Source organism: Leptinotarsa decemlineata, unplaced genomic scaffold (genome assembly GCF_025532065.1).
Source record: "Leptinotarsa decemlineata unplaced genomic scaffold, Ldec_3_MD MMD2_P_RNA_scaffold_12, whole genome shotgun sequence".
Classification (NCBI taxonomy): Eukaryota; Metazoa; Arthropoda; class Insecta; order Coleoptera; family Chrysomelidae; genus Leptinotarsa; species Leptinotarsa decemlineata.
Window position 1 is genome coordinate 14,658,300 of NW_027412526.1, and position 144,179 is coordinate 14,802,478.

The window sequence follows — 144,179 nt, forward strand, 5'->3', positions numbered from 1 at the left end:
AACATGCCCTTAACTGGAAAAGTGTTCTATTATAATCATGAATGGCCTGCCTATAAGTTATTAAAAATATTTGCAACAGTTTTTCAGATTCTCATAAAAGTAGACTGATAGTGGTAATGTTTTGTAATGGCATTTTACAGGGGCCGATGTAGAATTGTACTTGTCTTTTCGATTATTATAATTTGTATTCATTCTTTTCACAGTTCTATTTCAAAATTCTATTCCCTGAGTTTATTGTGGTTCCAAAGGGCTCTCCGTGTATGACAAACACATCTTCAAGAAATGTTATTGCTATTGTAAAAGTTTCTTGAGTCAGACTAGTAACAATTTCAGAGTATTTTGAAAAACAGTTCATTTCCACAATCAGATCTTTGTTTCCCCTGACAGTCATAGTGAAAGGTGCAAAAGATATCCTTGTTTCCTCTGACCATTACAGTGAAATGTGCAAATATATCCCTTGATGTTCTCTTCATTGCTTGCACCATTCTTCATTGTCACAGCGACGGTTAACCCAACAGTAATGCCCTGAGAGCTCTTTTCAGGCCTCCTAACTGTCCATCTGCTCGGCTTTTATGGAGTTATTTGCGCAAATATTTCAATTGTACTCTTGATCATAGACCATCCAGTAGATCGGCCAAAGGGTCTTCAGTTTCTTGAAATTCTGGTAATGAGGAATATGTATTGAAATTAAAAATAACTGAAAGATTTCTGAAAGATTTTTCAGAAACATTTGGTTTATCTGTGTTATCCAAAGACAAGACTGCAAAAAAGCACTGCTGGTAATGTTAGTAGTGTGTTTATTATTATTTGAAAATATGTATTCATTACTGTACAAATATGACATAATACACTACCAAAACATTTGAAGAAACAAAAATCCACAGAAGAAAAAAATCGTTTTCGTGGATTTACATTTGATAATGAAACACATTCAAATATGCTGAATTAGGATAGTGAACATGATGTATGTATATTGTTGTAAATCATGTCCTAAAGAAAATAACGCCGGCCGCCACTGGTAGCCATAAATCAATCGTGACGTAGCTAAGAGCGCACGAATGTACGATGTTCGATGCCACTCTAGATGTAGCTAGAATAATGCTACCGATTTCGATGGAACTCCGACGAAATTTTCTAGCGCATTCGATTATGAAATATAAACGCTAGCCACGACATAGTCAAGTGGAAGTTACCTATAAATCAAAAATAGACTATGTTCTCAGAAGACCATGTTACTCACCAAACACACCGCTAGGCGTGCAACGATCGATTGATGAACACACTCCTACCTAATTTCTGTATATCCTCAGAGGACACACAAATTCAAAAATTTACACAAATTCAAGTGAAATATCTGCCTTTGAGAGGACTCAATTTGTGTGTCGATACGAGGACATCTTCGACATTTGTGGACGAGGACTCTGAATCTATAAAGAAGCAAGTGGAATATTTCGAATAACATCACATTTTGTATTGAATACCTAATTTGTGTGACGATGCGAGAACTTCATTTGCATTTGCGTGAGGATGCGAGTACCTCAAAAGAAATGTTCGTTAAATTGTGTGTTCGTTAAATTGTGTGTTGGAGTAAAAACATAATTTTTGTCGCATTGCGAGAATTTTTGTGTAGGGTGAGAGTTGTGATACTTGTTCCATCATATTCACGGCTTTTCCATTTTCATATTTCGCAGTTCTTGGATTTTTTTATAATAATAATAATAATAGGTCTTTATTCCCAAAATGATACAATAAATAAGTGTGAACATTTACTGAAACGGGAAAGGCTGAAGATTAGTTGGTTGCATCAAAAGATTCAACCTCTGTTTTTCATCTCAGACCAAAAACAAAAACTATATATACACATGCATATATAGTTCACATATATATATATATATATATATATATATATATATATATATATATATATATATATATATATATATATATATGTTAATCGAAGGTTTTCACGGATAGGAATATGTTGAAATTATTCTTCGGGTTTGTTCCGTGTGGTGTATTGTCATCCCCGATTGGAATGAATTTCGCAACTTTTCGACAAAATCACATTTGTCATCATCTGGCGATTATTTGTAAAATGTTCGGAAGTCGTCTGACCCTACTCAAATGACTTCTTACTGTGCAGGTACAATGATGTACCTGCACTAGTGATATACCGTTCAGGTACATCATTACTACCTACTTAAACATTTTATTCATCGTGATTAAGCATCCTTACCGCCCTAGTTAGTGTTTATAAATAATCTGTAAATACTGAATATTGAAATTTTAATGTAATTTCAACTCTAGTAATTTCATTAATACTTATTGCAGTTTTTGAGTTGTGTCTGCGTTTTCAAAATTGAAGGTACTGACGTTTGTTTAAGAAAATAGCCAAGTGATTGAAACTTTGCACCAGTCATGTTAAAATTTTTATAGCACATTTTTAATTTCTCTCTAAAAATGTCCGTATAAGTAAAAATTTATCAGAAAAGTTAAACTCCATGATGAGTTTGTTAGGTATACATGAATTGATGACAATTAACCGAACTTGTTTTTTAAAATAGAGGGGATATCTGTCAAAAATAAGCAAAACGTTAACTTTATCCTAGTTGCATAACATTTGGCATATGGATATAAAATTGCCGTAGGCACAACTTTTTCAAGTAACTTTTTGTTAAATTCGATCTAGAAATGCACTTTTTCAATTTTTTTCAAAAAAAAAATTTGAATTTGACAATCACTAAACGTCAGTGGGTCGCAGTTGGCCGCATCATTTCAAGTTAAATTTAAAGCACAAACAAGTGCCGAAGTTAAACTTCATTGAGACTTTTCGAAAAGTTACCCATATGGTGCGCACTTTAATGATGATACTGTATATAAATAGTTATTGGACAAAGCACTCATAGGAAGCTGGGCAAACCGCAGACACGTGTTTCTGGCTATTTAGCCTTCGTCAGTACGGTACACCCAAGAGTAAAGGATAGACAACACTTAGTTGCAAGAAAAGGGTAAAAAACAAACAAGCGGGTTCATCATCAGAGGCCAACTGCGATTTCGTGTCATCGTTGGAAGACCTTGTGATTACAAGGACTAACTCCCAACTTCGTCACGGGTGCAACTGTAGCAAACTGCGTGACATCCGGGTTCAAGATAAATCAAACATTACCCACTCACTCAATATCCATCTATCTTGTTATAATGCAAAAAAAAGAAGAAAAGAAGAAAAAAAAAGAAAGAAAAAATAGAGAAAAATATTTAAAACTGATTACAAATTGGTGAATGAATGTACTAAATATATAATTAACACAATAGTATTTCCGTTTCAAAGCTCTTTTGAATTTTTTCAAAGACATCAGTTTAAATTCATCAGAGATTGAATTGTATACTCGTGTGATCTGGTATGAAAAAGAAAGATTTTTTAAATAATTCTGTACGGTGTATAGGGGTGTTAGTCTTCCCCTGTAACGAATGTTAATATTGTGAACATCTGAACGGTATCACAATTTGTTGTGTAAATATTTTGGAGCTTTTTCTGTGATAATTTTATGATATAGACAAGCAGCATGTGATGATTGACGTTTTGCCATATTAAGCCAGTTGGTATCTTTGATGTGATATATTTGTTGGCCACGTCTGATGCCGTGTGTTAGACGTAGACAATTGTTTTGAACAACCTGAATTCTTCGTTTATCTTCATAATCAATGCATGGCTCATAGACTACGCTTCCAAAATTGAATCTGGATAATACAGGAGATTCACAGATTATGGTTTTTACTTTTTTGTTGAGACATTTTCTGTTGGTATAAATTTGTTTGATGTTCATATAGGCAATACTGATGCATTTATTGATGTGATGTTTGAATTTCAAGTTTGAACCAAGAATGATACCTAAATTATTTGCATGTTCAGTCGGAGTAACCACATCCTTGTCTACAGTTAATTGAAAGCCATTCAGTTCTCTCTTGGCCCCAAAAATCAAAACTGAACTTTTACTAGCATTGATTTGAACACAATGCTACGAAAGACGTATTTGTGTATCATCGTTTATTTTGGAATATTTAACTACTTTCACAAAGTTTGAGGTATATTATATAAATAGAAAAGGACCTAAAATCGAACCTTGTGGAACACCGCGATTTATCTTGGACTAGATACTATATTGTATAGTTTGATTCTTTGCATTTGTTCGCTCAAATAGTTTTCAAACAGTTGGACCGCGATATTTGACGAACCAATGGATTCCAGGATAGTCAGGAGAATAACATGATTTATCGTATCGAGAGCTTTCGAAAAATCAAACATAACAAGTGCTGTAGCTTTCTTATGGTCAAATGCGCTGAGAACATCATCTGTAATGTTCAAGATTGTCGTTTCACAGCTACGCCCGATTGTGTTTCTGGTATAAGGTTTTTGGTTGAAACAAATTCAGAAAGTTACTTGTAAATCACTCTTTCAAATAACTTAGAAACAGCTGGCAGAATACTAATTGGACGTAAATCTTTGAAGATTTCTGGATTACTTTTTTTTGGAAGGGGTATGACCAGGGCTTTCTTCCAACAATTTGGAATGCAGAAATTCATTATGTGTGTTATGTAAGGTACTATCAAAGACAGCACATAATCAATCATCTGATATTTATGCCATCGGAGCCTTGAGCATTGCTTTCTATAGTATATATGATTTTTTGTATATCAATTTCGCTTCTTTGTTGGAAGGAAAACTCAGGACTATTCTGCTTTCTATTATTTTTATGAAATTCCAGAATTTCAGGATTCACTACCAAGTTGGGATTTGAATTCACGTAAAAGTAATTGAGTTCATTCAGTTCTTTCCAGACTTTGTTCACACCATTTGTTCGCATCGTATGTTGAAAGTAAGCTTTTTTTTATTTTTACACGCTAGAGTGGTATCATTTCTCAAAGATTTGTAATATTCATAATGACCTGCATTTTTCGATCGTTTCCACCTACCGCGAGCCTTATCTCTTAATTTCATTAAAAGTCGTATATTATCCATGGAGAATAAGGTTTTGTTATTCTGATAGTTCTCAGTGGAGCATAATGGTTGAAGACCGAAAGAATGTACTCCTTTAAAAGTTGCAGTTTCTCGTTCATACCATTCAGATCGTTAATCGAAGGGAACGGAGCATGCCGGATATCTGAATAGAAATCTTCTATAGAAAAATTCCTGAAATCCCTGATAACTTTCCAGTTTCCAATTTTTTGGGTGCCGACGTTCATATTATTTTTTTACAAATATTTCCAACTTCCCTATTTCTACGTCTTAACCACTTCGCAAATCGTACTCTCGTTCTGTAACCCTTTCATTGAGGTGATAAACTTTGCGTATCCTGTAGCATGTATTTTTATTTGTTCTTTTTCAAAATAGTTCTGGTAAATTTTACAGAAATCCCCATTTGGTGGACAATTTCTCGTAAAGAATAATCTTGATTAGCATAATTTTTGTAACTGGCCAATCCTAAATAAAAAAAAGATGTTTTCACTGTGAAAATTTTTATGTGGTAATATTTGCTTACCAATAATATTTATTTGATTCCTTACACTTCCAGTAACCACACATTTTCTTGTTTTCTTTCTGTCAGATGCACCATAGTCCCTCAAATTTCTTTCTAATCGTCTAAACATTTGGATGTTCAGAATATAACGATTTGGGTATAGCTCAACATACATATTTCTTGCCAAAAGAGGAATTCTATTTGATTTTGCATAAATTCAATACATAATTTCAATACATTTTTGATATGTTCCTAAACGTCTGACAGTTCTCAACAGATATCAACAACGCATTCATTTTTTCTGCCATAAAAACCAAGCAAAGCCTACGCGTTCAAGATGGTAATTGAATTGAGATGCTACCTATTTGATCATACCAAATTATACAACAATCGAATTTTGATCAAAAACTGATATTTTCCTTACTTCCAGGATTGAGAATTATAAAAATATTACGAATTATAATTGATTAGGGAGAAATAAGCCTTGAAAGAAGGATTACGGTAATAAACAAATTTCCAAAACGAAAAAGTACGAATTTTCATTTTGTCGAATTTATTGGGTTGACTGAATTATATTTTGAAGAAATCGAAACAATTTACAAAAGAAGTAACTACAGGGCCGTAATTTAAAATTATTGTCACTGATAATGGTAGTCATTTCAAATGAAACGCTATGAACATATAAAATGTGGTATACCTTTGGATTTCAAATGTATTGCTCTATCAATATCTGTAATAAAAAAGACAGGTTCGTATTAAAAAAAAATTGATGGTGGCCATGTTGACACGAAACGTTTTATCGAATATCCATTATTACATCGTCATAGTACACTTCGAATACAATTACATTTTCTTTTTCCATGTTTTGATATTCTGCGAAATATCAATTCCATTCGAAAAAAAACGAAAAACAGCATTTTTTGTTTTCCTCGTATAACTCGAGAAGGGCGAGAGTCCCCCTAAATTTTCTTCAACCATTGTATTGTTCCCGATGAAGATACCTTTTTTCATATTCAATCATCTTCGTATCTGTTACGGTTTAGAATATAGTAATGTTACCACATGATAAAAGAAACGACCTGTAGAAACATAATACAACAAACTTCTGGAATTGCTCATGATTCATTTAATTTGAAGTCCTCACATTCTAACACAAACGCGGATGGGGTTTCCTTATCGACACTCAAATTAAATCTACTCACTTTGACCTTCAAAATACATTGCCAATGTTCTTCAAACAATCCTACAATATTTATTTCATTTGAGGTTCTCGCATCTACACACAAATGCAGATGAGGTCCTCGCATCTACACACATAATGCAAATGAGGTCATCGCATCGGCATACAAATGAAGTCATTCCATCACACACATAGAAAAAGGCGCGAATTTAAAGAGTCCTCACAACCCATGGCAGTTACAGAGTCCTCGGAAGAAACACACAATTTCTTCCATTTGCAATTTCAGAGAATCTGAGAGACTTTTGGGAATATTTATAAAATTTCATCGTCAGTAATGTAAACGCCATTGGTCTGAGACGTCTCATTCACTGTGTCCTCGGAACTTTATAGATAATTCCACGGTCCTCGCAGTCGTAGCTAACGGTTTTAAGTGCATACACTGTGAATCAATCTACCATCCATCATATGGTCGAAGAATAAACACAAAAATAATTTGCTGTGACAACAAAAAACTTCCGCAATTATGTGATGATCTGGAAACCGAAGATTTTCTCGAAAAAATGGAAAATAAGCTGCTTAGGCAAATTATACAGGATACAGACATTATCATAAGTGACAAAGAATGTGTGGAATTTTGAACGAGAAACTTGCATATCTTGACAAAAAATTGTTTCAATACAATCACAATCAAAACATTCAATCTGGCCCAACAAAAAATTTGGAGCAAAACACGAAGAAGAAACCAACTGAAAAAACGTTATCCGAAAAAAAACAACGTAAGGAACCAAATGAAATAAAACAAACTCACAATCAGTTAACGGCGAATTCCGTATTACAGGGTGAGGCAAAAATTGAAGCAATTCAGGTTGCATCCGAAATACTGAAAATTAATTCAAACAGAGCGGAAATTGAATGAAATCATCAACTTAACAAAACCAGAAGACGAACATGAACAGGAGTTCAGGACTATCGTCAGACGAAAAAGAAGAAATAATGTTGGAAGCGGTAACGGTGACGAACATTTCCATGGGAAGAAAGAAAACAAAAATAAGAAGATATGGTTATTTGTCTCAGGTGTCTCAGATGAAGTTCTTGTGGGAAACATAGATAAGTACATAAAGGAATGAGTAAATTCTGAAAACACATACATAAAAAAATTACCAACACAAAAAAGACAAGCAGTCTTTCATGATTGGAGTGGAAACACATCTGAAAGAGCAAGTGTATGAAGCGAGTTTCTGGCCTAGTAAAATACGCTTCACACGTTTCAACTTCAGGTTGGGACAACATTTCTTAGATAACCAACTCAAAATAATGTAGATACAAATAAAGCATGTTCTTTTTTATAAATACGACTGAAGACTCATTAGATCAATACCAGTTAGGATAAAAATATTAAATAAAGGTTCTCCTACACACTTGAATAGTAAACATAGACCTTTGGATAATGAAATGAACATTTTCCATATAAATATCCAAGTACTTGTTACAATTACTAAGGTAACAAGATTGATGACCTGAATTTATGTTTATCAGAAAATTCGTATCATGTAGTGTGTCTCAGCGAAATATGGTTGACAAAGGAACAAGTACATTCCATTGGTATTAAGGACTACATAATAGTGAATTCTTACTGTAGGCAAAATTTCAAACATGAAGGTGTGCCAATATTTGTAAAAAATCTTTCATCGCAAAAAATTGATATTAGTCATTTTCAGAATTCACAGCTACAGTTATTGAAAATACTGTTATAGTGATAATATATAGATCTAATCGTGGTGATTTTGACAAATTATCCATTTCTCTTGATAATATCTTGGAATTAATTACCAGGAATCATACTGAAGTTGTACTACTAGGGGATTTTAATGTAAATTTTATCTCATACAGTTTCACATGTATTGATAACATCTGTGTCACATCACAGCTACAGTTATTGAAAATACTGTTTTAGTGATAATATATAGATCTAATCGTGGTGATTTTGACAAATTATCCATTTCTCTTGATAATATCTTGGAATTAATTACCAGGAATCATACTGAAGTTGTACTACTAGGGGATTTTAATGTAAATTTTATCTCATACAAGTTACGTATGCGATATACGAAAATACTTTTTTAAAAAGACTTTATTTTTGGACAAATACAACGTTACAGTTCAGGCGAAGTAACAAGAATGCCTGATTATTAGATTAACAATAATTTATAAGTTATGTTTTGCCGACTTAGCATATAGTCGCGTCTGGAACAGCGGATGTAACTCTATCCCTGAGTGATGCTTGGTCAGCGAACTCGGGTTCATAACTCCTCCATCCCTAAGACGAAAACAAGAGGGATAGTGGTTTGTTTTCGGTATTTTCGGTATGGACGGGTCCTTCTTCTTCTTTTATGGGGGTGGTCCTTTTCTTATAAAATTTCCAGATTGCGAAAGCAGCGGCAGCAACCATCAAGAGGGTTATAAGGATGCTTGCAGAACTGGAGACTGCAGGATGAATTACTTTTGTGTCCTGGATTTGAAGAAACTTGGCATCGTCTTGAAGTTCATGAATTTTCTTCAGGTCTATGGATTTTAGGTGAATTTTTCTGGGTTCCAACCCTTCAGGGTTGATCTTGTTTATTTTGATTTCTGGAATGGTTAAAGGATGGCCTTTCACAATTTCCTTTCTGTTCCATAATTTGAAATCTCCAATTGTGATTCCGCAGTTGAATGGTATTTCAACAAGGCTGGGTTCTCTTAAGAGTGTGAATTCATCGCTTTGGCAGGTTTCCAGGATTTTCAGGGGTTTTTCAGCTGGGATTACTAATACGTGTTGACTGGAGATAGGTTCTATGATGGGGTTGGCTACGTAGACTCCGGCGGTGTGGCAATTTGGATTGTCGGTTACTTTGATAAGAGCTGCTATACAATCGTCTATTTGTAGATCCCGATGATCGTGGCAAATATGTGTGTCCTCGATTGTTGGGCACATCTCATCCTCGTACTGTTGTTGGTTTTCTCCAAGTAGTAGGAACGGGTGACTTGGGACGATTGTGGAATTATTAATTGGGATAGGAAATAGGCGAAACATTTCGAATGAGTTTTGAGAGAAAATTAGAAAATGTATAGCGAATATAAGTTTGTTTTCTGAAAAGGTAACCTGTGTGCCAACCAATTGATAATATGAGATATAACTTTTAAATTGAGGAATCCTGTCTTTATTGTATAATGAAGACAGATGCCCCATTATCTTTTCTAGCTCCGTAGCTGAGATCACAGTGCTGTGTAATGCATTTAATTTTGCAAATGTTAATGCATCTTCTAAATTGTCCAGAAAAGTAATTAAATTTTGGCAATTTAATATAATTTGATTTAGTGTATTTTGCGTTCCCAAATATTCTATCAGGTTTTGACTGATATTGAATTGAAGAAAATCTAGCCGTTTTTTAATTACTTCTTGATTGGTAGTAAGAAGAGTCATTGTATTATTGTAATTGTCTATCAGCTTTTTTGAAAGTGATATCTGCATTGTGATTTCCTTCAGAGTGGAATTTTGGTCACGCTGGAGTTCCTGAATAGCATCGTTATATTTAACTTCATCGTCTGAGTCCAGAGTACCAAAAAGCCATTTGGAAGTTTTTCCCACTAAATTCAACAAACCGCGCTTCGAACGCTTTTGAGGTTCAATATTATTAATTTTGTTTTCTACTTCTAGAATAAGATACTCGGCGTGTTTCAGTAGATTGGACAAAAGTGTTTGCGGAAGGTTAATTTTGACATTTTCTACTATTTCATCTATTATTTCATGATGGGGCATTTGCTGATTAGATTTCGCTACTTGATGACTTCTAACGTGGTCGGCAATTTTATTATAAAAGGATCGTAGATTTTTTAGTTGATTGAAAATTGGGGATATTTCGACAAAATGGATGAAGGTGTGTTTGGTTTCGATTAGTTTGGAAGTTCCAAGGTGGAAAGGGAGCAAAGGAGTTTTCAGTGGTGAGACTTTTATGTCACTGGTTGCTATTCTGGACGTTGTTAGGAGTATGGCTACACGAAGCAATGGCGCCATCAGTTTCATTGTCCTGTGAAAGAACAGATACTTTTTTGGGTCTTTTCATTTGTGATTTGTGTACAAGTTTGTCTTTTGTCGTCTATATTGTACTCCCTAGGTCTTCAATTACTGTTTTCTTTCTATACCGGGGTTTACTTTTACTTCTGGATGCTGTTTTATCTTTGACAAATGCCGTGGTTCCAGGTTGGAATTCGGGCGGTTCTTCACGCTTTTCATTTTGTTCTTCGTTAAGTTTGGTCTTGTGTTTCAGTGAGGTTTCATGTATTTTTTCAAAAAGGATTTTAAGTCTTTTTCGACGGTCGATTATATACTGGTTCATTATGATTTCATCAGACATATCAAATGGGTCTAGAGCGTCAAGTCGTCCGTGGATAATGTCAAAAGGTTTTTGTTTCGTGACACTGTGAATTGTGGAATTATACCCAACTATAGCGTATTGCATTAATTGTTTTGGGTTCGCTCGTTGGTCTTTCATTTTAAGAACTCGAAACATTTCAATAAGTGTGGAATGGAGTCTTTCTACTGGGCTATTACTATTTGAATTCCCGGGTGTTGTAAAATGAATTTTAATATTGTGGAGGGTACAGAAGTCTTTGAGTAAAGAAGTTTTGAATTCAGTGCCACTATCACACGTGATTGATTTGGGGATTCCGTGATGTGCAATGAAAGTCATTAAATTGTCGAAAACCACGCTTGCCGTGCAAATGGGTTCGAGGGGGTATGCTTGAGCGTACCTCGAGAAAATGTCGATAATAGTCAAAAATTTGGAGTTAGAAATTTGAAATGTGTCTATGTGAATTGCTTCCAAGGGGTCTGTCGGTGTTGGGGTCAATGCAAATTTGATCTTAGGTGGATTTCTATCATATTTTGCTTGTTGGCATATGTCGCAATTATTTATGTATTCTGTTATTTGGTTTTTCATACCTGGCCAAAAATATATTTTTCTAAGGGCTAAGAGTGACTCGTTTATTCCGCGGTGACACGTTTTTTCATGGTGATATCTTATGAGTTCTGTTCGTCTATCTTCGTCCGTTACGTCTTTGACGAACTGTGGCGAAATACAAAGTTTGAATGCTTGATTTTTGAAACATTTTGGGAGAATGGTAGATAATTTTTGGGCAAGGTCAATTTCTGATTTATTAATGAATATGCAATGTAGTTTTTTAGGGTCCACGTATTCTTTGAAAAAATTTAATATTTCCTGTTCAAAGTTGCCAGATAAATAAACAGTTTGTCTGCGGCCTGTGCCGAAGGGTTTACTGCGAATGACATGATAGGAACCAGATTCTTTTTGATTGAATATAATCTGATTAGTAAATTTATTGATGCAATGCTCGGTTATTTTGATTTCGAGTATTGGGTTTTCTATAGCAGAGTGAACGGTTTCACCGTCGTCGTTGTCAGGTGGCGGTGTTATAATGCGAGGGGATGGATTCTGATTAGAAGGAGGTACTATTTGAATATCAGATATTATGTTTATTTTCTTGTTGTTTTCGATGTTGGGGTTGAATACCTGTTCCAAATTGTCCAGGTCTTCTGTGGATACGTCCAATGGTTGTTCAGAGTTTAGATATTGATTTATATCATCATCTATGTCTCCAGGATTGACTAATATTGATTCACTGTCAATTTGATTGATTTCTACCCTTGATAAGGCATCGGCGTTTGTATTTTGTTTACCCTTTTTGTTTATCTGATAGTCGTACTCCTCAAGTTTCAGTCTCCATCTCACTAAACGTGAGTTTGGTTCTTTTAGACTGAAAAGCCATTGGAGAGGTTTATGGTCGGTAAATATGAGAAATTTTCTGCCAAATAGATATGGTCTAAAATATTTAGTAGCCCATACTATGGCCAGTAACTCCTTCTCAATCGTGCTGTAGTTTACTTCAGCAGGGTTCAAGGTTCGGGATGCATAAGCAATAGGGCGATCATTTCCTATTTTGCCTTGACTCAAGACAGCACCGATAGCGAAATTAGAGGCATCTGTTGTTACTATGAAAGGTTTTTCGAAATCTGGGTATTGTAGAACTGGGTCATTGCACAGTATTCTCTTACAAAGTTCGAAAGTATTTATGAATTCTGGTGAATGTTCTATCTTTTCTCCTTTTTTGAGACATTTGGTAAAGGGCTTTGTTAGTTTTGCAAAGTCCTTTATGAACCTTCTGTAATATCCTAAAAGTCCCAAAAATGACTTGATATCTTTGGCTGACCGGGGAATTGGAAACTTTTGAATTGCCTCGATTTTTCGAGGATTGGGCCTTATCCCGTCCGGCGTTATAACATGGCCTAGGAATTCGACTTCCTTTCTAAGAAATTCGCATTTATCTATTTGAATTTTTAATCGAGAACTGCGCAATTTCTTAAAGATGAGTTTTAAGTTGGATATGTGTTCTTCAAGGCTTGTCGAAAATATAATAATGTCGTCCATGTACACCAAGCATATTTTATTTTGGAGATCACTCAGGACATTATCAATAACCCTTTGAAATGTTGCTGGAGCGTTCTTGAGCCCAAATGGCATCCTGAGGTACTCAAAATGTCCGTTTTCAACATTAAAAGCGGTTTTTTCGATAGAGTCGGGATGCATTTCTATTTGATGAAACCCTGACGCAAGGTCCAATGTTGAAAAATATTGACATCGACCTAATTTATCCAAAATATCATTGATATTTGGAAGAGGATATCGATCATCGATGGTCTTTTCGTTTACCTTCCGGTAATCGACTACGATACGCCATTTTTGTTTGCCACTGGCGTCCGACTTTTTTGGGACGATCCAAATGGGGCTACTCCATGGACTCTGGCTTGGTCTTATGATGCCATCGTCTAGCATCTTGTTGATTTGTTTTCGCACTTCCTCTTTATGTACGAATGGATATCTATATGACTTTGTGTATACGGGAATTTCATCATGGGTTTTGAAGACATGTTTGACTTTATTTGCGAAGGTTAGTTTTTCATTTTCTTTATGGAAAATGTCTGAAAATTCTCTGCAAAGAGATACTAGAGCAGAGTGTTCTTCGCTATTCAAGTGGTCGCAACGAATTAGGTTTGTTATATCAAGAGTTTTTTCGCAAGGAGATTCTACTTCAGAATTTTTGAAATGGAATAAATAAAAATTTTCTTTTTGATTATCAGAAAAAGGAGAACCTTTTATTGGTTCATTGAAAGTTATTGAAACTGATTCGTCTGAGTAATTGTGAATTTCGATTCTAGCTAATCCATTTTTGGCTGTCGTGAGTGTTTCAGGGATGAAAATATTTTGAAAATTGCATTCGGGTATTAAAACATCATCAGAATATTGAGAAACAGGGACTTCCACTGAGACAATTTCCTTGGCATCAATAGTTACGCTGTAAGCTTCCTTATTTGGATTTCTAAACAGTATTGGAATTTTAACTTTTTCGTTAACTAAACAATTTTGAACCAAATCTACACAAAAATTCATTTTTTGTAGTTCTCCCAGGCCCAAAATACCATCGAAGAATGAATGAAAATCAAATAGAATGAATTTTATTATTTGGTCTGAATTGAGTTCTTTAAAAGACCTAACATCAGCTTTGAATCTAACTTCCTTTTCACCTATACCTGTTTTAATTTTGGAGGGGCTATGATAAATACTTTCTGGAAAGAATTTTTCGGCAATAGAGGGCCGCATCATCGAATGATAACACCCTGTATCAATTAACAATTTCATAGGTGGGTCAAGTATTTCTATATAGGGTAGGCTATTGTTTATTTCGGTGTACATTTCAGTGGTTATGTCCCGTGGTTGGTGTGGCCAAACTGCTGAAAATTTTCAGGGGTTTCTGGAAAATCTCCAGGGTTTTCATAAACTTCAGTTTGGGGATTTACGTCCGAATTGTGGTCGTAAGTGTAATAGTCATGTTTAAATTCTGAGTCATAGTTATCAGGAATATTGTCAGAGTCGTTTGGGGCATTAGTATTTTCTAGAAGATCGGGCGACTCTTCATCAATTTGGTAAATTTCCTGAGACGTGAAGTTACGAGGACCTGATGGTGCGAATTTATTTTGGGGGTTATTCGGTTGCCTATGGAATGTGTTTCTGGATGTGACTGACATTGGTTCTGGTTGATTTGGAGGTGTCCTCCCTGTAGGTTTGAAGACATTTGGGGGTGGACCAAAGACTTGTCTGTTTGTTGGGAAGTTTCTGTGGACAGGTCGTGGCTGAACATTGATAGGTTGTCTGGGAAATGAGTTTGCAGAAAATGACTGAGGTGCTGAATGTCTCGTTTCGAATTTTGGTTTTTGGGGGGTGTCATAGTTGAAATTTGGAGTGTTAAATGAAAATTGTTGATTATTTCCAAAATTTTGAGGAATGTTTTGTGGGCTTGCAAATCTTGAAATTTGCGTGTTTTGAAATTGCGGTCTTGTGACAACTTTCGTATGTTGAGGCATTATGGAAGTTCTAAACAGATTTTGGGTATATTGAAAATTTTCTTCTTCTATAATGTAAGTCATAGCGGCTTCTAAAGAATCTGGATTCTTTATTCTAATCAAGCTCTGTAATGGACCTGATATACCTCTAATAAAAGTTCTCAAACAAATTTGTTGGTATTGTCTTAAATAAATTAATTTAGTAGCAGCATCCATTTCTGTGTCAAGAAATGAATTTATTTTTTGTATAAGAGTGCTTCTCAAAATTTGTAACCTTTTACCAAAATCCAAAGTGGATTCATTTCTTAGAGGTCTACACATGAGTAAATCTTGTTCTAGACATTCAAGATTTCGTTTATCACCAAAACATTGAACAAGAGCGGACTTTATTGAATCCCAAGTAGTTAATTCACTTCTACAACCTACTAATAATTGAGCTCTGTTGATTAATTTTGTTTGAATTGCTCTAATTAAATATTTTTCCAAGATAGGATCATTTGTATTACTATATGTTTCAAAAAGAAAATCACAAGCTGATATAAAGCTAGTCAAAGTATTCATATCACCATCATAATTAGGTATCGTATCGACAAACATTTTCAACATGCTCAGGGTAACTGTTGGGTTTACCGTTTGAGCAGGCGGAGTTTGACTTGGATTATTATTCACCATGATTTCAGATATGGAATTAGACACGTTTAAAGAACTGTTGAAACTTTCTATTAACTCGTCTAAATTTGTTTGATTATTATTCATAAAGTTTCTCTAAAACTATTAATTGTTTAACTAAAATTAAATAATTCCAATTTTCCTATCCAGGGAAAAAGAATTCGGGGAGGAAAGAAAGGATACTTGGACTCACCAATGTATTTCAATCTTCCGGTGATTCTGTTACCAGCTTATCTGCTTTGTTTGAAATGTCTGGACTCCTCCTTAGGCCCTCAGGTTAACTCAATCCCTTTTTGGTGCACAGGAACGAAGAAAGTCACTAAAAGTCTCGATAAGTGCCGAAGAGTAAAAACCCACGTTTTTCTAGTCCGAAATCGGTTTCGATGCCGTGTATTTCCGACGAAAAAACTGCACTTATCCTACCGACTGCGCCAGTTACGTATGCGATATACGAAAATACTTTTTTAAAAAGACTTTATTTTTGGACAAATACAACGTTACAGTTCAGGCGAAGTAACAAGAATGCCTGATTATTAGATTAACAATAATTTATAAGTTATGTTTTGCCGACTTAGCATATAGTCGCGTCTGGAACAGCGGATGTAACTCTATCCCTGAGTGATGCTCGGTCAGCGAACTCGGGTTCATAACTTACAGTTTCACATGTATTGATAACATCTGTGTAAATTTCAACAGCTATGTAGACTTTGGAATCGTCAGAGAGGACATATCAGATTATTTCGGGCAATTTATCAGTGTTAAAATAAATACAAATTCTGTTTGGGACAACACAAAAATAAAAAAAAAATCAGGAAAATAAGTGAAATGGGCATAGCAGAGTTCAAACATCATATGAACAAAAAACAAAAAAATACATTTATAAAATGACGGGGAATCCAGAATCAAAACACTTATATAATTCAGCAAAAAACACTACAGAAAAAAAACAAATCTAAAAGGGATGTGTATGATAGTGCTCTCACAAATAGTAAAAATGTTTCAAAAACTGGATGAAAAATAGTAAATGAGATCAGAGGGAAATCCACTTACAGTAGTGAAAACGCATGTCTTACTGCGGATGAATTCAGGGAATATAGTTCCACAATGGTTGACAATATTATTGAAACGATACCTCCCACCGATCTGAGAGCTGAGGAACTTTTGAAAATGAACGTGAAAACCTCGGTATTCCTGAGACCCACGAACTAGAACGAAATTTTAACACTTTTGAGAACCTTAAAAAATAGTTGTAGTATGGATGCATACAATATCATTTCGAAAATAATAAAACTCATCCCTTAAATTTTAGCAGAACCTCTTACACATCTGATAAATATATGCCTGGTAAAGGGAGAGTTTTCATCACACTTAAAACTGTGGAGAGCAACCTCTATTCTGAAGAAAACTGATGAATTGTGACAACTACAGATTTATAACAATAACTCCTATAATCTCAAAAATAATAGAAGCTATTATCAAAGACAACACTGCCGTGTTAAAGTAAAAAGCAGTAAGTGCAATGATAATGATTTCGAGATATTGTCATTTTAGTCTTTTTTGTTCTACGCAATTTATTTTTATTTTGATTTCAAATAAAAAGACATTGAATATCGTTATTGAATATGTATTATTTTTTCACAAAAGAGAAAATTCTCTTACTTTGGCTTTTGTGGAGAAATCAGCAGTTACTGCTGTTTGCCTAAAAGTAGTGCAATAAAAAAATGATATTCGAAACAGTAAAAGTAAGTAATATTTCAGATTCATGTAAATAATATCGGCTCCATGAATAAAACAAATACAAAATGAATCAAGCAGTTTATTATAAAGCAAAGCAAAAAAACATTGACATGACACTAAAAGAAAACAATCAGTAGGTACCTATATTATTAACAAATTAATCGTCGTTATCTATCAAATCTTCTACATCAGCTTCTCTCAATGAAAGCCAGAACTGTCGTCTGTTTTCAGGCATGAGGGGACATAGTTGCGAAATTATGCCTTGTTTCTTTCGTGTAGAGACACCTCTAGAATTATCCCGTAGTTTATTGGGAATTTCTAGTTTGAAATTTACTTTAAGAAAATTATATTCTTTAAACTTTTCGTCATCAATATTGTTTTTATAAAATAATAATCGGCTCCCTCGTCTGAACTGAACCACAGATATATCGCAGAGTAAAGGTCTATCTTTTTGTTTGGATTTGGCTTTTGAATCTCCAGGCTTTCAGTTCAAAACATCATCATTTGTCAAACATATTGCGTTCATTTTTCTCCCATTGGAATTTTCTACGGCCTTGACAAAATCGTTGAAGTCATAAATGTTACCTTTGTTTGTAGTTTTCATGCTCTGTTCCACCCCGTGATGAACAGAATCCGCACTCATGAATGTGTGGCCAGCCTCAAAATACTTGTTGGTAATTTCAGACGCGGCTATTACATTTGAATTTATAATTGTGACAAACATGGTGTATAAGCACCAATTTTTATTTTGGGCAGAGCAGTTGTCTGTCCAATACATCACTTTAAGGTAATCTCTTTCTTCAACTAAAGCTTTATAATATGCAGATGCAATTTCTTCTTTCTTCCTACCAGCCACAGCTTCATGCCATAAAACTGCTATATTTTTTTAACGTCTCTACTCTTCACATCTGTCATTGATGCAAATGTTAGATGAAAAACTACAATTCTTCTTGTAAAAAATGTTTTTTGGCTTGCGGGAATCCTTGGCAGCATTATTACTTTTTGCAAGTCTACACTCCTCACTGCTTCGGTTTCTATCTTTTTCCTTGCCACATCTTTCCTGTACTCTACTCTTCTTAATTTGGCAAATTCAATATGCTGTAACCATTTCATACATGTTGTACAAGAGGCTCGAAATTTAGTAGTTGAAGATTCCAGAGCTGACAGATTCAGATCAGTAGTAGCAGTTTTACCAGTACTATTTCTGTGTGTTGTTTCATATTCATTAGAACCTTCTGCATTTTTAAGATTTTCGTCTACTTCTACTACTGTGGCTGTTGCCTCATTATGCGATTTAATATGCTGAATCTGCATCATGCAGTGGTCGCACTCCTCATTTCCTAATTTTGTAAAGCTTATGTTCATGTCAGACACTACTTTCCGATATGTGTAATAGCTAATTTTATTTTGCGGAAATTTCTGAAGATAATCAGCATGCATACTTCTAATTGTGATATCGTGAGGTAGATACAAACGGTTAGGAGCATGTTCTCTTTGGTAGTGACTTATACATGGATGAAAGGATGAAATATGTTGTTGCAGAATTTCACGATTACACTTATTTTTCGGTGCTGCTAATCCTCGTCTGTCTCTATTTGGGGTTATGCTATCCGGTGCCAAATTTTTAAAAACCGTTGTAATGAATTTATCATTTTTTTCGTCATAGCCAAGAGTTCTCAAAAAAAATTTTTTGCATATAGTCTGAGAATGTGCGTTTTCATCAGGTAACGTATACATCAAAGATCTACTTCTCTTCCGTACTTCCACCTTCGTTGTTGAACGTGCTTTACCTTTTTGTTCAATTCGACCATGTACCCAAGATCTTCTTGTATTGTAATCCATTTTATAGAATTCATTCCAAATGGCTACTCTTCTCTGTTCATTTATTTTTTCCACACATCTCTTCTTGCATGCACATGGGCTCCTTAATTGATGAGTGTTCTTATCCCTTTCCCTCCTCTCTGAATTTTTCCTTAGTCTTCTCTTTTTTCGGGTACAGATTATTTCATTATTCATGTTTTCATGTTCATTAGCTTCGCAACTTGTATTATCTTCTGAGCTCTCAGATTGTTGATAATTCGGATCAACAATTGAATCGTCAGAGTATCCAGTAATTTCACCAATTTCTTCATCGTTTTGTGCATTTTTAGCCGATGTTTGTAAAAGTTCTGAAATAACGAAGTCATTATTTATAGTTTGAATCACATTCATTAAAAAATCATGTGCTTACCTCTGTGATAAGATGCTGTCTCATAAGAAAATGCTTCAGTAGTAGTTGTTTGAATAATAATAGGTTCATCTATTTCTTCTTTGTTTTGAACTTCATTAGCTAAAGTTCTTGAGTCCGGTGTTGTAAGGTCTAAAATATAAAATTATATTGGATTTCTGTATGAACATGTCTAAATAATCCAATAAAATATTCTATTTACTTCATTTCAATAATATACATACCTTGAGCTAATACTTCCGTTCGATTATCTGTTGCCAAAGAAACTAAATATTTGCCCCGTGACATTTTATTTGAAACTTCTTGATAAACACAAAGTATATTTCAAAATGTTAGTTGGCGTACCGAGCAAGTTCTCGCATGTCTACGCACGCCAAGAAACTGAGAGCAACTAACTACCACAGTAAAGTTGAAGCCTGCGCAAATTCATGCGAGGACAAAACGTGTCATGTGACGTTTAGAACAAAAGCAGTATCTGGTAAAATACTTCCTCGTGTCTTGAAATAATACAAACAACATATACAAAAGTAGAGGTAAAAGGCAGTAACAAATGAAGAAAGTAGATACTGCTTTTTACATTCACATTTGAAATTATCTTAGGAGTAACTGTGTAGGTAAACAGCAGTAATGTATTATTGAGTTAGATACTGCTTATTACCATAACACTGTGGTGCCAAATCGTCAGTTACTGCCGTTTGCCTTACGATTTATGGCCTAAGTTGATTCGTAAATGTATACCAAACCATGTGTGGAGTTAGCGCAGTTACTGCTTAGGTATGCAACATCAATATCTGATTTTTGGCAAAAGTGTTACTTACTGCCCTTTACCTTCACACGGCAGAACAGTATGTATCACTGAATAACAAGACATTAAAAACTATAGAAGACAAACATGGAGTGCTTCAGGGTTCAGTGCTAGGTCCCCTATTGTTCATCATTTACATAAACGACTTACCAACATTTATTAATACTGCTGATGTTTTTATGTATGCAGATGACTCTACCCTTTAGTTACAGAATAAAAACTGAGTCTGCCATCGATTCCACAGATGGTGATTCACACAGTGATTCAGCCTAGCACCAGTGATGATTGATGGCGGGTTGTTTCAACGCTGTTGTTTCAGCGCTGTCTGATGTTGAATCACAAATCCATCAAGTTACCTTGCAATGAAAGATAGAGGACGAATCGCGTTGGCTGGTCGTTGTCGAAGCTTGGTTTTGCAAGTGACCGCCTTGTGGAGCCTCATTTATCTTTTAAACTAGCTTTTACCCACGGCTTCGCTCGCATTTATGCCATTAAATAAGTGTCAGTACAATAGAAATGAATCAATATGAGAACTATATTTTAATGCTTGCCCTTGTGCAAGTATATATAGTATATAGTATTATAGTAACAGCAAAGCTGAGCTTGACCGGAAACTGAACCCTTTTGAATTGGAATGGAAGGTGAGTGGGATTAATTGGAATCCGAGGTATGATAACACTTTTTCCATTACCCACACCTGTTAAAATAGTAGCACCAAGTATATTTTGCCCCAGTTTTGTTATCCGAGGCCTTGTTTCATTACATAGCAGTGGACCATTTATATTTCGCATAAGCATTACTGGTACATTCAGTTTCAATTGAAGTTTATGTGACGGTACACCCAACAGTTCTAATGAGTTTGAAAACTCCACAAGATATGAAGTACTTAGATCCGTATCCATAATTGTATCCATTGATAAATATTTCTTCATTTCTCCTTGCACCTTTTTTAAAATGTCAGTGTTTATTCTAGAAACTGCTTCATTTTTTGGTGCTAATATTGCTCTTGCGCACAACCTCTGATCAGAACTCAAATTTTCTTGCAATTCCGGAAAAACATGAGCAATGAGATCAACATCATTTTCTACTAAATTGCAAAATTCTTTTGATAGTGATATATAACCTTCAGCGTCAACGTCTAAACAACCATCACCAATTTTCAACAACATTTCTGCGTAAAGTCCCGAATCCACATCATTATGAAGATACACTCTCATATTCGTTTTTCAACTTTCGACCATAAGCATGATGATTTAATACTTGTTTGAATTTCATCTGCTGGTGTCCCTCTCTGAATGACTGGGAGGGTTTGTCCCGAAGAAGCTACAGCACCTGCTATTTGTTTGTCTTTTCTGACGGACATTAATCATATGTTAAGTAAAAAAGTTTTTCCGGTCATCCTGGTGCATTGAGAAAAAAGAGTCCACCATTGGAGTTTATTTCACGTAAAACTTGATGGAAAACATGGTTTTGCTCTGGAAGTAATTGAGGGACTAATTCTGTCACTTATGTTGCAATGCTATGAAATCACAATCTAGTTCTCGAGCAATTTCATTATTAAAACTATCCCGATTGTCTCGTCGAGGACTTTGCATTCCAAAATCATCTAATTTTTTTCCAACCATTGTAAAAACCTTGTTCTCGATTATAATTAGCGTTTCGTTGTAGATATTTTCATTGAAAGTCATATCTGTATGTATTTGCTGCAGTTGATGTAAAATATCTTCGGCCATGTTATCTTTCTACTTATCCCAAAGAGTTAGAAAGATCACAAGAAGATAAAAGCGTAGCGTAAAGTTCCCTAATTTTATTTGGTGATCGACATTGTACGGCTTCCTCCATAGTTTCGTCCCAATGATTATCATTTTCTAACAATCGCCGAGCTTCACATGCTTCTCTGTATGTTTGACATTACTGATCATTGACAATTTTAAGATCTGTTGAGCTAGTTGGACCTCTAACATGATGCAGTAACATACGCAGACAAAAGCATTCGAAATTTGTAACATGTACGCTATAGACACGACCAAGAGCGTCCGATGCTTTAATCCCAGGTTGATTTTCAACAGGTGTACATTGAACACGACGATGCCATTCTTTCTTTGAGGTGTTCCATGTAGATATAATAACGGGGAACCTCAGAGTACAATAATGTTCTTGCAAAAGTATCATTCTGACAAAGGTAGAAAAAGGCAGTCAGTTTGGCCTTAGGAGGATATAAAATCCTGTCGTGAAAGGTATTCTCATAAAAAAACACGCTGGAATGCAACCGCCATGCTGCTTCATTACTACTGACATATCTTCCTGCTTGATAAGTTTGTATTTCAATTGAACACCTTCATTACCAGATTGAAGATCGCCTGATCGCTTTCTTTATTGATATACTTGCAAATATATTTAATCGCACGTACAGAATTGCAGGCTTCAACATTAATGTGGGCGTTAAATAATTTACACAAAATAGGCGAATAGGGCACAACCCAGCTATTACCAAAACTCTTGATTTCGCCACTGCGAGTCCGAATATCAACTTGTTTGCCACCATCAGCAGGCGCCCTTCGTCTATATAACGGGTAACCCTTATCACTGTGAACTATTTCTCTAATCAGTTCTCGAGAATATCTACTTTTTTTGTACATTTGCCATTTTGCATGCAAGGTGATGCTGGATTGCGAGATACGCAGGAACCTTGAATCGTGTTTTTAATAACCGTTGATATCGTAGATATTTTTATCTCCTTTTGGATCTGGAATTTCAGCGCTAATTATGTTGTCGATTTGATTAGAAAATAACGCCAGAGCAATCGCCTGCGATTGCTCTGGCGTTTCTATCGCTCTTCTAGCTACCTGCAGCTCAGCTTGTCTTTCTGAACGAACTTGTGCCTGAAGCGGCTCTCACAACACTTTGTCGCTGTGCTTGCTGTTGTCTTCTCAGTTCTGCATGAACCGAAGACTCTTGATTTCGTGCAGCCGGTCGGTAGCCAGGCGGTTCGACGTGGGTGCTCTGTTCACTCACTCGAATTGACTGCCCTGTTGATGGGTGGTTCAAGCCCTAGTGTGAACGATCGATTTTCACTTGCTATTGTACAACCCGTGTTAAGAATCACACGTTTAAAGGTAAGACCTCGTTAATCCTTAAGTCGCACAAGTTTCGACTTCTGGGGGTTCTCGTTCGTAAGGGTGCGACAGCTGGTTATTGCACGGGCCTGCGATGAATTTTTAAATAGATCAGATTTTCGCTTCCGAGGCATTTTTGAAGAAGAACAAAGTGAGACTTAAAATCAGTGAGTAAGAAATAATTAAGTGGCATCTAACAATAAAAATAACACGTAACCTAAAAATAAAAATGACAAGAAAATAACAATGAATATAGAAAAATTCCAAACAGCTGAAACTATAGTCAATTGGATTGGATTAGATATTGTCGTGACTGTGAATAATACAGTGCGACCACAGTATAGTTATAGGTGATTGAACAGGCAATATACAGGGTGTTTCAGAATTCGACGGACAAACTTATACCACGTCATTCCTCTTGCAAAATGATGAAAAATGAGGTAGGACATGTGTGTCCGGAAATGAGCCGTTTCAGAAATACAGGACGTTGAAGTTGCAAAATAAAAAGACCCTTTTCGTCGTAGCTCCCGGACTAAAAGGAATAAATTAATGAAACTCAGCAAATCGATTCCGAGCTAGAATGTGCTTCCTCCAGTGGTATGTTTGCTTCAGTATCAGTAGCCAGTGGCGTTCCAGCGGGGTAATAGCTTATATTTCCCCCCTTATTTTTTACGCCACTGACTTTATATCCACAACCGTCTTTTTTTTGAATTCCTTGATCAATTTTACGTAAAAACCAAATAAACATTCACTGTGAACCAGTAGTTTTCGAGAAAAATTGAGTTGAACTGATACGTGCATTCTTATATGGGAATAATCGATTAAAATAATCGAAATTCCAAAACCAAAATTATTTGAACTCTTTTATGATTTTACCATTAATTTAGCGCTTGCAAGTGATGGTAATTATTGTGGGTTTTCTATCATCGTACCAATTTTTGTTATGTTTAGCATATTGTAATGACAAATCATAACTCTTGAGGCTTATTTTCGTGCTTGTCAATAGATTTCATTGTTGAAATGTTTTCATTGTTCTCAGATCTTCGAGTGACTTTGTGATCTGAAAAAAGTGACCCCAAATAAAATTTGCGATCATTCATCATAAGGGGGGAAATATAAGCTATTACCCCGCTGGAACGCCACTGGCTACTGATACTGAAGCAAACATACCACTGGAGGAAGCACATTCTAGCTCGGAATCGATTTGCTGAGTTTCATTAATTTATTCCTTTTAGTCCGGGATCTACGACGAAAAGGGTCTTTTTATTTTGCAACTTCAACGCCCTGTATTTCTGAAACGGCTCATTTCCGGACACACATGTCCTACCTCATTTTTCATCATTTTGCAAGAGGAATGACGTGGAATAAGTTTGTCCGTCGAATTCTGAAACACCCTGTATAATCAATTAGTAGACTACTTGGAAATGAACAATATTCTCAGTCCAAATCAGTTCGGTTTCAGAAGAGGCATGTCTACTGCCCAGGCAATAAACACCCTAACAGATAACATAAAAATGGCTTTTGATAACAAAGATAAATATATAAGTGTTTTCACTGACCTTACTTCAGCTTTTGATTGTGTAAATCATCAAATTCTTTTGGAGAAATTAAATTTTTATGGAGTCAGAGGAGTTTGCTCTGATATAATAGCCTCATATTTAAAAGGAAGAAGCCAAGTAGTAGAACTGACAGATTCGCGGAGTGAAAGAATGAATTTAATCAGAGGGGTGCCTCAGGGTTCCATCCTGGGCCCACTATTCTTCCTTTTATATATATTAACGATTTACCACATACCATGGGCCAAGTAAATATTAAAACAATAATGTATGCAGATGATGCAACGCTGAGTAAAACAGTTGATGAATTAAATTGCCCGCAACAAAGCCTGAGTATAATCTTAGATAAAGCAAAATCTTGGTTTATACCAAACGAGTTAATATTGAACGAACAAAAAACAGAATATTTAACTTTTGAAATCAATAAATCGAATATAAACGAACAATCGGTGGTCAAGTTCTTGGGGGTAAATATAGATTCAAATTTAAGATGGTCAGAACATATAAATAATATGTGCAATAGACTAAGTAAGACAATTTATGCAATAAGATTGATAAAAAAAGTTATAAACCAAAATGCAGCACTAATGACATATCATTCCCTTTTCCATTCAATTCTGAAATACGGGATTCTCAGCTGGAGTTCAGCATCTAAAACTCATCTAGACAAAGTATTTATTATTCAAAAAGCAGCCGTGAGAGCCATAACCTCGAGTAAACCCAGTGAAACCTGTCGACCGTTATTTAAAGCTATGAAAATTATGACTCTATATTCAGTTATTGTATTTGAAAATCTGCTAAACATTAAGGAAAACTTAAATAAACATACCATGCACACAGACATACATCATTACAATACAAGACATAAAACAGATCTTGTACAGGAATTAAATAGATTGAAGAGAACTGATAATGTCGGTATCAGGCTATACAATTTACTACCACCTCAGTTTCGTCAATTACCAAGCAAAACATTCAAGAGTAAGTTAAAAAATATTTTGAGTGTCTAAACACTGCTCAACATAACAACTATTCATATAAACCGCTCAAAAAAACACAGTCGATGAAAACCTTGTTGGACACCTGAGAAAATTGAACAAATGATAATTTTGCATTTGTGTAATATTCAAGTAACCCAGATCATTTGGACAATGATGAACTATGTTTCAAGTAGAATTTATTGGAACTATTCGTTCCCCACCATCAGGCTCATCTTAGCCGCACAGATGCAGAAGGCTGTCATTTTTGGCTCACTGCGCTTGCTCAGGGCACATGATTCTCGGACCCAATTATCACTTACCCCACGGTGGTCATTGGTTGATAATGTTGGCGCACTCTTCCGAATGTATCGGGGCTTCGGGGGATACGGCCTGACCAGTACAAGGTGACAAAAAAAAATAGTAATAATAATAATGGGATGAAGTCGGAAACTGAGGGGTTTATCATGGCTTGCCAGGATGGTGTCTTCAACACCTTAGTCTACCGCAGTCGCGTGATGGGTATAGAGGTTCCTGACACAAGATGCAGAGCCTGCCGCGAGGCGCCAGAGACCCTAATGCACTTGCTATCAGCATGTCCAGCATATGCGGACTCGGCCTATATCCATGGACATAACGCGGCCCTGAGAGTGCTATATTACCATCTACGGCACTCTTACGGTATTGACGAGACACCGGTGTTGCCCTACGGGGATATTGAATCCGTTGTGGGAAAGAGAAGTGCCGAATTTACTGGAACTATTCGTTCCCCACCATCAGGCTCATACAAGCTAATAAGCCTGATGTAGTCCTTCTCGACCACCAGAGCAAAATGATATTTGTCGTGGAGTTTTCAGCTCCTGGCGAGATGAATATCGTCAGCAAAGATGAGGAAAAACGGATGAAATATAGAGATTTTCTCTTCGAACTCCGCAGACTCTATCCAGATCACTCTGTCAAGATGGTTGTTCTGATTATTGGAGTCCTTGGAGGAATGATGCCGTCTCTACTCTCAAATCTTAAAATCATACTGGCTTGCCGAATTAAGGCAGAAATCTTAGCCGAACAGATGCAGAAGGCTGTCATTCTTGGGTCACTGCGCGTGGTCAGGGCACATGATTCTCGGACCCAATGATCACTTACCCACGGTATGGGGAGTGGTCGTCGGTTGATAATGCCGGCGCGCCCTCCCGAATGTATCGGGGATTCGGGAGATAGGGCCTGACCAGCGCATACTTCGATGAAAAAAAATAATAATAATATTTTCAGTTATATTCATACATGTGAACTACCTTTGTTTTTTTGTCTTGTTCATTGACAGTTCAGCCTAGCAATTTTATGCTACACTAGCCCAAAATTGTTGAATCCGGTAAATATTTCATTCACAAAATCATAAATTATTTTTTTGTGTAAAATCGATATGTAAATAAGATATTTGATATAAAAAAAAAGAATAAACCAGCATTTATTTATTCACAAGAGTTCACTTCAAAGTGTTGAAACTGCAGAAAAAAACAAATCCATATTGAAAGTGATTTACTGATTTATAAACAATAACCAATGAACAAAATACTTTATTCACTCTTAGACTTCTTCTCGTCTTCCTTCAAATGGAGAAACACAAAGGAAAATATAAAAACGCCCAACATCATAGAGAAGGCTCCTGTGTAATAAGGATAGGCACTGGTGATGAACCGCTCATACTGGGTGTGCTGCAAGGGGCGCACTGAAACTTGGGTGGTACTGAAGAGGCGTGTATATCCCACTCTGTCATAATCGACTTTGAACTGGTACACTCCATAAACATCTGGAATTTTGAATTTAGCTTCATAGTGGCCAGATGGCTTCCTCTGAAGGGTTGTGCGAATGAAGGGATCAATTCTGACGAATTCCAGTTGGATGTCATTGGCAGTGAAAGGCTTCCACTGTCCTTTTTCGAGGATGTCAATTTCGATAGTGTATACCTAAAAAAAAAAAAATAGAAATTAATCTAAAAGAAATGTGTGCTTTGTTGCAAGTAGAACTATTTCTACTTGCAGAAAGACATCTATATGTCTTTATTTACAATATTAGAAGTCAATATGTATTTATTCAAATATATTGTTTATACCCAAATGATATTTCAATATCGCCAAAGAAAGAAATGGCTACAAAATCTGAAATATGTTCCAGAATAATGAATCACTAGAAAAATTTTCACCAAAAAACTATGAAGGGCATCTACTGATTTCCAAGATGAAGCCATTCAAGCAAAAAAAATTTATATGAAAGACCTGAAAGTCCAAAAACAAAGTATCTCGAACCTCAACAAACAGGTAGATGAGCTATCACAAAAAACTCACATTTGCAAAATGAAAAATGGAACCTAACACATAACTTGGAACAATTGGAAAGGGACATAAATGAGATTAACTCCATCAAAAATAGTATACTGACAAAATTGACACTCTAACGCAAGAGAATAAGCTATACAAAAATGACATAGAACAGCAAAAGGAAAAACGACTGGCATCAGAAAACAATATAAAGTTAAACACGAAAATACAACCAAATTATAACGAATCTTTGATACAGAAGCATTTGAGAAGGCAACAAGAAATTCGAGTCTATGCCAATAAAGTTATATTAATATCAGATTCCTGGGGAAGAAAGATGATGAAGGTCCTGGCAACACAAGTAGGAGCACAGATACTTTTCCAGTCCATTCTCAAGCAAAACTGTTCTGAAGAGGAATTTATCTCAACATCCTACACTAACGGAAAACATCTGACAAAAAAAGATGTTATGATGTTTTGGACAAATAAGCTGAGTACATCTTCAGTTGACACGCTTGTGATAAACGTACAAAACACTATTTTTGTTATTATATCCCAACCATATTAATATGACATAAATGTGAATAAAAAAATATATGAGAAGGAAACTTTTCCATGATCAAAATGTGAGTCTATTTGAAAATTTAACTACAGGCAAGGTTATTACTTCAAAAAAACTGGTAAATATTTTGAGTGCAAAGCACTCTCAAAACCATTCAAGGTTTTATATAATACACCTCAGAACATTTTTGAAAAAAGTGACAGAGGAAATGTTAAAAAGAGCAGCACTTTTTATTCAGTTCAGACTCAAATTGGACCGCTAATGAATTGTCCGAATATTCAAATACAAAAAATGGCTCCGCCTTTTTTGTGATAACAAGCCTCAGAACTTCTCATACATTGCAGTGATTTTACTAAATATTCAATCAATCAGAAACAATAAAGACGATTTATATATCTTACTAGAGAGTTCAAACTATCCAGATGTAATTGTGTTGATGAAACACTGGCTCAAATTAAATGAACCTATTCACATCCCAAACTATACTGCATTATCAATTTATTGCAGAAAATATTCGATCCACGGGGGAACAGCAGTATTAATTCACAATATAATGAAAGAAAATCTGCTCTTCACAGACCATCAAAAAAATAATAACCTCATTGAGAAAAAATAGTTTCGAGTTTTCTATTGTTCATTGTCAAAAAATAAACATGTTCATAGTATGCACAAACAGACCTCCACAGGCTGATATAAATATATTTCTCACTAGACTAGAAGCACTTTTGAATGAGCAACCTACAAACGCATAACTTATTGTGACCAGATTTTAATATTAATTTTGATGATAAAAAATCTGCAAACACCCAAAAACTACATAATCTTCTGATATCCTTCAATTTAATAAATCATCATCATATTTGTAGTTAGGCACTAGGATATATAAACACTAACATAGTAGTAAAATTGTGTCATAATGATCTCCTGAGGACGCTAACTTGGTTAGCGAAACGCGGTTCAATAGATATATCTGTACTGATATAAAGGAAGACCTCATCACTTGCTCGGTTGTACCCTCTGGACTATGAGATCATGAAACACTATTATGCAAGGGGTCCAGATGCAATCAAATAATAAGTTATATAGTGATCGATTCGGCAAACTATACAGTAAAGAAACTGTCTACATTTTGACCAAGAATATATCATGGAGCAGGAAGGTCCTTTTTTTGGGTTTAACGATCAACTTACACGGTATTTCAATGAATATTTTTTCCTTCCAATTTTTTTTTAATCGAGAAAACCCTGAATAACTAGGGGAATAAAAATATAAAAAAACGGCGATCTTTTATATACCGGCGTACCTCAAAGCTCAATAGTGGGCCAATTGTATGCCAATGACACCACCATAATGTGGCATAGTTCGGATTTAGAATCCTTGAATAGATTAATTCATAATGATGTGTAATTCAAATAAGCTTTCTTTCAATGTCTCAAAGAACAATGTTGTCACTTTCAGAGGGCAGATTGAAAATATTTCACAAGAAGAGTCGATTGAGACCAAACGTCATACAAAATTCCTGGTGTTACATAGCAAACTGAATGTTGATAGTCACATTGAGGCTCTCAAAAGCAAACTAGCATCTGGATGTTATGCAGTTCGGGCCATGTCCAATGAACTTGGGCTGTCCAACGCAAATGTGGTTCATCATTCATCAATGGAATCTCACCTGTGTTATGGTATTGCCTTCTGGGGGGTTAGTAACAACCATATGCAGGCCATTGTATAAAGCAAAAAAAAAGGGTTGTATGAAATTTTGAAAGAAGTAGCAATATTCATTTTGGAAACTGCATGCCTGATAAGAAAAAACATTAACAGCTTTGAAGTCATCCAAACGGCAAGCAGAAAATATTAGATTACCTATTCCAACCCCAAATCTTGTCAAAAACTCTCTTATATTGTAAAATATATAATAATCTACCACTGGTGATAAGAAAAATGGAAAGTTGAAGTCTTTAAAAAAGCATTGAAAACTTTACTTAGTGAGAAACCATACTACTGCATTACTGACTTTTTTAATTAATCTAATTGCAATACCAAGGTCATCTTATGTTATGTGTAATTACCCTGGTCTGATGTAGAATTTGATATCATGTGTACCTTCATTCATTATTATTGGACTATTGAAAACATTTTCCCAACACCAGAACAAAAATTAAGGTATTTCGACGCGCGTTTCGTTAACGAAGTTAGCGTCCTCAGGAGATCGTTATGACTAAATTTTACTACTATGTTAGTGTTTTTATATTCTATTGGCCCACTACCTGTTAGTATTACCTAACTACCACCTATTATTGATCCTATGCTAAACTACCTGTTTTTAATACCTCAATTTTTTTATGTATTTCCTCTATGTTAATGATCATCTCTAATATTTATTGGTTTTTCATTAAGAAATTATTACGTATAAGACCAAACAAAGACGAAATAGGACCTTTATCGCTATTCAAAGAAGTCATTCCGCACTTTTTGATTTCCAAGCTTTCGAAGGCATCCAGAAACCTGTTGTAATGTAACGGTCTCAACAATATTGAACATTTCCCACTTATTTTATGGTCGTTCACTATGGCATGTTGAACGACACTAGATTTCTCCGGTCTATGAAACCGAACATGCGAAACATGGTCCTTGCAGCCAGCTAATATAGTCCGTTTGGTTTGACCAACATATTTTTTATCACAATCCTCACAGCTTATTTCGTAAATCCCAGACGTTTATTTTTGTAGCATCTTGCCTTTCGGACTGCCCAACACTTGTTGAAGTGTTCTGCAGTTTTGAAAGCCAATCTGATACTCAACTTTTTGAATGTTCGGACCAACCCATTGGTGTATTTGGGTTCATATGGAAGAATATTATTGGAGTTTTTTCCCAACACCAAACCATTATTTTAACATCTCGACACGTGTTTCGATCATCAAGTGATCATCTTCAAGAGGAAGATCCAACTAATTCTACTTACAAAGTTATCCTTATTTATACCAAAGCTACGTACCTCTTCTAGGTACCTGCATCTTAAGTGTTTTAAATTTATTTCACAATATTACCTTATCTACTAGTCTCAAATTAACTTTACAATGTGTCCTTATGTAATAGTCAGATAAATTAAAATATTATTTCAACAAGCTATACAGGGTGTCCCTGGACTTCCTCTTTTCCTCTCGGGAATGTATAGATGGGGTCAAAATATCACCAGTACTTCATATAACTTTTTTTCCTAAAATCCTTCGTTACCAAGTAACGGGCCCTCGAAGTTACAAAATGAAAAATGTTTTTCTTTGATAACTTTTCAAGTGAATATTCAAAATCATCCAAATTTTGGTAATTGACTAAACAAATGAATTCCTTCGATGAGCTTTCATGCAGGAGTCAGTTGTTTTGCTACAAAGTCAGGAACGGACTACCCCCGATGGTCCACACCCCAAAACTTTGAAATGACAGATATTTTTCAATATTTTTCAACAAATTAAGGTTACTTGGACAATTTTATGAATAAAAGTACTCGTGTGGAAAGTCGATCGGAGCAACGAGTCTTGATAAAAATGTAGTTTCACTCGACGACATCAAACCCGCTCGTCCACCATTATTTGAAATGAATAATTATCAAAGCAGAAATAATAATGATAACGTTAATTCAACAACATTTATCCTGAGATGTCTACCATTATTCGAAAATATTAGTTTTTAAGGAAAATGGAAATGATAGGTAAAATGTTCATAACGAATTTTTATAATGCAAACACGTTTAACTAACGAAACTCAAGAGCCTCAAGAGCAAACAGAAATGAAAAATCCGCTACAGAAACTGCTCGATATGACCACCTTCTCTCTCTATACATTTTTTTAGTCTGCGAAGACACCCTCTCTGTACTTGAAATAGCATTCCAGGATCGTTTCGTATGGCTTCACAATGTAATGTTATTCTATTCAACAATGCATCTCTTGTGTGAATAGGTGTAGCGTAAACAAGGCTTTTTAGATGCCCCCACAAAAAGAAATCCAATGGATTTAAATCCGGAGACCGCGATGGCCATGAATATGGCCCACCTCTACCAATCCATCTATTGTGGAAAATATGGTTCAGATGGTCACGCACAATCAAACTAAAATGAGGAGGAGCGCCATCATGCATAAACCACATATCTCTTCGGGTTTGCAATGGAACATGTTCCAAAAGTCCATTCAAATTGTTCTGAATGAACTCCAAATAACGTTCTCCATTCAATCGGTCCTGTAGAACGAATGGTCCTATAAGATGGTTTCCTATGATACCAGCCCAAACATTCACGTTGAATTTCCGTTGGTGTTTGGTTTGCAATATCCCATGGGGATTTTCTTCGGCCCATATATGGAGATTATGAGAGTTGATAACTCCATCTCTACTGAAACCTGCTTCATCAGTGAATAAAACTCGATTAATAAAAGTCATATCCTCTCTTTGCCTATCCATGAACCAATTGGCATATTCCAGTCGTGCTGGAAAATCTTGAGGTGTCATGGCATGTACCTTCTGGATGTGAAATGGGTGGAGCAGTTGTTCCCTAATTATTCTATGAATAGTGGACTTGGATGTATGGAACTGTTCTGATAGATTTCTGATGCTCATTGAAGGATCATCAGCGACGGCTTCCAAAATATTTTCCTCCAATACAACGGTACGTACAGTCCTAGGAGCGCCCTCACCACCTCGTTTTGGCAAAACTGTACCAACAATAATATAGAAATAAAACAACGTGCTCAAATTAATTATTAATTATTACATACCTGTCTCCCTCAAGCTGCGATCGACACGCTCGAATGTTTCTCTTGACGGTACCGTTCGATTGGGAAAATGCTCGGAATACAGACGACGAGCTTCTGCAGCATTACAAAATGCTCGTCCATAAAATACATGCATATCTGCATATTCATTGAATGTAAACTGTTCGGCCATATCAAAAAAATTCAAAATATCCTATAGAATATTGACAATACAATGATAGTCATATGACAACGCACCACTCAACAAAACAAAATCGCATTCCAGTTTCTAATTTTTTATCAAAACTTTCTAAAAGGTTTTTTTGTCAACATCTGTGTAAGAAATGGAACATAATTATTCCCTGGATATTTTTCACCTGATCATGTGCAGCCGTTTTTGTAGTTCATTCGTTTGCTTTTTATTAGTATAGTAAATATTTTTTTCCGATGTGCGTTTTTTCAGCTAAATTTAGATTCGTGTTAAAGAATTTCTCCCATAAAATTATAATTATCAGTGAAACTCCTCAACAGTTTAGCTGTGAAGAAGAATTTGAAACATAACATTCGAATGTTTCAAAGAAAGAAATGAAACATAATTATTCCCTGGATATTTTTCACCTGATCATGTGCAGCCGTTTTTGTAGTTCATTCGTTTGCTTTTTATTAGTATAGTAAATATTTTTTCCGATGTGCGTTTTTTCAGCTAAATTTAGATTCGTGTTGAAGAATTTCTGCCATAAAATTATAATTATCAGTGAAACTCCTCAACAGTTTAGCTGTGAAGAAGAATTTGAAACATTCGAATGTTGAGTTTCATGAGATTCAGATAACTGATCAACACGAAACGTGATTATTCCACACGTATTATGTACATACAAAATATGGAATGAATTCGATATTTCATAGTAGAGTAGCTTGTTAGTTTAAAAACACCACGAATCTACAGAACTTGATATTTCTTTTGAAAAAATATCTGCTATCACAATTGTGACTTAAACTTCCATATAGGTACTGTACTTTTTGTTTACGGCTTCATTTTAGCATACTTTGTATTATTCCTGTTATAAATGTTGTTGAATTAACGTTATCATTATTATTTCTGCTTTGATAATTATTCATTTCAAATAATGGTGGACGAGCGGGTTTGATGTCGTCGAGTAGAACTACATTTTTATCAAGACTCGTTGCTCCGATCAACTTTCCACACGAGTACTTTTATTCATAAAATTGTCCAAGTAACCTTATTTTGTTGAAAAATATTGAAAAATATCTGTCATTTCAAAGTTTTGGGGTGTGGACCATCGGGGGTAGTAAGTTCCTGACTTTGTAGCAAAACAACTGACTCCTGCATGAAAGCTCATCGACGGAATTCATTTGTTTAGTCAATTACCAAAATTTGGATGATTTTGAATATTCACTTGAAAAGTTATCAAAGAAAAACATTTTTCATTTTGTAACTTCGAGGGCCCGTAACTTGGTTACGAAGACTTTTAGGAAAAAAAGTTATATGAAGTACTGGTGATATTTTGACCCCATCTATACATTCCCGAGAGGAAAAGAGGAAGTCCAGGGACACCCTGTATAGTATACTGTTAGGTATTGGTCCACCATCGTTATTCATAATATTATTATGTTTACTTATTTCTCAACTCTCATAGGCATCTAGATGCCTGTTGTTGTTAATTTATCTATTTAATCTTAATGAACTGAAGTCTATGGAATGGTTTTGTTGCAAAATATGATGGGCGACTGCTGATTTTTCAGGTCTTCCATATTTTAAGTGTGCTAAGTGTTCCTTATATCTTATTTCAATAGATCCTTTTGTCTGTCCATAATATTTTGCATCGCAGTCCTTACATTTAATTTCGTAAATTCCAGACTTTTCCGAATTCTCGACTTTACCTTTTGGACTTTCTAAAAGGCTCTGTAGTGTATGACTTGTTTTGAAAACCCACCTTCATACCTAATTCCTTGAAAATCTTTCCAAAGTTCTTTGTGTATTGGTGGTATGGAACTGAGATATATTTATCTTGGCTTTTGTCGTTTTTGAAAGTCGAGATTTCGTTCATTCTTAACCTGAACATTTTTTTCCTTAGTATGTCATCTACAATACCCCTCGAGAAACCGTTAGTGGCTGCTATTTCCTGTATTGTACGTTTTTCTTTTGTGAACCTCCCATGTGAGACTAATAGATAAGGCAATATTGTGAAATTAATTTAAGACATTTCATCAGTTCGGACTTCCATTATCTAATATAATATAAATCGATTTGAAATCCCTGAAACAATGCCCAAAAGCAGAACGAGAACAGGACAAATATGAAGCCACCAACGTCATCAACATGAGTTCTCGCCCGCTCACGGACATAGAGGAATCTTTGTTTAGGAAAGGTCTAAACTTCGCCATTGCATCAACATCTGTGCCCACTTTAGAAATAACTGCAGTAGAATCCACCAGTTCCCTTATAGATCAGATCGAGGCAGAAGAATTCAGATGGAAAATCAGAGAACAGCTAGATCGAGAAGCAGTTCCAACTTCTAACGTCAGCAATGAAGAACGAAGAGCCTTGAACGGGCTTCGTAGAGACAACACCATCAAGATCTTACCTGCAGATAAGGGAAACGCTACTGTTGTGATGGATACTGATCTATACGAACAGAAGATCGAAGAGGTTCTTCAGAAAGGAAAATACACGAAGATCGTAAGAGACCCTACTGCATCAATTGAAAGGAAGTTGTACCAGACTTTGAGAAAACACCAAGTCTATTTTTCGGAAAAAGAGAGATTATCGCTAACACCGCATCACAGTAAGCCCCCTCACTTGTATGGACTACCCAAAATCCACAAAAAGGATGTTCCGCTCGGACCGATCATTAGCTCCAGAGATTCAGCCACTCAGAACTTGTCCAGATTTTTACTACCAATAATTAAACTACTGCAAGGTAAAACATCATTTTTTGTGAAAAATTCAAAGCATTTCGTTGAACTATTAGGGGAAATCGAAGTAAAAGAGCAGGATCAACTGATCAGTTTCGACGTGGAAAGCCTCTCCACAAACGTTCCTGTCGAAGAAGCACTTCAAATCATACAGAAGAAGCTATCTGAAGGTGGGGACCTGAAAGATAAAACAAACTTACCGATTCAAGTAATCATGGAATCACTAGGATGCTGTGTACGAAACTGCTACTTCCAACTGAAGGACGAATTATTTACGCAAGATGAGGGACTGCCAATGGGATCGCCACTTTCACCAGTTATAGCCAATATATGGCTATATGGCAATATATGTTGTCTAAGTATGCATTTAGTCAAGCTAGCGTAGAGATACGTAACATATGGAAACCTCTAATCAAACGAAAAACGACTAACTGCCGCCAAACGGTCATCTCCCGCTAAAAAACCAATGAAGCGGAGAGAGAGAAAAGAGGATAGGTGAAAGCACTCAAATGGCCTATAAATAGTCGGATCTCGGAGGAATAAGTCCAGTTATCACCCGAAGACGATTGTGGATACTAACAATCGAAACGTCGTGACATAACTTGGTTTGAAATCTTTCAATTTTTATTTTTATTTTTCATTTTTGTTAATAATACCTAATTTTTAATTTTCAGCTTTTATTAATATTTCAATTTTTATTTTTTGGTTGTTGTTTGGTTTTATGTTATTTCTTTGTAATTTCAGTTTTTTGTTCAAATAAAGTTGTTATTTTCGGTTAGTCTTTTTTAATATTTTTTCAGGAATTTCAAATCAATTTATATTATATTAGACAATTGAAGTCCGAAATGATGAAACACACCACGAAACATTGTCAACCACCTTCAAACAAATCATTTTTAGTTTCTCTGGAAGATCATTATATATTTTAACTCCTAAATGAAATATTGATTTCTCCCCAAATTTTGAGCGATATGATTTAACTAGTAGTTTTTTGCTTGTCTTGTATTATAATCATCGATGGTATTTAGTTGATTGAAATCCAAATTCGAATGTTTGCAATTTTTTCTAACAGAACGAATGAAACAACATATTTTCAATTGAAAATGGACTGAATATCTGAAAGATCACTTGGTATATATACATTTGAGGTAGGTTCAAGATATGGTAATTTGAAAATACATTTTATTATTTTATTTTGCAGTCTCTTGAGAGGATTTATTATTGATAAATTAGCTGTTCCCCAAATTGAAATTAAATATTGTAGATTTGAATATACCACACAGAAATATATACATTTGAGATATTTTAATCGAATGAAATTTCTAACCCTAAATAATGTTCCTAAAATTGGTCAGATTTTCTTTTTTACCATCGCAATATGAGTATTCTAACAGAGACTTTAATCAATGTATTGTCCTAAAAATTTTGTATTTTGACAATATTTAATCATTTTATTATTAAAAGCCAAATTCTCTTTGTTTGTGATTTTGTTCTTAGTTATCAACATTAAAGTAAGTAAATTGATGGATGTAGCCGTTACTATGTGGTAGGAGATCATGATGAAAAGAGAAATGAAAATTTCTATGTATTTTACCACTTTTATTTGTAACTAACGTTACTGCAGTTTCGTCCTATATGGACATTTTCAAACTTAAACACTAAACTAAGAATGATTCACTACATTCGCTAATATATACCATTCAGGTACTTGATTGAGTACCTGAATTTACAGTTCACAATGTGCATGTGCCAATTTAAAAACCGGAGAGTAAATTAAATCGATTTGGTCATTTAACAGGTTGCACCCGCAATGTTTATGCTTGTGAATTTCCAAGGATTCTAAATAATTGAGTTTGCGACCCTTCCTTGCATAGTGCAGAATTTCCGTATCGTTTAGATTCGGAAACTTGTGGTTGCATGCCAAGGAATGGTTTGAAAACGTCGAATCATTTTTTCCCAGTCTGAAGGACCTTTCTTCATGACTGTATTTGTAAATGCAAGATTTTCATTTCGAATCAACTGTTTTAGCGTTTTCCACATTTGTTTACAATCTCCATAATGGGAATCAATCGCATTTTCGTACATTTTCTACATATTTTGTAGGTACTCTAAAGATTTTGTTTTTCCTCCATGTTTCTACTACACTGTCTAAATTTTTTATAAGCATTATCACGATTTTTTGCCTTTAAATGTATTTCTTTATCGTACTAAGGTAAGCTATTTCTAGTATTTTCAAATGTTTTTACTGGGCAAATTTCATTAACAACTTTTTTGTAATTTTTTATTTTATCAAAGAAGACTTTTCATAATTCAAACTCAATTTATGATAATTAGTCAAGAGGTTAGCAATATAATGTCATTATTCATGTTATTGTAAACTTCTTTAGTATCACTAGAAAAATAAAGTAATGTTCCGAAACAGAATTCATGTAAATAAAAAATAAAATTGGACCCAAAATAGACCCTTATGGAATACCACAAGTGATAGTTTTCAATGAACTGGCATTTTTTCCGAGACACACAAACTGGTTTCTGTTAGATAAGTAATTTTCAAACCATCTATGAATACCTAATCCCTCGATTACCATTACTATTAAATTTTTTCAATAAAATATTATGATCAAGTGTGTCAAATGCCTTTCACTATATCTAATTGTTGTTGAATATTAAAAATAACATCTATTACTGCCGATTCAGTATCACTCGATCTGCAAAAACCATATTGACCATTGTATAAATAATTTATTGACTCTAAATAATCTATCAATCTATTATTCAGAACCTTCTCGATAATTTTTAAAAATACAGGAAGAACCGAAATGGGCCTATAATTATTCATATCACTTTTGCTACCGGATTTGAATATAGGAGAAACACATGCAATTTTACAGTTATTAGGAAAGATACTTGATTCAAAAAGATTCGATGACTGTTTCCTTCATAATTGGGGCCAATTCTGATGTCACATATTTAATGGCGTATACTGAAATCAGATCATATCCAGATTATTTATTTGTATCAAGGTTTGAAATAATATCTTCAATTTCTTCTTCATTTGTAGGTTTCAGGAACATTGACGAGGAAACATTAAATTCGAAAAATTCAGCCAAGACTGGAGATAAGACGAGCAGATAATTTTTCTGCAATACAGGTGAAATGATCACAAAATAGTTCGAATAGACAGGATCTTCTGTCTTTTTACCATCTTCAGTGATAATTGCTTCTACGATTTTAGAAGTTTGTTAATGAAAGTCCACATTGATTTGGGAGTTGCATTCTCAAATTATTTGTTGTAAAATTTTGTTTTGCATCTTTAACGTTTTTTTTTTAACTAACTTATTGTAGTAGTTATTCATTTCAATGTAATACTCGTTTTGTGGACTCTTTTTCTTCTTATAGTGAAATGTATCTCTTGCTTTTATCATTCCACTTATTTCTTCTGTGAACCATGGTTTTGAATCTTTAAAAACCTTGATCTTTTTCGAAAACAAACATTTTTTGAATATTTTCAGAGGATTGTCATGAAATTCATCAACACAATGTGGGTGTAATAGATAGTTCTGGAAAAATTATTCAGTTATATTTAAGTTTCTACAAATCAAATCAATGTACACTTTCAATTCTACACTTCACTTTCTTGCGATTTATGGGAATTGTTTCAATAATTTGTAGATGGTGGTCACTTATATTCGAATTGATTATTGAAATACTGATACTCTGGGCAGAATTTGTTAAGATGTAATCTTGAAGTTTTTTTGTTTATCAGTTTCTCGATTGGAATCGTACTGTTACGTTTGATAACATTTTTTACACAACATAATTCACCAAGTTTCTTGACTGCAGAATTTTTCTTGAGGTTATCAATGTTGAAATCACCAAATGCAAAAACAGTGTTATTGTTCTCATTGAAATTTTGAAATTCAATATCCATAAAAGTCAGAAACTCATTTATTTTAGTTTTTTCATACCTATTAACTCCACAAATAGTAGTAATATTAGGTGATTTTAGTTTTATAGCAACAAATGATATATCCAAGTTCGACGTTTTTATTAGTTCATACTGCATATGATTCCTAATAAAAATTCCAACTCCACCTCCACGTTGCTTACGACACGAAAAATCTGCAGAAAAACCTAGGAAGTTGTAGTACTTCTTCTTCTTCTTTGATCCAAGCTTCAGTTATAATGACAATATCTGCTTTTATATCAGCTATGATTATTTCTAACTCTTGTATTTTGTTTTTTATGGATCGAGCATTGAGGAATAACATTGTTAAGTTTTTTTTTGAATCACATTTGTATTCAAAAAGTGAGTTAACTTTAGTGTTGTGATTCTAAAATTCAATTTTGAAAATTTATTCGAGATATATTGAGTTTATCAAAATATTTATATGATTCACACACATCTGTCAGTTGCCATATGGCTGATTAAATTTTTTTGTATGTTATTTCATTAGCTCTGTAATAATAATAATAATATTTATTTATCCTTTGAGACGTTAACAACGTATAGGACATGTCAGTACAACACGTTAAAATAGAAAATAAACATACATTAAGATAAAATATCTCAGTAGTTTTAAAGTATAAAATGTATAAAATATAAAGAAAAAAAAAACAAGATTAGTCAAAATTGGATGTATAATAAAATAATAAAATCTGGATGAAAGTCTGGACCGCAATCAGCTAAAGTCCTCTAAAAGGAATTCACTGACACTGTAATAAGCCTTAGACAGGAGCAAATTTTTAACTTCTCTTTTAAATGACATCAAACTCATGGTTTTAAAGTGATCAGGTAGGTGATTGAATAATTTTATTCCCATATATTTGGGTGACTGTTCAAATTTAGAGGATCTGTGTCTAGGAATACTTAACAATTTTCCATTTCTGGTTGAGTAACTGTGGTAAGAAGAATTTGTGTTATATTTTGTTAAATTATCGTGGATGTATAATAAGCATTTAAATATGTAAATACAAGGGAATGGCAGGATTTGATATGATATGAAGTGCTGTTTGCACGATTCTCTCCATGGGATATCAAATAATTTTCTGATAATTTTTTTTTGGGAAATAAAAACCCTATCTTTGTTGGTGGCATATCCCCAAAGAACCACATTGTAGCTTAAATGGCTGTAGACCAAGCTATAATATACGTCCAGCAAGGCATGCAAGGGCATAAAATGTTTTATTCTGGAGAGAGCATAGTACGCTTGGTTAACTTTTTTACAAGTGACTGTAATGTGTTCAGACCATCTTAAGCAATCATCCACATAGACACCTAGAAATTTTGTAAAATTCGTTGATACCAATTCCACCCCTCTAATATCAAAGACAGTAGGCTGTTTATCGAGACCGATAGAAGAACTAAAATGGATACATTTTGTTTTATTCAAGTTAACAATCAGATTGTTTAACTTGCACCAATCTAAGAAGTGGCAGTTTAGCATTTCTTTTTACAGTCAATTTGGTCACAGTGTTATAAAAGTTGATTTTCATCACAAAAGGGACTTCTTGTGCTATTTTAAAATATCTTGAGTCACCTCTATCTTCAAGAAAGGTAATGAGAATGAAGTTGGTAATTACCGATAGATTTCAATTATCCCTAGTCTTGGCAAGATCTTCAAAATCATTCTGAAGGTTTTGAGAAAGAGGAACACACTGTGGCTGCACTGTGTGACCTGACCAAAGCTTTTGACTGTGTCTCACATTCAATGCTCGTGGAGAAACTGGAGGCATAAGTTATACGAGGGTTACCTCTTCATTTATTCTCATCATATCTTTCAAATAGACAGCAATGTGTTGTACTTGATTCAAATAATATTTTTAACATGAAACAAAAATTGAAAATTATTGATAACTATTAAATAAATATTAAATTAGCACACAAAATATAACAAACGAGCAAGTAAACTCCAAAATGCACGACTCTGTATTCACAATAGTTTTTAATGCAAACGTTTCGGCGATGACTCCCACACTTTGTCAACTAAATGACGTTCAGATTTTTTATAAAACCTTGAAGAATTGTATTTTCAGTAGAATATGTAGAGTACACATTTCAAATTTATTAAAAATATAATCATTACTCTCCGTTATATCGTTGAAGAAGGCAAGAATAATCACCGATAATTGGAAATATAGAATAGTATAATTTTGAGTTCACTTGCTCGTGGAAATACTACCTATAATACCTTTGGCCTTGAGAAACTCTTTTACAACAAGCTATGTCGAAATTATAGTTTAACAATAACAATAAAAAAAATACTCACAACATGTTCCATTATCGTGTAATCTTTGGGGGCTTCCTTTTCACCCTCTTTGTGATGTTTGACAGATCTAACCCTAAGTTGTCCATGTTCTTTGAAAACCCACTGACTGATTGCAGTTGCAACATCTGCATTTCCTGATACAGGATTCGCATTTCCACCCTTGAAAACATACTTCATTAGTCAGTTAACAGAATTCATTTCATTATACTCACATGTGCATTTTGTACAGGAGAGGTAAAATAATCATCAGAGAAAAACAATAGTGAACCACTGAAGACGACTCTGGCATTATTTCTTGCTTGTAAACCAGCAATCAGAACGGTATCCTTTCCAACAGCGTGAGGGTACTGTTAACAGAAAAACATTAATGTTTAGTCAGTTTTCCATCAACACTATTCATTAATAAAAAAAATGAAGTTTTAAAAAGACTTTCATTAACCAGCTATCGACAACCTTCAAAAGTCAAAATTTGTACAAGCTGATAATTAATAAGGTTTTACATTTTAACAAATTTAGCATTTGTCAATTAGAATCATTACTGAAATTTCAAGAACACACCTTTCATACCTGATGCAGTGTGACACACTACATCATTGATGAGGGCCATCTAGGCAGAAACAAGTGTCTATGGTCAATTGCTTTCCTTTTGTACTATAAAACGTTTTCTTTAATATGAAAAAAGACACTCAATAAATAACCTTCATTTGTGTACAGTGTACAATAATATTTCATTTTACTCCACTATTAAGTTTCAACGCTGAGGTATGGAATTCTGGGATACAAATAATGAAAGAAGGTTCTTTCATAGTTAGTGAAAGAAGATATAAGGTGAATGTACTGCTTTGAAATCATGTTCACAATACCTCAAAAGAAAAATTTATAGCTATTTTCCGAGTTTATTCTCATTTTCAAGTATGTACTCAGTAGAAGTGGTATAGATATAAGAAATCAATATAAGATTGTATAAATGTTAAATAACGTAAAATTGTGAAGATAAATTAAATTGAAATAAGAGTTTATCCAATAATGTTAAGGGTATGTCCAAAAACTGCAACTAATGACGAAAACATTGTGAAAGTTCACCAAATGGTGCTAGACGACCGCCTAGTTAATGTGAGACGGATAGCAGAGGTTATGAGCATGTCAAAAGAACGTGTTTGTCACATATTGAATCAACATTTAGGCATGAGAATGCTGTCCGCACGTTGGGTGCCGCGTTTGCTCACGTTAGACCAAAAACGTGTTCGAATGAACATTTCCAATGCTCTGTTGACGCAATTAAGGCCCAATAAATCCGAGTTTTGGCGCCGATTAATTACTGTAGATGAAACTTGGATATACCATTATATGCCTGAAAGAAAAATACAGTCCAAACAATGGACTGAAAAGGGGCAACCAGCTAAAAAAAAAGGAAACTGTTTTTTCGGCTGAGAAAGTGATGGGGATGGGCTTATGTTCATCCCCTCTTCATCGGCCCATCTTGTTATAATATTCAGGGTCTGCTGCTCGAGTCCCTTCACTATATTATTATATGAAAACCCCTTAATACGCATATATCACGGTCAATAATGAATTCCGGTTTTTGCTTCTTATATGCACTTATATGTTCTTTCCTAAAGGAGAGATGGATTAAAAGGTTCATCACTACACACATCCCAAAGTCGCAAACTCTACTGAGGCATAATATGTATTTTTGGCTGACCAAACAAGTATGCAGAGGAGGGGTTGACAATATTATGAACCCAAGAAGGAAAGAAGGTACTTTAATATCTATTAATTTATTTACGGTTGTAGATGAAATTCAATTTTTTTTTACCTACTTCGTAACTGGCAACTAGTGACCTGGATAGCAATGAACTGAATGTTCTGAAAAACAAATTTTCTTGGCTAATCATAACTTTTACGACCAATAGTGGCTTGGGGCACTCCTTTCCGTTAGTGGTAAATTTACCTAATTAGTGATCGCCTACTCGGCAATGCTCGTTGCCGAGTAGGCATCATTCTTCTTCAAATGTTTACAAAATTATTCAAATGAAGTTCTTGAAAATAACGTTACCTCTTTGATTGGTTCGTCAGGGTTATAACTGTAAGCAGTGCTATCAGCTGTCAATAGAGGAAGAACTAGTGGATTTTCAGGATCTACTAACAAGCCTGTCCCTTGGTAAAGCAATGGGAATATTCCTTTCTTTGGACCAACGATAACAGGTGCATCAATTAAGTTTTCAGCTGAAACCACCAGTTTGGTATGTTGGCCTTCGTCACTTACGTCATAGTTCAAGTGGTCAATTACAAATGCTCTCTCTTCATCAACCTAGAATATTTTCAATGGGATTATAAATTTTTCAAATACAATTTTTTCATGTGCAGATTTATACGATTACAAATATTTCACTAGCAATTGGATATAAAAACATACTCATGTTTTACAATTTAATTGTCAATGTGTTTTTGACATTTGTCACCAACTTCAAGGCTACAATAAAAATAAATAAGAAAATATAACTTGTTATATTTTCCCAAAAAAACTTATGACCTGTTTTTATGGGTACTTACCAAAACTATATACTTGAGTATGTTTGTTATTCACATAAAACAAGATATTTTTACTGAAAATTTTCTAAAGAATGTAGATTTGTGTGAAAGATGTGAAGGTTATTATACAATTAAAAACAATAAATTAGAAGTGGACAATAACATATGATATCACATGTTCATTTATATGAAGAGGAGAAAGCTGAATCGCACCTTTGATGTGATTTAGTTTCATACATGATTACTTTATTGTTCATATTGAAATAATATAATAATATTGAACTTGAATATTATCAGAAGAATTATGAAATACAAATCAATTAACAGAATTCAGCTTATTGAAAGATAGAAGGGAAAAAACACCTCAAAAGTGCTGCTTTGTTCCCCCCTGTTCATAAAAGAGGACATATGCTTCCTCACTCACAAGAGATTTTGGTGAAATTGGGGACACGTGTGAATCGTTGTATTCATTCCACGTGCCACTATAAGGGTGTCTGCAATATGCTGTGTAATGCCCTTTGTAGGTAGCCCTACTGTGATTCGAAAGTGCATATAGATTGTAACGACAAGGAGCCACATTGTTTGCTGCATAATTGCTCATATCTAATCCTTCTAAAGAAAACTCAATGGCAACATTCAATTTGCCTCTGAATCTTTCCGTTGGAGAGAATCTTTTTAAATGAATTACTAAAATACGGGGAAACTTATGGATCGATAGGGACTTTGTGCATTTTCTTCTTTCCTTGCACCTCGAACAAGTTGGTTTTTCATCTCCATCCAGGGTTTCCTCTTTTGTGAAGAAATCCAAGCAGTGTGACAAACTCAATTGGTCAGTTCTTTGTGGTATAGGTAGAGACAAATCCCAGAAAGGATCGAAGGTTACTGATGAGGATTCACAGTGTTTGGATATAACAACATATTGTTATGTTATATACCCGAAATATGATTTTTCTGACACCAATAGGAGAAATATTAACACAGCCCCACACCTTTGATTTCAACTTGAAAACTATAGACAGAAAATGTTTTGACGAAGATATTATTGGAGACTGCTCACATTATTAGCGCTGAAACACATGTAAATTCATAATTAAAAAATTGATAAATTTTTATGAACTTTTATCGCAGGATGGTATGAATTTATACCATTTATCCCATTATTCATGCCAACGGAGATTGGGAAAAAATTTGTTAGTTAACAATTGAATAACTTTTTGAAAAATGGTGATAAAACTTTTTTCTCTACGGGACTCGATTCATTCAAGTGTTAAGAAGATACTAGATTTTTTCAAATTTTTAAAATGACATTTTATGTTATAAAAAATTTATTTCTTTTGATAAACTCTCTTTAGCGGCAGCGCGCGCATGCCGTAAAAGTCGCGCGGAAACCTATTTTCAACGTCAAATTAAAATTATAAATAATGGAGATAGAGTTTCGTAAGTCGGGACTTTTTTATCCTCTTTAACGAGCTTTTTTCAAAATTGCTTAAATATTAATATTTTTTGAGTTATTAACGAAAAACTAAATACTTTTTTTTTAAATCTTATTTTGTTAATAACAATTACAATTTTTTACCTGCACCAAAATCCTTCAAAAACATTTTTCTAGAGGTGATTCCGAATCGAATGAGCTATCGCTCATATTTTTAGGATCTTTATCTCTATTTTTCATGTTTTTGAACTTGTTGATTAGACTTAATAACATATAAAGACATTTTAATGATACACACAACCAACTTCAGATAGTGTGGGGATCTTTATGATCCTATCAATATTTAAATAAAAACTCATCTGACTTATTTTTGAACTGGCATCAAGGCCGTAGCCAGGGGGGAACAAGGGAGATTGATCCCCCCGAACAATGTGAGGATTTTGTGAGGAATACCTAAGGGCGCGAAAATGTGAGGATAACTGACATCGATTGTGAAACATCGTCAAAGGCTGATTCTTTTCTGAGATGTCATTTCAAGTGATTTTGTTATAAGCTTATGTTGCTTAGGAATGTTGTTCCCATACACACTGACACTATGCAAAATACTTCACTCTTCCATTTGCGATTTGGCAGCAGCTTTACAACATGTCGATTTAATCATAAAGACTATTGAAGATGTTCGCCAAAATATTGATTCAAAATTTGCCAAACTTTTCCAGAATGCACAGAATTTGCTCTGTACTGTAAACAAAGAAATTAAAATTCCATGAATAACGTCTCGCCAAGAGCATAGGGCAAACTACAACACAAAAGATTCTGAAACTTTGAATTGAAGGGGTTATATTTTAGGAGTGATTAATTTTTGGGAAAGAAAGTGTTTGGCTTTCTACTACTCCATCTTGATACAAAAACTTTAACTGAAACTTATTTTAGAATTACTATAATGATTCCACTTTTGGGTGATTTCATTGATCAGTTTCAGTCGAGATTCCAAAATCATGAAGCCACATTATCATCTCATTTTAATTCCTTCTGTATGTTGCAAAGAACAAATCAATAGTAAATATCAAGAAAATTCCTTTGGGCTCTATAAAAAATATTCAGAATGGGTCTTTGTAAAAGCTGAATTTGACAAGTGGCGGATAAAATGGCTGGAAGAATCTGAACTAGACCGACCAACATGTGCTATAGAAACTCTTGGAGAATGCAACCAGTCTATATTTCCAAACATTCACAAACTTTTAAAGATCTTGGCAACACTGCATGTTTCCACATCTACCCCTGAGAAGACTTTCTCTTATCTTAAACGCCTCAAAACTTATTTAAGAAATTCCACAAGCCAGGAACGACTGAACGGTTTGGCGTTAATGTCAATACACCGTCACTGACAATACACTACAAAAACACACTTTTGTCTATTTTCCACGATATTTCTTTATTGTTGATTAGTTTCGGCTATTACACCATTTTCAAAACCAACTAATTACATTTAAATTTTAGATTAGATTTAAATGTAATCAGTTAGTTTTGCCGACACTAGTCAACAATAAAAAAATATCGTAGAAAATAGACAAAAGTGTGTTTTTGTAGTGTATCCTCAGTGAACATGAATTTCCACAAGATAAACAAGTCGTCAATCAAAGAAGTCAATACACCGTAGAATTGACATCGACACCGAGGAGGTAATTGATTTGTTCGCTTCAAAGAAAGCTAGAAAACCAAATTTGATTTTGCAAAAAGAATGTTTCTGGAAATGTTCAACAATTTATATTTTCATACTTATTTCTTTTGTGGCTCTAAAAATCGTAACAAACTTTGCCAAAACGGTCAAAAATTATTGGGTGTTTCATTGCCAATTGCCAGGAAATACTTCCAGTTCTTTGAAGTTTTCCAGGTTATTTTTTACCTCAAAACCACATTCTGAAGCAAGTTCTCTCAGTACATCTCCAGTTATGCTGCTCCCTGCAACCAGTACGTTACCTCCCTCATCGATGAATTGTGTAATACTCTCCACGTTTAGGCTACCACCAAATTCCTCAACAGAGGGTGCGAAAATAATTAAATTTTTATAAAGGTATTCACCATATCGGGATAAAACCAGAGAAGAATCATCAGCGATTTTGAAAGTAAGTGAATATCCTCTTTCTGAAACATAACATGTTTAGTTACCGGTTAACCAAAAATATATGATATACCTTGTAAGGATTTGAAAAATATTGAGTGGGTCTCTTTGATAACTTGATTATCCAATAAAACTAAGGTAGGACCTTGAGCATTACAAAATGCTAAATTCGCAAGTAACAAAAACGTGTATACTTTCATTTCGAAATTAATAATAAAGTTAAATCGATTCAAGTTTTTATTAAATACACGTAAGCATTGAATATTTAATCACCAATTGACTTTGACGTAAAACCACTAAAACGTCAAAACATAACGTGTCATAAATGTCAGAAGTGTTGTGAGTTTATTCACAGAACTAAAGATAATTATTAGTTCTTTGGTTTATTTCGCTTATCTATTGCTCATTCTGCATTGGGTTCACTCATTGGCACATTTTATTGGTCCATTTATTACGTTTAGTTGGCTATTAATGCGCATTAAATTGAATAAACTTACCTGATATATTTTCTCAATCATCAGGGTTGCATTCACAAACTTACCCAGAGTATAATTACGATGAGCCTAATTTGAATCGTTCATAAACTTCCCTAGTATTAAACAGTTATTCAAGACAATAATTATAATAATAGCTCTGAGGTTTTCATAGATATAGGAAAACATTTCTATCAATGAGAGCGCTATAAGTATGTTCAATAAACGACATGAACCGCATTTTTACGGGCAGCAACCATATGCGGCAATATCTGTTAAATTTTAATGATTTTACTGCCCGAGCAACAACTGCTATAAAGTTTGATTGTTCGAATTTTATGAGCAGCGCTGCGTTTGCTTTACTGTTTTATTTCTCATTTCAAAATGGAAGTCACATCTGATCACTGTTTATATTTGTCTTTGTGGAGATTTTGTAACACTATCCGGGATAACAATTATATAATTTTCACAATAAGTTTTATTTATGACGTGTTTTGCTATACTGTAGCTATATCAGATTCATTCATTTATCCAACTATAAAACAACAATTTCGTGAAACACCCTCACATCAGTGAGGATGTGCTTTGGGGAAAGGGGTAGCTTTCTCAAGAATGGAACAAATACGCAGTTAAGACCAATCAGAAGACTCTCTGGACTGCCAGCTTCTACAGAAGATTTTCTTCCATATTGTTTGGGATTTTACAAAAAGAAGAGTTTATATAGGCATACCAAACAATGTGAATCATCAGTAGTAAATGTGAAACAACAAAGCTCCCAAAGTGACGGACAAACTGCTTTATCATGGGAATATACTTATTTCAACTCTGGTTTTGGTTCAAGTGAACCAAAATCAGAAACATCTACGACAAACGGGACCTCCTTAATGTCAAAGTTGAAGTTGAGCCCCAACACCAGAAGACACTGTTAGGGCAGTGTCACCGATGTCAGCGGTTCGAGCATAGCCAACGAAGTTGCCTAGCTATTCCCATCTGCGTCAAGTGCACCGGCAGGCACCTTTCAGGTGAGTGCAAGAAGCCACGAGCAGATCCTCCAAAATGCAATAACTGCAAGGGTGTGCATACTGCGAACTACCGTGGTTGTCCTGAGTTCCCAAGGTTCGCAGGAGGACCAAAGTAGCTGCAGATGCCCCCTGAAATGCAAACATACCTGTAAGGCGTCCTGCTGGAGCATCTGGCACAAGACCGGGTATGAGCTACGCAGGAGCGGCCAAGAGCGGTAACACCTCCGCCAGACCGACCGCGGCTCCCTCTAGTCCTCGTCCGTCGAAAGTTAATGACATCGGCTCCGCCCTGGACCAGATGAAGAAACTCTTCATTCAGTTTCCCGTATTCGAAAAAATGTTTACGGTTTACACCGACGTGCTAACTGGAGCTTGTTAGTAGCTACACAACCTACATTGCCTAGCTCTCTTAAGGTCGTATTTTGGAATGTCAATAGTATTTCAAACAAAAAACATGACTTTGAGAACTTCCTGACAGAACATAACATCGATGTTGTACTTGTGCAGGAAACCCACCTGAACAATGCACCTTTTGGTATTCCAAACTACCGTTTTCACCATAGAGAACGCGTTGAACGTGTTGGAGGAGGAGTTGGCATTTTTGTCAAACGTAATCTTCCTCACGTACAATTCGGCATTGACTTGGACCAGTTACACGGCACGGAAGCCGTGGGCGTTGAACTCCAACTGAGAAAAGGTCGTCATAGAATAATCTCAGTTTACAATCCTCCGCAGAATCGTCTATTTCCAGAATCACTAGATGAACTGCTGATGTCGACAGATACTCCCACAATTGCTGCTGGTGACTTCAATGCCAAGCACAATCTGTGGAGCAGAATCACCAATGCAAACGACCGAGTGCTCCATGCGCATGTTAACAGGCATGAGTATCGAGTGATGGGTCTAGATGAACCTACGTTCTATTGTGGGGATAATAGACCTAACGTGCTAGATATCGCACTGTTCAGGAACGTCTCCATGTCCTGCAAAGTGTACACTTTGTCGGAACTTGACTCAGATCATAATCCAGTCATCCTTATGCTGGGCAATGATCCCCTCTTCAGGAATATCGCATGATATCATCCACGGATTGGGAAGCCTTCAAGGCCCACCTAGTGGAGACACGTACAGACCGTGAGGCGCTTCAAACTCGCAACGGTCTCGACGCGGCGGTGGCGGATTTTGAATTGTCTGTGAACAACGATTTCCGCGCAGCCACAACCAGGACAGAGTGTCCGCTGCGCAGATACAATGAGTTTCTTCCCAGGATTAGGAACCTTATCCGGGAGATAAATCGCCTCAGACGAGTTTATCAGCGGACTCTCTATCCTGGAGACAAGGCTGCGGCTAGCAGGATGGCCAACCAAGTTAAACAGGCCATCACTGACTATTGAAATTAAAGGTGAAGCGAGTGTTTGGAATCGCTTGAACCTGGGGATGATGAGCTATGGCGAGTCATCCGCAGGCTCGAGAAGAGAAAAACCGCTCCCTCCCTTCTTCACGGACAGCGTGGCATCTGCTACTCCCCCGCCGAGAAGGCGTTGGCCTTTGCAGATACAATGGAGAGTCAGTTTCAACTTAACGTTGATCCGGATGATGATATTGACCGTGATATCCAGCTGAAATACCGGATTCGGCGCATCCTTAGGAAAAACGATGACGACGTGATCCGTCCAGCTTCGGAGGAAAAACTAAAGGGGTACATTAGGGCCTCCAAACCCAAGAAGGCTCCGGGAATTGATTCAATCAACAACAAGTTGTTGAAGCAGCTCCCGGAGAACTTCATCAGATACTTGTTGGACATTATCAACAGCTCAATCACTCGAAGATGGAAGCATGCCGTAGTTGTCATGATTCCGAAACAGGGCTCGAACCCGCTGTTTCACCAGAATCATCGTGCGATTAGTCTGCTTTGTTCAACGGCTAAGTTGGCTGAACGTATTGTGCTGCGAAGGCTAACAGAAGAAGTTGAAGACCGAAATGTTCTGCCTGACGAACAATTCGTCTTCAGAAGGGCACACTCCACCGAGCTGCAGGCCCTGAGACTGGTCGAAAATTCCATCTCAGAGTTTAACAATAGGAAGACAGTCCATCTTGTCCTCTTGGGCATTTCGAAGGCCTTCGACCGAGTCTGGCACGAAAGCCTGTTACACAAAATGCTTGATTTTGATTTGCCCCGGGGCGCAGTCCGGTGGACTAGACCCTTCTTGAAACACAAAACATTTTAGGTTCGAGTCTCCTGTCAGAGAAATCCAAGCTGGAGTGCCTCAGGGAGCTGTGCTGTCTCCACTACTGTACAGTCTTTACGTGAGCGACCTTCCAAAGTTCGATTAAGTGAAGGTTTCTCTTTACGCCGATGATACGGCTCTCCTCGCCTCTTCCATGGATCAGGCTTTGGCGGTCGTCTACATGCAACGTACATTGGTACCTGGAATGGAAGATCCGGGTGAATTAAAAAAAAACACAGGCGATAGATTTGGGGAGACGTAACGTTTCTCCAGACACAAAAGGGTCACGATCTCAGGCAGGGAGATCGAATGGCAAACGCGAGTCAAATACCTAGATCTTTGGGTAGACCGCCGACTTACCTGGGCAAATTACATCGACTATATCAAGAGCAAAGTCCAATGGAGGATAGCCAAACTTTACAACACGATGTTCAAGCCTGTCATCATGTATGCTTCAGGCGCCTGGGGACAAACCGCTCCGTCAAATCTTTCCATTTTGGAAAAACTACAAAACAAACTTCTTAGGATGCTCTGGTGAATGTTCCATGGTTCGTGCGGAATGAAGCCATCCGCAAAGAGAGAGACCTGTCAACCATACGACAGTCCATCCAGTCGAGGAATCAGAGAGTTTTCGAGTCAGCGGAAACAAATGATAACCCATTAGTTATATAGGGAAGCTGTAGATTATACTATAGACGACCCCTCCCGATACAGAAGGCCCCGTCGCTTGGTTGAGTGAAAGCCCCACGACGTCTGTTAAAATGAACAGTTTGTTCATCAAATACCCCAGTCAGGAAGGGGTTCGCCAGGTCAGAGCGGCATAGAGGTCATTGATCTTTATGTCGTTACCAAAAACACCTTCAGTTATGAACCACTCATCCTCCTGATGAAAGTCAGATTGTATTAGATAAAGAGAGAGAAATCTAGGCAGTTTTACCAATTATTTTCTCAGAGGTGATAGATACAAACCAAAAGATATTTTTTAAGACTTGTTGCTGCAAATAGAACTTTTTAGTTCTACCATTGTTCTTATCAGGACTTATAAAAGAATTCGTAACTTTCGGCGCCACGCCGCATCGAAGGACCAACTAGCCGGCCTTCTTGGACGTATTCGACCTACCCAGGTTCGAATACATCAGGGGGTACGCCGACCCAGTATTGGTATCTGGGGGCTTTAAACGTCCGTGCGCCTCCGGAGGCCGTTCTCTTCCCTTGGGCTAGGTAGGTCGAGTCGGGACAGTGTGTCGGCTAGGTGGTAGGGAATCCTCTGGTTCAGCCTAGTGCCATCGTGGTGGCCAGTTGTACTCCCGCGGCGCCTTCAGTTAGATAAAATATTAGGGTACTACGTATAGAAATATCGAATACTTTTGGACAACAAGTTTTGCCCTTGACTTTCGTGATTATGCAGGGAACGCGAGACGCTCAGGATCCCGAAATGAATCAAGGATGCAACGAAATAGATGAGTATAGATCCTCCAGCGGGCTAGCACCCGCCGGCTCTGATCTCCGTGCGACAAGCGGCCTAGGAGTGGAAGGTCTTCCACGACTCCACGCCCAGCCGGGTACTTCTTCGAGACTGCTCCAGGTACCGTCTTGGCGACATTGGAAATAAGATATCAAGTGACCGAATAAATTACGAGCGACAGACAACTGATTCCTATTCTTCCGCCATATATCAACATGTATGAAGAGTTGAGTCTCCTTTCTTGCGAAGAGACTTTTTTCACAAAACAAAAGAGTATCGGTTAAAACACCAGGGTTCCTACGCAACTTGCTCGTGACATTTGCAAATTGGCTGGAATATTTTGGAGAAAGAACTCTCTACAGTTGTGTTATATATGTATACATTTATTTATTTACACTTATTTTTTTAATTTGGAAAATTCTCTCAACAGTTTTACGAAACCATATAGAAGGACCACACTAATTGTTTTTTCGATTTTCCCAACTTCAAACTGGAATTGAGGTTTTTCCGATATTCAACTCGGAATAAAGTGATTTGTGAAAAAGGTCAGGTTGGGTGAGTCATAATGAAAAAAAAAATTTTGAAGTCAAAATTTTTAAATAACATAGGAAAAAGTTAAGATTTTTTTCCATTCTCAGCCAAGAAAACCAAGTTCCAATTGTCATGAGATACTCGTGTTCAAGTCTAGGCCTGAGATCGTCTAAGCCTAAAGGCCTAAAGGGTTTTCGTTTTGCGGGCTTGTGAAAATTTAACTTTGATATAAAGATCACCCGCACATACAAAAGTTAAGAAATCAACTGAATTTTAGAACGAAAAAATATCGAATGGCAACACTGACTTTATTATGTCCGATATGTTGATGGTTTAAGGTTATAATTCTATTCCGAATTCCGAGGTTATATTAAAACGTAAAAGTATGAATCAAATATTGAATATTTTCAACAGAAATTTAAAACTTCAGTTCGCAAGGTCTCTAATAGTTTCGCGATATGTAAGCGTACATTCTATATGAATTTTTGCATTCATCATATCCAAAAAAATTGTTCATTTCAGGTTAATCAAACAAGATGCTGTTCCTCAAGTAGTGAACAAGTTACAGAAGCTTCAATATTGACAAACCTCAAAAATAAATTTCCCAGCGCCATTAGTATAAATGTCGAAGACACCTCAGGAGGCTGTGGAGCAATGTTCAATGTGGCTATTGAGACAGCTGAATTCAAAGGTTTATCAGTCATGAAGCAACATAGGATTGTGTATGACGCACTTAAAGATCAAATAACCAAAATACATGGTTTACATTTGGAAACAAAGGCACCAAAATGATCAGAAGTTGCCCTGAAGAGAAGACTTCACCTTTATGTTGCATGATTGTTTCAATACCGAAGATTAGTTTTGATTTACCAAATTATTGAAATTTTTGTTATTTCTGTATTTTAAGTAATACAGGTTGCCTCTAGATGGTTTACATTTTGGGAAGTAATCCCTTTAACGGAGCATATTTTAAAATCAATGGGTGATAAAAATGGAGGGAATAGAATGGTCACTTCAGAGAAAACTTAAAGCATGATTGAGCATATATTCTTACGGCAGGAACAAGTGACTTTCAACCAACTCTGTGGAAATTGATTGTAATTGGTCATTGCTAAGGTGAGAGGTTGAAAAAGGAAAAGTAAATCCAAACCGAGTTCATAACATCTAAACATTTCGCAAAAATATTTCTCAAAAGGAATATCCTCATTTTCAATCAGGGCATTTTCCAGCAATAATTTATAGCCACTGACCATATTTTATTCGATCACCAACACAGCAGGAATCAATTCAGAAATTGTGTTCAGACATAATACGGCCAATTACGTAACAAGAAGGCGTAATTATATGAGAAACTTGGCAATTCAACTTATAAAGGAACATCAAGAACGCCGACTGCAAAATATGAGGCTTCCCAGAAATTTACGGGCGCAAGAATTTGCGCATCCTACAGCTAATTCAGATGAAACGCCAAAAAAGAGACGGTGTGACTTCTGTCCGCGTAATTCAGACAGAAAATTGAAGTATTTTTGTGTCAATTGCAAAAAAACAATTTTTTTGGAGCACTCAAATTTTATGTGCAATAATTGCAAAGATGAAGAAAATGTCTAATGTTGATTGTTCCTATGTATTAATAATAATTATTTTTTTACTTGTTCGGTTTCAACTTGATTTTTATTTACTTCAAGTATGTATTGAAACTAACGTTGTGTGTTTGTTAAGTTTGAAATTACTTTTTATTTTCTTTGAGTTTGTTATAGTTTACCGATGCAGCAAAAATACTTTAACTTCAAAATTGACTGGGGTCCAATGGACCCAACCAGACTAATATTGTCCGATCGATTCACCAGACTTCTGGAAGGTTAAAGCAAGCCAAGTTTATCGAGTTTATTTATGAAATTTAACTTGATGTATGATGGCATGCTTAAGCAATGATTTTTATTTGGAATGCTCATTGTGTTGTCATCAATATATCTCTATAAAATTCTGGATAGAAATCCACAATGTTTTTTCGAAATGTTTCTAGTCCAATATCTCATAACCTAAATATTACACTATAATTAGAGAGTGCTATTTACAGTTGGGTGGTTAACATTTATAATTACAATAATCCCTTCTCTCAACTTTCGAACAGGGCAAGATATCCGCCTCAGACCAAATTTTTGTAACGAAGAATCAATTTTAGTATGCATTGATGAAAAATCCAAGAATCATATGATTTACCACGGAGAAGATGGGTCTTGTGACATTTTGTATGAAAGGTATTTCAATTCCTATATAATGACCTTCACTTTCTGAATCTTGATAGTCAGTTGTGGAGTTTTTAATTTTCGAATTTGAGACTAGGAATTTCATTTGCGTATCGGCCGTGTGTCGTTCAAAACTTTTTGTAATCCGTTGAAAGATTACATTTTGATTCCGAGGAAAGAACAAACCAAGTACCTCGTAATTCTACAGAAAAATCCCGAAACGTGTTGTCGTAAGTTTTTGTATTCACGTTAACAACTACCATGGATGAAATTGAAGAAATTGAGAAACAAAATCAATTTTTTTTAGAAATATTGGGGGACTCATGTGCGAGTGTTGATTTACTGCCGAAAATAACTCAAAAGTGATTTCATCGGCCGCTGGCCGTTAAAAATCTTAACAGACGTTAAATCAAAGTAACAGTATGGGATTACAAAAACATTTTGTTTTGAAAGTAAAAAACAGTCTAATATGTGACTGAGACTTATTTATTTTGTGGAAATTCATGGTCACTTACACTTCTGTCTAATTTCCACTAGTTATTTTATTTTTATGACTGGTTTCAGGTTTTACCCCATTATCAAGAATAAAAGTAACATGTGAAATCTGAAAACTAGGTTATATAGGGAGTTTTTAGCTAAGCTAAAAGATGAGGTAGTTAAATGAACAAGGGTGCCAACAATAAAATTCAACACTGAAGATTATAAGGGTTGTCAAACCTATGTCAAACCAAATGTCCTTTAAGAACATTTTTAAACATACAATATTGTATTTGATTGAAGTACGAAACTGCAATAATATTAGTTACAAATACAAGTGGCAAAAACAGTAAGTTTTATTTTACATTTTTCATGATTGTCTCCTACCACATAGTAACGGCTCATCCATCAATTTAATGATTATTATAATTTCATGCTGTCTTACTGCAAATTTTTGGAGCACTAGTTTTTTTGGAAGTATTAGATAAAAATTTGGAAGACTACAATGTTTCGTATAATTTCAAATATGTAGAGAAAAGCTGGGTAATTTTTTTACTCAATCTGTCAATGTGGTTTCACATTTCTCATTGATGTTGCCTTTGCAGTTTTCAGAGTGATTAGAGAAAAAGATACCCAGTTCATTATCTTTTCTAAATAAAACAGATTCACACATATAAATAAACAAACTTGTATAGAGAATTATTGTTATTTAGATAAAAGGCCAAGATAAACTTCTGAAGAATATAATAAAGCAATAATTGAAATTATCAAATTGACTAGCAATATAAACTATAATTAGGTGCAAAATATACAAAAATATGAAAAAAGTTTTTTAATTTTGAATCTATACAACTTATTTTTTATCCAATTTCAAAAATCCTGATGTGTTTGAAAAATACTTAGCACTCAGTTCGTTCACTTTAACCTCGGCTGCTTGTGGATTGACAATTTCCAGTCCCTGGAAAAAAAAAATTTTAAAATTCATGTCATAAAACTATACAATACATAATGGAATTCGCCATTTCAAACGTTTATAAACTTACTTGGAGGGGAGTAAATGCGACACTAGAAGCAGTACCAGATATTTGTTTTTTCACAGTGGAACTTCCACCATAAATTTGCTGTTTTTGTAGATTTTTCTGTAGAGTTTTGGATATTCTAACTTTGGTTTTTTCGTCAACTTGGGGCAACCTTATCCTTCCAGTTCCTGCTTTGCCAATTGTTCCTCTTGAGTAGCCTAAGTCTTCTTGATAAGCATCATCTTCAATCTAAAATCAGAAATAATATGAGCTGGCATCATACCGTATATATTTATTTAACAAGTAACAACTTCACTATAGTGAATTCATAGCATGAATATATTTTGGGTTTTAAAATTTAATTGTGGGTTCAATACAGCTGACTTTGAAAATGTAGTAGATAATTTTATTCTGCAGGGTTTTTGGCTTCAGTGATCGGACGAGAACTGGCACTTTTCAACGTGGTATGGCTGTTGCATACATATACCAATGATACAGACCACTTTAGAGGTATTGCCTCTCATCAGTGCAGAAAAGATCTAATCTCGACTAACTTCAACGTAGCCCGACTGCATGTTTGAAACCTTCATCTAAAAGAAAGATATATTAACTAGTTACAGCTTCATCTCACGAACAAAGCCCCAAAATCAGGAAAGGAACATCCCATGTACCGAAACTCTTAACAGTAATTGAAATAAGTCTGAAGTCTATACCGTGAAGAGATACAGTCTTCAGACTCATTTTGATTGCTTAATCACTGAACAATAGTTTTGAGTTTTTTTCTAGTTCTAGATTTATGGAACAGTGTTATGAAAATTTGCTTCACAAATGCAGGAAGGTTACCATAGACAAAAAACTATAATTTGTAAGGGTTCTGTAAGAGTATTTTGAAAATTGTAAAGGAATTCTATCTGGACCAACTGAAAACTTTCCTGGAGCTATCATAAGTTGGTTGATTATTTCTGTAACTTCAATATAGTAGTTGAAGATATGTGAACTGTCTGTAGACTTGTATTGTGGTATTTGAGTAACCTTCCATAAGTATAGGTAGGAGAAAAGTAAATTACAAAAACATTAACAATGGAATCGCAACTTATATCTTCTAGACACATGGTCAAGGGCAAGTTATATGATTTTTTTGTTTAAATTTGGAACAGCATTTTCGACTTTTTTAATATCAGCTTCATGGTAAGTTCTCAACATCTACTTTGGAGATCAGCAAATTTCTCAGCAATTCCTCATCAGTCTGTATTTTGAAAATTAAAACCAGGAGAAGAGGGATGGATGATATAAGCTGCAAGTAAATAGATTACATGCTTAGGAAAATATTGTTATACAAGTCCATTATACAGAAAACAGTAAAGGCCTGAAGAGCGAGGGTTTTGTCCTCTCTGTTATTGAATCTTATAATAAACCCATTCAAATCGACCATAGATGAAAAAGATGAAAAGATACAACTGTCGGAGAAAGTGATACTAGATCCTAGAGTGACGACCTGGACATAATGGGTATTCTATACACCTATGATAACATAATAACCTTCTTTGATTTGGTGGCCAAAGATGAAACAAGCTACTACTATTAACAAATTGAGCAGGGTGCAGAGATTTGTTTGTTTGAGGAATTAAAATCACACAAACAGCAACATTGTAAAAACCCTTAAATATGCCCAATTTACCTCTCCACTTCTTGTAATAAAAGGCATTTCAGAGTATGTGGAGAAACGAATATTAAACATATCCATGGACCACATGACAATGAAGCACACTTTAGACACAAACTTCACAGTTACAGTCACAAAAAATGAAAAGTGGATGATAAACAGTCTTCCCGTGAACATGCCGGTATACAGGCAGGTCCGAAACATCACATAAGATAGGAACAGGAATATACTGTGCGGGGGATATTTACATTACTGCTACCTTCTTGGTCAATATATATCCCTTTTCCAAGCAGAAGTGTATGCATACTCGCATTAAGCAAGGAAGATACATTTGAGGCCTCAATGAAAAGATTCTCACACTCCTGTCAGGCTGCACTCAGGGCATTGTGAATCTAAGAGACTGGTCTGGAAATACCATGAAGAACTGTCCATCAGGCTGCAGTGTTTTCCGGAGTCTTGGATGCAATAGACAAGTCTGACGGCTCCCAAACAAACAAGTCAGACAATTCAAATGAAAATTCAAAAAATATATTTGAGAGATTTTCAAAATAGCTCTTTAAAACCAGAAACAAAGATTATATAAATGCCATAAAACGTAAATAGAAGTTGAAAAATGCTTTGATCATATATAAAATACATTAACTCTAATCAAGAGCATGTTGTTTCTATAATAATTAAAAGAATACTCTACAATATTGTTTCTATAATAATTAAAAGAATACTTTACAATAAGAATCAAACTTTTTTTAAAAATTACAGCTTATACCATTTCTACTATACTTACATCTGCGAAGTTTAGTCTATTGGCGTGCTTTCTAAATTCTGTTAGCGCATACCTCTCCTTCATTTTTCTTACTCTCTTTCCTCCCCTCTTCTTTTTTGACTGGTCTATAGGTTTGGGAAGGGGTTTGACAAATTTTACCGGTGGAGGTTCCTGAAGTTTGTCTAATTTTCGTTCAATTTCATCCCGTAGCTGCCTCCCTATTCTACCGTCAGCACTCTGATGGCAAGCATCAACTCGTCCTGCCAGGGTACATTTTGAGGCTACTAATCTCGCAGCCTTTCTTCTCAAATCCTACAATTTGCATAATGTTATTTTTCAATGAATTCACTATTTTTTCTGTTAATTGCATAATGGCTGTCTCTACTGATTTGCCCTTGGTAGGTAATGTACTATTTTACAATTATTCAGGAAATTCATTAAACAACCACACTATTCCATGTCAAATAATTCTGAAAGGGGTATTATATATCATTATATTTAGAAGATTACACAAGGGAACAAAATTCTATTTTTTTTAGTTGCTGTTGTTTACTAAATCGAGGTCAATGATTTCAAATCTATTCTCACTATTTTCCAATAGCTCCAGTTTTTAAGATACAGCTATATTGACCATCATTGTACTAGTTACACTTCACCATATTTATGTACTAATTACACTTAACTTTCATAAAACCATGTGAGCGGTCCTAAATTTCGATCATCCTTACTGTTGGGTTGGTAAACATTTGTCAGATTATATTTTGTATTATGAAATAGTGGGTTGGTGTGAATGTTTTAAATTGTCACTTATTTATCAGTTGTCAAGTTGTCAGTATGTAAGTATAATATAATATAAAATTAAAACAAAACTACAACATAAAAGAACTTACAACAGGAACAATTTTTTTGAAACCTCAATAGATTACTATTCTATGAATTTTTGCTAAGACTGAATATCTCTCTAGTATATGGAGAATGCCAATGGTAGTCTTGTGAGCAAAGACGATTTTTTTTAGTTCAGGTAATGTTGATGTATTTTTGGTATGAAGGTCCAATCTCCTTCACTCTCTTGCAGCGAATTCGGTTCACACCAATGAATTTTCAATGAAATGAGCTTATAGAGTCCACGCAACACGTGGTCAGCGGGGTTGTTCTCAGTGGGTACGTGACGATAATTCGCTGGGTCACTTAGCTCTTGAATGGCGGCAACACGATTTGCTACAAAATTTTGCAATAAGTTGACCGGCGTTGATATCCAACCTAAGACTACAGTAAAATCTGTCCAGTACGAAATAAGACCTACCTTCAACTTTAACGAGTTTTTTTAACTTATCAACTATTCGATACATTAGTAAGGAAGCAATGAGCTCTAAGCCTGGGATAGTTTGAACCTTCAGAGGCGCTACCTTGGATTTCGCGCAGGCTAAATTTACGAAGACCTCACGGCGCGAGTTGCACGATTTTATGAAGACGGACGCTCCGTATGCAGGCGCAGACGAATCCGAGAATCAGTGAATTTCTAGCGACACAAATAAACTTACTAGGTATAGAGTTCACTGAAATCGTTTAATTCATCCTGAAACAGCGACCAACGTGTGTTGGTTTGATGTCAAAAATTCATCCCAATAAATGTTTTCCATCCATATATTACGCATGATGATGGTTAATAGAATGGATGGGCTCAGTAGTCCCAAAGGATCGAAAATTTGAGATGATTCGGACAGAACCGTATAAACGTTTTGTAACCTTGCTTGAAGTTCCTACTGATATTTTGTAAAAAAAAACAGTCATTTAAAGCGTTCCATATATTACCAAGAGTTTTCGCGTTTTCATTCAGGCCGAGATTTTTGGATACTAAGCGTTGTAAAATCTCCGAACTATTTAAAATTAATTTACGTAAGTGAAAACCTCCGGATTCAAGGACTTTGATAACCTTGTTAACAGTTTCAACTGTTTCTATTACTGTAGCACCCCCAGTTAACATGTCATCAACATAAAAATTATGTGTTTAATCACCTCAGCCGCGGCGGCAGCCCCACATTCAACCCCTAACTGAGAGACACCGTATGGCTAAGAAGGTAGCAGAGAAAGTGCCGTGACTGTCGTTAATTCGTAGTTATCTACTGGAATTTCGAGATTGTCGGGCCAAAGAATTCTTTGCAGTGATGTCACTCGCAACCACGAAATAGTGTTTCCTATAGAGTAGAAGAGTCGAGAACAAATCCAATTGATTAGTCAGTCCGACTAGCTGCGGGTCATTTAATGAATACCCACTTTGTAATGTATACGAATTCTAATGTGCGGTGGTTGCCCCCGGCGCTGCCATGATATCAGTAGTGTGCGCATGTCTCCCCATCACGACCCGAATAGTGAAGAAAATGCAGAGGCTTCTTGCATGCATTTACGATACAAATTTCGCAGTGATATAATGAATACATAGAAGTAATGTGTTTCATTTCGTACATTATTCACGGAATTTGAAGAAATGAAATTATTATCAATGACATCATCGATCATATCATCAGACTCCCGTTCTGAATCTATTTCGTTCAGTGGAAATCTACTCAAAAAATCAACTATATTTTCATAGGTATTGACATATTTTATGTCGAAATCAATCGAATGAATGGCGATTATTTATTGATTCTTATAAACGTAGCGTGAAATGTGTGCTTATGCATAACAGCAATAAGCTGGGTTCGTTTCTGATAGTACGCTTTTGTTATGCGGGGAAAATCAAATACCACGAACACAAGAGACTCATATGTGTAGATCTAAAAGTGATGAATTTTCTGCTCGGACCAAGAGGCTATACAAAATATCCTTGTTTAATTAGTATGTGGGACAGCAGAGCTAATTCTCAGCATTGGGTTCAAAAAGACTGGCTTTCCAGGCAAGTTATGGTTCCGGGGAAACTGAATGTTATATATCAACCACTAGTATCTAAGGATCACATAATACTGCCACCTCTGCATATCAAAAAAATATGTTTTTCCGTTAATCAGCTGTTGCCCCCATACGAACAACTCTCAGAAGTTGAGAAACTTGTGCGAGCTAAGGACTAACAAGGTCTTACCTTTCAACGTGTGATTCCTAACACGGCTCAGGAAATAATTTGTCAAAGCTCTGAATAAGGAAAGTGATTTTTTTGAATACATTCTCTAAAAATATGAGTACAAAGACACTGAAAGCCAAGTTTTCAATGGTCCACAAATAACAAGATTGATAAAGGGCGAAAACTTTATTAGTTATATGACTGAAATTGAAAAAAATACCTGGAATGCATTTGTTTTGCTTGCATAATATTTTCTGGGGAATAAAAAGGAAGAAAGCTATGCTGAGCACTTTGAAAAGATATTGTCGCACTTCCAGTAGCTTGATTGTAATATGAGTATCAAGGTACACTTCCTAGACAGCCATTCGGATCATTTCCCTGAAAATCTTGGTGATATGAGTGAAAAACGGGAACAGTTACATCAAGATATTTGAACTAAAGAGGAGAGGTACCAGGGTCACTGGGATGCCCACATGATAATGGACTACTGTTGGAGCATTAAAAATAGCCCTTGTGAGCCAAATCGAACAGGAAAATCCTATAAAAGATTTTTCTTTTAATGAATAGTGCTTGTTTTTTGATGATTATTAATTTAAATATTTTTTCTTGAAATTTACGTTTTTCTCATATCACAAAAACTAATGTTGATACACAATATCTGACTTCAGATTTAAAATCAGCAAATGTATATTTCATGCAACAGAAACTATGTTCCCTTGTGGACAGTTTTTGAGAAAAAAATTGCTCAAAGTCGGCAAAACGGGAAATTTGGTAGTTTGGAGAAATAGGCCGTGTTATTTTGGTCGGTCGGAAGCCGGGCGGTTTGACGTGGGTGCTTTGTTCATTCAGTCAATCGGCCGATGTGCGAGTCGATGGTTCAAGCCCCAGGCTGAATGCTCGATTTTCACTTTCTATCGTTCAACCCGTGTTAGGAATCACACGTTAAAAATTAAGACCTCATTAGTCCTTAGCTCGCACAAGTTTCGACTTCTCAGGGTTGTCGTTTGTAGGAGTGCGATAGCTGGTTAACGGAAAAAACATATTTTTTCAAACTTCATGCCTCTCGGAAATTGTAGCATGCGCTTTAGCAATTTGTTCATGGGTCTTGTGTCTTTACAGCACTTTTTATCAATAATTGCAGACCATACAGGGTGACGTATAAAGGCATAATCCTAAAAATGATTTTTTTTTTATAACATTATGAAAATAATAGATTGTGAGAAAGTTAGTCAATGGATATGGTTATATAGAAGATGATTCAATTGATATATAGGGGTGATACAGGGGTCAATAATGGAAGTCAAATGTATTACAGAATATGTACGAAAAAACGTGTCAAAAGATTGACTTATAGAATAACACTTTATAGAATTTCAATAAAACAAAAAATATACATTGAATAATTATTCAACAAAACACCATTAAAAGAGTTTTTTGCACGAACTGAAGCGCATTCAGTCAATGATATGAGGTTCCCCCTCATTTCCATTTCGATTTCCTACATCAATAACGTAGTCCAACAAGTTTGTTGAACTTATGATGTACGGTTTGGAACCTTTGGTATAGTAATGAATATTACTGGAGTTTTTTCCCAACACCAAATCGTTATTTTTACACCTCGACACGTGTTTCGATCACCAAGTGATCATCTTCAAGAGGAAGATAAAACTGAAGATGATCACTTGGCGATCGAAACACGTGTCGAGGTGTAAAAATAACGATTTGGTGTTGGGAAAAAACTCCAGTAATATTTATTTTATACACATTAAATATTTTGTGAAATGCGAAATGAAGTTCATTTGGTGCTTCCCTCTGAATTGAATCTTTTACATAAGATGGAACAAGTCTCAATTGATATATACCAGCAGTCAAATCTCGTAAATAGTCCAGAGTCAGCCTAGGAAAATAAGGAAAATGTTGATATTCCAATGATATCCATCTTCCCCTTATACTGAGATTTTCTCCCTCTATTATGTTCTGTAACGTATTTATCTGATAAAATCTTTCCAGAATCAGTTGGGGTATTCTGTATCGGCTCCTCTCATATCAATCACTGGGCGGTATTTGTTAATAATTGCTCCACCACAATAAGAAGAAAGTCCCTCAAATGATAAAGGTGATGAGTTGATATTGTAGCTGAGTACTTTGAAATTCTTGCTTTTATCCACTTCACAATAGGTCCATCCCATCTATGTATGCAATGGTTTTACGCTGTTCAGGATTGGGATTATATAATATATTTGTGAACTGATAGCATGGAGTTGAATGTATTGTTCCAGGGTTGAACTGAAACCAATATTTTCTGGGATGAATCTTTGTGCAAGTGATCTCACATTTGAAATTGCCATACTTGTGCATTACCGTGAGGAATATTTGAAAATGACTTTCAAAAAGTCGTTGGAGAGCCCTTGTTATTTCTAATGACTATCGAGATATCGAAAGTTGAATTTATTTTACAAATATATAAAAAAGAGCCGTCTAGTGACGATATTCAATGTTCCCACAAATATAGCAAGAGAAACAGAGGAGAAAAGGGGGCTATACCATGAATATGTGTCACAAAGTATATCAATTGAATCAACTTCTATATAACCATATCCATTGACTAACTTTCTCACAATGTATTGTTTTCATAATGTTATAAAGATTATTTTTTCATTCCTTGGATTATGACTTTATATGTCACCCTGTATGGTGTGCAATTATTGGCAAACGGTGCTGTGAAGACACAAGACCCATGAAAGAATTACTAAAGTGCATGCTTCAATTTCAGAGAGGTATGAAGTTTCAAAATAACACGGCCTATTTCTTCCGTTTTACTACTAAATTCCCCATTTTGCCGACTTTGAGCAATTTTTTTTCTCAAAAACTATCCATTGTTTTTCATTGTGCCCATGGAGACTTTTGATCAGGACATTAAAAAGTTCATCATACCAAAAAATCAGCAAAATTCACCGAAAGCCATTTTCCATAAGGCTTGTGCATGATTTTTTGGAAATGTAAAAAATATTCAATAGGTATGATAATAACATTCAAAAAGTCAGGAAGAGGGAGAAAGACCTGTTTCAGCCATTCATGATATACCCCATCATCATGGATGGCTGAAACAGGTCATTCTGTAACTAATTATGATGTTTATAATGTATTGTACTTGTACTTACTGGTGGAGTATTCTGAACAATATCAGAATAATAGATAAAACCTGTATGAGGCAACATTGTCGACTGAGAAAAACCAGAAAGAGATTTTTTCTCCTCTCCTAGAAGTAGTACATTACAGGCAGGAATTTTGGATAGCCTGGTCAAACCTCCAGCAACGCCCAAAATTTTAGCAGCTATCGAAGCACCAAGAATAACAGTTATGTTTGGAGCCATGAATGCCATTCGGCTTTCCACATACTCATATATCCTCAGTTTGAAATTGTTCAATTCCATTGCCATGTTACAGGCTTCATCAATTTGTTCTTTCTCAAACTTGGAAAGCAAGGTTCTGAAAAAGAAAAATAATGAAGGTAGGTATTGGTATGAAAATTATTTCTTTTCCATCTTTTGTATTATGTAGAGTTAGGGAAGTTTCCAAGCAATTTCCTCAAAAGGAGTTTTTTGTTTAAAAATGCTTGATGTTTTTTAAGAATCGGGTAGATTCTTAATTTTAGTAAGCTATTATTTGAATACGACTCAATCTTAAAAGAAACAGATGTGGTTGGAGTTGAAGTGAAAGTGAAAAATCTCTGATACAACAGGACCAATACCAGTTATATAATATATATTAAAATTTATTGATATACACACAAAAAAATACCTGAAGAATACTCGTAAATGGCCTATTCCAATATATTTTTTGAGAAAAGATGATGACATCGCTCCTTACTACACTTCATCTATGAGATCAACAGAGAATATCAAAAAATGAATGTAGCTCCCAAAGTTGGCCAAGCTTAAATATTGAATTCCAAAAGAGATTCACTCCTTTTCTCTGCAAGCAGGCTACTAGTTGATGGCTCCTTCATCATCTTCATAAGGCAAGATGTCATTATTTTTTACTTTGGGTTGTTCTTGTTCAGGGCACAAGGACAAAAAGATGTATTCATGATCACCACGAGGTTTATAGCTGAACAAACAGCATTGCCTGGTACAGGATCATCAAAATGTTACTTTTAATATTGGAAATATTGTAGAGATTCATTTAAAACCTCCCAGCTTCATTTGAATTATTTTTGTGCATAATTTTCTCTGATAGACACTTCACAATCAATATTTTGACTGCAGGGATTCAATAGTTTATACTGATAACAGTTTTGGTGAGTAGTTTATGTCAGCTCCTTTTCAACTATTTCTTAAATCAACCTGTGGGTTATTGATATAATTATTTTTACCTTTTTCACATTTTCTATTTGGTTAATTGCACCATGAATTTTGATTATTTTTCAGAAGTAGGTAGGTTTAGGTCTAGATATGAATCTTGTTATAATTGTTTTATCAACAAGATTGTCAGAATATGATTAAATATATAGACAAAGTTGAAATCAATAGTCAACATTTTTGAATTCTAGTATAGAATGAATCTAACTTTGAAACACTTTTCAATAGAAGTGTTTCCAACCAAGTTGGATCATCATTTGTCAATTGGAATCTCTTACCCTTGTGTTGTAGAAGCAGTTACAGACACAACCATAATGGTTGCCTGAGTCAAAAACTGTTGCAATATTTCATTATTTTTGGCTTGATCCAAATCGTTTCCCAGTTCTTTCACTGTTCTTAGATATTCTAATGGACTAACAACTAAAGAATCAAGTTCCGGAAACCGTTTCTGGTATTTGTCTCGAACAAACTTATGTACAGTCACTAAAAATAAATAAATAAGTAATTCAAAATTTAAAATGAATTATAATTCATTAACTCACCAATTTCACTGTCTATTTCTTGAGCAAGATTGTTGGCTTCCACAATCAGTTGATACTCTCGGTCAGCTTTTACTGGCCCCACTATATCTACAGCTCTCCTAACATTGGTACCGAAACCTTCTATTTGGGACATAATACTGGTAAGCTTTTCTGAATCTCTCAACTTACAGAGTTCTCTGACTGAGTTTATCTGTGTGATATCTTGTTCCATAATAACATCACTTATATTTGGCATTTCTTCATTTTTCTCTACTTCAGTATCTTCATCCATTGTCTCTGTAAAATCATCATGATCGTTTTCTTCTAGATCAGCTAATAATTCGTCGGCCAGAGACATTCTTATAAAATATGCGAAAACCGCAGTTTACTAGCTACAGAAGTTAGGTTAGGTGGTAACAAATACTGTAAGTCAACAGAATAATATGTCAAATCAGAACTGCCATTGCCAATAATCATTGAATCAGATCATGCAGGATTACAGAATTCTTCTTCTTGACTTTTGCGTTTGTCTTCTAACTCATTACCCAGGTTTCGACAAAATAGCCTGTATTTTGTCTTTCTTGTTTGATGGGGAGATTGTCGACCCTTTTGTCTCTTCCACAGCAGATTGATATCCTTTTCCCTTTTTCTTTTTTTCCAGTTGTCTTTCAGTATTCGACTGATCGGTAAATTTTCGTTATGTGAACACCCGGCGATTTTGAAAAAATTTTTGACTGTACTTACGTATTTTGATGCGTAGATTACGAATCCGAAAGAAAAAAGCGGCGCTCTCCCTTATTTAAAAAGTTACGGCCCTTCAAAGTTCAGAAAAGGGCAACTTTTCAGCCTTCTTTTTCACTAAATAAACTATTTAAAAACAGAAGCATCTATTTACTAGGTCACCTTTACACCTTATTCTTCCTTCTTTAACACTTTTCACTTCAATAAACAACATTTTTCTTATAAAAATGTTAAAAAATGTACGGAGCTGCTTTTTGGTTACATATCACTGTATTTTACATTTTTAAGGTTAATGATATGGTTGGTACGACTGATGCAGTCCATATTCCTGAAGTAATTCAAATGTTTTTTACCTTCATTCTTTAGATCGTAAATTGGTTTTTGGTGGTGTATTACGAATTTGAAGTAGTAGGCGACGGCAAATACCAACCGCTTTTTTCTGAAATGTCACTAGTAACTAACCTAAAAATAGAATAATGTCACCAGGAGAAGCATTCGTTTTTAAATTAAGTTTTTTATAAGAAAAATGTTGATTATTGAAGTGAAAAGTATTAAAGAAGGAGGAATAAGGTGTAAAGATGACCTAGTGAATAAATGCTTGTGTTTTTAAATAGTTTATTTAGTGAAAAAGAAGGCTAAAAAGTTACCCTTTTCTGAACTTTGAAGGGCCGTAACTTTTTAAATAAGGGAGAGCGCCGCTTTTTTCTTTCGGATTCGTAACCTACGCATCAAAATACGTAAGTACAGTCAAAAATTTTTCCAAAATCGCCGGGTGCCCACATAACGAAAATTTACCAAATTTTTTTTTCACCATTTTCTGAAATACTGTGGACCTTCTATGAAAGTAACCCATATAATTGGCTTTCATGTCATTTAACTAAATATCCTTACATTTTAGGCTCATCTCTTCAAATCTTTGGGTGGAAGAGATGGAAAAGATCATCTAAATAGATGCCTCGTCCAATTATTTACAAATGAGTTATCTACTCAGTGTTCATGGTTTGGACAACGAGGAAACTACAAAATCAAAGATTTGAATGCAATAAAAACATTAACAGGTAATATTCTCAACTGTCATTGCCAACCAATCATTATTATTGATGTTTTCAGAGAGTATCATTAGCAGTCATCTTTCAATATCATGCGCTGACATTGAAAAATATGCAGGGGAGTGGTTCCGATTGAGCCGCCAAAGGCTCAATAGGGAGATGAATAAGAAAAAAGATGCTGAGACCCAATGAATGATGAAAAACAGACAAGGGAACAAATTCTGATTTTTTTTTAATGCCCAACAAATGGTGGTTTGTGCAATCAAATATTTCAGTTTTGTTTTAATGCTGACTGACACATGACAAAGAGAATTGTAATTTTTTTCAATGCCAAATAAAAATTGTCAAAGTTTCTGTGGATTTTAATTACCGTTAATTCTCATGAGACTTATACAGTTGAGGGTATTTAAAGTATATGTTGATTTTATAATAATGGGTGACACTAATTTGATTGCACACAATTTAGATTTTGTGAACTTTTGAAGATTATATAATAGATCTCACCATTTCCAAAAGAGTAGCAGGTGTTTTTCATTTGATATTTTTTGTGATATATTATCTATTTTGTTTAAGAATTTTAGTTTTTTGGGAAAACATATTTGAATGCTCAAACTATAATTTTTTTAAAATTTTTTAGTTTCTTTTCATTCTGCAGAAACAGATCACGAATACTTGATCGAATAATATTTGAAACAGAAAGTCTTCAAAAATTTTTAATTTGGTTCTTCTGTACAATCGTGTAAAGGGAAAAAGTGCCAACTTAAGGAAAAGAGACAATAATAAAACCATCAAGCATTTTATTGGCTGTCTCTAGTACATTTTCCCCATATAATCAAAAATTGACAGATAACCCCTTTTCCACACTAATAAACCCAATTTCAATTCATATACACATTTCAATAAATATATATATATCATCATTAGTATAGGTATAACCTAATAATACAAAGTGTGTAGATCACCTACTGATGATGATATAACTTAGTTATCGAAATGTGCATATATATGTGTGAAGTGAGTTGGTGTGGTAAAGAAATTTGTGAATATCTGACAGTATTTTCGATTATATTTAATGTAGTCTCATCAATGTTATATCAAAATGAGGTTATATTTGTGGCTCACTTTTCTACATAATAGGTATGCAAGTTTAGAGAATGTTTATTACTGGAGTTTTTTCCCAACACCAAATCGTTATTTTAACACCTCGACACGTGTTTCGATCACCAAAGGTTCATCTTCCTTTTGAAGATGATCACTTGGTGATCGAAACACGTGTCGAGGTGTTGAAATAACGATTTGGTGTTGAGAAAAAACTCCAGTAATATTCATTACTACACCAAAGGTTTCAACCAGTGCATCACAAGTTAGAGAATGTTATGTAATATTTATATCACTCTGTTATATTTGTTTATATTTACTATAATTATATAATATATATGTAAAATAATGACATTAATGTTACGTAAAAATCAGGTTGTATTTGTGGCGGACATTTCGCCATAACAGGGATGTAAGTTTTACATAACATAGTTACATAACACATATAATCAGTTATGTAACATTCATGTAAAGTTTACATAATTGTGTTTGCTGGGTTTCGACAGTTGGTAGTACTGTCATCTTCTGGCACTCCTCAAACTGAATTGGTCATTCTGTTGTCTGTCTCTTTATACGGTCAGAGCGTCTTAACTCAGGTATTTCAGGTACTTTAGGTAAATTTGCCTGTATTTGTTCTGCATCAGGTAGTCTTCTTCGTGTTAGATCTTCTCTAGGAATGTGTATGGTTTTGTTTAATATATTGAATGTGAGATCTTGTTGTGTTTTGATTTGTACTTGTTCCTCGATAAGTGATTTATGACTGTTAAATTTATGGATGTTCAAGTTTTCCCAAATGTCCATGCGGTTTCCCTTGTTGATTTGTTTTATTAGTTTTATGTTCTCTGGTGGGAGGAAATTATGTTTGTTTTGTATGACGTGTGTTGCAAGGTTTGATTTATATACTGTTGGATTTATGTATGCCTTTTTGTGCTCATTGTATCTTTGGATCAGTTTTTTCTTGGTTTGGCCGATATAGAATTTGTTGCAGTCCGAGCATTGTATACTGTACATCCCGTTTTGGTCTTTGTCGTCTTCTTTTTCATAGTTGTTTATTTTTTTTGTTATCTTCGTGTTCGGCTTGTATGTGATGTTGATGTTCAGTGGTTTGAAGATGTTTGTTAGTTTTTTGGTTTGGTGTCCTACGTATGTAAATGCTGTCCATCGTTGTGTTGTTTTATCTGTTTTAACAGATAAAACAACACAAACCTCTGTTTGGAGTGTTGTATCCACGAATTTTTTCATTTTTGATTTATATCATGCACACTCGATAAAATCTCTATTTGTATTTATATCCTGGACCCGGATGTCACGCAGGTAGCTATAGCTGCCTACGTGGTCGTGTTAGATGTAGCCTGGGAATTCTAGGTCTTCTAACTGGAACCACAAATGTGCGGTTGGCTCCTGCTGTTGACTCCGTGCGTTTGTGTTGTTTCCTGCTTTCGGCAAACAAGTGTTGCCCATCTTTATACTTGGCTGCACCGCGCTGATGAGGCCAATAGCCAGAAACACGTGTCCGTGGTTTGCCCCTCTGTTTGGAGTGTTGTATCCACGAATTTTTTCATTTTTGATTTATATCATGCACACTCGATAAAATCTATATAAATATATATATATATATATATATATATATATATATATATATATATATATAAAGATTTTCGAAAGCTCGACAATTTAATAAAGAGTTTTCCTAAATCAGGCCAAACTCAATTTTTGACTGCAACCCCAAGGTTAATTTTCTTTTTTGAGGATTGAGGATATATATATATATATATATATATATATATATATATATATATATATATATATATATATATATATAGCTTCGAGCTTTCGAAAATAAAGATTTTCGAAAGCTCGACAATTTAATAAAGAGTTTTCCTAAATCAGGCCAAACTCAATTTTTGACTGCGACCCCAAGATTAATTTTCTTTTTTGAGAATTTTCCTAATTTTCCTAATATATCGAGAAAGGTTAATGCAGTCAAGCTGCTGGAAAATAATTCCATAAAAATCAAAATATGAATAGATAAGTGCTTTCTGATCATTCCCATATTGATTTCAATTTAAGAGCCACCGGTAGACAGCTGTTTCAGCCTATTGGGCATCGTCAGTACCGGGCAGGCGGTCCTCGATTGAAGACAAAATGTGAAAAACCAGAAAAGTACTTGATAAAAATAGCTGCGTAAATGCAAGCGAAACATAAGTGGAACCACCTATTGGTGTGACACCCAAGTCAATTTTACAAGTTTTTATGTCAGTGTTGGTAGTTTGACCAATCAACCGACAACTGCGGTAGCAGAAATTTGGGAAGCTGACTTGAAATGCCATCGGAAAATGAATTCACATGTTTCTAGAAATGATATTATCGAGAAAGGTTAATGCAGTCAAGCTGCTGGAAAATAATTCCATAAAAATCAAAATATGAATAGATAAGTACTTTCAATTTAAGAGCCACTGGTAGAAAATTTCGGAATATATTCTTCAATAGTATATTTATCGACGAGCTCAAACAAATTTGCGTACCATACGTTCCTTGGGTGCGAAAAAAAATAGTTCCGAATAATCGGAACTGAATTACTCAAAAAAAGTCAAATTTCTTACTTATCAAAAATAGTTTGTTGATGAAAATTTCAGAATATATTATTCGAAAGTATATCTATCGACGTGCCCAAACAGATTTGCGTACCATACGTTCCTTCGTTGCGAAAAAAAATAGTTCCATATATTCGGAACTGAGTTACTCAAAAAAAGTCAAATTTGTCACTTATCAAGAATAGTTTGTCGATGAAAATTTAAGAATATATTCTTTGAAAGTATATTCATAGACGTGCTGAAACAGATTTGCGTACCATACGTTCCTTCGGTGCGAAAAAAAAAGTTCCGTATATTCGAAACTCAATTACTTAATAAAGTCAAATTTCTCACTTATAAAAAATTGTTTGTCGATGAAAATTTCAGAATATTTTCTTCAAAAGCATATCAATCGACTTGCCTAAACAGATTTGCGTACCATACGTTCCTTGGGTGTGAAAAAAAATAGTTCCGTATATTCGGAACTGAATTATTCAAAAAAGTCAAATTATTCACTTATCAAAGGTAGTTTGTCGATGAAAATTTCGGAATATATTCTTCAATAGTATATTTATCGACGTGCATGAACAAATTTGCGTACCATACGTTCCTTGGGTGCGAAAAAAATAGTTCCTTATATTCGGAACTGAATTACTCAAAAAAAGTCAAATTTGTCACTTATCAAAAATAGTTTGTCGATGAAAATTTCAGAATATATTCTTTGAAAGTATATGCATCGACGTGCCAAAACAGATCTGCGTACCATACGTTCCTTGAGTGCGAAAAAAAATAGTTCCATATATTCGGAACTGAAAGATAAAGTCAAATTACTCACTTATCAAAAACAGTTTGTCGATGAAAATTTCGGAATATATTCTTCAATAGTATATTAATCGACGTGCTCAAACAAATTCGCGTACCATATGTTCATTCGGTGCGAAAAAAAAAGTTCCGTATATTCGGAACTGAATTACTCATAAAAGCCAAATTTCTCACTTATCAAAAATTTCAGAATATATTCTTCTAAAGCATATCTATCGACGTGCCCAAACAGATTTGCGTACCATACGTTCCTTGGGTGTGAAAAAAATAGTTCCATATATTCGGAACTGAGTTACTCAAAAAAAGTCAAATTTCTCACTTATCAAGAATAGTTTGTTGATGAAAATTTCAGAATGTATTATTCGAAAGTATATCTATCGACGTGCCCAAACAGATTTGCGTACCATACGTTCCTTCGTTGCGAAAAAAAATAGTTCCATATATTCGGAACTGAGTTACTCAAGAAAGTCAAATTTCTCACTTATCAAGAATAGTTTGTCGATGAAAATTTAAGAATATATTCTTTGAAAGTATATTCATAGACGTGCTGAAACAAATTTGCGTACCATACGTTCCTTCGGTGCGAAAAAAAAGTTCCGTATATTCGAAACTCAATTACTTAATAAAGTCAAATTTCTCACTTATAAAAAATTGTTTGTCGATGAAAATTTCAGAATATATTCTTCGAAAGCATATCAATCAACTTGCCCAAACAGATTTGCGTAACATACGTTCCTTGGGTGTGAAAAAAAATAGTTCCGTATATTTGGAACTGAATTATTAAAAAAAGTCAAATTATTCACTTATCAAAGGTAGTATGTCGATGAAAATTTTGGAATATATTCTTCAATAGTATATCTATCGACGTGCTTAAACAGATTTTCGTACCATACGTTCCTTGGGTGTGAAAAAAAAAATAGTTCCGTATAGTCGGAACTGAATTACTCAAAGAAAGTCAAATTTCTCAGTTATAAAAAATATTTTGTCGATGAAAATTTCAGAATATATTTTTCCAAAGTATATCTATCGACATGCTGAAACAGATTTGCGAACCATACGTTCCTTGAGTGCGAAAAAAATTGTTCCGTATAATGGGAACTGAATTACTCAAAAAAGTCAAATTTCTTAAGTATCAAAAATAGTTTGTGGATGAAAATTCCAGAATAAATTCAACAGAAGTATATCTATATGGTAGGCAAACAGATTTGCCTACCATACGTTCCTTCGGTGCGAAAAAAAAATAGTTCCATATATTCGGAACTGAAAGATAAAGTCAAATTACTCACTTATCAAAAACAGTTTGTCGATGAAAATTTCGGAATATATTCTTCAATAGTATATTAATCGACGTGCTCAAACAAATTCGCGTATCATACGTTCATTCGGTGCGAAAAAAAAAGTTCCGTATATTCGGAACTGAATTACTCATAAAAGTCAAATTTCTCACTTATCAAAAATTTCAGAATATATTCTTCTAAAGCATATCTATCGACGTGCTCAAACAGATTTGCGTACCATATACGTTCCTTGGGTGTGAAAAAAAATAGTTCCGTATATTTGGAACTGAATTATTAAAAAAAGTCAAATTTCTCACTTATCAAAAATAATTTGTTGATGAAGATTCCAGAATGAATTCTGCAAAAGTATATCTATCGACGTGCCCAAACAAATTTGCGTATCATACGTTCCTTGTCTGTGACAAAAAATAGTTCCGTATATTCGGAACTGAATTACTCAAAAAAGTCAAATTTCTCACTTATCAAAAATAGTTTGTCGATTGAAGTTTCAGAATATATTACTCGAAAGTATATCTATCGACGTGCTGAAACAGATCTGCGTACCATACGTTCCTTCGGTGCGAAAAAAAAAGATCCGTATATTCGGAACTGAATTACTCAAGAAAGTCAAATTACTCACTTATCAAAAATAGTTTGTCGATGAAAATTTCAGAATATATTCTTCTGAAGTATATCTATCGACGTGCTCAAACAGATTTGCGTACCATACGTTCCTTGGGTGCGAAATAAAATAGTTCCGTATATTCGGAACTGAATTACTCAAAAAAAGTCAAATTTCTCACTTATCAAAAATAGTTTATCAATGAAAATTTCAGAATATATTCTCCTAAAGCATATCTATCAACGAGCCCAAACATATCTGCGTAGCATACGTTCCTTGGGTGTGAAAAAAAATAGTTTCGTATATTCGGAACTGAATTATTCAAAAAAGTCAAATTTCTCAATTATCAATAATAGTTTGTCAATGAAAATTTCAGAATATATTACTCGAAAGTATATCTATCGATGTGCTAAATCAGATTTGCGTACCATACGTTCCTTCGGTGCGAAAAAAAAGTTCCGTATATTCGAAACAGAATTACTCATAAAAGTCAAATTTCTCACTTATCAAAAATAGTTTGTCGATGAAAATTTTAGAATATATTTTTCTAAAGCATATCTATCGACATGCCCATACAGATTTGCGTACCATATGTTCCTTGGGTGTGAAAAAAATTAGTTCCGTATATTCGGAACTGAATTATTCAAAAAAGTCAAATTACTCACTTATCAAAAATAGTTTGTCGATGAAAATTTCGGAATATATTCTTCAATAGTATATCTATCGATGTGCTGAAACGGATTTGCGTACCATAGGTTCCTTCGGTGCGAAAAAAAAGTTCCGTATATTCGGAACTGAATTATTCAAAAAAGTCAAATTACTCACTTATCAAAAATAGTTTGTCGATGAAAATTTCGGAATATATTCTTCGATCAACATTTCGAAGTGAATAATACATTCTATTTTTCACAAAAACTGGAAACAATCGTTCTGAACAAAACAGAAAAATACTTAGCAATAGCTTTAAATTCAAATAATAATAAGTATTTTCAAACGAATTTAAACAAACAACAAATCTCTTGAAGATATATAAACAGCAGGATCTTCACATACTTTTGTCAACATTGCATCATACTAATTATTAAGAAATTAAGACCACAGCTACCCATCGAATATTATTCAGCGTAAGATAATCAGTGTCAAAAATGTTCTTATCATAGGTATATTTTACATTTTCAAACCCGCCAGACATCTGTTTTTCAATTTTAGGTATGTACATGCAAACATTTTCAGTTTTGCAGTTCATTTCTGATAAAATTTTCGATATTGCAATTAGTTTCACAGCACACTGGTGTTTTGCTGAAAATTTCTGAACGTGTGGAATCTTTCCGAAGTTTCACTTGGGTTATCATCTTTGACTAATTACTGTGGTTTTGAGCTTCGACTTCATACATACATCCAACTTCAAGTAGTACTGACTTCGGTTATTCAATAATGCAGCAAAATAATGCGACTGGTCGTTTTATATGGATAATTCTAAAAGTGAACGATTGTCATTCATAAAAGAGTTAACATTGAATATGTGAAATGTTACCTGAACAGAACGTTGTATTTACCATTATTTGGCATGTTGGCCAAAATATAATTCTCCTTAGGGTGACGGTAGCATATGACTGACTGATCGTTATATATAGATAATTCTAAAAATGAATGTATTTACCAAAATATAATTCTTGTTACGGTTGAGGTAGCATGAATGTATTTATATATATATATATATATATATATATATATATATATATATATATATATATATATATATATATATATATATAAATGGTTCAAATAATACGTATTGCGTCAAAGGTGACATTTTCGAATAGAAGTGCATATTATTACAATTGAATTATCATAGTTCGTTTCATGTGTTCCAATAAATCGGTATTTTTTCATATACTAGAACCTTTTCCATAATTGTACATATATTTTTTAAATTCATCAATAAATTTAACGAATATGCTTTCATTTTTCCAAATGAAAAGGTTTTCTTTCTATAAATTGTATAGTTATCGTATATATATATATATATATATATATATATATATATATATATATATATATATATATATATATCTTCTACTATTTATCTGCGAGCGCTTTCGACAGTTGGTAGTACTGTCATCTTCTTGCACTCCTCAAACTTGAGGAGTGCAAGAGTGTTTCTATATGGTTTCGCTTGCGTAAGTTGTATGGATTTGTTACCTGTTTTTCTACCTGAGGGTTGTTGATGGCTTTTGGTAGTTCTCCTACCTGTTTTTCTACCTGAGGGTTGTTAATGGCTTCTGGCGGTTCTCCTACCTGCGATGGTTCATTATCAATCCATTTTGCTGTATATATATATATATATATATATATATATATATATATATATATATATACATATATATATATATATATATATATATATATATATATATATATATATATATATATATATATATATATATATATACATATATATATATATATAACGATTTTTATTAAAAGTTTTAATTCATTATTCTTCTTTGTATCCAGTGAGGTGTCTACCTCTTTTAACTTGATGACTATTTTATTGTATTGACATGTTTCAATTGTTTAGATATAACATTCTTTTCGACACGGCCAACCTCACTATCAGTAAGTTGTTAAAAAAAAAATTTTTTATATCATTATTAAAATTAAAAAAAAACTTTTTCATACTGTATTATCACCATAAAACATTTGTAGCTTTTCCCTGAAGATGATAATAAATTTTATCGAAATATTGGAATAACTTGTGTTATAAGAGTACACTTCCGTTCTGCTGTTCACCCAAAGAAATTCCCAAGTTTTTTATATATATATATATATATATATATATATATATATATATATATATATATATATATATATATATATATATATATATATATATCAATATTAAATTCTACAAAAAGGATTTGAAGCTTTATATCTTCTATTAATTATCTGCGAGCGCTTTCGACAGTTGGTAGTACTGTCATCTTCTGGCACTCCTCAAACTGGCAACAGTTAAAAAAAGGAGATTAGATTTAGAAAAGTACCTTTAGTTAAATTGCAAAAACCACTGATCACGTCCCATTTTGTAATTTAACTAAAGATACTTTCCTAAATCTAATCTCCTTTTTATTCAACAACACTTATTTCAAATATAACAGTAAATTTTATAAACAAATTTTTGGCACCCCAATGGGAGCCAAAATAAGCCCTATTTTGGCAGCTTACGTCATGGACGACTTGCTGGACATTGTCCTGGAAGTACTCCCTCACAAACCGTTCTTCCTCAAAAAATATGTAGACGATATTATCATATCCATCCCCAGAGAATTTCTTGATGAAACCCTGTCCATTTTCAACAGCTACGATAGTAGGGTGCTAATGCCGACTAAACGCCTCCCCCCACCCCTTTTGACCTTGAGACATCACACGACCTTGAATGACGTCACCTAACCTTGAACGTCGTACACGTAGTATGAGCTTGAATGCGGTGTTTGACATTGAGTGTGGGGTTTGACCTTGACGTTCGACACTTCGACTACCTTGAGCTTGCTCCATGGCATTGAATGTTGACCTTAAATGAAATCGTGACGTGTACAGAATATAACCTTGAACAGTGGGCGTTCGGCGTTGTCCCGTCCCTTGTTGGTAATTCCTATATTAGTTCAGAATATCGTATGACGTCACCTAACCTTGAACGTCGTACACATAGTATGAGATTGAATGCGGTGTTTGACCTTGAGTGTGGGGTTTGACCTTGACGTTCGACACTTCGACTACCTTGAGCTTGCTCTGTGGCATTGCATGTTGACCTTGAATGAAATCGTGACGTGCACAGAGTATAACCTTGAACAGTGGGGTTCGGCGTTGCCCCCTCCCTTGTTGGTAATTCCTATATAAGTTCAGAATATCATGTTTAGACACTCTAAAATACCCAAATAGGTAAACAGAAGTATTTGTCGAATTCCAAAGTGAAGACAACGAGTATCAACCCATCCGAGAGGGCGTTTTCGTCATTGAGGTGAATATATATTTTATTTTAATTAACCGTAATTTCACTATATTTATGAATATGGATAATTTGAAATTTGACATTGAAAAAATTAATTTTTCTATAATTCAACAAAGTGAAGCTTTAGAGCAGAAACCTATAAACGCTCTGGTTATTGATAAAGAATATAAAATTGAAAAAATGTCAATGTATTCCACACGATATGGTAAATCAATTCAAGTAGTTTTATTGGATGAGGAAAGTGATACTCCTTTTAAAGCATGGCTTCCAAAACGTGTCACAGAGCAATTAACAGAAGACTTCATTCGTGAAGTGAATTCATCCAAAGCCAAATTCACACTTACTTATATGGGTCAAAGTTAGCAGGATTATCCTGGTGCTAAAACCCGATCATTGATGAAATTCAATGTTTAAGATTGAACATTTTGAAATTATGAATTTTTTTTTTTAAATAGTAAAAATATGGTAGATTAATATAAAATATGTATCAACTTGGTCACTTCATAGACATAGTCAGATTTCAAGTGAGTATTTTTTTTATATTATTTGCAAACTAATGAATGCCATTTATGAATTTTCAGAACTCACCATTCTATAAATATGTGGATGCAATATTCAGCCCAAGAGTGGCCGGAAGCAGTGGATTTGGATTCCGCCATAAGAAAAATGGCTTGGGAGATGGCTGATCTGAGTTTTGATCTCTACATTCATCAAATTATGATTTGAGTGTATGTTACGATGCTGAAGAGGTGCGAAAACTTTTGGAGCTTAGTGAGAAGTACGAACTCGGTGTGGCATTATGTCATAAATATTCATATGGGAGTGGAAATTTGGATGAGTTCTGTGAGTTAATGATTGAAGCAGACTTGAAACATTTTCTTAAAGACATATGCACCTACCTACCGCAAAATATCACAGAGAAATATCAATTGGAACCACAGAGTCCCAACCCGCAACTGGAAGAAGCGATAAATGATGGTGTTGTAAATATTTGAAATCTGTTGTATATTTTTGTGAATAAAATAATGTTTCAATCCATATTTGTTTGTATCTAATTTTTTGGTGAATAAAAGATATAACATAATTATTGAGTGTTTTATTATTCATCAATATCGAATATTTCATAGCATATTACATGTCAATCTTATTACAATCCAGTTTGAACATAGCCATTAAGAGCATTATATGATAGAACAGCATCGTGGAGGATGAGTGCATATACTTTGGTGTTTGCTGGAAACTTCACCTTGCGTGTTTCGAATTCTATTTTGATGTCGACAGTGGATGACTTCATAGCTTCGGGTTGATGGGAGCAGTCGATAATGAATAGTGGGTTGTTGCGAAAGCTACCAATATCCATCATCGGTTCACTCATAGTTTTATAATAGTAGCTACGTTGGAAGTTTTCATATGCATAGTAAGCTGATGAGTCTAACTTCTTGTCGAAATCCAGATTCCAACGCTCATATGGGTATACTTCAGAGTTCAGAGATAGTCGAATATTATTAATATTCACATGTGTGAATTTCGTTACATCTTTTGACATATTTTCGGATTGGTCGGTGTTTTGAAAGCCGATGATGATATATCGTGGTCTTTCGAGGCTACTGGTTGTCTTCACCGCCCATATATCCGAGGATGTATCACGAAGTGTGGGTAATTCATAAAGGTCCCACATACGATAAGCCACCTTCACTTTAGCATTATTACCATTTTTATTTATGCGATTCAATAGTTTCAGTTTCTGTCGATCTTCCGGCACAATGTGCCTGATTCTCCATTCTATTTTATTGATTTCCAAATCTGCATCGACTTCCCCAATGAATGAATTTTTGAATGAGCGAGCTATAATCAAAATGAGCTCCTGCTTCACATTCATTATCCCCTTATTGTAATCTTCAGCAAAACCCATGAGATACTTCAAGGGTAATTTACCACTAAATACATTGCTAACGGAATCGAATATATCTTGTTTATTCACATCGAGTCCCCATCCTATCGGTAGTAGCGAATTTGCATGCGTTTTTCCGAATGATATCATCGTTTTCATTGTGGTAGTTATGCCAGGTTTTCGAACAACAACCACTTGCTCACCACCCATTTCATAGCGAATTTCGTCGAAGAGAAAGGCGAGAGCATTATTGGATAGGTAGCACCGCTTTGTGGCATCAGATGGTGTGAACTTCCCCTCGATATAAATGTAACTATCTGCAATATCGAGTATGAGATCTTGATAATTGATTCGAATTCGTATTTCATCTGAATTTTTGTAATATGGTGAACCATACGGCTTATATGTATGCTCATGAAGGCTGATGAGGGAATGGTCGAACATGGGCTCCTCGAACACTTCCAATTTATCACTTGTGGTGATTGTCGCCATGTTATTACTATTTTTTATATCGCACCTTCAAGCCAATAGATTTGAGAAAGTTCAGGCTACTAGCACTTATTCTATATCTTGACCGTTTGGCAGATATACGTGGAATGAATCGACTGCTGGATTTTCGCTTTTTTAAATGTACATGATCATAGCCTCCACCAAATACATTATGCTGACTCAACTGCTGCCGCTGCGGCAATCGCTGACTGTTGAAGCACAACACCATTTTTAGAAACGATAATCGCAGAATTTATAGTTGCTCAGCGTTAGGAAGTAACAAATACTGAGTAACAATTTGATCAACTTCAGTTTTATATTGACTTTTTTCACAGATGATCATCGCTCACCATCGTTTTTGCTTGATCGTTTGAATGCTTATCGAGGGTTGTTTTTTCAAATCAGATTGCAGCGATTTGATACCCTTATCCATATGCTCATACTTTTTTACAAATTCTACTAATTTCAGTCCAAGCGTAATGAGATCTTCCCTCACTGATACGGAATATTTTTCTACTCCATCTAATTTCAAATTAATTTTGTCAATATCAGTATCTAATTCTCCTCTCATCTTTGAGATGTAAAAACCGACATATCCTCGATTAACACAATCCGTACTCTCTTCAGGCTCTGCTATATTTTTCAAACGTTTATTTTCCATATCAAAGTTTCCATCGGTTGTTAATTTGAAACCAACTCCAGGCTGCCCACGCAAAACAGTATTTGAAACTGCCTTACTTCTGCGACCAAACTTATCGATGCTTCCTTTACTCATTTTCTTTATGATACACCAATGACAGTCATCGATGTTCTGAATCAACGTATGAGAAACGATGATTGTTACTAATGACTGTCGTCGATGTTGTGAATAAATATATGAGAAATGATGATTATTATAGCTTTATCAATTCCAATTTGACTATTATTTTTTCACCATTGAAATTGATCAGATTACCATTATCATCCAATACGCGAAGAGTGATATTGTCGAGGTACTGACGACCACCAGGTTGGATTGGCATATAAATAATATTTTGTGGCTCCTTGGTGAGTTTGTAGTCGGGCTCTACATCAATATCAAATTCAAAGATGCTATGGATTTCATCGCCATTCGAATATGCTCCAGCTGTGACATTACAATCCACACGAATAATCCTCACCTTATTGATATTCACGGGCAATGTTGATTCATGTATTTCACCACAATTGAAAACATTGTCATCGAACCCTAGAAGTTCAGCAATGCTGTTTTCATGTTTGAGATAAATGTAATATTTCGATCGCATTTCACATTTCAGAGTGTTGTTGTTTGCACGTAGGAGAAATACTTCGTCGATATTTTCTTCAATTCCATTTTCTAGTTGCACTTCTTTGGATTTCATGAATCTTTGAATCACCTTATTAATTTCATCAATTTCATATGCCCTAGGTGGAATTTTTATAATAGTGAGGGGTGAGATAATTGTCTTCGAATAGCCGATAACATTATTCTTAGCATCTACATTGAATATGGAATTGTAGGAGTAGAAACCATGTAATCCCAGACCATAATTACTATTGGTATCCAATTCGATGTGTGGGTAGAAGTTGGCACTCAACTCGCTAGAGTATCCCGACAATGAAAACGTGCGTGACATGACTGACGAATTTTCGATGATTCATGTCTTTTTATTGCTGACAGCAGAAATTGTGGACCAATCGTCGCTTTTTTGGTGGTCTATCCATATCATTATGTGTGACTACATTCACATCATTCACTTTACAATAACAACAAAAAATTTTTCATATCGGAATTACTACTGCTACCGCTGGAATCATTGTAATGCTCTTGACAGTACTGATACTTCAAGACATCAATATCATTTTGTAGGTTTTGTGGTAACTTATCCCATACAGATGCAATTTCATGTGATGCACACCCAATCAACACCTCTTTCGGCATATCAGCGAGTTGTTCTTTACTCTTTTTTTGTAAAGTGCGTACTCTGGAATATGCGATCAATGAATGACTCATCCTCTTGATACTCTCCCTATCCTGTACTGGTGTTAACTCCATGTCTTGTTCTGAAGAAACTTCAAACACAAATGGCCACACCATACTGTGTTGAATCGTTGTTCACGCTTATAGTTATATGTGATAGTATTGATAGGATTCGAACCCATATAAAAATAGTGAATCAGTTCTTTGGGAGGGGGTAAATCGCCAAAACTATCAAAATATTTTATCGAAGTTCCCCTTTTTCTATATGCTACCCAATGTGTCCCTTGACCATGTCGACTATCCAAATTTACTATGGCAGATTCATATCGGAGTGGTCCTGATTTTGGTAAATCGTCACGCATATATACCCCCCGAAAATATGGAATCGTCATTTTCTTAGCGTAATAGTTGAGGTCGATATTGGAGAGAGCTCTTTTAGGTAGCAAATTTATGAGTCCTTTGCGGTAAGGCTTCAAGTAGATACCACTTCCTTGTTTACCTATAGCAATTGCCTCCATGTGTTTATTATGGCGATTTGTCTCACTCAACTGCTCCCTACTCGCTTTTGCTGCTTGAACTGCTTTCGTTATACCAGCAGTAGCACCGGCTAAACTACCTAGTGCTGATAAACCAGCAAAAATTGGAATGAGTGGTAGTATTCCACCAATTTTAGGAATCGGTATGATTCGCGGTGTGCGAATTTTCTTTTTCCCACCTGCAGCCCTCATATATTTGCGTGCTGCTTTGAGTGCAATTTCAGCTGCTCTTTTAGAATTTTTGACAACAAATTCACTTCCACCCGCTTTGTGTAGAACATCACGCACTTTCTAAACGATCCCAGAACCAAAAGCTATCACCTTAGAAGCTTTCAATATTTTTTTTAACTTTTTTTTTCTTAATAGAACGCTTTTTCTTCGGAATGTGTGACTGCTTGGGAGATGAGTCACAACCCATACCAAATCGGCGTTTCCCTTTCATTATATTCGTAACTAGCCAAGCAGCTCCTTTTTCTCCAATAGTAGCGTCTTTTGCTTTGACACGATTCCAAGCACTTTCTGCAAGCTCCTTATCCGCTATGTGTCTAGCTGCAAGATTATCGGGGTTCTGTGAATATGCAATATCGTGTTTTTTGCATGCAAAATCCAGCTGATTGACACCCGAATCACCTCTCAACAATCTTTTCTGCAATTTGGTGCCCGGACCGCAATACTGATAGCCAGGTAAGTGTAATTCAAATGGTAGATTATTGATGAGGGAATTGATCAATCCTCTACCAGTTTTATTTGAATGCAATTCAGTAGATCTGCATCGACTCATAACCCCTATTTAAATAAAGGAATCGATGTGGAACCCTGCTTATATAGTCTCCAACTGTCATACAATGCGCATATTGAAGCAGAAGCAGCAATTTTCCATCGATAATTTCGATGAAAAAGTGGGTGGTGGATCGGGAAGCGGTGTCAAACAACGTCACGGATCTTTACTTCCACTTTCTATTCGCGGCCTGATTATTGGACCTTCTAACTGTGGCAAGACAAATGTTATGATTTCTTTGCTAACGCATCCTCTAGGATTACGATTCGCAAATGTTTATCTTTATTCAAAGTCTCTTTATCAACCTAAATACGAGTATTTACGTGAAGTATTATCTCCAATCGAAGGGTTGGGTTTTTACACTTTTGCCAATAATGCAGGTGAAATAGTAGAGCCTTCAGACGCCAAACCTGATTCGATATTCATTTTTGATGATGTTATGTGCGAGAAACAGGATGTTATACGATCATATTTCAGTATGGGTCGTCATAAAAATGTGGATTGTTTCTATTTAGCCCAAACATATTCACGAGTTCCGAAACAATTGATACGAGATAATGCAGATTTTATCGTAATGTTCAAACAAGATGATATGAATCTCAATCATATTTTTTCCGACCATGTATCACCAGATGTAACATATAAGCAATTTCAAGATATGTGTGCGAGATGTTGGGAAGATAAATATGGATTTTTAGTAATTGATAAGGATCGAGAAGTGGTAAATGGACGTTATCGAAAAGGATTCGATGCTTTCATATATCCTTGACGTTCTTGAAGAATTGAATCACTTGAGTGCCAGATAGTGGAGATAACACTTCATTATACAAATTCTTGGAGTGAATTATGGAGGGAAAAAATGATGATGAAATATGTTTAAAAAGAAAGTTAATTGAAGCAACGGATGCCGTTCGGAAGAAATTCAATTATATCAAAAGTAGTCGTCTAGGTGATCAATCAGCACTCGAGAGGATCTATGAGCCAATAATAACACCTTTGAAAGTAATATCTGCCAATACTGAAGGAGCATCTCAAATGAATCAAGTGATGCAGAAAACAAAGCCTGCTACACCATTAACAGCCAAAACTATAATTGAAAGTGAGTGGAAACCGAAATTTGAAGGGGCTTCCTCGAAGGATCTTCAAACCTCTCAATTGACAACTTTAGATTCAGAATCACCTAATGTATTCGATGATCGTGATGAAGTACAAAAGCATATAAAAAAGTTACTATCAGGAAATCCCTCTTACGATACAGTCTTTGGAGTACACATGAACACTGAAACGGGAAATTTACAAATGGGAGTAGCTGATGTGGAATTTATAGATGAGAAAATTGTGTTTATGAAAAATGGTAAAACTATTGGCTCTTATCAGGGCACTCCAAAACTATATAACTTGATATTCATGAAAGTACCATCGAGAAATATCCCCTCTTCCGATATGACCACATATGGTGATATACTCAAATTAACAAAGGCTGCATATAAATACAATGAGAGAAAACAAGGTCTTCTATCGAATAATTGGAAGAAATATAGAGAAATAATCCTACCATTATTATCCAACGGAAACCCTAGTAGAGAAGGTGCTGGCATGATCAAAATACCCACCCAGAAAAAATATATCAGAAATAAGCATACAGATTATGTTTATTGGAATGAACTCGAAGAATTGATTGATCGCCTTCGACTACTTTGGAGTTCACGACTGGCTGGACATACCGGACATGATAATGAAATATTAGCCATAATTGAGGAATTACGTGAAGAAGGATTAGTCTATTGACCACAATATCATGAACATGATGTGTGAAACTGGCTCAGTCGATCACAAACGATCTAACTATGCATACCACAATTGATAAATTTGGGCGTAGAAGAGGTGGTGTTAGTAAACCAATAGTTGGAAGATCTGGTGTTGGATTCATTCTCACACCAAATGGTGATTATGATATTCAGAATAAGCGGTTTCAAAATGTTGGTGAACCTGTAGACAGTAAAGATTCTGTTACTAAGGGATATGTTGACGATCACATTAGAAAAGTCAATGAGACAACCCTGAAGTATTTCCAAGAATTCATTGCATCAACGCTACGTAACATCGGAAAACATATTGATTCAAAACATAATGAGGTGCAAATAATCATTGACAAAAATGCACTCATCACTTCTGCATTAGCTGATCAATTGAGTAATGTGGAAAAGCGAACTGACGTAATAGCTAAGTTGGTTGATACTTTTACTGAGCGAGTCATTGAAGTTTAATAGTCAATCGTTACACTTGCACCTGAACAGTAGAAAAGTGATTCCTCAATTTTATCATCTTGAAGAAGTCTTAGAGCAGTAATATGAGTAATGCAAAATGGCAGGTTGTGAAAGAAATACACAAGCCGGCGCGTCGAAATTTCCCCCGTCGGAAGACAATAATAAAGGGTTTTTCTGACTTGTGGCAGATGGATTTGATGGAAATGCAACCATATTCTAAAGAAAATGAGGGATGTAGGTACATCCTTATAGTTATCAACTGTTATTCAAAGTTTGTATGGTCAAGGCCGTTGAAGAATAAAACTGGTGATTCAGTTACTGCAGCTATGGCAAGCGTGTTGAAAGATGCTAAATATACTCCAAAAAATTTACAATCTGATCATGGTACTGAGTTCTATAATTCGAAATTCTCATCGTTAATGAAGAAACACAACATCAATCATTACTCAACATTCAGCACAAAAAAGCTGCAATTGCAGAACGAGTAATCAGAACATTGAAGAGTTGGCTTTATAAGGAGTTTTCACTTCAAGGTCATTACAAGTGGTTGAACATTCTTCCTAGAATTACTCGTCAGTATAACAACAAAGTTCATCGTACAATTGGTATGAAACCTGCAGATGTGAAACAGTCTACTAAATTGTCAATGTATGCCGAATCTAAGAGTCCACATGTGAAACGTAAAAAAAATACGTTTAAAATTGGGGATAGTGTTCGAATCAGCAAATATAAAAATGCATTCGATAAAGGTTATACAGCAAATTTTACAGCTGAAATATTCAAAGTTGTGAAAGTTAATAATACAGAACCTATAACTTATGCATTAGAAGATGTGAATGGGCAACCAATCAAAGGCTGTTTTTATGGGCTGGAGTTGAATAAAACGAAAGATCCCAATACGTATTTGGTGGAGCGAGTTTTAAAAAGAAAAGGACATCGCCTCTATGTAAAGTGGCTGGGGTTCTCTGAAGATCACAACTCATGGATCGATGAAAATTCTTTAGTGTAATGACATTATCATGATTGTACTCAATATTAGAATAAAAATAAAAAAATAGTGTATTAAAATTGTTTTATTTATTAAAAACTAAATAGAATAATAACCTTAGAAATGATGTAAGTAATATGTAAACTATTGGTTTGATTTTTCATAAATTCAACATATTGAAATCACTTCAAGATGTGTATGTTAGCATAAAATTTCCATGAATCCTCCGTCTCTCTATCCGCTCTTCATGGGTTAGACACCAGCACTCTCGAAAGTGGACATCTCTGTTGGGGTGAAATTGGCCGACATTCTCACACAATTGCCAATCATTTCTACAAGCACTGCATAAATTGTTCCAACAATCCACACTATATTCACCACATTGTAGACATCGCTGGACTGATGTATCGCAAGTCGCTACACAATTTATGCATATATTCCTTGAAATGCCCATATTATTACACATAATCTCTTTCGAACATTCTCTGCACTGCTGGCGGTAGTCACTTACTTCTAGAGTTGAACCATTTATCCTCTTCCGAAGTGGGTCTGGATTCCTTGCCACAACACATCTACGACACAGGCCGGTACATGGGTTGATATATGTTTCAGGCCAATACCCATGGCAGTTGTAACACACTATATGTTTGCCAATTTTGATTGGAAAGCCGCGTATTGTCGGTTTTGTATCCCACTCTTTAGGGAAAGACATATTCACTGATAGATGTACAAATATTCAATCGGTGAATTTAACTACACTCTCACGCCCCCATGTTTCCCTCTTATAAACAGGTACCGTGAAGAGTGGGGTAGAGTGGAGGGAGCTACCACCACCACTGTCAAAAATCATATAAAAATCGGTGAGTGATTGTAAACTTCAGTCAGTATTCAAGTATCACCACAAGAATACATTAATATGTTTGCCCAGAGAGCTGCTGTGTTAGCATTATTATCTCAGAGAGATATTAATAACCATGAGCTGGTGGAAGAGTTTGAAGACGTTGGCCAGATAGTGGGTGTTGACGAAGAAAATGATGGTGGAGATATGCAGTATGAGGTGAATGAGCAAGGTGCAGAAGGTGGCTTAAATATCGAAGACGATGAGGCAATTGAGCAAGGTGTTGGGGATTTAGATATTGATGATGATGAAGAAGGTCTTGTTGAAGAAGAAGATGGAGGTATCGCAACAGATTCGACTCACGAGACTGACGACAGCGGAGTAGTTATTGGCAATGTTGAGTGGTTGAATATCACTGAGACATTGGATGATCCGTTAGATTTGTATTGTGTAACGGATAGTCATGTCAGGATCAAAACGATTGACGGTGAAATAGAGAAGTTGTGTTGGTGTTGCTTCCGCTTTTATTCTGTGCGGAATAACAATGGAGGGTATTATGAGCACGTCGACATTCATTACACCGCCCGCTTCATGGAGATGGGGCAAACATGGTGTAAAGCATGTGATAGGCCTTTGACCAACTTTAGGAGAATAGCCGTCTGTATCATATGTAACAACACCCCACCTCTGGAGATGTAACCGTGGACCTTCGGGTCAACAAAAAAAAACAGCCCTTTTCAGGGCTACATTATTTAAACAAAGAGTAGATATCTCATAATGAGATTGCAACAACACCCCATCTGCGGAGCAGTTACCGTGGACTTTCGGGTCAACAAAAATACAGCTCTTTTCAGAGCTACAAACAAAGTGTAGATATCTAATAATAAGATTGATCACTCAGTCAAAGAAATAGAATATTTTGAGTGTCACATAATCATACGAAGAGTAGTTTGTAATATATGGATATACCTCTAAAATGTACATCCATATACATATGAGGTATGCACAAATGTGTTATAGAATATGTAAGTTCTCTGAATATCTTATCTTTGTAAAATAAATCACATTGAAAAATGATTGTTTAAGCGTCCGAGTGGATTTGAATCTGTTTGATAACATACTAGCTCTCTCTTATTTGAACAATTGCAGAATTCATGTCAAGATTTGGAAATATAATTTTCATAAGACAATATTTCAAATTCGAGGGGTGTTTATTCAGAGTAGTCAATAAGAGTAATTGGTATTGTAATTCAGAATATTTATTTCAAAGGTGGAAAGGAGAGAGGGAGGTAGACACTGCCCCAACCACGCAGTGTCTCGTGTACACCAACCAAACAAAATGTGTACTCCGAGGAAGGGAAGGATAAAGGATGGGTGGAATAGGGAAAAAAATAGGGAAAAAAAAAGGAAAGGATTACAAGTCGTCGTCGCTGTCATCGGGTCGGGGGAAGTACTGCTACATCACCGAACCCTCAGAAAACGCCATTTCCTCCGCAAATGCGTCGTCGTCCCAGAGATCGTCATCATCATCCGAGCTGCAACTCGGGTTGGCTGCTTCTTTCGAAGGAAGACTGCAATCGAATGATGAACTGTGGCCTCCTCCTCATGTTTTATAGCCGTATGCTCCCTACCACTTCGGGTGGGAATGGGAGTGGGGGTGGAAGTGGGGTAGGATAATTCGTTTGAAATATTCGACAAGTATGAATTTTACAATTTGTTGAACAAACCAGATAATGAGTGAAAAAATTCAATTACTGGATTGCTCTTCCAATAAGGCAATGAGTAGATTTAATTTCTTGTCACTTATACTGTTTTCATCTTTCAGTACATTCAAAAGAATTCTTAAATTTTGTTCGGAACTTGTCTGATAGAATTCAATATCGTTGTGGCCCCAAGGTAATGTCTTGGTGGTATTAGGAATGATGAATCGCTTATCATCATTATGTGATAGCGCGACTTTATTGCACATCAACGTGTAAATATCATGTAAATCACTCCTGAATACATTCATCTTTCTAAATATTATACCGCCTGTTTCAACAATCCTAATGTAATCTTCAATTGAAATTTGATTTATTATAACGGATTTTTTAATACCTTTTGCTTTCTTTATTTCATCAGATACACTTTGTACATGATATGCTTTCGCACCGGTGCCATGGAAACTGATGATGGGATCATTCGGAAGTTCATCCTTCATATTTCCAATCACCGATTTGCTAACTGGCACATTGAATTTATTACCCAACCTATAGTTAGAAGTGTCAAATTTATCAACATTTGCAATCATAAAATTATAAAAATTATCCGTCATTATTTTCAGTATCAAAGAATCCGTATCGGTATAGAGAAGAGAAGCTTGTGGTCCGTAATGTTTTTTGATGACATCATAGAAAAAATCATAAATGACTGTTTTCGACATATCCAATATACTGAACCCCAAATACAATGGTTTATTATAACAAACCTTAACTTTATCCATATGTATGACGACAAAGTCTTCCGAAAATATGGATAATGTTTTGAAATTGGGACGAGCTATCAAAGCATTGGCACCCATACCTCTTCTTATGGATTCCCAATGTGTGACAATTCGAATGTCTCTTCTATTGTTTACATTTTCCATTGTTTTGCCAAATATGGAATTTATATTCAATTTGAAGTAACCCTTCTCAAACTTATCGGTAGCCTTATTTCTCAAATTTGTATTCAAATCGATATATTTTTTCAGCCACGGTGACTGATTGAATCTGAGAATTCTATGAGTTTTCATCACCATCAAACCATTACGGACCGCTTGTTTCAAATTCCTATAATGAACGATATATTTCTTTTTATCATTCAAATTAGGAATAAGTTTGGGTATTTTGGACTTTGAACCAGGTGGTATAATACTTTCAACCAAAAATGGTAAATCCGAATGTAGATCGTGTAACTCGACAGGGTAATGCACATCTACTTCAAGTATGTATCCTTGGGGGCTATCATCTGGAATACTATTGATATCCAACTGATATATTTCACTGGCGGTCAACCAAGTGAACCCACCAAAAGGTAATGATTGAAACATGCTATGACCATACAGATTTGTTGCATCCAAATACATTATGAAAGATGAAGGTTCTTCGGGATTATAATTTGGAAGAAACTGATTGTTTGCAATATGCTTTCTCTCCGAACACTGGCTTACACCACCACGTATACCGTTTTGGAGAAAATGCACCATATCGATATCAGTTAATAATTCCAAGTTGACACCTGTATACTTCAACATAGCATCCCAAGAAAGACCTGGAGAAGTGAAATAGTGAGCAGGATCCAATTTATATGTATCTAAACTCATATTTCTAAAATTTTCAAAAATATCGCACAACAGTAGAACATCAGATTTTAGGTATATGTCAGAATATTCACCCAAATCTTGACAATTGAATGTGTTCCATACCTGCTTTACTCTATCATAATCCTCATCAGAAACATGTTTTTCATTTAATTTATCATAAAAGTCCACCTTTGATGGTATACTAGAATAATTAAATTTATCTAAAGAATCGATAAAACTGTACGGAAAAACACCTTTCTGCCTCATAAGTTTGAATTTATCCTGTTCCGGAAAATATTTTCTTGTTTCCACAAAATGTTTTTCATCTAAATTGTCACCTAACTCTTGAAGGGAAGCAGCCATAAATTTAAAACTATCGATGAACCTTAATTTCAAAAACTTATTTTTCATCACTCCATTGTGATCTACTATTCTCTCCATAATTATATGTTTCGTGAAGGAAACATACTTTTCTTTAGTTTGAGCAATGACATCAACTTTTGTTTTGTTTGTGCATAACTCTTTTATGAACAAATGACAGTCATACCCACTGAGATTATGAAAAATTATAGGTATAAAGTTGGGCAATTTGAAATTGAGGTTACAAATACTATGTGCAGCTCCATTTCTTTTTTTCCCCGTTAGATGGCAGTGGTCACGCACCTTAATATCACCAACACCAAATGGTTCTCCACATATACCACATGTGGCGGCAATATTGAAATCATGCTCTTCCTCATCAGTCAATGGACTCATTGGAATGACATTCTTCAAATATTTGTGATAAATATTGGTGACATCAGCCTCCAAGTTTGACACAAACACTTTAGCTGCATCAGCACCTCTATATAGTACAAATTTAGATATAGAATCATCAAAAGAGCACTTTATGAGGTAAGAAAAAGCATATGGTTCATGAAGATATGTTCGATTTGTATAAGAGTTAGCAGGATTTGGCTCATTAGTATGCACTGGTTTCAGAATAGATTCGAAATCAGCATATACAACGAATGGAACCCTCAACTGTTTCTCGATATTTTCAAATTTCAAAATATTCTCAGGTACCCTTTTACCAAATTTATCAACCCTGAAATTTGTGGATGGTGTCGTTGTCGATATGTGATTACAATCATTCAACTGATGTCGCAATAAAGTTCGTTCATTATCAAAGTACAATAAACAACCATCACAAAAATACTTTTTATGACCACGGGCAGATATTTGTGATGATACTAGTCTCGATAAATCCTTAATCCAACAATAATGACTATTACCAGAATCATCTGTAATAATCAACAGATTAACATGACTATTTAATCTACGTTTAGAATAGTGTAACGGACCCACAACTTCATATTCAATTCTACCATTTTTAAAAACATTTTCCAACCCATAAACATTGATAGAGCAATCGTTCATAACCTCAAACTTAGGAATATCTTTCAACTTAACTGGAAATTCCATACCTGCTACATTCAAGACGGTTGAGAAGTGGGGATATGATGAAATTTCATTAAGTTTCTGACTGGCAGGGTATAAAGCTGAAGTCACAGCCCACGCAAAGCAGCACTGATCTTGATTAAGAACATTCACCACACTTTTCTTCAATTCGATGAACCTTGGCAATTTGATGTAAGAAGACCCTCCGAAGGGGCTATACTTGTTGATATTCACCTCCAGGTACAAAATTTTCTCAATGGTCCAACCTGAAAATATGGGTTTTCTCTATAAGTCTGTAATACCTGGAGTGTTAGTCCAGATTATTACTGTACTTAGTATCAAATTTAATTATTTACTGTCCTCCATCTGTCACCAATATATCACCATTCCGTAGGGCTGCTGGACTCGTGCCAAACGCACGAAGGTTGGTCTTTTGAACCTTAACTACACTGAGGGTTTCCCTTTTGAAATTCCTCCTGTTGAGGTTGAAGCTTAATTTTATCAGCTGAAGGCCGATTAATTATTCTATAGGACAGGGACTTACTCAATTAAACGAGCCAATAAAAGAGAAATGTGCGGTTATAGATATATTAAAAAAAATGAATAATTGTTACCAAAATTTAACAAAGTTATAGATTGCAGTATGCAGTATTGCAATTATGAGCCTCCACAATTTACCATCGTGTAAAGAGTAGATATATATATATATATATATATATATATATATATATATATATATATATATATATATATATATATATATATATATACAAATAAATGAAAAGAAAACCGTATAAACCACTTGATTATAAAAATAAAATACAAGAAACTCGAAGAAACAGAATTGTTCGTACCACAAATCCCTCCTATAATAAATACTATACAAAAATTAGATAACTCGTTATCAGCTCAAAAACACATTAAATTGTATTGCCTGTAAGGTAGGCTTCCACCTTATACCTGAAATTCTATCAAAATAATGACCAAAATAATAAAAACTTTTTATAGGCTTGCCTGGCCGCCGTACTAATATTGACTTTCTATCACTTATATATCAATTGGAGTTTTACTCTAAGCCAAGGAGGAAGTGGTATAATTTCCTTGTCATTCTTTTCAACTTCAATGCCTCAAAATAACCAAACCCAAGAATAAAGTTCAAGGTGACAACCTCTCTCAATAAAACTACATGGGTGTTAGTACAATTTAAAATTTGATTCACGATACTCCGTTTATCCTGGTGTATTCGATTACCCTAGCTGCGCCTGTGATATGTCCGTTCTGTCCAGTTCTGATTCCGTAACCCTGGCTAATGCCACACACCAAAACACCAAAAAAATTTAATTCACCGGCCTAACGCCACTATACCGCAAGATTCACTCCGTCGCCCCCGGTATCTAGAAATCAGTATTTCTAACTATTTTTATTCCGCTTACTCCCGTATCCCTCTGACTACCATTAATCGCCCGGAGTCTCGCGAAGTACCGTTTATGGCCCGGAGTCCCGCTGACTACCCGTCTTCCACTGACCGCCGTGTTCCCCTAACTCCCTGTCGTCACCGTTTTTTCGGTCCTCCGCAACCTCCGAACCCCCAGTACCGTCTTTAACGAAAAATAAGTTCTTTCTCTCAACTTTCCGTGATTGGTCATTCCCTACGGTCTTGCTAAATTATTTTCCATTACCCTTCCCATTTAAAACTTATTTTATTTTTCATCGCACGTTATTGGTCACCCTCTGTTTTTGATAAGATGTGGTTCTGCCTATTTAGTTATGGCGGCTCTTTTCCGAGTCAACACAATTACCCGCCAGACCTTGGGTCAGCGGTTTCTCAATCGTTCCTAAGAAACGTGATTATGGGCACATGTAATGTATACGGTTATTTGGGTACTCTAACTTACATGGCGACGGCGAAACCGACAAAGTCTTACAATCATATATTATATTCCTCCAGACGCTAAGTCATCATGAGCCCGTTTTCTGCCACTGGGTTCAATGTGACCGTTAAAATGTAATCGCGAAAATGCTTATCTAAATATTGAACTGACCCGGCAGAGAGATGCTGTTCACAAATGAATTCTTATTTTCAAGAAATTAAATTAACCTTCTCCATTTCCCTTATAATGGCAATTATTACACCACTTCCCCCTTCGTAAAAGTTCTGGGCATACAGTGCCATAACTTTTCAAATAACTAAATCTACAATATTAAGTTCAAAATAAGGGTTCATTCATCTTGAGCCTAACAAAAGGTTTTGACTAAATTGTCGGCGGACAAAAGTTTCGCGTTTAAACCCGCGCACTAAACTCGCGAACACTCGCGTTCGTTCGTGATGCACTGCAGCTATCAGCGAGGCTCCGTTGCCTGCTGTGGTATGGTGTGGTGCTGTGTGATGTGAGAAGTAACCTTTTTCACTCAGTCCTTGACGGCCCAGGACTTGCTGCTACTCTGCTACTGGATACGGCCCGATCCATACGTGGGTACAGTAATGTCGTGGTTGCAACGATCTCGGTCGTAATGGTCAGCTCGCCTTGTACTTGCGAGCGACCCCGCTACTACACAGTTCATGAAATTAGAGTGCAAAAGTTTATGTCTGGGTTCGTCTTAACTCAGATTCGGACCGCGACACGATGTCTCACTTAGATTTACGGCAAGTCGGTTCGCAAGGCCTGGCTCGCTCCTTGGGTTGCCTGGTTGGACTCGTCGGTCCAGTGTTGTGAGTGGGGTACTCGAGGATACAGTCTCGGAGGTACATCTGCTTCCTCTAGGTAGGCTTCTTCGTCCCTTCTTGGTTCGGTTATGTCCTGTGCTACTACTTTCTGGTATCTGTGGGATACCCACATAGTTAAGGTATTCCATAGACTGGCCAGTATCATTACTCCGCATCCTACTGTCTGGTAAATATGAATTCCATTCAATACCACTCCCAAAGCGTATTTGATTATTCTAAAAACAGCATAAAATCCCATGAGTCCACTCATAAAGAGCCCTATGTCAGTGAACCATCCCCAAATCTGCTGCATCGTGTTATGGGCTAATTTCTCCATTTCCTCTATATCAAATAGATTTACTGTGGAAAATCCTTGTCCTGTGGTTTCCAGGCCTGCTACTCGTCTCACTATAATATTCTCCACCGCTTTTCGTTCATTTCCGAAAGCGATTATGCGTTGGGCACTCTTAATCTCCTCCTGGGTGTAAATTCCTAACGCTCCAACAGGTTGTATCGAGTAGAAATTGAGTTTAGTTTCTACTTCTGGGGAAAGCTCTTCTGGAGCGTGTTTTTCTATGGGGTATGGAGTTAATCCAATCCATTGGTCGTCAATGAAATACAAGGGTGGCATCAACCCATTGCAATCTACCTCTTCGGCATGTTCTTGTATAATCCTAGTAACCGGTGCCATAAACTTGGTTCGGTTATTTACCACTATGGGTAATTCATTATAGCATTTATTGGTCCTGTAGATTTCTACGGTCCTGGGTATACATCTCATAATGTATAAGATTTCTCCTAATACCCTTCCTATATAGCCTCCATTCTCCTTAACGAGTTGGCTCAGGGTACTGGGCGCCAAAGGTGCCAGTAACAGCCTGGTGCGTAAAATTTCTCGCTGTGTTAGACATCTCTTATGAGCAGTGTCGGTATATAGTTGATCGATCTTTCGATTGTAGGCTTGTTCCACGTATAGAAACTTACTGTTTACGTAAGCCATTAGATCGGCATTGTGCCGATTGTGGGAGTATATCAACCTTTGGTTTGAGATTAAAATATTGTGAGGTTTCTTCCGCAACTATTATACGAGGATGTTCCGTTTGCCATAATTCCATATTACATACGTTGACTCTCTTTATCAGAGTAACTGCGAAGACTTTCGCATTGTTTTCAACTACTATCAGTCGTTCTGTGGTGATTTGGTTGATTATCTTATCGGCTTGGCCACTATATAAGAGGCTAATTTTGTCTTCACAGGTCCGTAGGGGATTAGTCTCCCACATTGCTTCGCCTACGCTGGGGTCAAAATAATATCCTTTTAAATAGGGGCATACTACGTTACCCGTTAAAACTATTTCATTCTCGTCTAATTTGATTTTGGCCTCGTAGTCCATTAGTCGGATTTTTACCGTGGCTAGAATAATGATACTTTTCCATGATTGCCCATTTTCATGGTAGGTGGTTCCTTCACAGGATCCGTCGGCATTTACTAGTCCTTCTAAAGTGAGGGATGCTGTAGTAGTGCCATTGGCTGCAAGGTCTCCAATCTTCTGGTGATGAATGATTAAGGATCGATAACGATGCGCGTTGCGGCATTCGTCAGCACCTATGCGGTTTACTTAGTTCAGTATTCCCCCGGACACTATTGAACTGTGGCTATGCATTCCACAATGCATAATTACTCGCGTGACTTCGATTAAACAAGTCCACACATGTTGAAAAGGAATTTCGTCTCTTTGTAACACGGACATTTTTCCCGACTCGCTTTGATATGCAGTCTAGGTTTCGGGGCACTCCGCGACATCGCGAATTGATATGGCTGATATCTCGGTCTCCTTGTCGTCACAATCGTAGGCGATGAGGGATTTCACCTGGGTGAAGTTTGACATCATGAACAAGGTTACTCCCGTACTGATGATGAGGAGCCTGATGAGGTCCATCCTTCTGTCGGGTGTCTTCTTTATTCGACTTTGCCCTGTGGAGAAATCAAAACTTTGCCAAATGTATACAACAGTCTATGTCAATGACCCTATCATACAGCACATAATAAGAATGCCTAAAACAAACATAAAAATATCAAGGCAATTGTTCGTGACATATCTATTCTAAATAGTGTTTAAAATCTTGACTATCTTCAATAACATATTTCTTGATTGAAGGCCAAGGCAATTTGATTTCTGACAAAGTGTCCTTTATATGTTCTCCTACCTACCCATTTCTACGGTAGATCATCGTCACGATATTCAATATCGAGATCCTAGATCATCTCGCAATATTCCCTTATTAAGACCTTCCTTCCTACTTTCGCGCCCTCCTTTTTCGGTATTCCCTACTTCTAATCTCATGCCCTATTGGCATAATCTTCCACGTTATACATCTACTATGATCGGTAGATTTAGGAACTATCCTTTTCGAATAACTCCAAGTTCACGTAATCCGTGAACAGTAAAGAGGTGAAGATACTGTCATATTTCTCTTTCCACCCATATATGTTGAAAAACCCCTGTCGACCCTTTCCACCGAGGCCCAGCGGTTGAGGTTTCTCAAGGTCACCAAAACGTGAATCTACAAGAATTTCTATTTCTGGTTTTAGCCAGGGAACGATTATCGTACCCAGTGAGATTATAGTCCCCACCTGACTGAAACTTTATAATTAATACGATGACTCAGGTACATCATGTGTCGTGGTACATCTCAACATGGCGTTTCGGAAAACCGAAATTAAATTCCACAAGACGTAATTGAATTTCTAATTCTTGTTCCCCGACAAATGAAAAAAATTTTTCTCCCTTCCAGTCGGTGAACAGGGATGGCTGCCTACCAACCCAAGGTGTGTCAAAGCACGCTTTATAAAAGATCTAGTACCTGTTACGGCCGGTACCCCGCCCCTCTGGATTTAACATATTATTATGAAACCCTTTTCTCCTCACTATTTTATCGCCCCTGTTATTTTACTACCTTTCCCATGATTCATTGGTATCTTACTATCTACCCTTGACCTGCCCTATTGATTGTATCCGTTTATCCTTTCCCGAACTGACCCGTGAACAAAACTGTTGTTATAAACTCGCTCCCTTTTTATTTCTGAAATATAGTCCTCATATTATCGTCCCTTAAGAAGTTTCTTCTAACTTGAACTGAATCAAAGTCCACCCCCTGAATATCCCCTTATTATTCTTGCATCAACTTTAATCCCGCATTTTTTTTTTTTTGAAAGTACATTCCCCAATTCAATTATTTATTTGATTATGATTATTATTATTGACTTATGGGACTTACTACTAGCTTTAACCTAGGACTATGTCCTGACTCCGCCTTTAGGGAACAGAACAACTCCCTTGCTTCTCCCTGGTAAAGAGAATGAAAATAAATCAATTGGGATCAGCTAGCGCTGCGGTGGGAGGAGTGGTATCTGTTTTGGCGGACTTTTACCCCGACGGTCGATCCTTTCACCGGCAGATGTATTCTCTTGCCCCCTCTGCAGAGCGTCCATCCTACAGAGCTCCAATAACCTCTACCATCCTATCGTGTGCGATGAAAACTCCTCCGATGAAAAATCCTCCAGAGTAGTCGCTATCATTCCTAGCGAGTACATGGCGGGTGCCCTAACCATGATAGGTGACGTATTCATATTTGGAGCGTTAGTAGTATTTTGAGAGGTGTTCACCATTTTATTCAAAATAAAAAATATACTTATGCAACACAATACACAAAAATCAACAAAAAGAAATCTCCTACCTTTGTGGCTTCTTCGACGCCTGAAATACAGCCTGAACTAATTTTCTATGTTCTCAAATGCAATTAAAACTTCTACTTAATCTTCACTTCCTTTTAGACAGCAATGGCTTTTAACAATTGTTGTATTCCCAATTCTTTATACTGTATTTATATATAAAAAAAATCCTCAAGTTTGACATCTCCTACTATAGTACACCTAATTTTCGCCCACTAGTCTTATACGACCTTCTTAATAACTTAATTATCAACTTAACCTTTCAATATTTACTCCCGAACTTACTAAAATAAAAAAACCAAGAACTCTTCAAAATCATTCAAATTTAACTTTACGTCCCATGTAGGTTTGACCCACTAACCGATATACCCCAAGAAAAATAAATTAAAATAATTAAAACAACCAACCTGAATAAATGGACCCCAGAAAATTATTTTATTTAACTCCCCTGTATATTAAATACAGTAACTCAACTCTAAACCACAACGTAAACATTCAATGACTCCCTCTGTATGCACTTTTTACTAACAGTAAACTGTATTTATGTCACCCAGTACCTTGTTAACTTTTTACTAGGCAACCATAATGTTTCTAGAACATTCCAACAATTCTGTGAGAACTAATCTGATTCCCAGTAACCTCGTCTAAATTTGGAACAATGAACATAAAATCTCGATACTTATATATTTTATTCAGCTTCACTCTATCTTTTTCCTCAATTCAAAAATATTTCATTCAAACAAAATGAATTTTATTTGCCGTTGCTGTCAGGAATTTTAACTCAACTTCAATATATTTAAAGCCCCACAGAGCTTTCTATCTTCTAACTTTCTTTCACCGACTTTATTGAACTACTTTAAAGCCTAATTATCATTCCCGGATACTTTAACAAAAGTTATCAGTGCCCTCTCAACTTTTTTTAACTTCAAACCCAACTTATCTCTCTCCCCCTGTATACTCTATATAGCAAAACAAAAATAAAATTATTTTCCCTGATGCTTTAGCGGATACACCCAGTATATATCCTCAACCTACTAATATTGACTGATTACTGCTTTATTTCCTTCTCAAGTAAATTCAAATCAACGTAACTAATAATTCTGTCTACTCTGTGAGACCTTAAATTTCCTATCACTTCAGGCTGTCCACATATAACAAATACTTCCCGTCAACGCTATTAACTCAATTCATTTCTTCCCAATACTTATAATAAGTGTCCATAAATTTTAGTATTTGAAGCCGCCTTGTCCTATTTAATAACTTTTAAAACATACATAAATTCTCACTACTCACATAATTCTTTTGAATCTCGGCACTCAGTGTAATTAAGTTTCTAGCAGAGACAATCTCTGCTTATCCCACCGCTGTCACCAAATGTAATACCTGGAGTGTTAGTCCAGATTATTACTGTACTTAGTATCAAATTTAATTATTTACTGTCCTCCATCTGTCACCAATATATCACCATTCCGTAGGGCTGCTGGACTCGTGCCAAACGCACGAAGGTTGGTCTTTTGAACCTTAACTACACTGAGGGTTTCCCTTTTGAAATTCCTCCTGTTGAGGTTGAAGCTTAATTTTATCAGCTGAAGGCCGATTAATTATTCTATAGGACAGGGACTTACTCAATTTAACGAGCCAATAAAAGAGAAATGTGCGGTTATAGATATATTAAAAAAAATGAATAATTGTTACCAAAATTTAACAAAGTTATAGATTGCAGTATGCAGTATTGCAATTATGAGCCTCCACAATTTACCATCGTGTAAAGAGTAGATATATATATATATATATATATATATATATATATATATATATATATATATATATATATATATATATATATATATATATACAAATAAATGAAAAGAAAACCGTATAAACCACTTGAATATAAAAATAAAATACAAGAAACTCGAAGAAACAGAATTGTTCGTACCACAAATCCCTCCTATAATAAATACTATACAAAAATTAGATAACTCGTTATCAGCTCAAAAACACATTAAATTGTATTGCCTGTAAGGTAGGCTTCCACCTTATACCTGAAATTCTATCAAAATAATGACCAAAATAATAAAAACTTTTTATAGGCTTGCCTGGCCGCCGTACTAATATTGACTTTCTATCACTTATATATCAATTGGAGTTTTACTCTAAGCCAAGGAGGAAGTGGTATAATTTCCTTGTCATTCTTTTCAACTTCAATGCCTCAAAATAACCAAACCCAAGAATAAAGTTCAAGGTGACAACCTCTCTCAATAAAACTACATGGGTGCTAGTACAATTTAAAATTTGATTCACGATACTCCGTTTATCCTGGTGTATTCGATTACCCTAGCTGCGCCTGTGATATGTCCGTTCTGTCCAGTTCTGATTCCGTAACCCTGGCTAATGCCACACACCAAAACACCAAAAAAATTTAATTCACCGGCCTAACGCCACTATACCGCAAGATTCACTCCGTCGCCCCGGTATCTAGAAATCAGTATTTCTAACTATTTTTATTCCGCTTACTCCCGTATCCCTCTGACTACCATTAATCGCCCGGAGTCTCGCGAAGTACCGTTTATGGCCCGGAGTCCCGCTGACTACCCGTCTTCCACTGACCGCCGTGTTCCCCTAACTCCCTGTCGTCACCGTTTTTTCGGTCCTCCGCAACCTCCGAACCCCCAGTACCGTCTTTAACGAAAAATAAGTTCTTTCTCTCAACTTTCCGTGATTGGTCATTCCCTACGGTCTTGCTAAATTATTTTCCATTACCCTTCCCATTTAAAACTTATTTTATTTTTCATTGCACGTTATTGGTCACCCTCTGTTTTTGATAAGATGTGGTTCTGCCTATTTAGTTATGGCGGCTCTTTTCCGAGTCAACACAATTACCCGCCAGACCTTGGGTCAGCGGTTTCTCAATCGTTCCTAAGAAACGTGATTATGGGCACATGTAATGTATACGGTTATTTGGGTACTCTAACTTACATGGCGACGGCGAAACCGACAAAGTCTTACAATCATATATTATATTCCTCCAGACGCTAAGTCATCATGAGCTCGTTTTCTGCCACTGGGTTCAATGTGACCGTTAAAATGTAATCGCGAAAATGCTTATCTAAATATTGAACTGACCCGGCAGAGAGATGCTGTTCACAAATGAATTCTTATTTTCAAGAAATTAAATTAACCTTCTCCATTTCCCTTATAACGGCAATTATTACAAGTCCATCATCATCAACATTTTGACTAGATCACATACCTGAATCCCGATCTTGAAATTCCGCTGCTTTAACAGTTAAACTATCTGCAAAACTGCTATAAACCACATCCAAATCATTCGATTGATCAATTACTTCATTGGGACTATTAAATGATTTGATGTCTGAAAGATCCTTAGTTTGCAGACTGTACCGCCCAAACACTTCCATGTTCACTTTCATGCATTTATGGATATCCAACACTTCTTCGAGTAGTTTCACTACTTTCTGCTTAATTTCATTGAAGAATGTTGGGTAATCCATGTGGTGGTTTTCACTGTCCACTCGGTAGCTCACAATTCGACACTTGAAAGCTGTATTGACAATTTTCACACCTTCCCCATATTGAACACATGCATTTGTTCTGTGCTGCAACGTCCTCCGATGTACATTCATCTGATCGCTTGCAATAGTCAAATTGCAGCAAACGCATGTTTGCAGTGTTGGAAGTGCTGGGGGTGTCAACCGTTGCCTCTTCGATGTTGGAGGTCCATCACCATTTGCGGGTGTGCAGGAATCCCGCTGATGACGACGTAGGTTGTCACTACGAGTGAAACTTTTTTTACAATCAACGCACGAATACATCTTGTATATAGAAATATCTACCGTACGATAAGGAGAATTTGAAATGAGTGAAACGTTCACACCACACTCCTTATAAAAGCCCAACTCCTCCCCCCCCACCATAACCCAAATGAGAGCTACAAGGTCAACATTCAATGCCACAGAGCAAGCTCAAGGTAGTCGAAGTGACGAACGTCAATGTCAAACCCCACACTCAAGGTCAAACACCGCAACGCCGAACCCCACTGTATATTCTGTACACGTCACGATTTCATTCAAGGTCAACATTCAATGCCATGGAGCAAGCTCAAGGTAGTGGAAGTGTCGAACGTCAAGGTCAAACCCCACACTCAAGGTCAAACACCGCATTCAAGCTCATACTACGTGTACGACGTTCAAGGTTAGGTGACGTCATTCAAGGTCGTGTGACGTCTCAAGGTCAAAAGGGGTGGGGGGAGGCGTTCAGTCGGCATTAGCACCCTACTTACGATCCATATATACAATTTACACTAGAAAAAGAAAATGAAGGAAACAGTGTTCCTTTCCTAGACACTCTCTTCATCAGATCAACGAATAACGTGATATACATAGATTGGTATAGGAAACCGATGAGCTCGGGTCGCTATATCAACTATTGGTCATATCACAACCAAAACATGAAGACGAACGTAATAAAACAAATGAAAGAAAGGGTTCTCAAGATCTCTGACATTTCCTTTCACAAAAAAAACCTAGATCTCCTTTACAAACTTTTTTGGCAAAACTCATACCCACCACAGTTCCTAAAAAAATTATTGTACAGCACTTCATCCATAGACAATTTAAATACAAACAATTTCAGATTATCAAATAATAACAATATCAACGATACTTTAACCAATGTGAATAATCATTCACATGTTTCATTGAATGCAGAAACTGCAGGTCCCACTGAGTTCAGTCAAATTTCCAATTTTTATGCATCTCTTCCATACATTAAAGATATCAACCCAGGATTATCCAGAATGCTGAAGTCTGCCAATAACAATATCAAAATTGCAAACAAAAATGTTTTAACAATCGATAGGATTTTTTCAAAATTAGAAGACAAAACTCCCTATAACAACTGTTCGGATGTAGTTTACTGTATACCATGTAGAAACTGTGACAAAGAATATATAGGACAGACATCTAGATTATTAAAAGATCGGATCACAGCCGAGTAGGTTACAATAGGTTACACCCGAAAAGATGTGTTTTGAGTGAACATGTCTCTAAACAAGGACACTGTATGGATTATAATTCAATTACAATTTTATCAACCGAAAAAAACACTACCAAGAGGCTTTTCCTAGAAATGGTACATATAGCACACTCACAAAACTCCATGAATAAAAAAACTGACTTGAATCACCTAAGTGAAATTTACTCTTATTTAATTTGTATGGATAATCACAAAACAAGAAATCATCAAATCTCATCTAATGGTATTCTTCTCACAGATTGAATCTTCCATATACAATACATCATCATCCTGCGATGTCTACAGCCAGACATTGCCCGAAAATCAATTTGCAACAATGTTAAGGTTTCATGCCACAGATCAAACAATTTTGTTGATGTCGAATGTCAATTCGTTTTGAGCCCCGTAATTGGCATATACAACGCATGCTAATTTGGATTACATGTCATATCCCATTTTTTTGAATCATGCACGTGGTTTCCTCATCAAGGAACAGGTGGTTTTTTAAATTTGATAATATAATGATATATCATTAAATCTACTATATATTGTTTGTCTGTAACGTCCTAAGTGACATCTTAGTAATTTTTCATATATGTTACGTCCATACTTCTTTCAACCTGCCACATAACCTCACATACACTGTAAGTTGGCTTGAATTATTATTTTATAAATATGACTGTTTTTTATCCTTATTGTAGCATCCCTGATGATGATAATAAAGATTATCGAAAGCTTGGAATCTGTGTTATAAGAGTATACTACATTATTGGCCTGCTGCATACCCAAATATTGTTTCACTTATTTTTTGACTAGACAGCAAAAAGAGGACTTTTTTCTACATATATATATATATATATATATATATATATATATATATATATATATATATATATATATATATATTGCTTTAATTCAAAATGCAATACATGAAAATATGTTATGAACGTAGAGATTGAAAGAAGTTATAACTGAAAAATGAAAATTATGACTTCCTATGTTTTTATACCACTTGGTTCATATCAAGTGGTATGTGTTTTCATAAACAAGGAAGTTTTAATTCTCATTTTTCATGATAATCTCCTACCACGTAGTAACGGCTTTATCCATCAATTTATTGGAAGTTATAACAGTTTACTAATTACTTTTACTAATTAGTAGCGTGTACTCTATTCCCTACTCCACCGGTAACTTTACTCATCAGATCAAAATTAAATTTTGAATACATAATCATAAGGGAATGTGTAGTCAGTTACTTTTATATTTTTACTAATACATGAAATATGAATTAGTCTTTTACAACAAGTACATGTAATACAGTTCTTAGTTACTATATCACCACACAAAATGCATCTTTTCTGCATTTTGGAAGAAGTGTTCAAATAAACAATTTCATTTTATCTCTATATGCTTCTGGTTTGAAGTTTTTCAACAGAGAGTCATATTTCAAAATCTGTTCGAAAAAATATAATATAAAAAAGGCCACAGTTACAATCGTCCGTTTGTTTTACATGTTCTATATTTTTTTATTTTCCAGTTGCCTTTGAGGAGAGAATGGTAATGTGTGTATTTTAAAAAATTCAGGAATAATTTTAAATATTTTTCTGATGAGGAATGTGTCTCTCCCATAGGATTAATGAATGTAAAATAATGTTTTTGGATATCTATCAATATAAGACACCTGTGATTTCGATTAATCAATAGAGGAATGGCAATGTTACCTTTTTCAATTTCAAATTGATTTTTTGATTGAAAATTTGTGGATGTTTCACTAAATATATTGTCTCCCAAATGAGAGTCTAGTATTTGATATGTTCATTCAATAAATAGAACGCAATATTAATTAAAAATTGGATAACCATTGATTATTATTTAACGTAAGATAATTCTCTAATCATATATTTCATATTTTCAAAAACTGCAACTATATAATCTCGGTTTGTTGATTTATAATAAGAAGAATTCTGTATTAGGCCATTAGATAGGATAACAAATGGTATTTCAGGAAAGCGAAATAACTTCCAAATCTCTCTTTCGCCTACATGAGACCTACATGGGAGTATAAAATTATAATAATTTTAGCAACATGTATTCCCAGGTTTCTTTATTTCGAAAAATTCGTTTTATAAATATACCATTCTTTGTATATATAACCAAATCACACCAATTTTTATCGATAATCTCTAACATACCTTGGATCTGATAGTGATATATATGATTGATATTAAGGTCGCCGTTAGCTGACATATAGTCCTCTTGGGTCGAACTGCCGTATGGAGTAAGGACATTTAATTTCCACTATTCCTGTAGAATTGACCAATCCGTCTGGAAAAACAACCTAAACAGGGATATGTGGGGTGAATTTGTAAACCAGAAGGATTGCAATTGTTTTTAGTTTTCATTGTGTATTGATCTATGGCAATTTCTTCATTTTCTATTCCATATCTGACAGCTACTACTTGAGGAGTAGTTTTGTTTATTAAACTATATGCCAATGTCACTGATGATTTTCTAGTCTTTGCTTTACAAACGACCCCAAAATTAGACGCTGTTAAACGTTTTTTCTTTCCGCAATCCAAATACTCGATTTTCTTTGTGGTTTGGTTGATTTTTCTAGATCATAAAAGTATACATTAGCTAATTTTTCAAAAAAAAAACATATTTTTCTATCTGATCATAACCAGATTGTTCCCTATATTCAACTAAATTTTTGTTACGATCCTTCAAACAAAATTTACAAACAAAATCCCCACTGAAACTGTCACTTTCACTGTTCGAACTTAATGAATTCAGTAAAATTAATGCTTTTTTTGTCAAAACATTTTTTGCTCTCAAAACAGATTCAGTTTATGTGGTGCTACTGAGTAGACACTTGACACCAGACACTTGAGCCACTCAAATATTTCTTTCAATTCGTTGAGCTCAAATAAGGCAGCAAATTAGAATTTCAAAAATTCTCTCTCAGGAATGTCACTCGTGGTTTTATTTATGTCGTTGCAAATAACTTTGAAAAAATGACAGCAACACATATGTAATTCAGTTATCTCATGTGTTGTTAATATAATCTAATAAAGACATATTATTCCAAAATAAAGAAATTGCATTCAAAAATGCGTAAGAAAAATCTACTACAATATTTGAAAATATTGGCCATCTTTAAAAATTTTTACTGAGTGAATTTTAAATTTCGACAACCAATTACCAATTGATCCAGTGTCATGATTACCAGTGATCATTTCCAGAACTGGACAAACCCGATTATTTTTTGTTCGTATTATTCCTCCATAATAGTAAATTTTATTTTCAAAATTTTTTTGGTCTTCTGATGATTGTACCTGTAGCATCCGAATAAAGAGTTGGTTTGACCTCCATTGACGTTTCCTTAAAAACCAAATTAACTTGTTCTCGACTGAAAATATGCACAAAAAAAAGGTTCGCCTACAGAATTTATATAATTGTTGTTGTCACTGTACATCAAAATCATGTCTACAACATCATCATCACATCTGTCATTTTTTGATATCTCTGATCTTAACTTTCTGTAAACGCTATCTGATTTTACTTTACCTGGTAATTTAATTACCAGACTGAACATTCATTTTTGAAAATTCTTTTGAATCTTTGTGTTTTTTTAGTATAGGTTTGCTTGTTAGTAATGAATTACTTAATAGTTTTCTTTCTGCCCCCTAACATGACTCGTGAACATTTTTAAATGATTATAATGCAAAGAAGGACTCCGAACTAAAACAACATGATCATACATTTTAGTGATATCTTTTATTATCAAAATAAATAATTTGCATTTGTGCATACAATAAGGGTAGATGATGTGATCTTTGCTTTTTACATATCTATGGTGTTTCATATCCACTATACAAATGTTGTTTACTGATTTGATTTTTTTTCGTAAGACAAAATTATACATTCCCCTCAGCAATTTATTTTTTGAACTGATTGAAGTAAATTCTTTATGTGTTAAAATGAAAGAGCCTTCGAGCACGTTACAATGTGAGTATTTTGGTCGCATCCAGATTGGATTCTCAAGATTTTTACTACCAACTGGTAATAGATCCAATGATGATTTATCATTTTTACTTATTTTTTTAAACACTTTTGGCACAACATATTTTTCGCTTGAGACGGAATCATACAAACTGATATCGGACAAATTTATTAAAGTTTTCTCGTAAGTTGAATGTACACTTTCTTTCACCGACTTGAAGAGTCGGAATCTGATTTTATAATTTTTTTAATTTCTATATTCGTTTTTTCTGGCGGAATAACTGAATAATTCAAAGATGAATTGACACTCTTTAAACTTTCAGAAAATGGAGTTGACGATCTGAATTTTCTTAATTTATGTTTGTTTCTATTATGGAAAGCTTTTAATCTCAACCTATTTTTTAGCGAATTCCGTTTTCCAAGAAATATACAAAGTTTGGAATAACTACCTTCTTTACTATAATAAGATTCTGATAAATCTATTTTGAGTACTGTTACAGCTTTTTTGATTTGTTGTAATAAATCATTTGTCATAATATGGTTTTCGTTATGAGACACGATGAGTTCCTTTATACAGGGTGTTCCTTAAACACATGCTAATATTCAAGGAGGTAATTCTTAGACCCATTTTAAGGAAAAAACGTCCTATGGACGTATGTCCTAAACGCCTTAATTTTTGAGATACAGGGTGGCAAAGTTTTCAAAAATAATCAGTTTTTTAATAATAACTGAGATAATTTTGTAGACATCTTTGGCATATTTGGTACATATGTTCCATGCCTCAAGGCGCATTTTCTGATGTACAATTTTCCTAATTTTCTCTGCCAGTGGCGTACGTACGAGTTTTGAAATGTATATTTTTGGCGAAAAAAATACTACGCCACTGCTTTATCTTGAATTAAAAATTATTTTTAAAATCTTCATACATTTTTGAGCACATTTGATTTGCTGGGTTTTCTTTGTCCGACGCATGGTTTTCGCTCAAAAAATTAAAAATCGCTTTACTTAAGGATAAATTCCTTAAAAATCTGATGCGGTATCGTGCATCGACTGAAAGCAAACTAAGAGATCAGATTTGTTGCAAAATAATTGAGGATCTAAAAGGTATTTATTTGTTGTCAGATGCACTGTTCTCAATTAAAATTACGTTATTACGCAGCACCGCTTAATAATTTTTGAAAACATAAATTTAGTTATCCTGGAATAAATGACGTGTAGCAGAATTTATTTACTGCACCTCTTGAAAATATGGAGTTTGTCGATATGTGATTTCTTTTAAAGATTAAAAGCAGAAAAAACAGCGTACCCATCATAGCAATAAAAAACGAATTCTCTGTATGTACAAACGTCAGTAGCTAATATTGATGTTGGTTTAAAGTAAGGTATTGGTGTTAAAAACTGTCACAGCGCGTTTTGATTGATTTTGAAGTGTTATTGAAGTTATTTTGGTAGTCCGCTGTTTTTCTGAATATCAGTAAATATGGCAAATTATACGAATGCGGAAATGGCGCAAATGCATTACGTATTTGGCCTTGCCAATGGTAATGCAACAGAAGCCAGGCGCATTTATCAGGAAAGATATCCTAATCGTGCCTTACCAGATAGCCGAACCTTTTCAAATATTCATCGTCGACTTGGGGAAACTGGTAGTTTCAAGATAGGGACTCCGGAAGGTAGACCTCGTGTGGTAAGAACTCCTGAAATTGAGGAAGCGGTGCTGCAAGAAATTGAGGAACATCCTGAGACGAGTACGAGGAAGATCGCTAGAACTCTGGATATTTGTCATCAAATTGTTTGGCGTATTTTGGTTGATTTTTTGTTATACCCATACCATATTTCAAGAATGCAGGCATTACTCCCCAGAGATTTTCCACAGCGTGTGAACTTCAGTCAGTGGTATCTACAAAGTATTGCACTAAATCCGCAGTTTGAGACACAAATTTTGTTCACAGACGAACCTAATTTTTCTTGGAATGCCATTCAAAATTTCCATAACAATCATGTGTGGGCTGAAGAAAATCCCCATGCAATAACCGAAACCCATTTCCAACACTAATTTTCGGTTAATGTATGGGCAGGAATTATAGGTGATCATCTAATAGGCCCATTTTTTCTACCAGGACGCCTTGATGGTCGTTCTTATTTACACTTTCTCGAAGAAGACTTACCTGGGTTATTGGAAGATGTGCCACTTGCGTTAAGGAATCGAATATGGTACATGCACGATGGCGCCCCTGCTCATTTCAGTGTAATTGTCCGAAACCATTTAAATACAGTTTATCCTAATCGTTGGATAGGTCGCGGAGGACCTCAGCAATGGCCAGCAAGATCCCCCGATCTCAACAGTTTAGATTTTTTTATGGGGTCACCTTAAAACTCTTGTGTATAAAACTCCCGTTGATACTTCAGAAGATTTAAGATAGCGAATAGTTGCTTCGTGTGAAACTATACGAAATACGCCGGGAATATTTGAACGGGTGCGTAATTCCATGCGTAGAAGGGCGGAAGCATGCATACTAAGTGCAGGTGGCCACTTCCAACAATTTTTATAATCAGTTTTGGTATTATTACTAATCAACAAATTTGTGCTATTCGTTTAGACTTACTGTCACAAAATAAAATAAAACTCGTTTTTGTGAAAAATTTATTTTTTTGCAGATTATGTTTTCAAATATTATTAGGGAATTGGTAATGCGTTATGAAGCAATTTTCAGATTCTCATCCATTTTAGAATTGATCTAATTTCTTAATTTGCTTTCTGTCGATTTTTATTTTTTTGAGTGAAAATCATGCGTCGGACAAAGAAATACCAGGAGATCAAATTTTCTCAAAAATAAATGAGGATTTTAAAAATGATTTTATTTTGAAAAGAAAGCATTGGCGTAGTACTTTTTCCCCAAAAATATTCAATGCGAAACCCGTAGGGATGCCACTGTTTGAAAAAATACAAATTTGTGTACATCAGAAAATACGCCTTGAGGCATGGAACATATGTACTGAATATGCCAAAGATGTCTACAAAATTATCTCAGTTATTATTAAAAAACTGATTATTTTTGAAAACTTTGCCACCCTGTATCTCAAAAGTTAAGGCGTTTAGGACATACGTCCATAGGAAGTTTTTTTCTTAAAATGGGTCCAAGAATTACCTCCTTGAATATTAGCATGTGTTTAAGGAACACCCTGTATTTCCGTAATTGAATCTGATAGCACGGTATATATTGAACATATTTCTCTTACTATCCATCCCAAAAATTATTTTTGCTAATTTATCATCATCGTTATATTTAACATTTTTCAACAAATCGTAAGTATAATTAAATATTATTGTGATGAATAAAACAATAATAAATCATGTATCGAACTGAAAGTGTCTAATTAATAGACTATTATTAATATAATTTCTAATCTAATTAATGTTGTTAACATACCTTCACTAAAAACAATTTTTAAATAAACAGCTACCCGAACCAAAACAAGTGAACCAGCAAGTTCTATGCGAAAAATAAATCCTCTGATACAATCGGAACCAAAAATTTATTATTTTGCAGGTGTGCAGGTTAACAAATTGTTTTCAATAGACATTGGTATCGTAATCATGTAGGAGGGCAGAAATTCTTGTAGGCTCATCATTTTCGACAATTCAAACCCCCACCCTTGTAGTATTGAAAAATTTCCCATTTCTCATAAAATTGAAAATGAACCTTTCAGGTCAGCAGAAATTCTTGCAGGTCCGATCTCCCAGTTATGAATTTCTACCAGATTATTAATTTTCGACAAAAAAATTCAATCTCCACCCTTCAAGTAAGAAAATATTTCACAATCCCCATGAAATTGAAAATGAACTTTTCTGAAATGATACATTGGAGGTTGATTGTAATATTCCATACATATCAGATTTGGAACATTTCAGATGGTCATTTTTTGAGTAAAGAGGAGGCATCGGGTTGGAAAACTGCAAGGGTTTTGCGTTTCCGCCTCATCTTGACAAAACTGAACAGGTAAACTTTGGCATACCATTGTGTGAAAGCTCTAATTTCTAGGATATTCGTGAGATTTTTATTATATTTCGAAGAAATGTGAAAACATTCCAGTGCCTACTAATGAGTACCTTAATCAGAATATAATCCCATTAAAATACTTGAGACATAATAGAAAGTGTGCTAGAGACATTCTGCGGTATTGGAACTTCACATGGCAGCAGTTAATGTTTATAAAGAAGTATTTTGTATCATTTTGATTCAACTGAAGTAAACAAAACATAAAAAACTTTTTATAATAATTCCTTTCATGAAAGGCCTCTCAATATAACTAGTGCATCCAGATCATTTAGATGTATAAATTCGTGGATGAGCAGAACCTATTGATATATTTTATCACACCGAAGGAACGTATGGTACGCAAATCTTTTTGTTCCAGTCGATAGATATACTTCAGAAGAATATATTCTGAAATTTTCATCAACAAACTATTTTTGATAAGTGAGTAATTTGACTTTTTTGAATAATTCTGTTTCGAATGTACGGAACTATTTTTTTTTTCGCACCGAAGGAACGTATGGTACGCAAATCTGTTTAGACACGTCGATAGATATACTTCAGTAGGATATATTCTGAAATTTTCATCGACAAACTATTTTTGATTAGTGAGAAATTTGATTTTATTAAGTAATTGAGTTCCGAATTTCCGGAACTCTTTTTTTTCGCACCGAAGGAACGTATGGTACGCAAATTTGTTCGAGCACGTCGATAAATATACTATTGAAGAATATATTCCGAAATTTTCATCGACAAACTATTTTTGATAAGTGAGTAAGTGAGAACGTTAGAACGTATAGTATGCAATTCTGTTTGGGCACGTCGATAGATATACTTTTGCAGAATTTATTCTGAAATTTTCATCAACAAACTATTTTTGATGAGTGAGTAATTTGACTTTCTTGAGTAATTCAGTTCCGAATATACGGAACTTTTTTTTTCGCACCGAAGGAACGTATGGTACGCAAATCTGTTTCAACACGTCGATAGAAATACTTTCGAATCATATATTATGAAATTTTCATCGATAAACTATTTTTGATAAGTGAGAAATTTGACTTTCTTGAGTAATTCAGTTCTGAATATACCGAAATTTTTTTTTCGCACCGAAGGAACGTATGGTACGCAGATCTGTTTTGGCACGTCGATGTATATACTTTCAAAGAATATATTGTGAAATTTTCATTGACAAACTATTTTTGATAAGTGACAAATTTGACTTTTTTTGAGTAATTCAGTTCCGAATATAAGGAACTATTTTTTTCGCACCCAAGGAACGTATGGTACGCAAATCTGTTCAAACACGTCGATAGAAATACTTTAGAAGAATATATTCTGGAATTTTCATCGACAAACTATTTTTGATAAGTGAGAAATTTGACTTTTTTAAGTAATTGAGTTCCGAATATACGGAACTTTTTTTTCGCATCGAAGGAACGTATGGTACGCAAATCTGTTTCAGCACGTCTATAAATATACTTTCAAAGAATATATTCTGAAATTTTCATCGACAAACTATTTTTGATAAGTGAGAAATTTGACTTTATTTCAGTAATTCAGTTCCGAATATATGGAACTATTTTTTTTCACACTCAAGGAACGTAAGGTACGCAAATCTGTTTTAGCACGACGATAGATATACTTTCGAAGAATTTATTGTGAAATTTTCGTCAACAAACTATTTTTGATAAGTGAGAAATTTGATATTTTGTGGATGAGTCTTTCCTGGGCATTCGGTATTGTTCAACGCAGGATATTTCAAATGACATACTTTTTACAAGTCATAATTTTTTTACCGAGAAACTAATTTTCCAGTTCTCATACGCTACCTGTTTCGGTACAAATGAATTTTTCCTTAATAATATTTTACTCTTATATTACTATTCTTTTCGGTATTAATGCTTGTATACGGAAGTTTATGTAGAATGCTGACTCATTTATTCGACATGAAATATAACTTTGTTTAAAAATTTATTTTATTAACAAAAATTGATGTTGACAGTGTGAGGGCAAAATTATAACTGAATTACAAAAGTATTTTTCCCATGAAGATAAGAATGCTTGCACATCAGTTTCCCAGAATCGCGAGATTCTGCTTCAGCATGGTCAGCGGTTCACATGGGAACGGGCGATATAATTCCTCCCCCCGAAGATTCAACGTAGGAGGGTCAGCGAGGGAGTTCAACCCTAGACATCTCGATATCTTGACTTGATTCGGATGGTCCATTGGTTTTGCACCCTCTGAAGCCAATCTTCTTGTGCACTAGGTACAAACAAATTGATACTAGGAGCAAGTAGATAAACATCGTCCAAAAACTTGGGATATGTGCTACGTCTTTGAAAGATATAATCGGTTCGTTTTCCATTATTGCTGTTTTTATTGAATGAAGTTCGTCCAGGTTTAGGTCATCAAGTTGGATCCCTATTGATTTGGGTGGCTCTGGCTTTCTTTCGTCCAAGTCTGGTAAGATGATTGGTTCACTATTGGTAACTTGGTGATCGTTGGTTATGATTTGGTTGCCACACGATAACTGGCATCCAATTGGGATGTCGAATAGATAACTTCCAGGTAGTAGGTTCTCGATTTCGTTCTGGTTCTGGCACTTGAGTTTGGTAGTTTGTTGAGCCGGTAGGAGGACAACCCATCTGTTTGAGTTGTCTAGTTGTCTGATGGCTGGTCTCGATAAATGTATGACAGTCTGCTTACAAGTGGGTAGCTGGATTTCGCATGGATTGTCTTCTGTCAGCTCTTTGATGTTGGTGGATGGGTAGATATAGGTTCGATGGGAGATCTCCAAACAAGGATCGCTCAAGAATGCATACAATTTTTCGTTTTTTGACAAATATTTGTTTTGAGGTATAACAGCCTTAAACTGACCCTTAGTTAATATCGGAATAGAAAATAGGTGATAGTAATCTAAATTTGATGGATGGGTAATTGGAATATGCAAGATATAGGTTATTCTGAAATTTGAGGCTAATAATTTTTTCATAAAGCAAAGTATTCTCGAAACTTATTTCAATTGGTAGTTGGTCTTTCTCAACAATTTTATTCAATTTTTGCAGTTCTTTGAACAAATCTTTTGTTTTTATAATACTAGGATGAAGAATGTTCAGTCTAGAAAATTGTATTGAGTTTTCAACATCTTGCAAAATTGAATTTATGATTTCAAATGTATTGATTATCTGATTCAAAATGTCTTTGATAAACATAGAGTTTTCTTTATACGTTTGATTTTCAACAATTTTTGCTATTTGATTAATTTTTGATTCCAAAAGCCTTTCGTTATGTTTCACTTGCTGAACTGTACTATTGAACTGATCAATTAATGAGATTGAGAGTGAGTTTTGCTTCTTGATATTCGTTACTAGATTATTTTGATTATCTTGTAATTCTTTGATCAGACGGTCATATTTTTCACCATCGTTGGAATCTAAATTTCCTGTGATCGACTTGAAAATGGATCCAATTCCGTTTATAAGACCGCGCTTTGTTCTAAGTGGATGTGGTAAAATATTGTTGAGTCTATCAGTCACTTCCTTTTCCGAAAATTCCAATATTTTTAAATAGTTAGATGTGTCCCATGAGTAGTCTTTGTGACCGCCTACAAGTGTCCTCACATTTTTTGAATGATTATTGGATTTAAATCATAATAATGAATAAGTGAATATGCGTGCGTTTCGACTTTGGCTGTTCCAAGTTTGAGAGGAATAAGTCCTGGATTGTTCTTTAGGTTTTGTTTAGATATATTTTCCTGGAGTCCGAGAGTTCCAGATAATCTGAAAAATTAATCAATTTTTAATGGGAGATGGGTATTTTTTGAGGGGGCGTTTTAAATTGTCCATGTGAATTTTTTGTTGGTTTTCTGTAGAAACTGTTTTCATTGTATGATCGACCGTTTTGATTTGAGTTGGTTTTTGAAATTTATTTGCATCCTTCTGCCTAATATGTTTTTTCACGTAAACTTTTTGTTTGGTTTTGAATACAATGGAATCATCGCGTTTTTTATTTTCTCGTTCCACTATCTTTTCCTTTTGCTTTATTAGATCCGAGTTTATTTTGGAATAGAGGGGTTTCGATCGTTCCTTGTGATCATTGGTGTAATCATTTAGTAATTTTCGATCAATATCAATATTGAAAGGATCATTGGTTGAAATGTGACCGCTTATGATGTCAATTGGCATGAGTTTTGTGACCGAATTTATAGAGTGGTTGTATGCTGAAATTGTGTACAACATTTTCATTTTTGGAGGGGTTTTCAAAAATCCTCTAGTGTTGAGTAGACGAATGTGTTCTAGAATGGTAGAATGGAACCGTTCTATCATTCCATTGGATTGAGGGTGGTGTGGTGATGTGAAATGAACTTCGACTTTGTGTAAAGCCAGGAGTTCCGAAATGAGAAAGTTATTGAATTCGGTACCGTTGTCAACGATAATTCGTTTGGGGATACCATGATGAGAAAAAAATTGAATGAGGTTGTCGGCTATTTCCGTACCTGTCAAGGAGTTGACTAGGTATGCCTGTGCGTACTTTGAAAAACTGTCTATGATTGTGAGAAATTTTCTACTTTCGATAGTGAATGTATCCATATGTACGATTTCGAAAGGTTTGGTTGCTGTAGGGGTGATGTTGAGCTTCATTTTGATGGGGTTTCGCTCATATTTGCTTTTTTGGCAAATAAGGCATTGAATAATATATGTTTGAATGGTTTCTTTTATGTTCGGCCAGTAATGTTTTTCCTTAATTCTTGCGAAAGTTTCGTCAACACCGCGGTGGTTTGACTTACCTTCATGGTGGTTTTTGATAATTTCTTGAACGTCTTCTTTTTTTGTAACGTCCAGAAGCTTTTTGGTACACCTTTTGAATTTTATAGAGGGCCACTTGAAATATTTTTGAAAATGGTTCATAAAGTTCGGGGTTTTCAAAATAGACATGGTACTGCACTCCTGGGGCGACATATTCTTTGATAAAATTCAAAATATCGTTTTCTGTATTATTTTGCGATATTTGTACATGGTAGTTTTAGGTTTGGCCGGAGAATGGAGAACTGAGCTTATAATCAACTGATTGAGCCCTAGGTTCACGGCACACTGCGCTATTGGAATTGTTACAACAGGGTTCTCTTCAGCATTTGAGTGAATGGTGTCATCTTCAAGGTTTTCGCGTTCTGGTAGGAGTTCATCTTCTATTTGTTCGATATTAGGTTGCAATGGTGAAGAAATGTTATTTCTTCCATTACCTGTGGAAGGTAATTCATTGTCTTCGTGTATTCTGGGTTCTGGTAGGGGTTCATCTCCTGTACGTTCGGTATCAGGTTGAACTTGTAAAGAAAGATTGTCATTTTCTGTGTGACTTTTCGGAGGTAACTCGTTGTCCGTATTATTTACATGCATTTCGTTAGGGGGAATCATGATGGGAGAATATTCAGTGTCCAGATTGGGTTCTCCAATAATCAAAATATCGGAAGAGGGTTGATAATCCGGGGTTTCAAGGCAACGACTTACTGGGTGTCACTGAAAGTGACACTTTGATTTGTAAGACGTTGTGATTCGTCTAGTATGTCATCCAATTCCTCCCAAAAGGTTTTGGTGTCCTTAGTGTGGATTTCGACACGGGGGAAAGCATCGCCGTTGGTGTTAAACTTGCCTTTTTTGTAGATAATGCTATAATCGTATTCCTCTAGTTTGATCCGCCATCTCAGCAATTTTGAGTTGGGGTCCTTCAGAGAGAACTTTCGTCCAAAGAGATATGGGCGGAAGTATTTGGTAGCCCATACGATCGCGAGAAGCTCTTTCTCAATGACTGAGTAATTTTGCTCAGAGTCATTCAGGGTCCGAGATGCGTATGCAACTGGAAGGTCTTGGCCTATAGGGCCTTGAGAAAGGACAGCTCCTAGGGCGAATTTACTTGCGTCCGTGGTGAGATTAAAAGGTTTAGAAAAGTCGGGGTACTGCAAAATCGGATCGTTGATTAACAGGTTTTTGCAGGTATTGAAACATTCCAAAAACTCTTTATTATGTTCAATTTTTGCGCCTTTCTTCAGGCATTTGGTTAATGGTTTCGTTAGTTTGGCGAAATTATTGATAAAGCGTCGATAGTAACCTAACAAACCCAAGAATCCTTTGATCTGTTTGGTGGTTTTTGGGACGGGGAAATTTTTGATGGCTGTGATTTTATCTGGATTCGGCTTGACACCTTCGGGAGTCACGACGTGTCCCAGATAGGTTTAAGGCTCTCAAGGTGTTCTTGGAGGGAATTCGAGAAGATAATAATATCGTCGAGGTATACCAAGCACTTTTCGTTCTGGATACCACGAAGGATATTATCCATTACGCGCTGAAAGGTAGCTGGCGCGTTTTTCAAACCAAATGGCATCCTCAGGTACTCACAATGGCCATGTTCCGTATTAAAAGCTGTTTTTTCAATATCGTCCTCTTCCATTTCAATTTGATGGAAGCCACTGGCCAGGTCGAGTGTTGTGAAATACTGGCATTTTCCCAGTTTGTCCAGAAGATCTGTGATGTTAGGTAAAGGGTATTTGTCATCTATCGTTTTCTCATTGAGCTTGCGATAGTCAACAACAACCCTCCATTTTTGCTTCCCAGAAGCATCGACCTTTTTGGGTACCACCCAAATTGGCGATGACCAAGGAGAATTGCTTGGCCGAATAATTTTCTGGTCGAGCATTTTTTTGATCTGATTTTCGACTTCTTGCTTATGTATGAATGGGTACCGGTATGATTTTGTATACACCGGTATTTCATCAGATGTTCTAATTTGGTGCTTTACACGGCTCGTAAAAGTCAGCGGGGTATTTTCATAATAAAATATGTCAGAGAATTCTTTGCACAGCGAAAGTATCTTAGATCTTTCCTCGTCATTCAAATGGTCACATCGAATTTTTGAAAAATCTAAATTTTGCTTAGGGGAATCATCAAAATTATGAAAATCGATTTTTTGAATTTCGTTTTTATCAAATTTTTCAACAGCGATTGGTTCTGAAAAATTCAGGGTTACTGGTTTGGTGGTGTTGTTCAAAATTGTAGTGAGAGCTCTACCTTTATTTGCAACCGTAAGACATTCTGGCAATTCACAATTATGGAAGCGTTGGTGAGGTATTATTATTTCACCATTCTGAATTGATGTTTTCACCTGTATCACTTGCTCAGATCTTGGAGCAATCGTAATTAAATTGAGATCGCTTTTTGTTTTTTGAAACTTCAGTTTTATTTTCGCATAAGGAGTGATAAGATAGCCATTACCAAAATCTAGATTAGCTTGTGAAAGTTTTAAATTGTCAAGACCAATTAATCCTTTGAAAATGTCATGAAATTTGAAAAGGAAAAATTTTAAATGTTTTTGTTGTGGCAAATTGAATAATTTTGAGCAATTTCTGGATCTATGAAAGATTTTGTGGAGCCTGAATCAATGAGAAATTTTGCGTCATATTCCGGAAATGTTATATATGATAATTCGCTAGAACTAGAATTATTGAAAGAAATGATTTGCGGAACTAGGTTTGATTGTTCGTGGTTGGCATTTCCTGAAAATTTACCTCGGAATTGTCAAAGTTACTTTCCTGATTTTCATTTTCGCAGTATAGAAATTCGTCATAATGTTCGTTATAATCTTCCTCAGCGTAATATTCCTGTTCGCTATAATTTGGTTCATTTTGAGTGTCACTAACTACTGTATTAAATAATTCCTCTGATATAAAATTTCTTTGGGGTTGATTTTGAAATGAGTTTGAGGGAACTGATCGATAATTAGGGGCGTTTCTTGTCGAAACACTCATTGGTACTGGTTTATTTGTTTGATATGTATTTCTGGTGGATACACTAGGTTTTGTGAAGTTCTGATTTTGATTTTGATTGGGCCTGAAAACATTTCTGTTTTGAAATGGTTGTCTAAAAACTTGCGCGTTGGTAAAGAATTTTTGGGGTTGGCTTGGTGGTCGTGGCTGAATTGGTATTGGTTGTGAAGGAAATTGATTTTGCTGTCTGAAAAAGTTATTTGGTGTACTATAATTATTGACAGGAGAAGAATTTGGCTGTCTGATCTGAATTGGTGTTCTAGAAGGTTGAAAGTTTGGTCTAAATGTATTCTTATTTGAGAAATTTTGGAAGTAATGTACACTGTCTTCCTGTAAAACAAACTGCAATGCTTCACTGAGAGATTTGGGTTGCATACAACGTATTGTAGTACCCAAGGGTTTCTTGAGCCCAGAAAGAAAGGTTTTCAATGCCAAATTGCTATATAAATATCTTTTACACCTTTTAGATTCTTGTGTGATTTCGTGAACGTCGATATAATTGCACAATAGGTTCAATATATTTAAACACCTATCATAGAACTGTTGAGGCTTTTTATTGGGGGATTGCCTAAGCATAACCATGTCTCTGTTTAGGCAAGTTTTATCCCTTTGATCGGCAAAGTTTCTGGTTAATGTATCTTTGAGTTCTCTCCAATTTGAAACATTCTGTATATTGGCTACTACTTTAGCATTGCCTGATAATTTTGAAATGAGACAGTTCAGCAAATAAACATTTTGAAAGCTTGTCGGCTCAGCCACATTATAAAAAGTATTAATTATTGAATCACAAACTGCTAGATATCTATTTAAATCATTAGGGTTGCCGTCGAATTCAGGCACACACCTAAGGTATTCTGAGTTGAATTGATTAGCCATTATTATATTTGAACTACTAGAAGAATTAGGCAAAGAAACTGAAGAGTCAGCTGAAGGGTTTTCGTTATTCAAATTTAACTTTCCAAGAATTTGAGATAAGTTATCAATAGACATTTAAAAATTACGACTTACATTAAAATTGTAAGAACTTTGAGCATCCTTTATGAGGTAGACGACTGGTTCCTCGATTTTTGATTTCCAGAAAGACTTCCTTGCGAGACTGGACGATTCTGTTCCACTCCCCGATGATCTGCCTGTTGAGGGTAGTTAAAGGTCCACGATGGATTGGGTTTCTTGAGGTTTGAAGAGCCACTCCTTCACAAACACCTCCACAAGACAAAACAACAAGTTCGATACCCGATAAATCGTTGAAACGAAAACTGCATGTTCGATACGTTCAATTTCGAGTATCCTACCGACTGCGCCAAATATAACTTTCGGATGTCAAAGTCCTTTTTTAAAAATTAATTTTATTAACAAAAATAGATGTTGGCAGTGTGAGGGCAAAATTATAACTGAATTACAAAAGTATTCTTCCCATGAAGATAAGAATGCTTGCACATCAGTTTCCCAGAATCGCGAGATTCTGCTTCAGCATGGTCAGCGGTTCACATGGGAACGGGCGATATAATTCATGTTTCAATAATATATCGTGTTTTTTTAAATGATAACATCGAAATACAGGTAAAATTCTTAATATTTGCAATTCTGGCAACACTGTTCGCAAATCTCATTCTAAACCCTGTTCGATTGTCCTTCGTCATAAACTGTGGATGAAAAGTTGTGGGTAACTTCACACTAATGAAAGACATCGTAATTCTGTTTCAATTAAAATCCACGGATGCAATTTCTCTAAATAAAAATTTCACTTATTATCTCAATTTGTTATTTAATTTTCTAAAAGTAGATCTACATAGTGAGAAGCACCTAAATTTGGCTAAAAAGTGTTTCTCACAAAAGGAATGTGGCAAAGTTCGTAGCACAGGTATTTACAGAGATTTTGTTAATGATAAAACTGGTCCATGCACGGCGGCTAACTTTATTTTATCCGATAAACAGAAAATGAGTCAGAAAATTAATATTTCTTGTATTTTTTGCGACAATCTCCATGTAAGTCAAGATTGTATGAAATCACGAAAACTAACGTATGAACAGATAAAAGAGTTAGTAATGAAAAAACAATGTTGTTTAGGATGTTTCAAGTCTGATCATATAACACAGAAATGTAAAAATTCCGTTAGATGTCCTGTTTGCAACAAAAAACATTTTCTATAATGTGTTCCGATTTGCATATTAAAAATTCTATTCAATTGAATTTAGATAGAGCTACCGAACAATTTTCAAATAAAGATACAGCTATTAGTGAAAATGACATAGAAAATGTTTTACTAGTTTCCGAAAGCCATATTGATGATCGCTCAAGATGTTAAAGCCTTCAGATATTCACGGATATAGTGGTTTACGGCTTTCTCTATGATTTTTGATATGACTGATAGCAAAGCGACTGTTCTATGGTTATTTGGAAGAATGTTTTCCCTTTTATGGAAATAGGCTGAACGCGAGCAATCTTCCAACGAGAAGGAAAACCCCTTTCTTGTGATGAAGTTAGAAAAAGCTGCGAATTCATTGGCGCACTTTTTAAGTATGATGATGGGCTACTTCATCAGCACCAGACGCCTTGTTGATATTAGGCTGTTTCAGAACTCGCCTGACTAGACGTTGTCGAAAAGTAATTTCCGGCATTGTAGTGTGAGATTAGTGGGTGGCGCCTTTTTCAGAAAATATACTATGGAGTGGGTTGCAAATTGTTTAGCTAGTAGCTTTGTTTTTTCTATGGCTGTTGTTGCAATTGTGGAAATGTGGATTTTGTTTTCATTAACAGCTTTAGCTACCGACCGGAAGGATATATACCCGTTGGGATTGATAAGCAGTTTATCCCTAATTCTCTGATTGTGGAGTTCTTTGCTTTCATTTATTCAAAATTTGCAGCTGTTGCGAGCATTAACAAACCTAGTAATATTCGGGCTTTGTCCAATCTATCAAATATTTCCAATAACAAAAAGATGTTTGTTGTCAGTGGCTCAAAGTATATTTGATCCAATTGGATTGACGTCTAGTAACATTGTTGGCAAAATTACTTCTTCAGGAATCATGAAAGTTGAAATCAGGTTGGGATAAATACTTGCCAGAAAATATAGTTCACCAATTTCAATCGTGGCTCAGACAAATTTCTTGGCTCGGTTTTTGTATTATACCGAGGGTACTTACTACTTCCTGTTTGAATTCATTTAGGAACACATTAGGGTAGACCGGGGATAATTGAAACATTTTTGCTTCTTGAATTTTTTTCTCTGCGGCTATCGCAATTTTCTTAATTATGACATGGGTAAAAGGGAGCATATTCAATCGGGTTTCTATTTACCTCATTTTGTTCGCCTAAAATGATGGATAGAACAAAAACTGTAGCTCATCAAACAGTTTAATCGTCCCCTTGCCGGGGACGAATGAAACATATACATGGGACAATTGAAACAGCATTCAGATTAGAGAAATATTTATTGTAATAATTAAAACTTTTATTGAAACAACGATAAAAATTAAATAAAAACAACAATAAAAATTAATTGGCGCTCCGGGGCGACTTCATTGATTCCAGTGGCACATTTGCTTTTTCAGCTGCAGGAAAACCCGGAAAAACCTGCAGCACCACATCATCTGAAGATCTTGATCTAACAATGTCCTCTCTCTTATAAAACAAAATGTAGGGTGTCTCCAGAGGCTCCAATAAATTCAATGCATCGCCAGAACACTCGTGACACGACTATCGTCAAACTTAAACCAGTCCGTTTCCTCTGTGACCAAGGCGTAATAATGACCAAATTCAACGCCAGAACCACAGTGAACAATGACTGCATGGATATTATAATAGTGGTCTGCTAGGTTGAAATGTTCATCTATTTCGAATCTTCCAAAGAGTTTCTTGCTTCCGTTAGAGGTTGAGTCTTGTTTGAAAATCATCAGTATTATTATTAGATTGATTGGTGCCTCAGCTATACTTGTTTCCTTATAACAGTCAGTTAGTTTGGCGCATGTTTGACAATATAGTCGATCATCATCTGTTAAAAATTCCATTTTCAGATGATTTAACAATAAGCTTTGCACGGACTGGTTATTAGTCATATTAGGAAAAGCTAGATGAAGTTTCAGAAATTCACATAAGTTTTCGGTACTTCTTGAACATTTACCACAAAGTAAACAAGTGAGGATTTTTCCAGCAAAAGATTTACAAACACAAGACGAGATGGGCTATACGGAATCATTCAGTCCAGAGCGGTCAGGAATATTGATTTTGCTATTGTTTTGCTCACGAAGAGTATTCAACAAGAACCCCAAGAATTCGGAACAATCCTCTTGCTGTCCTAACGAGTATCTAGTGGACTTCAAAGACTCCAGGAAATCGGTTGAAGGGAAAGATGATAACTTCTTACGAAACTGCAGCTGCATGAACAGGTGTTTGAGTTTGATGAATGAGTAGGAAACATTCCCGTTTTCGTTCATCATTAAAAGTTCGGTCTTGAACAATACTTGTAAACGCTATTCATGTAGCAAGTGTTTCCTAAATTATCCAATCCAATTTTCTTCTCTAGATTTTCAGGACTACTGATTCTACGAGGACTGCAACTCATATTTAACAAGTAATACCAAATAAATTACATTAATAATTAAAAATATTCATTCTGACAAGCAATTGTGACACATGTAAAGATCTTCTTGTCGAGTACATTCTTCATGGGACCAGTTTCGACATTCAATGCACCGCACCCATTTCTCTCCAGGGCGACTACTGCCATACGGTTCCAGGCAAAATAGACAGTAAGTTTCTTCTTCGTCGCTTTCACTCTGTTCCTGATTGTTTTGGCGTTGTTTGGTTTTATTGAGCTGGCGAACTGCCTTCGGCATGTCTTTGAACTCCGTAACTTTTCTCTGAACTTTCCTTTTCTTTTTTGCGTCATACTTCTCTTGAATTGCATTTTTTTCAGAAGTGTCCGTATAGATAGCAGATTTTCTAGTTTTTCGTTTGTAACATGTTTTCCTAGGCAACGGTCTAACGATTTCTGACAAGAATACGGCCTTTGAAGTGCTTGGTTCTGCATCAGCACGTGAAAATACAGATTTTGAGGTGCTTGGTTCTGCGTCAGCTTGCGAAAATATGAGTTTTGAGATGCTTGGTTATGCTGGCGGAGTGCGATGAGTGCTTGGAGATGTTGATGGAGTGCAATGAGTACTTGGCGATGCTGGAGAAGTGTGATGAGTGCCTGGTGATGCTGGTCTATCCGTGACATACGAGGGAGCAAAATCTACTTCCGGCAGAAAACCCTTGAAACTCCTTTTGCACAACTCCCAAGGGATCGTATAGAAAATGTGGCATTTTTCGAAATAATGGGGGTCGATTATGCTGGACCTTTGTTTCTTAAAGGTTTAGGAAAAGTATGGTTGGTCTTATTTACTTATTTACTTTTTTTATTGTATATCAACGACTCATTGGAAAAAACTAAGAATCCAATATATTGCTTTGCTGACGACAGCACACTTGTCTCGTCATTCCATTTGGATTCCAGGACATCAGCTGCGGATGCACATCTTCACCGGCAGCAGGAAGTTGCATATCTTAACGAGGATCTAGAAGAGATTTCGAATTGGGCTGAAAGTAACCAGCTCAAATTCAATGCCACAAAACGCAGGCATCAGTTTTCTCCAAAAAGATAAATGTATCCGAACCGAATATAATAATGTCAGGACAGACAATGCCTCTTTCTGCTTCGATACGTTTGTTGGGGGTTGGAATGGATACCAATTGCAAAGGCTGCTTCTCAAAAGCTTGGAACGCTATTCCGAGCCAGAAAACTGAACACACTTCAGCAACTTCTGATGCTTTATAAAGCTCAGGTCAGACCTCCTTTGGAGTATTGTTTTCATCTATGGAGCTCTGCCCTTAGCATACCCTGAAATTGCATCACTTGCGAACTTGATAGTCTGGAACATCGAAGAAAGATTGGAGATTTGTCTGTCTTTTATAGATACTTTCACGGAAAGTGTTCAAGTGACTTGGAACATTTCATCCCGCCGAAAGCGGGATTAAATGAAAGCTTTGACATGGGTTAACGACAAAGGTAAATTGATTTATCCCTCTGAAAGTGTTGGTAAAATTTGCGAATTATGTGAAATTATAATCAAATATCACTTAAATTATGTGGATGAAAAATATCCAAAGATCTAAATTAACAAAAAAATGTATGATACTCTTCAAAATATTGTAGCAACTCCTAGCAACACCTAGCATACTCCATTTGAAGTAAATTGTATGGTACTACATTACACCCCCCCCATAAAAAAAAATTTTAAACACGAAAATGAACTCTTCTTCCAAATTTGATTTTTTCGGATTTTCATTTTGATTTTCTGATTTCTTCTTGAGAATTCCATTTTGTTTATTTGGAAATTTTACATTTTCAGGTAAATTTTCATTTGATGATTCTATAAAAGTTAGCTTCAACCTATCAAGCGAAATATGGCTCTATCAACATTTGCTATGATAAACTTCCAGTTGAATTGTCTTTTCAATCCTAACGTTCATGTCAGTAGTATTTCTCCATAAGTTTTTATTTTAGATCCATTAGCAGCAAATAGTATTTAAGATTGGTAGATGGTGATCTAACTTTGGTAATAATGATATTTCAGCACCTGTGTCAATTAAATATTTTATCTTAGACTTAGGATCGAAAATTATCAGACGACTTTCTTTCGGGCCATTTTCGCTAGTCGTTATTAACGATTGGCCTATATGTTTTCCGAAGATATTTTTGACGAAAGTACAAGTTTGGATACATTTTCTAGCTGAATTCTTGAAGAGTCTGCGGTAATAAATTCTTGGAATTTTGATTTAGTCCTGGATTTTGATCTAAATCTTGATCTTGACCTAAACCGTTCTTCATCAAAAACTGGGCTGCGTCTTCTGGTAACAGATTCATCAAGTTTTTGTTTAAATTTCTTTTCTAACGGATTTTCTTTTTGACCAGTTTGAATAGAACAAACGTCCGTATTTGCAATTCCTTTCATCATTTCATCGACCATAGTCATAAGTTCTTCCTCAGGAAGCGCCCGGATAAGTTGTTCCACTGTGTTTGGGAGTTTCTTCAGCCAAGATAATAAAATGAAATTTGGAGTTATTTGTCCCGAGGCAAGATCCTTCATTTGCCGATAGAGCTGACTAGGTTTGATGTCTCTAAGTTGATACTCACTGAATAACTTCGTCATTTTTTCTTCGTCTGATATTTGATATATTCTGATGAGTTGACTTTTTAGTAGTTCATATGAATCTGAAGAATTTTTGTGTTGTATTGAAAAAATATTTGAATTTTCTTCAACAATACTGCAATCTAAAACTGTCAGTATCTTTCCACATTTGATTTTATTGGAATGTGTATGCTATTTAGGTTGAAAATTGTTTCTATGTTATTTAACCACAGTTCGGGTTCAGTCTTCCAGAAGGATGGTAGAGTAATAGATTTTGCACGATTGAATTCAGTTTCTGGCTCCATGTTGTAGTCTGGACTAGTTTGACTTATAGAATAACGATCCTTTTCTGTGAAAACTGCTGGTGTAGACTCTTTACTCATTTGTTGAATAAGTTTTTCTATGCCTTCCATTCTCCTATTATTATTTTCGAGATTTTCAATCAGCTTATTACCAAGAATAGTAGTTGTTTACAGCTGATTCTCGGCCTCCCCCCACCACTATGACGTATTAATTGCTTTTTTTATTGGTTGTTGTTTGGTGAAGTTTTTTTGTTGTGCAGTGAAGTCAAGGCGTTGTGACCTTGAAGTGTCTGGTGCATGGATCGTTCAGATTTTTTTTTCATATGAGATTTTGTGTGTTTATGTGTGTGTGTGTCTGTGTGTGTGTAGGAGAATGCACGGTACAGGGTTTCATCATGTGCTTGTTTGTCTATGTACAAACATACGTCTGCATACTTCGAAGATCCTCCAAGTAATAAATGCTCCATCGGTGTTAGGGCACCAAGTTAGTAGTGGAGTGACGTCACAGCAATAACCGTTCAACGGCTAGAGAGCGACATGTTCACTCCACGACGTGTGGCAGAGTAATGCGTATTCATCGGTCTGCCCTCACCTCTCCCGAAGCGATGAAGGTTCGCTCTAGCCCCGCTATCGATGGTGACACAACGGCAGCCGAGGACCGTTTGCCTAGCGTCTACCCTCTCCGAGACCGCAACGACCACTGCTTGCTCGTACCGGCAACTGTTATCGCATCAAGTTGGGAGATGGGCTTGGCTGTGACGTCAGGCATCTCTAGTGGATAGCAACTAGCAATGTGAATCTTTCACGGTTTCATGGTGGGGGTGACTCACACTGTTTAATATAAAAGAAATGCCTGGCACACTATGAAATCAGTAGACGAATATATCTGCAGCAGTTAGCAATTGGTAGAGTGTTATTCAGTTCGTAATAGAAGGAAGACGGTGAGTGTATTTGTCTGTTGGAAATTGTTTATATTTTCATATATATTTTCATCATGTCCGTTTCAAAAGTAGACTTGAATAAAATTATTAATTTGATTGTACAGGAGGTTGAAATACTAGAGCAAAAGGCCTTATCATCATTGCCAATTGATGAAGTGTACATAATTAAAAATATGTCAACTTATTCTACACGATTTGGTAAATCAATTTTATTAACTTTGCAAGATGTGAGCAATGATAAATTATTTAAAACATGGCTACCAAAACGTATTTCGTTGCAATTCAGTGATGACGATATATCTTGTATCAACTCATCAGGTGGTAAATATACGATGATGTATTTAGGACAGAGCCAACAAAGTTTTGCTGGCATGAAAACGCGATCTCTAGTCAAATTCAATATGATTGAATAATAGTAATAATTTATAGTGAATTTCTTTAGGTCATAGCTTACAAAGTTTTTTTTGGTGTGAAAACGATAACTCTAGTCAAATTCAATATTATTGAATAATAATAGTAATTATAATGAATTTCTTATTGTTTTATTAATATTCATATATTAGATGATAATTATATGGAAATATAAACATTACTAACTTAGTTGAATACACTCACTTTGTAACTACAAGTAAAATGGGAATGTGAGTATTATATCACTGAAAAATTGGAGGTTGCTTATTGTTTTCTTTTGTTCGATTTCAGTTCCACCATTTAAAGATGTGGATGCAGTACGCAAGTCAAGATTGGGTCGATATTGTAGATCTCAAATCATCGGTTCAACATTTGTCGTCTAAATTGAAGGTGTTGGGTGATGGAGCCGAACATGCAAGCGTTTATGATATGAGTGTATGCTATGATGAAAAACAAATCGAATTATGCCTTCGTGATGCTGAGAACTATTGGAGTGGTGCAGAAGTTTGCAACAAATTTTTGGATAATGAATTGGAATTGTGGCAACTTTGTGAGGTTATGATTGAACTGAACCTAAGAAGATTCCTGTATAGCCTCCAACCATACTTGCCAGAATGGATTATTCATCACTTTGAATTGAATGATGAAAATCGAGAGGAAATTGAAGATGGTCGCGAAAATGATGATTATGAGGAAGAAGTTATTTTAGATAGTCTGTATGTTCCTGTGAATCATAAATAATGTCAAATAAAAAACTTTGTATTATTTTCATGTTTTATTTATTTAAATCTGATGAAATACAATAGAAAATGATTACAAAACAATAAATATGATATAAAATACAATACATGATATAAGTCAGTTACAAATAAAAAAAAAAGATCATAAAACAGTACATGATAGAGTGAAAAAAAAAGTGTCAATATCTGCTATGAACTGAACCATCCAATGCATTGTATGTTAAAACTGTATCATGCAAAATTAATGCATATACTTTAGTGTTGTCTGGAAACTTGGTCTTCCTCGTCTCAAACTCAATCTTTATATCAATAGTTGATGATTTTGTTGCATTCGGTTGATGGGAACAATCGATGACGAATAGTGGATTCTCTCTAAATTGTCCAATGTCCATCAGAGGTTCACTCATATCTTTATCATAATAACTTCGCTGGAAACTCTCAAAAGCATAATAAGCAGGAGCATCAAGTTTTTTATCGAAATTCAAATTCCAACGCTCATATGGATAAACTTCAGAATTCAAGTATACTCGAATACTATTGATATCAGCAGTTGTGAATTTTGTAATATCTTGTGTTCTATCTTCAGATGTGGTAGTACTTTGGAATGCGATGATGACAAAACGAGGAGTTTCCAATGCGTTAGTTGTTTTGATGGCCCATATGTCTGAAGAAGTCCCACGTAATGATGGTAGTTCATAGAGGTCCCACATACGATACGCCAACTTGATTTTGGCATTCAGACCGCTTTTGTTTATTCTACTCAAAAGTTTGAGCTTGTGTTTATCATCTGGTACAATATGCCTTATTTTCCATTCGATTTTATTTATTTCCAAATCAGCATCAACCTCACCTATATATGAGTTTTTGAATGATCGAGCGATAATCAAAATCAATTCCTGTTTGGCATTCAAGATACTTTTGTTGTAATCTTCAGCAAAACCCATCAAATATTTCAGTGGTAGTTTTCCACTAAAAACATGACTGTTTGTATCCAAGATATCTTGCTTCAATTGTGAAAGTCCCCAACCAGATGTCAATAATGTGTTAGCATGAGATTGTCCAAATGATATCATGGTTTTCATTGTAGATGTTATCCCAGGTTTTCTAACAACAGCCACTTGTTCACCTCCCATTTCATAACGAATTTCGTCAAAGAGAAATGCAATTGCATTATTCGAGAGATAGCATGTTTTCGCTACATCTTTGGGGGTGAATTTACCTTCTATGTAAATGAAGCTCTCGGCAATATCTAGTATAACATCTTGATTATTGATTGCAATTCTGATTTCATCCGAATTCCTGAATAGCGGTGATCCATAGGGCTTATATGTGTGCTCATGTAAACTTATGAGAGAATGATCGAGCACTGGTTCATTGAATATATTCAACTTTTCATTGTTTGTTTCGAGCACCATTGTTATTTTCTCACTTTCAATCCAATCGATTTCAAAAATTTAAGATCACTCACAGACAGAGCGTTATGTGCTAACTGTTTAGCATACACTTGTGGAATGAGCTTCTTTTTATGCACACCTTTCTTTTTGATAGTGCAACTCGTTTGGGATTGTTCAATGCGATTTTGTCTATTATAAATGAAACCCATAACAACAGTTATTCGATTTTCTTCAATTCCAAAATAATGAAAATCTCTTCTTCACTTCCAAAATCGATAAGGTTATTTTTTTCATCCAAAATACGCACTGTAATGTTGTGAATCAATTGACGACCTTCTGGACTGACAGGCATATATATAATACTGTGTGGTTCTTTAGTGAGATTGTAGCCAGGTTCAACATCAATATCGAATGAGAAAAGAATGTGGGATTCTTCACCATTTATATATGAACCAGATATTATATTGCAATCTAAGCGGATAAGTCTCACAGTTGTAATGTTTATTGGTAATGATGATTCATGTATCTGATTTGGTGGAAATATTTCATGAGCGAACCCCATCATTTCTGCTATTGAATTTGGATGTGTCAGATCAATTTCATATTTGGATCGCATTTCACATTTGAATGTATTATTATTGGCGTGTAGATAGAAAATATCATCTGCAACGACATCATTTGGTTTTTTATCATGAAACAATCTGAACATGATATGTTTCTGTATGACGGCATTGATCTCTTCTATTTCATAAGCACCACATGGAATTTCAATTGTCAACTTTTGGGGTATCGATGAGTTGTCATTACTGATTCTAAAACTAACTAAGTTATTAGCTTCAGTTATATTATTGATTGTATTGCACCCATAGAATCCCAAAAGTCCTAATCCATAACGACTGTTCCTATCCAATTCAATTGGTGGAAAAAAATCCGCACTCAAGACACTTGTCCCGACAGCTTGTAGCTCGAACTTTCGTGACATGACTGATGAATATTTTGAAACACATTTCAATTTATTATTGTACACAGCAACAGCACATTTGAGACAATTTACACTTTTTGGAAGGTGTTGTATTGTAATAAGTATCATTTTTATTGATACCAATATTCACATCCTCTATATTACAAATACAACACATAGATTTCCGAGGTATAGGACCGTCATTAACATCCGATTCTGAATTTTGATCGTGGTGGTGGTGCTCATAACAATATCTATGTTTCATTATATCGATGTCATCTTGCAGATGCTTAGGCAACTTTTCCCAAACATATGCAATCTCATGTGCAACACATGCAAGTATCACTTCCTTAGGCATATTTGCAAGCATCACTTTATCCATTTTTTTCAAGGTACCATATTTTGAAAACATTCTAAGTGAAAACCCCATTCCCTTGATAGCCTCCCGATCCAGTTTTGGTGTTGAATCCATTTTTATTTGGAAAATTATTTAGAGAGAAACTGCAAGCACAAGTGACCACAGAGAACTGTATTAAATTTCTGTTGTCGATCATAGTTATATTTGATTTTTACATTCGAACATTTTCGAAAGAATCGAGTCAATTCCAATGGTGGGGGTAGATCTCCAAAACTATCGAAATATGTGACTTCTTTCCCACATTTTTTATATGCCACCCAATGTGTTCCTGGTCCACTTATTCCATCTAAATTAACAATAGCTGTCTCGTTTTGTTTTGGACCTGAAGATGGTAATCTATCACGCATAAAAACACCACGAAAATGTGGAATTTTCATTTTTTGTGCATAATAACTGAGATCGAGATCAGTAAGAGGCCTCTGAGGTAGGGGTTCAATTAGTTTTTTGTTTTGTTTGTGGCTTTGTATGGTTTTAAATATAGTCCTAAACCTTTACGGTATGGTTTGAGATATATTCCACTTCCGCGTTTGCCTAATGCTACAGCCTCCATGGTTTTATTGTGACGATTGGCTTCCATTAAAGCCGCTCTGCTGGCTTTTGCCGAATTCACGGCCTTGGTAATACCAGCAGCGGCTCCCGCCAAACTTCCTAGTGCGGATAGTCCAGCAAAAATTGGTATCAATGGTAAAAGTCCACCGATCTTGGGAACAGGAATTATGCGTGGTGTGCGGATTTTCTTCTTTCCACCGGCAGCTTTAAGGTATTTACGTGCCGCCTGCAATGCCACAGTGATAGCTTTTTTGCTATTATTCGTCACAAATTGATTCCCACCAGCTTTCTTCAATACATTTCGCACTTTATGGACTATCCCAGCACCAAATGCAACTTTTTTAATTTTATTTTTCTTCGTTTGTTTCCTCTTACATTTTTTCTTATTGGTACTACAACCCATGCCCATATGTCTTTTCGCTTTCATAATGTTGGTGACAAGTAATGCAGCTGCTCTTTCCCCAATACTCGCGTCCTTCGATTTAACCCTATCCCAAGCGCTGTATTCAAGTTCTTTGTCGGCTAAATGTCTTGCTGCAAGATCGGATGGATGCTTAGAATATTGAATATCGTGTTTTTTTGCATTCAATATCTAATTTATTGATTCCAGGGTCGTTACGAGCTAAACGTTGTTTCAATTTTGTACCCGGTCCACAGTATTGATAACCTCCGGGTAGATGTAATTCGAAAGGAAGTTTGTTTATTAAATCATTAACAAAACCACAACCTCTTTTAATTTTACGATCACTTTCAATACGTCCGTATCGTTTGATGGTACACATTGAAATGAATAAGCTAATAACATTTATATAGTCTCCAACCACGGCACGATGCGCATTGTAAAACAGAAAGAAAAGTTTGCTGTAGATAATCTAGATGAGAAATTTGGTTGTGGATTGAATGGACAAAGGGTATTCAGACATGGTCCACTACTTCCATCATCAGTTCGAGGACTCATTATAGGACCTTCAAATTGTGGAAAGACGAATGCAATGATATCACTATTAACACATCCACAAGGACTGAGATTTAGAAATGTGTATCTCTATTCGAAATCACTCAATCAACCTAAATATCAGTACTTGCGAAGTGTTTTGGAACCTATAAAAGGATTAGGTTTTTATACATTCAGCAATAATGCAGAAATAGTGGAACCCTCCGACGCTAAGCCTAATTCTGTTTTCATTTTCGATGATGTGATATGTGAAAAGCAAGATATTATTAGATCATATTTCTGTATGGGACGTCATAAGGATGTTGATTGTTTTTATCTAGCACAGACATATTCACGGGTACCCAAACAGTTAGTGCGTGACAATACCAATTTCATTATAATGTTCAAACAAGATGAGACGAATTTACATCACATTTATTCAGATCATGTTTCACCCGATGTAACATTCAAACAATTCCAATTGATGTGTGTTAAATGCTGGGAGGACCAATATGGATTTCTAGTCATTGATAAGGATAGAAAAATAGATGAAGGTAGATATCGCAAAGGATTCGATAGTTTTATATACCCATGATCTTGTTTTTGGAACTTATTCGATCACTGAATATTGTAGTGGTCACTTCACCAACGAATTAAGCTTTAATTCAAAAAAAAGGGCATTATGAATACAAAAAAAGATCCTGAAAATAAAAACAATGAAATAAATTTGAAACGTCAACTAGTAGAGACAACAGAAGCTGTCAGGCAGAAATTCAACTCTATCAAGAATGATAATATTGAAAATCGTACGACACTTGAAAGATTGTATGAGCCCATAATGAAACCATTGAATGTTTTATCATCAAACGCTACTTCTAAATCACCAGTGTTATCACCAAATCATGGAACTGTTCAATCTACTTCAAATTATCCCATGAGTACTCCAATAGGAAGAAAACAATCTTTTGGTAGTGTATCATCTGTGAATAGTGACACGAGCACACTTCAAGACGATATGAGAACAACTCTATTCGAAACACCATCATCGTCCCACATCGATTCCTCGGATCCTGACATCTCACCTGTTATGAATGAAAGTGGTGAAGATGTTTTGATGAAACATTTGAATAATATAAAATCTAGAAATCCAGCATATGATGGAACATTTGGCGTACGTATGGATCCAATTACACAAAAGCTGAAAATGGGAAGTCTAGTGGTAAATTTCAAAGATGGAAACATTTCATTTTGGGATGCTAATAAAGTGAAAAAATATGAATGCGCAGGTAGTCCAGAATTGTATGATATGATTTTTTTGAAGAATCCACAAGATGTTGATAATGAAGAAACTCGTCAAGTATATTCCAAAATATTGAAAATAACGAATGCTCCATATAAACAATATCATCTGAAGAATGGTTTTAAAAATACAAATTCTAAAAAATTTCGTGAAGTTATCAAACCTCTATTAGACTCACGACAATATCCAATAAGAAGTAGAAGTAAAATTGGTGGAGCACTCAAACGAGTGAAAATGGAGAAAATATATAATTCTAAACCTGTGAATTATGTGTACTGGAATTCACCGAAAGAGTTAGTTGCTCGCCTACGACTATTGGTAGCTTCAAAGTCAGCCGGACATACCGGACATGATAATGAAATAATTTCAATAATTGAAGAATTACGTGAAGAAGGTATAATATATTAACATATTCACATGTAATGATCACTGTCACATCATCATTCAATGCAGTAACATTATCACCTTTTCTCTTTAATCATATTGAAATAGAATGACTAATGAAATAAGTGATGTCAAACGACAAGTTGTTAATGAATTACATAAACCTGCAAGACGTAATTTTCGTAGAAGAATAACCACCATCAAAGGTTTTGCAGATCTATGGCAAATAGATTTAGCTGAACTGCAACCTTATGCAAAAAGTAATGAAGGATACCGATATATACTTGTAGTGATAGATTGTTACTCCAAATATCTGTGGACTGTAGCAGTTAAAGATAAAACAGGTAGTACAGTAACTAATGCAATGAAACATGTACTGAAAGAAGCCAAATACTCCCCCAAACACATACAAAGCGATCAAGGGAAAGAATTTTTCAATAAAAGCTTCTCATCTCTCATGCGAGAATATAATATCAATCATTATTCAACATTTAGCACAAAGAAGGCAGCTATAGCAGAAAGAGTGATTCGTACAATAAAGGCATGGCTCTACAAGGAATTTTCGATGAGAGGTCACCACAAATGGCTTGATATTCTTCCAATTATAACTAGTAGATATAATAATAAAGTTCATCGTACAATAGGTATGGCACCCATCAATGTTGATTCAACAACAAAATTAAAATTCAAGGGTATCAATGGAATTGGAGGAAGACAAAGTAAACCCAAATTCCAATTAAATGATATTGTACGTATAAGTAAATACAAACATATTTTTGAAAAGTCTTACACTGCGAATTTTACCACGGAGCTATTCAAGATTGTTAAAATTAATAAAACCATCCCAACGACTTATAATCTTGAAGATATGAATGAACAGCCGATTAGAGGATGTTTTTACGAAGAAGAGTTATTACGAACCGAGAATCCTGACGTATATCTGATTGAGAAGGTGTTGAAGAGAAGAAAAAATAAAGTATATGTAAAGTGGTTAGGCCTTCCTAGCAAACAAAATTCTTGGATTGATGAATCAAATATGGTTTAAATGTATATAATAGTGACTTTTATGAATAAAGTAATATTAAAGTTCATTATTGTTTTCATTTCAATTATAAGTATGTGAACTGAAAAATATTGCAGCGGTAAACATTGCCCCAGCCATTCGCAATGTTCTGTGTATACCAAACCAAATTAATTGTATACTCCATTCCCGCTTATATTTTTCAACTCACGATATTGAAAACACATTATCATTCCCAAAACTAATCGCCGTCACTTTGAAATGCAGTATCCAACTCTTTTTGCCAATTATCTCTCACTGATAATGCTGTCTCATAAAGCTTAGTCGACTCCTCAAGCTCAGCCTGAGCTTGCATTCTCGAACGTTGATGGAATTGCTTATCTTTACCAATTTTTGAACGGAGTTCATCAGCATCTTTAGACATTCTAGCCAATTCAACCTTCGCTAATGCAATCTTGGCATCTAATGCTTCAAGAGTTTCATTATTAGCATTAATAGCTCGCTCACTCTTTTCAAGTTCAGCAATAGTCATCTGTGCCTTTACAAGACGGCATTTTGCTTTCCTTTTCATTTCCCCAAACCGATGGAGGGGACTGAAAGAAGATAGCGGTTCAGCTTTCAAATCACTCTTCATTTCTTTAGGAGTACCTTTTGGCTTCCTCTTCGATCTGTCACTTTTCGTTGCGGGTTTTTTCTGTCGCACAACACTTTTGGATTCTTTCTTTTCTTTAAAGTCAGTGACAATCGATGAAGATGCCTTAGTAACCTTCCTCTTGATTGTTCTAGATTTCTTATCAACACCAAGAGGAAGGGTAGATGAAGAGTGTTTGAGTGATGATAATTGCGAAACGATCGGATTTTCAATAATAATTTGCTCATTTGGTTCTGGCACATCTGCAAAGTTAACGAAGTCGTTAATATCAAAATCATTTATCGAATCTTGACTCGATAAATGTAATACTGGAATATTTTCAAAATCAGTCTGATCGATATCAACAAGTGGTGAACCATCTTCAGCAATCAATAGCGGCATAGAGCTCATGATTATTAAGGTCTGAGGAATGATATGTGATAGCAATAGAATGTGGATAGGAAAGGTGATGATGTTACTGAGACCTCACCATTTATAGAAGAAAATAAACTAGCGCATGCGCTCTTTCATCAACTGGCACATGCGCTCTCTCACTAAACTATTCACGCATGTAACAATCTTTGTCATTTAAGAGGAAAACTTTGTGTTGCATGCATGTATTTTTAAATGTTAGAAAATAATACAAATAAATTCAAAATATATATATATATATTAATAATAGAGGACAATAACGATAATAAAAAATGAAAAATGTTAATATGTCTCTGTGGATGTGGAACGTTCTTTGACTCTATTCCTCAATAGTTGTTGCTCGTGCGTCAAACACCAACATTGAAAAAAATGGATTCTCCTATTGGGGTAGAGTTGACCAACCTTCTCACACAGATCCCAAGTACTTCTACATGCATTGCATACATGATTCCAACAATTCATGGAATATGTATCACAACGCAAACAACGTTGCAGTGGAGTTGGAACGGCAGCACAGGTACCACAAATATTTCTACAGATACCTATATTGTTAAATATTATAGGTTCGGAACACTTCAGACACTGTAACTGTTGTTGACGATAATCCGATTTTGTTCGCTTCGGTGGATGAGAAGGAGGCGATAGTTGAATCCGCAACACGCAATCACTACACATACCAGTACATGGATTGATTGAATCCTTAGGTCTACTTATTTGACAAAAGTAGCACACAATAGCCCCTGCAATCATCATTGGGTAGACACACACTTTTGGTTTTTCATTCCACTCTTTTGGAAACGGCATTTTACTAATTCGATTAGAAATATTAAGAGATGACTTACAGAAACTCTGAATGCTCTCTCCTATACCTACGATCTCTATTTATACAAATCAACATCATGTGGAAGTATAGTGGGATAACTTCTCCTACTATTCCACTCTAAACGAGTCAAGTGGGAGTCGCATCACCTCCTATATAAGTTGACTTGCAAACCTAGAGTTCATTCATTCACTCTCTACAACTGTGAGCAAACAACAACAAGATGAATTCTGCAAAAATAAATGCTGCATTAAATAGAATAGCTGCTGTTGATGAAAACAATTGGATAGACGAATCAGATGATGAGGATGTCAATGTTCCGCTAGAGGAAGTAATAGTTGAAGCAGAAGATGTTGGAGTCGATGAAGATGAGATAGACGAAGTTGAAAACGAGGCCAACCAAAGCGACGAAGATGATGACGTGATGGAGTTTGAGAGGGTCATGGATGAAGAAGGAGATGATGAAGGGATAGAAGCTGACACAACTGAAGGTGATGGTGCTATGAGGATCGGTATGCGAACACTCAATGTCAGTGAGACACTGGAAGATCCCTTGGATTTGTATTGTGCATTGGATGCATACGTATTGATCAGCACAATAGATGGAGAGAACAAAAAACTATGTTGGTGCTGCTTTCGGTTTTATTCGCATAGAAACAATAATGGAGGGTGGTATGCCCATGTCAACACCCACAACACTGTCTCAATTATGGAAATGGGACAGAATTGGTGTGAAGCTTGCGAGAGGCCACTAACAAACTTCACCCGAGTATCTACATGTATTATATGTAATAATGTCCAACCTGTGGCACAATAACCGTGGACCTACTGGTCAAAAAAAAACAACAGCCCTTTTCAGGGCTACATTATTCACACAAACAGTAGTTAGTTGTATTAGTATTCATAGATTATGTGACAAATGAATACTTTGACTAATAAAAGTCTAAGTTGGAAATTTGTTAGTCTTTGAATATCTATACATTATATGACAAATAAATTACTATTTGTTAGTCTTTGAATATCTATACATTATATGACAAATAAATTACTACTTTGACTGAAAAGTCGAAATTTGGAATTTGATAGTCATTGAATATCTATGCATATGATGAGTACTACTTTAAATGAAAGTTGAAGTTGGCATTTGTCAATCATTCATATGCATATAATGATAAATACTTTCACATACATATATTTCGTTTGAGATTATAATGTTAACATAATGTTAACAATGGTATGAATCTGTTTCTGTTTGAAAGTATAATGGTAGCTCTGAAAAGAGCTATTTTTTTTATTGTTTCAGTCTTTAATTGTAGCCCTGAAAAGGGCTGTTATTTTTTTATTAATCCATGCAATGATATGGACTAACGCTCCTCATCATCAGAAACAATAATTATGGTATCGTCATCTGAATCAGATGATATACTAATGATATCATCCTCATAGTAGTCATCTGAATCAGATGATATACTCATGATGTCGTCGTCGTCATAATCAGCTGAATCAGATGATATACTAATCACATCATCCGCATTATTATCGTCAACAGCATCTATGTCGTCCTGAATACCTTGTTCCACTCGTTCTGCGAAATCATCAGGAAGATCATAGATTCGCTGCAGAAATTGAGCGAAGGTTGTACTCAAATGATCAGACGTTGAATCTATTTCATGTACTTGGATGGGTCCTGTACTCGACATTGTGGAAGAATGATATAGAACTGGGATTGTTGCTATATTTATATTGGAAGAAATGAAATGGAGGGGGTGAAATGTAGAACAGTGTTTGAGATTCGAAAACATCAAGAATGAAACTCTGAGCGATTATTAGGAGAAATTCTAGTGATTATTATGGAAAAAAAAAACTAATAAGAGGGAGAGGAAGGGAGGAAGACACTGCCCCAGCCTCGCAGTGCCTCGTGTACACCAACCAAAAAGTGTGTACTCCGTGGAAGGAAAGGAAAGGAAATGATGGACGAGTAGATGATTATATGTCATCATCGGAATTGAGGACATCATCATCGATTAGGATTGGGGATGGCGGAGGACTATCCTCGATGAGGATAGGGGATGGTGGAGGACGTCTAACGTCAAGCTCGTCATCAGCATCATCACCAGAGTCGTCGTCGTCATCATCGTCGTCGTCGCTACTCATTGGGACAATGTCATCATAAGCAGGGTCCCACCATCCGTCAGGATCTGGATATTCCGAGTCATCCAAGTGTCCTTCGTCACTGCCAGTGACATGTTGAACTTGCATCCTGATGTCGTGATCCCGGTATTCGTATGGCGGACTGTGGGGTTCCGTGGTGGAAGAGACAACCTGTACCTGGCTGTTATCCCAGTAATTGAAGTTGTACCCCTGATCCGGGCAGCTATAGGGTTCGGAGGTTGAATCGGGTTCCATCTCGATGCTAGCTGATCAACTGAATGTTTCATCAGATGATTTCTACTTTTATACTTTCGAGAGGGAGTGGGAGAGGAGTGGAACATTGAGTAGGGGTAAATTGTAGTGTGACATAAGACATATTCAATGAGTAGGGGTAAATTGCAAAGTGACATAAGACATATTCAATGAAAGAGATACTTGAATGGATAAAATACAAATGAAATATACTTGTCGATTTCACTATGAAACATGTCTATTTTTTATTTTTTAAATTTTCTTCACATGAAATTATTAGAGAACACAAAAATTGATGTGAGGTATTTGTCTAGAAGAACTTGGAATTGAAATAAAAAAAATAATAATAATAATA

The 144,179-nt window shown here is 35.3% G+C and overlaps 4 protein-coding genes across 4 annotated transcripts in view; all 4 read right to left on the bottom strand.

Moving 5' to 3' along the window:
- Nucleotides 1-17,619: 17,619 nt before the first annotated feature.
- Nucleotides 17,620-20,617, bottom strand: LOC141482094 (uncharacterized). The gene is made up of 3 exons (XM_074174682.1): nucleotides 20,006-20,617; nucleotides 19,785-19,913; nucleotides 17,620-19,722 (listed from the first exon to the last, which is right to left on the bottom strand). The coding sequence occupies exons 1-3, from the start codon at nucleotides 20,067-20,069 to the stop codon at nucleotides 18,431-18,433; spliced, it is 1,485 nt and encodes a 494-aa protein (XP_074030783.1). The 5' UTR covers nucleotides 20,070-20,617; the 3' UTR covers nucleotides 17,620-18,430.
- A 7,139-nt stretch (nucleotides 20,618-27,756) lies between these two features.
- Ost48 (dolichyl-diphosphooligosaccharide--protein glycosyltransferase non-catalytic subunit Ost48) lies at nucleotides 27,757-49,427 on the bottom strand. The gene is made up of 6 exons (XM_023170826.2): nucleotides 49,215-49,427; nucleotides 48,926-49,164; nucleotides 45,112-45,366; nucleotides 43,268-43,402; nucleotides 43,056-43,214; nucleotides 27,757-28,199 (listed from the first exon to the last, which is right to left on the bottom strand). Exons 1-6 carry the CDS (start codon nucleotides 49,339-49,341, stop codon nucleotides 27,810-27,812), a joined length of 1,305 nt encoding a protein of 434 aa, XP_023026594.1. The 5' UTR covers nucleotides 49,342-49,427; the 3' UTR covers nucleotides 27,757-27,809.
- An 8,973-nt stretch (nucleotides 49,428-58,400) lies between these two features.
- Prp31 (Pre-mRNA processing factor 31) lies at nucleotides 58,401-69,443 on the bottom strand. Its single transcript, XM_023170825.2, has 6 exons — nucleotides 68,987-69,443; nucleotides 68,723-68,927; nucleotides 67,245-67,572; nucleotides 61,050-61,340; nucleotides 58,627-58,851; nucleotides 58,401-58,541 (listed from the first exon to the last, which is right to left on the bottom strand). Exons 1-6 carry the CDS (start codon nucleotides 69,321-69,323, stop codon nucleotides 58,437-58,439), a joined length of 1,491 nt encoding a protein of 496 aa, XP_023026593.2. The 5' UTR covers nucleotides 69,324-69,443; the 3' UTR covers nucleotides 58,401-58,436.
- A 74,718-nt stretch (nucleotides 69,444-144,161) lies between these two features.
- LOC141482106 (uncharacterized) overlaps nucleotides 144,162-144,179 on the bottom strand; it is a 1,183-nt gene continuing 1,165 nt past the window's right edge. The window contains exon 2 of the mRNA XM_074174712.1: nucleotides 144,162-144,179. This exon is cut by the window's right edge and continues 888 nt beyond it. The gene's annotated coding sequence lies outside the window, so the exon portion shown is untranslated.

Bases quoted from the DNA above. Each gene is read 5' to 3' on its own strand.
- LOC141482094 (XM_074174682.1), bottom strand. From the start codon at position 20,069: ATGTCACGGGGCAAATATTTAGTTTCTTTGGCAACAGATAATCGAACG. The intron at 19,914-20,005 runs GTATGTATATTA...TTTATATTTTAG, and splicing joins AACGGAAGTATTAGCTCAAG to ACCTTACAACACCGGACTCA. The intron at 19,723-19,784 runs GTAAGCACATGA...TCGTTATTTCAG, and splicing joins GACAGCATCTTATCACAGAG to AACTTTTACAAACATCGGCT.
- Ost48 (XM_023170826.2), bottom strand. From the start codon at position 49,341: ATGAAAGTATACACGTTTTTGTTACTTGCGAATTTAGCATTTTGTAAT. The intron at 45,367-48,925 runs GTAAAAAATAAC...AAAATATTCTAG, and splicing joins CTTCAGAATGTGGTTTTGAG to GTTGATGAAGAGAGAGCATT. The intron at 43,215-43,267 runs GTGAGTATAATG...TATGTTTTCAAG, and splicing joins CTCCTGTACAAAATGCACAT to GGTGGAAATGCGAATCCTGT.
- Prp31 (XM_023170825.2), bottom strand. From the start codon at position 69,323: ATGTCTCTGGCCGACGAATTATTAGCTGATCTAGAAGAAAACGATCAT. The intron at 68,928-68,986 runs GTGAGTTAATGA...ATTTATTTTTAG, and splicing joins AGAAATAGACAGTGAAATTG to TGACTGTACATAAGTTTGTT. The intron at 58,542-58,626 runs GTAAGTTTATAA...TTTTTTTTCCAG, and splicing joins TCGCATTTACTCCCCTCCAA to GGACTGGAAATTGTCAATCC.